The following is a 140769-nucleotide window of genomic DNA, read 5'->3' as shown; positions in this document are numbered from 1 at the left end:
TGTGAAATTATTGGTATTTGAAAACACCAAAACTTTCAAGGTCAAAAGTAAATGTAGGTAGTGGAATCTAAACGTTCATATATCTATCAAAATACTTTTGAGAAGAATTTTTAAAACGCCTATAACCGTGGTTGCTCAATTTGCAACTTTTCTAAAAAAAGGTATTTCCCCTTTAACACACTTCATCTTTCTACTATGATTGATGAATTAAAAAATGGAAAAAAGATGATTTCAGGGAGAAGCATATAGTAACAGAAAGAAACGTATGGAGATTATATTCCCTTTAATGAAATGACCCTTCAAGAGATTTGGATTCTTTAGAAGAGGACCCATCATTATTATCATCATCATTCTTATTACTTTTTCCTCCCATTTCTTCAAAGTAATTGCATTTAGCCACTGATAGCCAGATGTTTTTTTTGGGTAGGGTCATCCCCTTGTTCTTTCTCTCTTTTTTTTTTTTGATGACTTTCCCACTCATTAACTAATTCCACGGAGTATCTGACACTTCTCACTAACAATAGGTACCACGTAACTTTGCCACCAAGGCTATCACCCCCCTAGCTCTTTTAGCTTTTTCTTTTGAGAAGCACATTTTATTATTATTATTATTTTAGAAATAAGAAGGTTGTGGAGGTTATCCTTCATTTTGTTTTTGCTTTCATGCCTAGAAGCTGGTTTTTTCTTTTTCCTATTAGGCAGGAAAGAGAAAGAAAGAGTACAGTATGAAACACTCTTGGGTGCTCAACTACATATATTTCCTTGTAATCTTACAGTTCTCTTTTCAACACCTAACACTAAAATGGACCTTACGAGCGCAAATTTGGACTAGTTGGAGAAGTGTCAAACTTGGTGAAAGGACACAAGAAAATAAGCCACATACAGGGCATGGGTCTTGTCTCCCAATCATGGAAACCATCTGATTGGTTGAAAACTAGAAAAATGTAAGGGAACTTTATTATATATGATGTCTTCGTTGAAAGGCGTTTGATTAGAGAGAGAACTGAATGATTCATGATTGATGGTTCCCTACTGGACCAAACTATTGCAAAGTAGTCGCAGTAGAACTAAGAAGAATGATTTAGGGACATGCCATATACAAGAAAACTAAGAAAGACGATAGAAATGTTTCCCATTTCACAATCATCAGACTGAATCTGGCGGCAGTGATTAAGGAAAAAAAATTATCTCATATGAACCATGGAGAACCTCAAAAAAAAGAAGTTGATAATCGTGGTGTCCGGCCCAACAAAGGTACTGGGTAACTCCATCCACTAAGGCTTCGACAAATGGACAGAAATCACCTAATGTTTGATTTCTGGTCTCCTCAGAGATTTGAATTCAAGTCTTATGGTTTTCAACCCACTTTACTGGCCGCTAGGCTACACCCTTGGGTGCATATTTTTTTTTCATTACCCCGTGTCAAGCCATCAAATCGTTCCCAACATATAAATTTGGACACGGCGGAAAAATAAAATGAATCTGTATTTCAAGGAAAGGTTGAAAAGATGTGACAATCAGAAGCCCCTTTCAAACAAATTATAAAATCTAATAAGCTAGCATATCTATGGTATGTGACTGAAAGAATGGCTGGAAATATACTAACAAGAGAAATAACAATAATTTTACCTGGTTCCTTTAATGACGAAACTAGTCACAAGAGGCAACTGCTAGTGCCACACTCAGATCATTTGAGGTTCCGCATATGTACATTCTGTATGTTTCTAATTCTTGTTGGTAACCCCTTGGTGCATGACTAGCATAGTAATTTTCGCTCAGGTGATCACGTTTGGAAAATATGATCTCTCGCAATGTAGGTTCATGGCCATTTAGAAGATTTCCCATGCTTAAGACTTTCCTCCATGATTGATTCACAGTAGGTGGAGTGAACATGCTTGCAACAACTTCTCTCTCTTGTCGCCTAACTTCTTGTTTCTTATCGAAATCCTAACATAACAAAGTTGCACCATATAAAATGAGAAAGCAAGAGATAGAGGCACAGGTAAATTTACCCTTGTTTAGGGAAATATATTAAAAACAACATCTTCAGCCACAAAGATTTAAGCGAGGGTCCGAGAGGTATATGATGTTAAGCAAGTTAGGAAATATGTTAATAATTCTTGAGTCTTGACCAAGACGTCAATCTCTCATTCTAGTGATAGAAAAAGAGAAAGAACAAGAGATATAAAATCATACCTTCTTCTCATCACCACCAATTGATACTGTTCCCATTTTTGGTAGATAGAAGTTATAGTAGTCATTGAAAATGGATTCTGATAGACGCGGTGCTTGCAAGAACTTCTGATGAAGAGATGCAGCGAGTATTATCAAACTCTCAACATGTCCAAAAATTGCACAGAGTCGCTTCAGGTCTTCAATATCTTCAGTGCCAACAGATAGGCTATTTTCTGCAACAAAAAGGTCAACCTGTTAATTTACGAGCTCCTAAAATCCTATTGCAAATCAATAACATACTAGAACAGAAAATATACTTTGCAAGCATCTGAAGGTGGCTGCCATAGTGAGGTAAAGTTGTCCAATTCTGGTGGTCAGCTGCTTTAGGCCTCCAAATGACGTTCTGTTTAGCGTGTCAGCTGCTGCTTTAAAAGCAGTAGAAACCATTTGTCCCAACAATTCATATGGACGCAATGTTTCCAAATAATGAAGAACCTACACGAGTTGAACAATACAAATTACTTCCAATCAAATCAAGAAGCTACTCCATAAAGGTGCAATTTTTAAAGGGATTGACCAAACTACATAAACATTTTGCTATAAAACTTCCCTTGGCCCTTTCTTCGTTGGTCCTCCCCTATGCCCTAAAACCCTCCCCAGCTAGAAACCCCGACTCGAACTTTCAGGCCATTAACACTGCAAGTGTTCAAGGAAGTCAGAGACTATGCTGATTTGGTGAAAGACTACAACATGTAAGGAACCATCAGTCTGGATTAAAGAGGGGGCAATAGATGAATAGGGCAAACAGATGGAATCGGCTTGCTGAGTTATTCAATAGGGAGGAATGCTCTGGGGTCTCCAAATTTTAGTCTCTGGAGGACCAAATAGTCCACCTTAACTAGTCTGAGGGAAATAAACCCCACAAATCCTACTCCAAGGATCAAAACCTGCAATTTGTCTACTAATTTGCTGAAATTCTCATGAAGATTTATGATGGATCACTTATACCAGAATATTATAAATGAGCCTGGCTTATGCAAGTGTGCAATCTCAGTATACCTTTTCTCCTTCTTGATTTGGATCCAGAAGGGGCTTCTGCTCAGAAGCTGGCATTGGAAATGCCTCATTCCAAATCTTTCTCCATAAATTCCCATGCTCGGACATTCTTTCTGAAAGTTTTCCACGAGGTGGCCAATCGTTTGTTGACTCTACCACTGCATTGGTGTTAGATACTACCTTCTCCATATTATCATCATTCTCCCAGTCTCTGGGTGAATGCCATCGGATGAAATCTTCAAACACAGCATCGGGATTTGCCGCTTTAAAAGCAGACATATCTATTGCAGAATGCAAAGGATAATAAAAAGTGAATAAGAAGAGAAGATAAATTCTTCAAATATTAGCAAGCAAATGATAATTGGAAATGATTAAGTCTAGTGTGATGCATACAACTTGCTACAGTAGAAACAAAAAACTACATGGAAAATAAATCAAGGATTTGATTCACTTAGACAATTAGGAAGAAATTGTTTATGTACACTTTCAGCTTTGACTAAATCTGTTGAAAAAGTTCTCAATCTATAACATTTTGGCCTGAGATACTTAATCCATTTAAAAATGCTAACAAACTGATAATTAGTACAATTGATTCCTTGTAACCTTTTGAAATTTTTTTTGCGAAGGTATTGTATAAATGATCAGCACTAAGAAAGTGATGTCCAAATCTGTACATGTGCAGCAAAAAAGTAACTCAACAAAAGTCTAGTCCTGCTAAACATGTAAGGGTTCTAACCCCATTTGACACTTATTAAGGTGTCATATCTCCAGTGATAAGATAACCTATGGATTCCAATTAGAAGTTATTGTTCATAAAGGTGTATTACGACCCTACAAGTATGTCGTACAACTGGTTGGTTGGTCTGTCGCCAAACACCTGACTATAGATTATGTTTTTACAGTGAGCAACAAAAGAACCATAATGTGCTGACTTTCCTTCCACAATTAGATGACAATATAGACTTAAGTGTTATTTCAACCCGAGTAACAGTGTCTTGTTCCAATAACTCTTGAGGTAAAACAGAAGAATCCATCACAGGATGCACATCGATCTATTTTATGCATTTTCAAACTCTTTAAGTATCTCATGATCTCAGCACACAACAGCCAATAAGCTGAGATCCCCAAGATGTCCACTTGATGCTTTAGCCAAGTGAGAAGAAACCTATAAGTTGCAATGACTAATAAGAACCATATAACCTTTGTTGCTTGGATCTTTCAAAAATGCTGTCGGGTGTGTGTAAGATCCTCCAAGGAGGATCTGGCTGCAGCAACATTATATTTATTGAGGATCCTAGCAACATAGTGCATAACACAGACAAACGTGCCGAAGACAGAAAGAAAGCCATTAAGAAATTAGAAGGTACAGAAGTTCCTACCTGATGACAATATGTCTTTCTCAAGTTGGGCAGAAAATCTCTGCAAATAAACATTAGACGTTCCATTGTCAGATGAAATAATGGCGGAAATGATAAGACTTTATGAAGCAACTGAAGGATAGCTTAACATATAACAACTGTTTCCCCAGGAAATATTGCAATAGGAATCTATGGATATGTCCTTCAAACAAGACTAGGATAGTCAAAAACACAAACGAATACCAAACAGTCCAAATACTAGAAAATTTGCCACACCTTGTGTGATTTTTTAAAAAACAAATCTTTAACTGTCAACTCTAGACATATGTAGCTATTAAATACAAAGAGGTAACATTGTTTCAAAATTTTCTCAAAACTAATAATAATAACAATAACGAGAAAACTTTATGTTGGCTCAAAAGTGAGAGAGTGGAGTTTAGTGAAGAGACCAAAACTTATAATTGCTGAAATCAGTAGCAGGAACATGGAGTAAGTAAGTGTTTGAAATTCAGGAGAGAGCAAAGTAGTTATTCTAGAGTTCACAGTTTATATGCATTTTATTAGTATACAGATGAATTACAAATTTTCTACTATATATCAGGCGGAAAAGAGACTACTTCACCCTGATCATACTGTTTAAGCCATATCATTAATGGAATGCAATTCAATATATCTTAATCTGCATATTTAGGATCATCAATAAGGATGATTCTCTATCTGAGACGTGTATATGGATTTAAGTACCTAATCATCTAGGAGATGTACTGGCAATGTAGTCCATTGCTTGTTAGCAATTTCTTAAGCAGAAGATGATGTAAGAATTGGTGGGAATTACAAAACCATTTCTCTTATTGAACATGTTTAGTACTAAACAAAGCGAGAAGTCACCAAAAAAATTATCATATGTTGTTCTATAAGACCTGAAGCCAAGATTCACGTAGTTAATTCACCAATAAACCATTAAATTGGCATTTATATATATGCACAGACTATAGACTTCTTATATAGCAATCATTCTTCATTCAATTACAGTATGCAATGACTCTCTACAAGAATAGCAACAGCAGCATATTTCATGATTATCAGAAAAATAATTATCTATAATAGAGCTTTGAGCTCACAAAAGATTCACCAAGGGCCTCAACGGCTTGAAGACGTTCTTCGTGCATGTCTTCTGTCATAAGTGGTGGATCCTATAAAAAAAATTAACATCAAAAGTTTTCCATCATATCATACGCAAATGTGGGAAGGAAACAGAAGACTGATAAAAACAACAAATACTCGGTCAGCAGTACAAATGAATCAACCTGTGTAAATGGAGCATGCATGTTCTGGTAAGATTTCAGAAGCATCATAGACCCGACAATACCAGCCGATCCCTTCCTGATACATGCCGAATGCTTTGGATCACCTAACTTCACATCATCAGAATGTACAAAACTAGAAATATCACTTTCAGGATCATTTGGATGATCTAGTGTTGACAGACTGCAGAGAGAACAGGAAACAAACTCAGTTCAGTTCAAAGGGCAGAAATTCAAACTAATACAGATGAGTAGGTTTTTGAAACATAATACTAACTCCGCTCAATTTGTTTGTCCGGTTGTGACTTCGCACAAAACTTAAGAAAATAAAGAAGACTTCTGAATTTTGTGGTTTTAAACTAAAGATATGCAAAATGTACAAAAATTCCCTTTAATCTTGTGATCTTAAACATGACATGTGGAAAGTTAGAATTAAGGAGTAGCCAAAAAAGGAAAGAGACATTTTTTTTGGACTAAAAACGTAAGAAAGACAAACAAATTGATATGGAGGGAGTATACCCACATCTTGCACCAAAACGCATGCAATTTTCCCTGACTAAATTTAGTCCAATGCTGCAACTTTAAAACTTATGGATCTCCGATCCAGATGTAAGGCCTAGACTAGGTAAGCTTACCCCAGCCCCAAAGAAAAACCCAATATAAAAAGATGAATAAAAGGAGAAATGGCCAGATCATTTTGGATTAGCCTATCATCCTTTAGGTAGCTGGGAAAATGTAAAGAGAAAGGTCAGACACCCATCCTGACCCGACATCATATTTAACTATTTAGATAAAACATTGCCTCAAACGAGCATAATTTAAGTCGAAAGTGGGTCCAAATCAAGTATCTGGACTTCCACCAATACCAGAAAAAATTGAAATTCCCCTAGGGTGAAAAGAGGGAATATTCTCAAAACAAACTATGACGCAAGAATAAATGAATTAATATCAGTTCAGTTAAAACACCCTAAGATACAGCTTACAGAGTGTAGACTGCCGTGGCATAAATCAGCAGGTTTTAAAATTATAGGTGCTTCAATTCCTCCATCATGACATAATCACAAAACTTGACCTTCATGCAGCTTAGCATTGTAAAATAGACAAGAATAGCAGCACTTAAAATGCAGAAAAACTGGAATGACATAGTTCAGAAAAACTAGATTGGCTGACGATCAACAAGCATTCAACAATTAATACAAAAAGTTCTCACTTGCTTTTCACCTGTCACATTCAAAAAAAGAAGCCTCAGTATCTCCATCTTCAGAAGATATGTCACTCTGGATCTGAGAGTCTCCCTATATTATATAAGTTAATTAATATCCTGACAGGAAATTAAGTTATAACAATGCATTAATGTTCTTAAGCACTTAAAAACTTTTAGATAGAAACAATGTAGACAATTGTCATAAAAGTACCTTAACATGAGCGGAAAGGAAAAAATTGTTTTCACCTGCCTTTGGACACTCTTGATTCAACTGACGCTTTTTATCAATGCAAATTGAAAGCTACATATTTGGGAGATAAACCAAAATTAGACCAGATAGATTATTTACCGTTGCCATATCTTTAAAAGAGACTATCGAAGAGAAAGGGTAAAGGAAAGTATCATTCACTAGTACTCACGAAACGTCCATATTAATCAATTTAGAATACCATTTTGTTGCACTTTTTCTTAGAAATATTTTGTTATTCAAGATTGATCTTGGAAACAGATTTATTAGGAAGCTCATGACAAACAGGATAACTACAAACTAACAACTTCAAAAAAATCTGAGACTTCGATTCATATTTTTGCAAGATATAAATCAGAAAACTTAGGGATTAAATCTACGTCAAAAAATTCTGGGCTTCAACAAAACTACTACAATGAAAATCAAAGAAACAGTGAGAGACAGCAAGAAGGCAGTGAAAGAAAGGAAATAGGTGAACTGACTGAATATTCAGACACAGTTTACATGTTGAAAGATAAAACTAGTTATTGTGGCATTTGTTTGGAGATGCACTTATCAAAAGCCATAGAGGTAAGGAAGTCCTCATTATTTTCTTTATCAAAAAAAAAAGTCCTGCACATTATTTTCTATTACTCTGTCAAGCATTACTGCAAGTGACTCACCATGTGTAATTTCTGGTGAATTAAACATGTAGATAGGTCGACTACACCATTGGCTTGCATTCTAGGTAATGGCTGTGACTCTTCCCAACACCAGCGAACTTCTCGTACAAACTCTATCCAGAATGCCGCAATAGCTAAATAGACATCACAGAAAAATATGCCTTAGGGGGGAAAAGAATGCTGAAGTAACTTAATGAAGAAATATACAAAGGAAGTGCTTTCTTGAACTTTTTCAGCCCATAAAGTCGGAAGGTACCCCTTATATTGCAATCACCAAACCAGAGAGAATGCAGACAGAACTGGCCAAAAAGTGATTCAAGAGGAGAGCCTTTAATGGTACGAGAATTTTCATGATCTCCTTCAGCAAAATCAAGTTGCAGGGCATCAACTGTATGAAGAAATTGAAATGAATACAAGATAAGTCAACTGATGTTTCTCCCTCCATTTAGAACCTAAATTTGGAACTCCAACACCATATATTATATTCTGAAGAATACACTTCTCATTATGTCTGATTTCTAATTCTCTTCTTGTTGTTAAAACAGACTCATCATTAGTAGGGTAAACCAGATCAAAGTACACTGCCTAAATATGGCTAGGTCAGCCAAGAATCCAGCTGGATTAACATATCTCCACATCATTTCTGTATGATGAATGGAACATGTATCTAACCAGTGAATCAAAGAATGTACAGCAAATATTTATGTTGATATGAAATAACACTAATCTAAGCCATTATCATCCCCCCCCCCTCCACCACCACCACCACATTTTCTTACATCTTGCGGATTAAGATGTATAAGTTATTAATCATATGCCTAACCTACAGTAAATAAAATAAAGTATAGAATCTGAGAGCGACATTGTCCATCAAAATTGAAACCTCAGGAAGCAGCAGTTACCGTTTTCAGAATTGCAATCCAAGTGGGAGAAGTAGAAAAGGCTACAACTAAAGAAAAAGAGAACTCGTGATATACCTTCATGAAAGAGGTCTTTAAGAACTCGATCAAGGACAGTTGGGGGAGGTATGACTGCAGTAGACTTCAAATTCTCAGGTCCTGAGTTCTCTACTGCCAAAAATAAAGGAGCAGATTAGTGAACAAATGCATCAAGATCAAAATCTCCACATTTATACAAATCTGATATCGCATCGCAATTGAACAGAAAATTGCAGATGATTTGTTCACAGTTTTAGAACCTGAAATAAAATCTTCCACAAATTTAGCATCCAGTGACATATGAAAAGCGTCAATTAAGAGCAGCAACTGTGATGCGAATCCAATTCTCTTTCTGCCAGAACCATCACTTCTGAATTCACCAAACATGTTTACGAAGTGAGACTCAAATTAGTGCGCAAAGTTCAGTCCAAACCAATCAGTATTGAATCAGAGGAAGATATTAGATAACATTAAAACCCTTGAAACCCTTAATGTGACAACTAGGACATTCTTTTTTATAAGCAACTATAACTAGGACCTTCTTAAGAAGCTTAATCTTGCATAAAAATATTGAGTGTTTTCGACGCAAGTGTTAGTCAGCCAATTACATGTTACCTTCACAAAAGAAAAGTGTTCATCACTCGCTAACACCTCAAAAGCAAATGAAATGAATGAGGCAAGCATAAAATGAAAAAGTTAAACTTCGCCATTTCCTAATTATATTTGGCACAATGTCAAAAGCATTACAGTGTTACCTCCATCCTCTTAATGTAGGAAATAGAAAATCACATAATGCTACAGCCTACAAGAAGACGATGTTCCATTCCAATACCTAGTCGATAATTTAGTTGACTGATGAAAAGCTGTGTGAGTGGTAAAATACACAATTTAAGTTCTCTTAAGCTACTGCACAGATAAACTGACTTAGCAAGACGAGTCACGGGTTGCTGGTCAAACATTAGCCACAACGACCCATGGGAACAGAAAGCTTGCACTTTTTGAGTAATAGCATCCTGTTCATCAAGTAATTAAGCTCACAGTCAAAATTTAAGTTCAGCGGGGAATATCCTGTAAAACTATATAAGCTTCTTGTTGCCAATTTTATCTACTTTTAGAAGAAAAAAGATGAATGGAGGACTAATTAACAATTTTGCTGATGTTATATACTTCAATGATAATCAACGTTTTTAGTCACAGTAGAGTGACTAGCAACTAGTGTAGAGCAAAATTTTCAAAAATGATCACCTATCTTTCACTATATTGAATCATTGACTACTGAAGGAATTTAAAAACATTATCTGGATATATGGTGATTATATTTATTTGCGTGATGTAAATGGCTGCAGAGACTTCGATAGGAACACATTTCACTGAATAGTATGTGCAGATATTTTTTCTTTGTTGACAAGGGAACCCATAGTCGCTACCCTTCAGGTCTGCACAGGGAAACCCCACTACAGTGTAATAGCCAGCAGACCTCACACAGGAGAGGTAAATAGCATTAGCAAACACCATGCAACGTGCTCAACAGAGAAAGCAAGCAGGGGGCTTCGAACTTGAAATCCCCCAACTGGGAGATCACATGCTCAACCAGCTGGGTCACCCTTGACAACAATCCATAGAGCTACCATTACATCCACATAGCAAACAAGAATCTCAATGAAACACATCCAGCAGGCAAATGAAAACTTGCTAAATCACAAATTTTACCAATATAATTATAAGGAAGTGGTGGAGAAGACTCAAGTCTTCCATTTTTCATGAAGCAAGAGTAAAAAAAATGTGAGTATTCATAGTGTCTTACAGAATCTCAGAAAAACATGGAGTTATTAACCACTTCTCAGCCTCAAGAGGTGACACATTTTCCATCTCAGCCATTTCAAGTGAACTCTCTATCGCTTTCTCTGACCATACTGTAAGCAGCTCAAACCCTGCATCATTAACAAATACATCTAGTAAATCAATAACGCTAATGGACAGAGAATTATAAATTAAAATAAGTTCAATCTCTTGTACCAAATAATATAGCAAAATGTAATAGTTGGATAGAAAAAGATTGAAGTACATTCTTACAACCCCCTAAAAGAAATTCATTCTCTCCAATTAAAGACTCTTAGAAATCCTTTCCATCTCAATACTCTCAATAGCTGAAAGAACGATAATTTTCCTCAAGGCACTCACGAATAATAGTAAGAGCCAAAAACCATATATGTAGATGAAAAAAATTTGGCTGATTTATTCATAAATGTTGTTCTAAGAAGAGATACCAGTTGTAGGCAAAGATCCAAACACTCAATTATGAGAATTTAAAGCAGCAACTCTGCAAACTAAGGTTTAGATGGGTCTTATGTCACTCCCCCTGATGAGCTCCGACCAGATCTGATAGTAAAAAATACAGTTATTAATCTCCTCAGCAACACCATTACCTCTTAATGGGTCTTCAGCAGAGTACCACTCACTCCAAGGACAATTATCATCCCACTGTGTTCTACTCTGATGGTTGCTTTTGGGACTCTCCCCAGATTCTGTAAAACCTCCCTCAGATTCTTGTACGTCATCATCCTCACTATAGGGAAGTGTGCGATAGGTCATCTTCATCTTGAGATTTACTTGGAAAAGATGCATGGATAGGTCCATATTGGAGAAGGCCTTGTCCAAGGAATTCAAAATAGGTTAGATTAGAAGGACACTAGTTGAAGATAATAAAAAGCTCATACAATTAGTAACAAAATTCCTTGAAAGCAAGAACAATGCAATTGTCAAGAACATATCATTCATTTGGCAAAAAACTGGGCAGCCATAAAAAGCCAATTTTTATTTTTGTTTTATTGATATTGGCAAATCCCACCCCAAACTTTCCAATGCAGGAGCCGCTTTGCTCCTTTGGCTATTCAAACCCCAACCTTATAGTTGAAAATGGAGGGTCCTTACACCAAACTGTCCCTCCTTTGTCGTGTCACAAAAATGCCAACGGGGGGATATCAATATGCTGCTCTTTCAGAAATCCAAAATGTAAATATCATCTGATTTTAAGAAGAAAGAACAAAACCGAGATCGGTTAATTTCAAACTGCGCAAAGGTAGCTCATGAAGCATGAAGCTTTATGTACAGCACAAAACCGAGATCAACCAATTGCAAACTGTGCAAAAGCAGCTCCTGAAGCATGAAGTTTTCTGTACATCTTAGGAAATACAGCAACTCAACCAGAATTGTAAGATCAACAAACCATCAGAACCTACAAATCACTTGGAATATCAAAAGTCTACACGAGAAGAACTTACAAATTTAGAAATAAATAGCTCATACAATCCCTCCAAATGCATAAGCTTCACTGGCACCTGGTTACCTATACGATCAGCTTCAAATCGTCTAGTGAAGAGGGTTCCCATGTTCTGGATGCCAATGTATGCTTTCCGAGAAGGATCATGCACTGGAACAAATGCCGGCCAAAAACTGCATGGTGTGAGCATATCAACCATTTCCTACATTGTTCACTATAGATAGGAAGTATAACAAACATAGAGCCAAGAGTTGAGTTCTCCTTAAAGAAAACCTAAGTACCGATATGATATAAAATTATTCTTTTCTGCATTTTTTAAGCCCCCCTTTTATTCATAAAGCAGGTTTTCCGGAGCCCCTTTTTAAGAGATAGAATGGAAGGTGTACTGAAAATGCTGCATTTTTAATTGGTTGCCACTTTTACTAGTTACTAGCATAATGACTTTTCTTATTGATGGAATCCACCGTTCACATAACTGGTACAGCTTTCCAAGTAAAAGATTCAAGCTAGATAAAACATTACTCACAAAAAGCACCATGAAAGTGCTTGAAGTTTACAATACAAAAAATTTAGCCTCTCTGCTAAGAGAATCAATACTGTATCGGGGTAGTTTAAAGTATTTTTTAAAAAACAGGTAAATATTGAGTATAATAAGAATAATAGACAGCCTAACACTAAGAAGGTACTAGGACATTACAACAATAGAGACTCCCCAATACAAAAAACAAAAAGGATGGATTCCTTTCGTACTATTCCTGTAGAAAATCTATGAAATTTAGCATGCTATTTCATCTTTGACATCCTGTAGGTCGTATAAAAAAACTAGAAGCCATAAACATCTGAATTTGATCTTCTGCATAGCATCTACTTTCCCTTCGAAACATCTTGCATTCCTTTCCTGACACCACCCAACAAATACAAGCAGCTATTGTATTCCAAATCTTTCTCAAAAGGTTTCTTTACTACCCCAACATCCCAGCTGCTTAAAAGTTCCTTTACTGAGTTAGGCATAATAAACATTCAGTACTGAATAGGTAGGAAAATAAGGACCAACTGACTTGTTACTGGACAATGCAAAAAAAAAAGGATGGTTGCCACTTCCCTCTATGTTTTAACACAAAAAGCACCTGCTGCATAATGACAAACCTCATCTCTGTAATTTGCACTGAGTTACGCACACCTCGTGAGAGACCAGACACATAAAACAACAGATCTTCTAAGGGGCATTGTTCTTCGACGGGGTATTTTAAGTAATTCAGGAACATTTGAAACATCAGTCGCATGCCGCTTGCTAAAGGGAAAAGGTATGACGCATAGCCTTTTGTTCTCGTGATTCTGAACATTACTTACTTCACATTAGCCGCAACTAACATATATTCTATTCAAATCTATATACTAGAAGCAGGAAAATATTCTGTTTCTGTTATCAATGTCTTCTTTGTTTCATCCTCATCAATCTCCACAGGTTTTGTTTAACAAATTAACCTTCCAATAAAGTGCACTTCTTTATGATTAAAAAAATCTCACTGACAGAACAATAATGCTCCAACATAAATTTATTAAATCTCTCACTATGATTTTAGCGCTATAGCACATGATTTTAAAAAGAAAGATGAGTGCTTCAATTAACAACAGGAATAAAACCTAGGCTAATAACTCAAAAGTAACGAAGTAAATAGAATGGTACAATCCTGTGACAACATACCCCGAACAATTTGACAATGCAATAGCAACTGCACTTAGAAGTTTGCTGGCCTCCGGTCCATCAAGAACCACGCCACTGGCACTTTGAGGAGCAATCACCTAGAGATGAACATTACAAATTCAGAGAGAAAGCAAAACAATATGCACTAGATGAAGGGTACTAAATCCACAAGAAACAGGTCATCTTTCTGTGTGGACATGAATGAGGGAAAAGAGATAGAGATACCAGGAACTCATTCACCCCAAAAGACAGTTGCAGATTATGCAATTCACAATTCCATCCATTTCCATTTCCTCGACCAACTAAATTCAAAAGATTGGTTGATTAAGTCAAATATGAAAACACTCTCGGATGGATTTTTGCAGCAGAATTATGTGCATACCATCATTGTGTGTTCCAAAATAGTACTCCATGCAATAGCTTTTCATCGCATACTTCAGGTCAGTTTTGACCTTATACAGGTCCTCAGCAATATTCAAACTGATAGCACCCTTTCTCTGTCATTAGATGTAAGATACACAAACAAGAAATCCATGAACAACATCCGAGAACCTGTTGGTCATACATCTACCAGAAGTATCAACTCAATGTAATATATAGTCAAGAAAATTTATAAACTATAATTCAAGTCAAAGCATAACGACAAGACTAAGTCCCACGAAATTTGAATTGAATAGGAAATAAACATACGCCAGTGTCCGCGAATATCATTAACATTTGAAAGAGATGATTGATCTAACCTGCAATTACTCCGGTACCAAGTACTTGAATATAGTATACAACCAAAGTGCACTAAACTAGGAGAAAAATAAAAGCTGATAACTATACCAGGGTATCCATTGAACTTTTGGGAAGCTATTATAAATACTTTCAGACTGTTCTGTCTGCAACTCTCTATGGGTATATTTATAGCAGTTCTTTGTAAGATGTTTTAGCTATCATCCAAATCAATTAGTCAACTATGTCTTAATATCAAACTAGTGAGGGTCGGTTACAAGAAGCCTCTATATCCATACTGCTCTATTTGGGCTCATTGCTTCCAATACTCTATAATATTTCTTTTAAGACAAATTAGATGTTCTTTGAAACTAACTGTTGTCCTATCTAATACTTAATCCAACACTAACATACAAATGTCTGCCCAAACTACACAGACTCGGGCATACACGAGATTAAATGTAAGTATAATAACAATAGCTAAGCCTAAATTCAGACTATATGGATCCTAATTCCTATGTAAATTCATTATACTTTGACTATCTTTACTCTAGCTGTCAGATTACCACTATTCCTTGAGATGGCTGCAGTAAACAGCAAAATTGCTTCCTCAATTGAAGAACAACTAAGCAACCTTTATCTGAATTATTTAATAGACTTATTATCCAGTCTACTAAATTCAAACAGATGCTTCAAAGGCCCATTCCTAGCAAGATTTTGTTAGGGACCAGACTAATAACTAAAGTAATGGTAGCAATGCTCAACTACAATCATTAGCATTGTTCATCCCTCCCGAAAGAGATTGAGAGGGAGAATTTGAGCTTCTGGTGTAGTATAAGTGCACTATTTTGAGTCATATTTATTGAGTGGAAATTATAATCACTCAGATGCAAATTCAAAATGATAAACTATGAATCACCATGTAAAAAAAATCTGAAGTAGGAAAATTTGAAAAAAATCATACCAACAAATTCTTGGTGCCATCAGCCAACCACTGCCGGCAAACTGCCTCTATCTCGGATATGAACCTACAGTTATAAATTATTAACTTTAGATTCTATGCCCCTGTATATATCATGATCTGAGCTTTGAGCATTGAGGACACAATCAGTAAATGCAGTAACTTGTTATGGTTGAAGAAAATACCTTTCCCATGAAGAGGCCAGGGTAAAATCATCAAAATGTTCAAACTGCAATTAAACAATTAAAACAACATAAAACCTTCCACCAACATTGAAACCAAAATGTGAAAATGAACAATCTTTTGAAGTAATGCAGCTAAATATTTCCAAGTTCCCTTCTTTCTTGCAATCCACCAATTACTTTCCTTACGGCATATACGTCTCAAATGTCGTTCGTTGACTAATAAAAGCATTGAGCACTTTAGAATGCTGGAAACAGGGCGAAAAATACCCATAAACTACTCAAAATAGCTCAACTTTATCCCTACGTTACATTTTTGAGTAAAGAATTGCCTCGCCATCACATTTTTGGCTTTAAAGTACCCTCCAACTATCCAAAACGGATCAAAATTCGCCTTCCTTCTACCGGATGTTCCAAAACACGACCAAATTTACTTTTACACTATTCCAAATGACACAATCAGTACAAACTACAGAATATTGCTTTAATCTGCTTCAAGTTAGAAACCTAGCTCTTTTATATAATTGCACAGAAAAATCCCAATTTGTATGGACGATTTATTAGATTTTAGGCTTAATGCGTGCTATAATACAAAAGTCGCAACAATAATTTACATCAAATTTATCAACAAAAAAAAAACAATTATGTAAGTACCTCCTCTTGTAGATCCTCATCCTCAGCAGAGCTAGGCATTTTGCTAGTTGACGCCATTAATTTTTCGCAGAAATCAAAATCTACAGTTCGTAATTGTTGATCACTAAACGATAAATTAGGATTATACCTGGAATCATAAGAATTTTAATCGGAGAATGTGAATTACAACTCGTAAATTTAAACGGGATCCTTTACTAGTATAATTTATGAAGAAACTCGTGAGATTTTTGGGCGACGATTATGGGTTACATGTGCAGAGAGAGACCTGGAGTGGGAAGCAGATGACGGTTCGATTATGACGGCGTCACTTTACGGTGAAGTGTTCTACTTAACGACATCTTCTTATTCGTTAACCACAGACGGAAAGAAGCCGCTCTATATGATAGTGTGTAATTAAAAAAAGGGAAAATATGCATTTTTTTTGATTTTTTTTTTATAATTTTATACATTTTTTATTGTTTAGCATATTTTGTAATTTTACGTAATTAAGGCGCGTAAAAGATATTTACATATCATTAAATTAAAAAGGTATAAAAAAATTTTTAAGATAATAATAATTTAATTAACGTGTGTATCTTGAATTTCAATCATAATCTAAATAAGTACTCGTAAAATTTTTCATTAAGAAAAGAAAAGACATCAATGTTTATATTAAGCAAAAAATTATTTATAACTCTTGTATAGTTAAATTAATTGGATAATATAAGTTAAAGTACAAGTGTGAGCAAATGATGCTGAGCTAGCAGCCTAATGCTTCGATTTCAAGTTGATTGAATTGAATTCATAGCTTTCCAGTCTTTTTTTATACGGTTGAATTTGTACAAATTGTAACTTTAAAATTCAATAATTTTACTGAATTACAACATTAAAATTACAAAAGTTAATTCTAACTTTATTTTTGCAATTATTATTTTTTTAATCAAGAAAAGACCAAGTGAAGTGGTGGTTGGGATAAGAATTAATGATGAGAGTCATGGAATTCAGAAAGATATCTTTTGTCGAAGACATGATGAATAAAAAAAAGGATCGAATCAGATTGTTAAGAATTGTATTAGGTCATAATTGAAAATTACTAGTTCAACTTGCTATATTTTATCACATCTTGTTATATGTTCATATTGTCTAGCATTTTTTTTTGGCACATAGTAAGAAATTAAAAATAACAATAAAAAACTTTTTTAAGCTACCTTGCTTAAATTAATAAATAGAAAAAATTTATATTTTTAGTTGTGTGGCTTTTTTTAAACTAGCATTTTTTTTTCAGATTTATCTTTGTTCGCCAAAAATCTACTTAATTTATTTTTTATTTAGAGTACAAATACGTCAATATTATGGTGTCTAATATGATCAATATCAAAAGACCATAAGATTGAAGAGAGAGAACAACAATTAAAAAATAGTTGAAATATAACAAAGAAATGATTGTGCATTTCATTCCAAAAGATCAAAAAAATCATCCCCATTCTCCATAATTTTTCATATCTCAACTTTTTTATTTCATACTTTCAAAATTACAAAAAGATCAAAAAAATCATCCCCATTCTCCATAATTTTTCATATCTCAACTTTTTTATTTCATACTTTCAAAATTACAAAACACATGATTAAAATTTATGTTTTAACTAATACATATAAAACATATAAATAGAAACAAAATTTCAAACTCACAAAATGCATTGTGTTTTTAATGAATTTATTACCCAACTTAAAAAATAGAGCAAAATATATCATATTTTGAAACAGATGGTTTGATGCAAAGATAAAAGAAAATCATGACTCAAAATTTGTTTGGATAAACCATTGTAGAAACTTTAAAGAATCGATTGTATACGATTTTTAGACAAGACACTTATTACTACAACCAACGGACATGACGTTTATTTGTATAGGTAAAATATGGATTTTAATTTCACGAAAGATAGTAATTGTTCGATTAAATTTGGAAGACACAAACAAAGCTAATAAGTAACAATAACAATATCGACATCACACAATATAAATTATGGTGCGATAATGAAATTATTTCACACACAATCTCTAAATAAATTTTATAGTGTATGATCCAAATTTAATTAAAACTCTAATATTATAAATTTTGAATGCTGGATGAAAAAAAATAATAATATAAAAATTTATTTTTATTTTCGACTCTTTAAATTTTTAAAATATATTATACTAATATATCTAATAAAAATAACTTTTGGAACAACTATTCGTTCCCAATTTTCAATACAACACAAAAGTCATGGGCTCAAATCTGTCCACACCAAAAACCAACAAAGATCTCTGTAAAGTTATCATCAACACGAAGTATATAATCACATAGGATAGAAAAAGTAGAGAACACGTGACCTACTAAGCTACACTATACATGCGATATGATTTACTTTTTCCGTTTTAAAATTATTTGTACATAAATATTAAAGTATTGATAAAATATAATAAATATAAAAATAATAATATGATTGTTAATGAAATTGATAAACAATCGGCTCAGAGTAACAAAAAGTTATGTATTTTGTCTTACTTCATGATATATGCAATGATATTTGTTGTGATCACTCTAAACTACTACATTGATTTAGTGTCATGGACACTATTTGTTATTTATTATAAGATAATCCAATTGAATTATAACAAGCTAATAATTAATTTTAATAATTTTTAAAATTTATACATAATTAAAATTTATGATCGAACGTATGGCTAAGTGAAAAAATATCCGGAAAGCAAAATTGAGGGCCACATCCCAAGAAATGCTTCAATCTCCGAGGACACCGAATGACAAATCACTATCACTATTCCATGTTTAATCAGACATAACTATCATCACATTCACCGCTCCGGCCGTCGCTTTAAGCTCACTCTTTGGTCACCGGTCCTATTTATTTCCCCACCATCTCCCATAAAACTAACCCCCAATTCCCCTAACACAGACAAAAATGTTACTTTCATTAATTTCGAAAGTTAAATAAATATTTAAATTAAATAAAAAATATTAAAAATATGTCCAATTAGATATAAATTATTAATATTTTTTTTATATAATTTTATAAGTATTTTTTTATTTAATTAATTAAATTTAAATTCATCTTTAATTTATAATATGATATAAATAGTCGTTTTAAATTCTTGTAAAAACGTGAGATTTTTAATTTAATAAAATAATTAAGAGAAGTAAGATGTGTAAGTAGCCGATCTCACTTTTAACTTAGGAAGGTAAATTATAAATTATAAATAATTGTCTAGAGTAAAGTAAAACTTATCAGAATACAAATACAGTAATGAATAATAATGCATGTTGAAAAATCAACTTAAGGCAATCAATAAGTTTTGAAAATGAATTACCTAAAAAGGAAATCATATTAATAATTCATACAACAATAATAATTAACATAATTTGGTGTATTTCATTTATTACTACAATTTCCCTACTCTATTATCTATCTATATATTTAAATAACAATTTCTCTACTTCTCAGTTCATTTTTATAGAAACTTTTATACCTCTAAGCTAGTGTTCACTTGGAGCTAGGCTCAAATCATATACACATAACTAACTATTCATATTATTAAAAATCAACAAGGAAGACGTGGTATTCTGGATCTGCGTGCTTCAACTCATGGCAGCAGCATTGGAGTGCTGGTCCAGTAGAGCAAGTATGGATGAGGACATGGTAGAACAAATTCTAATGAGTAACAATGACAGATCGGAGGAGCCGTCGGGAAATGATTGCTCAGCTGGTGGTGCTAGTTCTACCGGCGCCGGAAGCAATGGAAGTTTTAAAGAGTCCTCTGCGATGCAGAAGCGTTTACAGAGGCTGAGCCGGAATGTATCGGAGGCTATTGCGTCGCTTAAGAACTCACTCAACCTTGAATCGGTTCGTGACCCGCCCTCGGACCGGGTTGAGACCTGCCGGAAGCATGTTTGGGGTAGTGTTGTACGGGGCTTGACTCAGCTTTATCCTGGTAGTCAACTTCCGGAGAAGCTTGTCTCTAACATTCGCAAGCATTACGACTCTTTTCCTCTCAGGTTTAGCATTTCTACTATTTATCAATAAACTCGTCGTTGCATATTTAACGATGATTTTATATGTCTATGATTACAATGGCGGATCTAAGATTTAGAAATCCTGGGTTATGAGCTTAGAGTGTGAGTTCTAAATGTATGTCTAACTCTAGTTATAGTTTTTTTTTAGTTTTTTTTTTTTTAACATCTGCTTAAAGTGTGACTTGTGGGTTTATCCAAAACTCTTGAAGTGTTTGTGCTACAGTATATACGTGATGGTGAGCATCAAATTGAAAATGGATCAATGGAGTGGAGTGATTATCGGGAATTTGTATAATCAATACCAACTAGTTTATGATTGAGACATACTAGTAGTAGTTGTTGACTTGTCGTTATGTGTAAGGTTTGGACCAAGAGCACTGTTTGGATGGACCACCACAAGCTAGATATTTTCCTATTGTGCTTTGGTTTTGTTTGTTTTGGTATTTGCATTTTCTTATATACTTGGCTTGTTTTTGATAGCTATGGGCAAGCTGGATTCGAAATGAAGGATGTGTTTCTACATATTAGATTGATAGAGCAGGCATCTGCAGAGGACCACCCAGCCATTATGATACAAGAGGTGTCTGATGATGAAGTCCAAGGGTCGATTTTCAAGTTGACATTTGCATGTAACTCCTCTATTTCATGGCCTACAATGTCCGGGGCACTCGACAGCGCCTCAATTTGCTGCAAAAAGATACAGATCTTTGAAAAGAAAGGTTTTACATTGGGCGTTGTGATGCTTTTGGTTCAATCCGGGAAAGAAAAAATGTTTAAAGCTCGTATCGAGAATTTTCTTAAATCAGCCCTTAAGAAGCCAAAATCTACTTCAATAAAAAAGCTTCCATTTGGCCTTTGTGGGACTCAAGAAGAGAACACGAAGAACAGAGAATATGGAGACATTGAAGAGGACTCTGGACAGCCAACTTACAAAAATGGATTCGAGAATTCGAGCCCAAAGGTCCAGCTTCGAATGCCTTTACCTACTTCATTGTTTACAGTCTCAGTGGATGAATGGCAGACTGTGTTATCTGGTGGGGAAGAGATTGGAAAGTGGTTATTGAGCTCTGATAATCTTGAGTTCATCGATCAGATTGGACCTAGTACATTCAAAGGGGTATACAAGGGGAAGAAAGTTACGATTGAGAAGCTCAGGGGCTGTGATAAAGGAATTGCCTATGAGTTTGTGCTTCGAAAAGATTTGTTGGAGCTGATGACTTGCGGGCACAAGAGTGTATTGCAATTTTTTGGTGTTTGCATCAATGAAAATCATGGTTTGTGTGTTCTGACTAAGTTGATGGAAGGTGGATCAGTTTATGATTTAGTGCTAAAGAAAAAGAAACTCCAGACTAAAGAAATAATTAGGATTGCCACTGATGTAGCTGAGGGAATCAAGTTCATGAATGATCATGGAGTTGCATATAGAGATCTCAATACACAGAGGATCCATTTAGACAAAAGTGGGAATGCTTGCTTGGGCGATATGGGCATAATAGCTGCCTGCAGGAGTATTGACGAGGCCATGGAGTATGAGACCGATGGTTATAGATGGCTAGCTCCTGAGGTTTGTTCTCTTCTACATCCAATTTGATCCATATATATACATTCATATGTTCTCTTTATTCTGGAATATTCAGTAATGTTTTTGGAAATATATTGAAAAAGGCCATTCTTGGGATGTACCAACATTATTTTATGGTTGGCTCTCAAGACTGCATTACACTTTGAGGGTAGTGATAGATTGAGGGGGAAGAGTGTTGAGATCTTTTGTGCCATTTCTGGCAGAGTACTTCAGATGAAATTTGTTATACCAATCAAAAGTTAAACATTATTGGAGGAACTTAAACAATATTGGAAGTATAACAAAGTATTTTTCATATGTTGTGAAGTTCATCTTTAGGCGATGGCTTCAAGTTCCCATAATGATGAGTCATCCAGAAAAATCTAGGGCCGTACATAACAATGTGATTCGCTTTCACTGTACTACAGTTTTTAATTGGAAAGCGTCTTAACAGGATGGAGATAGTATATTTGTGGGAAAGATGTAAACCAAAATTTTAGTGGTATAATTAATTTTAGGCTGTGATATTGGGGTTTGCTGTGTCAAAAATTGGTTTTCTTACATGAGTTCTCAGCTATCTTGGTAGAATCTTTCCATATATGCTGTGGTAGCCTGAGTAAACAGTTACGATGCCAAACTGAGTATCAGCTTGAGGTAGGAGAAGCTGAGAGCTCTTATAAGACAATACCTGGCCCCTACTTTGTCTTTTTTTTTTTTTGGCCCTTTGGGGATGAGAGAAAGGACCGTGAGTAGAAAGGGAGAGTTTTTCTGTGTCAGATGTGCTAAATCTACCTGAAATTAAGGTCAATGGAGTTTGAAAGGGCTTGCCTAAATGGCCAAAATACTGTTATGGTGCTTGGCTGTAGATGTAGTGTGATAAGAGGGCAATACAATAATCAGTTTCTACAACGACAACAACTATATGTGTCAAACTAGTTAACTTAAATGAATCTTCCATATCTATTCTGCTCCATCTAGCCCCGTTCATTTTACTACTCAATTATTTGTTTTTTTTGGAAAATTAAGGTTCTCTAAAACTAGAATTCTCTGAACTATCCCTGCAGCAATGACTGTTTCTGTACTATAAAAAAAATTGAGTTAGTGTTCATTGAGTGGCATGATGTTTTCCAGTCCTTTGGGTATCCCATTCATAGAATGACCACAAAGTATCATCTAAAAAATTCTTGAGAAGCATATTCTGTGTGTTGTCAATACATGAAGAGAAAGGGGGAAATTACTCTTTTGTTGCCACAAGATGAGTAGTTTAATTTTTCTTAAGAGGAGAAAAGTTTTGATCTTTGTTACCATTCTGAAAGCATAACAATGTTTTCATTGGATAGGACTTTTGATGATTATCTACTAATAAAAACGTTGCCACTAATCCTGGCATGATTTTTGAGCATGCGCAGCATATTATCATATTTACTTTTGCTTTATTTGCTTTATGGAATTAGCACTTATGTTCTTCTGCATGATTATGTACTTTTGTTTTTATTCTAGTAAACAATTCTGAGTTAATTTCTCTTAGTGGAACCCACTTTTTTAATTGAAGATGCAAATCCTTGTGGATGTTTGGTATGCTTTCATTCTGGTGCTACAGTTTTTTCCCTTTCTATTGCTGGGAGTGGGGACAATTTTCAAATGAATATATGCAATTCTTTTAGGGGAAATTGTGATATTGGCTTGTCCAATTTTATCCTTTGTAATATCATAATAAACATCACAAGGTATGGTTAATGTCTGCTGCGTATACCACACCCTCTCCAGATCCCACTCGTGGGATCACATTGGTATGTTATTGAATATCATACTGAACATATCAGTTGGTCCATCCCCTAACAAGAAAGCCATGTGTCTGCTTCTTTTATGGTAAGAGAATTATTTGATACTTCTACTTCTTATTCAAAGTCAATAATCCATAACGAACATATTAGTTGGTCCATCCCCTAACAAGAAAACTATGTGTCTGCATCTTTTATGGTAAGAGAATTATTTGATACTTCTACTTCTTATTCAAAGTCAATAATCCATTAAGTAATCAAAAATTTGTTAGTGTAGAGACCATAATTGCATAGTTCTATTAATTAGTATATAAATTGTATTAATTAAATCTCTTGATCAAACATCATGAGATCAAATTTGAAGCGCTAATCCTTTTAGAGCTATATCGACTGCCTCGGATGTTGATGTTTATGTATGTTAAGATCTGTTTGTTGTTTATCAAAGAAGTATTGTGCCATGAGCTGTTTGTTTTTTGCACAATAAATGAAAAAAGCTATAATTTTCCACATTTTAACCATGTATTTGGTTGTAACAGATAATTGCAGGTGACCCTGAAACTGTTAAAGAGACCTGGATGAGTAATGTATATAGTTTTGGAATGATTATATGGGAATTGGTGGCTGGCGAGGTAGCATATTCTGCTTACTCGCCAGTACAGGCTGCTGTTGGAATTGCTGCTTGTGGGCTTAGACCTGAAATTCCAAAGGATTGCCCACAAGTTTTGAGATCTCTTATGATCAAGTGTTGGGACAATTGTCCTTCAAATCGTCCTCAGTTCACGGAAATTCTGTCAACATTGGTACGTTCCAGCAGTAATAGCAACAGTAAGAGTAGGTAATGAAAATCCTTTCCATCTAGTAGATGCCGCAATCCCTCGTGTAGATCTTTTTGTAGTATCAACAACAACATACCCAGTGTAATCCCTCAAGTGGATTGTAGATCCTTTGTGGCAATGCAAGTTAAATCCTTCCTTTACTAATGATAAATATCCTCCTATCATCAATATATAATGAAAGGAAAAGAAATTTACTGCATTTTTCCTCTTGGAATGTATTTCCAGCTTATAGTTTATGTTTTGTGCTAGAGAAATGATTGGTTGGGTCACATCTGGTCTCTCTTAGTCCTATTATGGTTGCCAATTTATCATTATTAGTTACTTTTCATGTTGTCTGTACTGTGAATTGATAAACTAGCATAAAGCAGAAAAAGACAGAAATATAAAGATTGAGGCATGGCATGAGAGACCACAAAGTCGTAGTAATTTAGGTCTTTTGTGTTTAGCTGCACTTTATGTTTTTATGGTGGCTAACTATGGGTCCCAATTAAGGGTCCTTTCTCTGTTTCCTTGTCACTAGAAGTAAAAACAAGGAATACAAGACCTGAACTAATTATTTTTTTATTCAAAGAAAAGAGATCCAAATGACATTTTGATGGGCCAACTTTTGAAGGCAGATTCAGTTGGACTTTTAACCTCAAAGGCAGATCCAAAGCTGGAAAAGTGAACCAGCTTTTGAATAATATTTGAAATTATGGCCAAACGTATACTAATATTTACTGAGAGCTTGAACTATTTAATCATTTTCTTAATGCATTGAGTTTTAAGTTTGAAATAGGGAAGTTCTGCATGTAAGTTCTGATAGTGTTATCAGACATTACGGGCTCATATGGTACGAAGGATAAGATATAATTAATTTCGGAATCAATTTTAGGATGTGTTTATGCCATGTTTGCTTGTGATAAAATTGCGGCATAACTTCTCACTAAATAATTATGCTAAGATTGTATGTGTTTTTTTTATCCACGTTGAGGGTGGAATAATTAATCTCAAGATCATTTATTCCCAGGAAAACTAAGGACATTGGAGCCGCATTGAAACATTACGTGTAAAATTATTCTAAAGAGCAAATCAAAGAATCGGAGTACGTCCCAATAAGAAAGAAAAAAAAAGTACCTAGGTATTTACTCAGAACCAACGAATGTCTGACATATATTTTCTATAATTGTTTTTTTTCACTTAACAAGTACCTAGGTATTTACTCAGAACCAACGAATGTCTGACATATATTTTCTATAATTGTTTTTTTTCACTTAACATATTTACTTTGTATATTTTTTCTTAGAGGTACTTTCACATACAGACCCTCACATACAGACCCTCAAATATAGCCTAATTATTCTCCATAGCTATAATTTGATAATTACAATCCATAGCTACATGTTACAGAGAGGAGAGAGGCGAGCAAGAGAAGACAAAGAACAAAGAGTTGGAGAAAGATGAATTCTATATGTATATTATATATATGTATTTGTATATATGATAAGCGGGATTGGGAGAAGGGGAGAGAGGCGAGCGAGAGATGGCAGAGAGCGGAAGAGAGGTAAATTGTATATGTGTTTTGGTTAGATTATTGTATATTATACATATATATCATCAATTTTGGCGAATTATACATTTACAAACGTGACTAATATACAAACTCGAAGTCAGCCCGCATAATTATTGTATGATGTTAGTCATGAGTGGTAATTATAGCAAACTATATCTATGATAAGTAATTAAATAGCATAAGTTAGTTTAATCGCGTAATTTTCTTTTTTTTTCTTACCTTTAATTAAGATTTAGTCCTAACAGGAAGAGTGTTGGTATTTGGACTTTGGTAAGTAAATTCAAGAAAGATTGATGGGCCGGTGCATTACTAGATTTTCCTGGTCCGGCCCAGTTCAATTGTAGCCTACCTGCGGTTGGGCTTGGACTTAAGATACATGCTTGATTGTTTTCAATCTATCAGACGTATGAAAATAAGACTCCAAATTTGAAAAAAAATGTTTTCCTTCTCTTCTTTTTTTTTTTTTGGTCGAACTTAGTCTTACCATCCGAGCAACTCATTTTTATCATTGTTTTTCTTTATTAACTGAATTTCCCAGATAATTTAGCAGGAACGTAGATAATTCTCAAATATAGTTATATTATTACTTGTGAAAAATAGTATTAACAATGATAATAATAATAATAATAATAATAATGATAATAATAATAATAATAATAATACTCATGATTTTCTTATTATAGGCTAGTAGCAATTATCCAAAAGGAATATTGCTTTATTTTACACAATAATAGGTTAATTAGAAAAGGGGGAAAAGGCAAAAAAATAAGTAAAACAAAAGGCAAGTGCTCTTTTTATTTTCTTTTTGGATAATTAACTTATGCATATGAACTATCATACCCTTTCATCTTTTAATATCTACATATTAAAAAAAAAAAAAAAACTTTATCCTGATATCCTCATAATTATCCTCATTCATGTTTCTAAAAAAACAAATGGTATCAAATATAAAATAAGCATTGTACTACCAAACATAAAATGAGCATTGTATTTTTTTTTTATATTGACGATGCATATAACTTTAACTCGTAAGCATGTGACCAAAAAGTAAAAATTGGTTTGTTAATGTGGTCGCTGTAGAAAAATTATGAAGCACATGCAACTTTTCAGAAACCACTTACTTTGGTTGTGTCAAAAATATATGACCTAACCTTTATATTGCAGAAGTATGATCCAATCTAACTCCTCTCGTGCCCTCTAATCATACACTTACATGGTCCACCCATGACCCACACCAAAAAAAAATTGCCCATTTTTTTTCTGTCTCTAACGTATGTCTGAATAATTTACGTGTATTTTAATTATTTTAATAAATGCTTAATGTTCAGGGGTGAATGTATTCACTAATGTTATAACAAATACTAGTAGATATGAATCCATCATTATGAAAATACCATGCATGAATTTTGATGCTATATAATATTGTAAGGGTTTTATCCATAAAACTTGGAATTAAACTTATTAAGTATTTAATTGTGATTATTAGCTAAAAAGAAGAAAAAAAAAAGGATATATTTCTTTTAGTGGCCCTATTCAAGCAAACTGATTTTCTTGTGTTTATTTATGAACTTTTCAAATTTAATGTATATGTGTCATCCTGTGTTAAAATAAGATAATGTAATAGAAACAACATGATATATTGAAGATCAGACAATTGTAAAGGTACTTTTGATATATTATCTATATATAGCTTATTTATCAGTTTTCTAATTAATATTGAATCCAATCAAATACTTTTCAATATTAATTTAAGTAGGGTCGACCATACATTTTAAATATAATCTACTTTTTTGAGAATTTTATGGAGTTTGAAGTAAAATATGAAATTGTGTTTGGATATATTTTTTATAAAGAATATTTTGTCATTTTTCTTAAAGGTATTTAAATACAACCCCCTCAAAAGTAAGAAGTGAGCCGCAAAATAAATTGTAAGTTGTTTTCTAAATTTGAAATACAAACTTCAAACTTAATTTAAATTTTTATATGGCTAAATACAAAAATTTAAATATTGTAATATTTTTTTTTTTTAAAAAGTGAATAATCAATCAAACGAATCGATAATGTATTTTTACGATCTTCAAACGAAAATGTGAATAAGAATTTATGTGATGGATAAGTTTAGATAAGAATATTTCCATTGATCCTCATGATTAGTTTTCTCTGTGGTGATTAAGTACACATCTCACTTATGATTAATTAGTACCAATTACTAATTTATAATCTCAATCAAACTTGTTGAAACTGAAACTTCAGCACAAAGATGGAATATGTTTTCATCTTTATATTAGGTGGTTGGATTAAATCAAGAAGGGTAATAAAAAATACATATAATATTTGTATATACTATGTATCTTATGTATGCCTAAATTGTCAATAACAACATTAACATGCTCATTGTGATTTTATATGTGGGATTTGAAAATGGTAAAATGTATGAGGAATTTGTTTTTATTTTTGTGGTGTAGAGATATAGTTTCTCATAAGACCTTCTCTCAAAAATATCGAAACAAAATATGCTTAAATTGCCCCTATTAAAAAGTTAATTTACTATTGTAATTAGAGTTCTAATTATAGATCCATGAGAATTTAATCGATTCAGTCAAAATTTAGTATTTTTGTCAAGAACTCCACTCAGTATACATAAAGACATTATTGAAAATTCAATAACCTATATTTCATTTTATAAAATTCACAATTTTTAAATTTAAAATTCTAAATTAGTTAATTAAAAATAAAACCCCTGGCAATTTTTTCTAACATACCCAAATCTAAAATTCCATTTTTTAAAAAATCCACATGCTTTCTCATCCTCTCATCAGGATTCATAAATACACATTTTAATTCATTTTTTGGATGGCTAGATTCTATTATATAGTACTAACTACTCTTTAAGTTTGAAGATGTCACTATTATACCAAACTTTCTTTTTAAAAAAATTGAGTCATTATTATTGATCATGTAGCTATCCAACTTTTAATATGTTCAATAATAATAAGCAGTAATGTCAACGTTATGAGTACCAATGTTTTAGCTAGCTCCTAATGATAGTAGGAGTAAGAATTTCACATTCGTATTGTCGTTGGTGTTAAAGTGTTTAATTATCAGCTTTAGATGTTATTTGTTATTTTATTATATTATCAATACAACTCTCACGTGTGAGTCTAATTCTTTTCATGGGTCAAACATATGATTTTTTTTGTATGGATGATTGGAGGTAATATTTAATCTCAGGACCATGTGTTCTCTAATAACATATTAAAGTGTGTAATCATTTCATCTGAAAACTTCAGCAGATTGAGAAAAACACATTTTTATTATTTAATTATATTCTCAACCATTGGAACCAACATCTTCTATAGCTTCTCTCTAAGAGGTCGTTCGGTACAAAGATTAATATAATAATGCATGGATTAGTAATGCTGAGATTAATAGTACAGGGATTAGTAATGTAAAAATTATTTTTACTAAGTGTTTGGTTCATTGTTTCCCACCTCATCTTGTGTTTGGATTATAACTTTATAAGAAAACTTCTTTCCAATTATACCCTTGAATTATTATGCAATTGAGTTAAGGTAAAAATAATTGTCGTACAATATTTTTTTTATGCCCTTCTAACTAGCTATGGAAAAAACAATTTTATTCTTATGTTTGCCTTTTTTTTTTTACTTAAATTATTTCAGAATAAATAATTGTCATCTTAGTAAATTGTTCACTTACATATGTCAATTTTTCATCTGAAAAAAGATAACTATCAACTTTTAAAATTGAAAAGACGGTAAACAATAGTAAAATTAAATAAACCATCTACATTTTCGCATAAAATTGGAAGTTGTAATTTTAATATGTATTTAATTTTATAAATTGTTCAAAATACAAAATATTAGAAAGCCGCACAAACATTTTAATTATTGTGTTTATTTTCTTGATTTTATGTTTTATGATTGTGCTAGTAAATTTATTTAAATAAATTAGCTAACAAATTATTTAGAGAGAGTTGTTTGTTACAATTTTTTTTTTAAATAATTTGTAAGCTAATTTAGTTAAATAAATTTACTAGCACAATCATAAAAAATAAAATCAAGAAAATAAATAAAATAGTTAAAATGTTTTGATGGATATTTATGTCTTTAGTAGACTTATCTCATGTATTGCTAATGCCTCCAAATAGAAGGTATTAGTAATACATCATATAATACCATGTAGGAGGTAGAACCAATCCATTGATTATTATACATAGATCCAATTTTCTACCAACATAATACTGAATATTATCATCTATAATACCTGAACTATTTATTTTAATGTGGCTTACCGAAAAGAATATTAGTACTATAATTGAATTACTTTTTTCACTATTAATACAAGACTTTAGTTGTAAATCAAATCTCTTTTCGTAATTTACATGATTCACCATCTCATGAGCTTATTTGGAGATAAACTTACCTCAATCAATCGAGTAGTTATGATGATCAAATCTTTTGGATTTTTTTTAAATATGTGACATCAAAGCTACAGATAAAGATAGTAAATTGACCTGTGTACGGATAAAATATTGACTATCAATTATTGAATTATCAAATTTAAAATTTAAAAAACTTAAATCGAACATCAAACGTTGATCCTACGCTATAATATTATTTAAGTCAAGTCCACATGATAAATTTACAAAACTTTTGATATGTTACGTGAGTGACATTTTGCTAACGGGTCAAACCGACCCATTTCTTAAACGGGTCAATTTGGATTATTCAATGAATCGATTAATTAATCAACCTGTAATCGATTAATTACTCAATGACTTCTTTTTAATGATTCTAAACTTTTTTGGATGACGTTTCGTTTTTATTGCATTTACCTAATTAACTCTATAATTTTTCTTATATGTAAATTAACTATTCTTTATAAAATGTTTACTAATTAGAATAAAAATCATAGAAATTGCAATTTATTTTTATTTTTTTAAAAGTTGGTAATCTACGAGACAGATTTTAGAAGCAAGTTCTGAAATCTCTCATATTTTATGATTTTGTTGACTTTTCAGTTTAGAGAGCTAGACTTATACGAATATTAATAATGTAATATTAGTTATAAATAAATTTATGTATTAGTTATGTTGAGTTTTTATCAGTAAATGAATAAATTTAAATTAATATAATTTACATTATTATTGATGTTGTTAAGCCATTCAGTCAAAACTCAAATTATTGTGAAAGAAAAACTTATTTGGATATTAATAATAATGTCACGATTCAAACTAAATCGACTGTTTTTAGAGATTTTTTAGAAAAAATCAAGTAAGATAATGTATACTTTTAGTCTTAATACAAAATTATGAAGCATCACATGAGTGTTAAAATTAGTAAGAGAATTGAAATATTAAGCACTAGAAAAGGAAATAAATAGCCTACCTAATTCTTGTCAATATTGTCACACAATTATCACCCTCTTATAACCTATAGTTTCACATTGAACGTATTTGCTGGAAGCCAATAAAATAATTGTCAAACATATTTAAAGAGATATATATTAATGTATACTCTTTTCAGCCAATAAAAAACAATTTTAATACGTAACATAAAACATTACACTAAATTTTGAAGTTAATACTTAAATTTAAAATTTTAAAAAGTAGCTCAGAATATTTGAAAATTTAATCAAATAATTATCCGAAGATAATTTTTTAATTTAATCAAAAAACTATGACCAATACCTTTTTTGACAGATTTAAATCGTATGGCTTTTTTTTAGTTAAATTTTCCAATTAATCAAAAAAAAAAAAAAAAAAACTAAAAAAATTAGTCAAACCATACATGTGCAAGTCAGATTTCATCTCCATTATTATTATTATTTTATCTTCAAAATCTACTTTTTATTTTTTTTCTCTTTCATTTTACATAATACTTTTCCTCCATATTTTTTTAAATCCCAGAATAATCCATAGCAGTTTTATTTTCTTCCTTTTTTGCCTTTCTAATTAGCACTATGTAGTGAACATCTGATAAATTTTTCATTATGTGATAATTTATAAATTATATAAAGTATAAAATTTTTATTAGATAAGTTGTAAATCTTAAGCTTGATTCAGAAAATATTAAAGAGAAACTGATTTTAAATTATTTGTGTAAAAAGTTACCATCAAAATGATTTGAGTCATTCGGAAAGACTCCTTATTTACTTTTGTATATTTTTATTTTTAATAATAGTAACTGATTTAAATATTATATGATAATATTTATATAAATTAATACTATACTATATTATTAGAATTTGCAAATAATTAATTACAAGTGAAAAATTTATATTAAAATAAAAGTAATTTTCACCTTCTCTGTTAGCCACTGTCACCCCCACCCACCCTTAACACTGACGCCAAACCCTTCTCCTTCTCACTGTCCCCACTCCCATCTTCTTCAACAATATATTTTCTTCCATTTTCCGCCATTGATTTCAACCAAGAAACCTCAATAATCAAGTTTCAACAAAGTTGTTCTTCTTCTTCTTATTGTTGTTGATTCAGTTCTTCGATCTCTGCAAAACCATGTTGGTAACTCGAACCAAATCAAAGATTTGGAATCACAGCACCAATTCCCCCAAATTCTCCTGTCCTTCTTTCAAAGATATTCAAACCCTTTTCTCCGACGATTCAAATTGCAATTCACCCACTCCCAACAAAAAACCCAATATCTTCCATCGTGTACGCCGTGTTAGCGCTGTTCTTCGTGCTCTATCAGTACGACCCGGACCCGATTTACCCCTCAAAACCCTACTCCCTCAACCCGAAACAAATCTCAAGGAGACCCGTAAATCGGAGCCGTTGATTCAAATCCCAGGAGCTGAGAAAAAGATTGTGATCTACTTCACCAGTCTGAGAGTAATTCGTTCTACATTTGACGATTGCAAAGCCGTTCGAACGATTCTCCGTAGCTTCCGAGTTTCGATCGACGAACGAGATGTGTCCATGGATTCTGGGTTTATGGATGAGCTAAAGACGATATTGGGTATCCGTGAAAAGACGAAACCGTCTTTGCCGAGAGTTTTCATTGGCGGGAGGTACATTGGTGGTGCGGAGGAGATTCGGCAGCTACATGAAGCAGGTGAGCTGAAGAAGTACGTTGAAGGACTGATTCCGGCGGATTTAAGCACGTGTGAAGTGTGTGGCGGCCATAGATTTATCCTCTGTGACGAGTGCAATGGTAGCCACAAGTATTATAGCGAGAAAGGTGGATTCAGAACTTGTACGGCTTGTAATGAGAATGGTTTGATCAGGTGCCCATCTTGTTACTATGCCCCAATTACACTATGATTAGATTAGCAAGCTCTATAACTATATTTTAGGCTAGTCAGAAAGTATAAGCTGAAAATGAAGACGAAAACTTTATACACTTCATTTTCTTCTTCTTTTTAATCTTCCATTAGCAGCTTTTTTGTATGATTAATCTCTCTTTCTCTTCTTCTTTTTTCTCCTTTTTTGGTGGAGGTAGAGGGAATTGGTGCATTGGGTGTGTTTATATGCTAAGAAAGCAGTTTGATTAGATGCAAAATGTTATCTTTAGTTGATTTTTCTATGTATTTTTTTTCATAGTTTGCTTGATTACAAATATGCTGTGCCTGAACAAATTGTTATTGATTAGGGATAACACTCTCTGATTAACAGAGTTCTAGTGTCTTAGTCGTATCCATTATCTGTATATATGTGATGAAGTTAAGTTCTATTAAAATGTCTTTCTGAAAGTTGGTTAGCTATTTTGCATAAAGATAATGAGTAATGACAATCAAATCTTGCACATTGCCTCATTTCTTTGGGTTGGCTCTAATTCGACAACAACAAATCCCATTAGTGGGGTATGGGGAGGGGTAGGATGTACACAAACCTTTATGCCTATCTCGTGGAGATAGAGATAGGGAGGCTGTTTCCGATAAAGAAATTATTACATAACTTTGAATTCTGGTTTCTGAATATTGATTTTGCTTGTGACATAATCTATTGAATGTGTTTAGCAACTTTGAGGCAGGGGCTAACCTCCGCGTATAGCCCTAGACCCCTTCCAAAACTATCTATTTCTATTTTGTTTTACCAACAATGCAGCTCGGAAGAGTTTGCATATGACCGATTATTCTATTAGGTATTTGTTCTTTCCCTCTCTCACTAGCCTATGTAGTATGTACAAACTCTGTCATCAAAGCTTAGACAAATGGATTCAGTTAAAGTTGGTTTAATCTTGGTAGATAAAGTTATCGAGTAACTATATCTGTGTTGATGAAAGGTAGTAGGCATTTTGGCAACATTTTGATATTAAGATTGGGTGATATTCCTTCCCAAGTATAGGCGTTTACAGTGAGCTAGAGCGCCAAGGGAAGCTTTCTAGCCTGAGAGTTGTGGGCTCTTCCTTGTTGCAGTAACAACTATATCTGTAGAATTATGCTTACAGGAGAAACATATTGTTTACGGTGAAAGCATCTTTTGAATGAAAATACTGACATGTACATTCAATCTTGGGTGATCTGAATTATATAGTGCATGTGGTGGTGATTGTAGCAGATAACTTGATGAAAATAGTTGTTGAGGTACATGTAAATTGCTGGGACATTACTGTCACCTCATCGGTGTTTTTGCCACTTTAGATAATATCAACATGCAGATACTTATATTTCACGCATCGATGGTGTTGTGATATGCACCAGTAACTTTAGAAAAAGAAAGGAAAGGCACATTACCCATGTCTTCTCGCCTTTCCAGTAGCTCCCCTCTGTTGATCACCTTCTTTTAACATTGTTTGCCATACCCAAACACCTCTAATTCCAGAAATCTGTCCTTCACCTCACAGAGATAAATCATCAAACATCATAAAATCGAACAAAAAGAGATGATTTGATCAAAAATCGAAATAGATAAAGAGGAGAAATGTGTGCGCATCTGGCTAGCCAACTTCCATTGTTTCGTTAGATTTCCCAATTTTTCTGTGAGACAAGACCAAAGGGAAGGCCGGCCGGAGCCCCAGGAAGAGGATCAATATTTTTTTAAAATCTATTAACACGTGTCACTTAATCAAGCATTGAGAAAAAAATATTCCTTTCAATTCGTTTGTCTTTCAACAAAATAATCTTTTACAACTCTTTAATTCTTACTTTACAATTTATACATATTAGAAACAAATTGAAATAAGGAGTATCCTTTTGTTAAGTACGTGCCTACGTACATATTCTTAGGTTATATGCGCCACCAGTTTGGAGTCTTGTACAATTTTTTGCCCCATGTTAGGATTTGGTAGTTGAAAATATTTATCAAAGGGATATATTTTTTTACAAGTTAGAAAGGCAAAATATGTATTAATTAATCGTAAACAAAATTACAGTAAAAGGGAAGGAAGCATTTGATGGATGCGGACCGGGTCTTGTTTACTAATAATAAGGCATTTCTGAAAGTCGGAAAATCGGAAACCCCATTGCGTGGCGCTGATCATAGCGTTGTTGTTTCGATTTCTGGAAATCATGTTGCTTAGTCGAACCAAATCAAAGATTTGGATTCACAACAACGATTCTCCTAGTTTTTCTTGTTCTTCTTTCAAAGATATCAACACCCTTTTCTCCGACGATTCTGATTACAATTCACCCGTTTCCACCACCAAAAAATCCAATATATTCCATCGTGTCCTCCGCGTTAACGCCGTCCTCCGTGCTTTCTCTACCCGTCCCGCACCCGAACCCGAACCCGAATCAACAACTCCGAAATCCATTCAAATCCCAGCAGCTGAGAAGAAAATAGTGATTTACTTCACCAGCCTCAGAGTAATTCGTTCTACATTTGATGATTGCAAAGCCGTTCGATCAATTCTCTCTAGCTTTCGTGTTTCGGTGGATGAACGAGATGTGTCTATGGATGCTGGGTTCATGGAAGAGCTAAAGACCATATTGGGTACCCGTGTAAAGACGAAATTGACCTTGCCCAGAGTTTTCATCGGTGGGAGTTATGTTGGTGGCGCAACGGAGATTATTCAGCTGCATGAAGCCGGTGAGCTGAAGAAATACGTTGAAGGGTTGACTCCGGCAGAATTCAGCACGTGCCAAGTGTGTGGAGGAAATAGATTTGTTCTCTGTGAAGAGTGCAGTGGTAGCCAAAAGTGTTATAGCGAGAAAAGTGGATTCAGGACTTGCACGGTTTGTAATGAGAATGGTTTGATCAGGTGCCCTTCCTGTTACATCCCGATACTCTGAATGCAATCGTTAACATTGTTTTCGTTAGATTAGTCAGAAAGTATTAGCTGAAAATTCAGGTGAAAATTTCAGTAGTAGAAGGATTGCTGTGCTTATAAAAGTAAAGTAAAGAAGGCAGTTCGGTTTTTGCAAAATGCTCTCTTTAGTTTTGACATAGTTCTGTAAAGTACTAATTGATAAGTGACTACAACTATGTGGTATAATACATGCTAATTATGCATAAATTGTGTTGTTGTCCTTCGGTAAATTTCGTAGATTTGATTCATCTTTTTCATTTTTTGTTGTACTGATTTTTACATATGCTACGTCTGTGTAACAATTGTTTGTGCTTGGTGGTTTAGTCATATACTTAAGGTTGATGACGTATCGAAGGGTCCCTAACTGAAGTTCTTATAACAATCCTTTTTAATGACACTCAAATGTTGTTCATTGTTTCATCTAGACGTGTTCGACTTTGCTTGTGGCTGTGGCCTATTTATTGATTGTCTTAGCAAAATTGTGTTGTTTGGGCAGGCTAGCCTCCTTTGGTAGTCCAATACCTCTTCTACATTAGCGAATTCAAATTTAGACATTGTATGTTACAAGTATGGGTTCTATAATGTGTATTTAACTCCATCTATACTTGTTTTCAAGAAAACATAGGTCAATCCCAGACTTTTGATTTGCCAATCCTTCAAATCAGTTGTCAGATCCACCATTTTCCTTTTACGCTATCTATTTGCATTAGTCAATATATTCAGGTACCATTTATATTGAATGGTGTTTGTAACAAGCCTCGACTTACCTTCATTGGTTAAATATTAAGTTTTTATGCTCTCCCTTCCCAACTATACATATTTATTTAGATGTTGAGAGTTCTCGAGCCACAGAAAGCTTTCTAGTTTGAGAGTTGTCGGCTCTCCCTTGTTGCAGTAAAACTATATTTGTAGGTGTATGCTTAAAGGACAAACATATTGTTCATGGTGAATGCATCCTTTGGAAGAATATAGCTGGATGTCTTTCACTATCACAAATGAAAATCTTATAATGGAAGAGTAAGCTCTGGCATTGATCACAATTGACCTAAAACATCCTACCTAATTATTTTTGCCTTCACTTGTAAAAGCGTAAAATGATACTAACTGCTATCATGGCCAGCTTTTTCATTTGTATTTTTACAATAGTTTAAATAGCTGGCGGACAGCGAAAGCTGGTGTTTGAGAAGAGTGAGTCTTTGAAATTGATCCCTTGCTTTAAGGATCCAAGTGCAAGTCTAGTTGGACTAATTCATTCTTCTTTGATGTTTGAATGACTGCCACCAGCTATCTTGGTAAATGGTAGATTACTGTCGTTCCTTAGGGTTCATTGTTTTCTTTTCTCATTGTTTGGATATTGAGGTATAGTAAAAACTTACCCGTACTCAGGTATTAAACCAGACAAATTGACTTGTCACTTGAAAACTAAAGTGACGATGCATTTATAGACGACATATAGGTTTTGCATTTGTTGGTTTGATATAAACACGGGGTGTTGGTTAGTATTATGTACACCACGAGGCATGTGACAGTTTTGAGGTTCAAGAAGAAGCAGTCTACATAAATTATGTACTGAACATTGTACTCTTCATTGAATCACTATTAATTGTCTTTATTAACTGGAAACACATTCATGGCCCTCCTAAATGTTCCTTGATGTTGTAGCAGCTAAATTGTAGCATTGTGCTATAGCTAGGTTGGTATTAATATTGTGACATTGAAAATGTTGTAGTATGAATTGAATTGTATACAATAAAGCGTTTACGTACACTTTACCCTCCCAGACCCGTTGTTGTTGAAGTGTACTTTAATGGGTTGTAACAAACCAACAAGAACAGTTTGATATAGATTGTTGGATTAAGGGGGCTTTATGTCCATTTGCCTTTCAACAAGAAAGCAAGTAGCATGTGCTATCTTTTCCTTTTTCAGTTCTTTTCGAAAAGAAACAAACTTTGCTTTGTCTTTAGTAGTAGTACTACATTTTTCATGCACTTGCTTCAATGTTGAGGACTCGTGTCCAAAAAATATGCTTGGTCAAGGTCCCTTAACTAACTCAGGAGGTGCGAACTATTAGAATTTATATAAAAAGAATTGACGAAAAGAGTATATTTAATCCATAAACTTCAACTGAAAAATGTTAAACCTTTTTTTTTTTTTGGGGGGGGGGGGGGTTAAAAAGTGGTTTTGCAAAAGCAGAGTTTAAAAAAAAGGTATGGATGAGCCTTTTCTTTAACAATAATGACACAGATAAATCAAACTTTTAACAGATGACATAAATGAGTCTTTTCTGAAAATTCGATGACATATTTGAGCCTCAAATCGCCTATTGAGAATCGATGAGCCAAATTCTCTTTTGTACAAAAAAGAAGAGTTGCTCCTCCGTTTCATTTTGTGTACACACATTTTTCATTTGTTTAAAAATCAATGACATTTTTTAATAATTTAGTTCTAAACTTTTTATATTATCGTTAATATATGATTTTGTATCCACAAAAATGTTTATGATATATTTCAGACTATAAACTTTTTTAAAAATATTATAATACAGTGGACAAGTAAAATAAATCGGAAGTAACTATGAGGTAGAGCTATTAACCAAAATAGTATACAATAAATCATAAATGTAATGTGAGCTAGCCCATTTCTTCTGCCGCCTTAATGGAGTAATTATTTTTAATTACGTGAAGTGCTAGTTGGTTGTTTAATTTATCTGAACTTTTAGTGAAAGATTCGATTCTTCACTTTATAATTTTTTTTTTTACGATATTGACCTCCATCGACTATTCAGTCGTATAATGGTGTACTTAATTTTTTCTAAACTCATGTTTGTGTAATTATAACTAAAACGATGTTATGTGAATGCATTCCTATAGTTTGTATTAGGGGTGTCAAAAATGAACTCAAATATAAATAACTCGTTCAATCCGTTCAGAATTTTAAGAGTTGGGTTCAAGATGAATTGGGTTCAATCTCAACCCATTCAAGCATAACCCATTTGAAGAAAATTCTCACGTGAGATCAATTCAATCTCCAATTTCAATCCGTTTTAAAACTTTTTATTAAGATATGTTCTTATATTTAAGGTAGGAATTATTATCTGTTTAACATCAATCCTTTTGTTATTTTTTTTTTTAAAAAAAATTCTGAAGCTGAAATTCAAATTGTGATTATAAAAGTTAAAATATAAATTGTTAAATTATTGAGATTAATCGGATCAAATTGGGCAGGTGAAGATTCAACCCATTTTTTGTCCATTTGAGTCCAAAATAAACTTGATCAGATCAAGATCCAACCCAACTTTTATGTCAGCCCATTTTAATATTCTCAATTTTAACCCAAATGCTCATTTGACACCCCTAGTTTGTACACATGTATATATAAAAAGAGACAAACTTATGTTGGACATGTTGGGCCTTACCTTGCTAGTTTCTAAATATATAAACCTAGAAATCTTCGTATAATTTCATTTTTCTAACTTTCCATAAATGAGTAATTAAAATGAATTAGGCATGAAGTAGGATTAATAAACAACACTATTAGTTTCCTTTTTCGAAAAGACTAATTAATTGAATCATATTACAAGTTACACTCTATATATATGCGCCTTTAGTTTTAGCATTAGTTCTCACTTTTCTCCCTTTTTCTTTTATATAGTTTTGTTCTTAGTGTTAAGTGCAATTTTAGATACTACAAAGAAACAATGTCAACATACGTTCATCCGGTTTACTGTCGAAATTCACATTTTTTTTCAATTCCAAGAGTTGAATATACATAACCTATTTTCATCAGTTGGGCTTTTCCGCCTGAGGGATGTATCAAGATCAATACTGATGGCAGTTTCATGCCTGATTCGGGGTTGGCAGGGTTTGGAGGTGTCGCACGTGATGATCTGGGAAGATGGTTGGGTGGATTCTATGGACGACTTGGCATGAGAGTTACGTCAAGTCTTACAGCTGAGTTATGGGCAATACACGGAGGTCTGATTTTGGCAAAGAAATACAATTTGAAGAAGGTTATTATCGAGACAGATTCGAGCGAAGCCTTGAAGTGGATTTGTCGAATGGGTAACGTCTCAAAAGTTCATCCAGAAAAAAACGTTGTTATAGAAGAATGCAAGAGTCTTATATCCGAACTTGGTATTGTACTAATTCGCACTTTGAGACAGGGAAATAACTGCGCAGATCACCTGGCGAAGTTGAGAAGGATACAACAAGAAGACATGGTAATAATAGATCGCCCACCACATTCCGTGCAACTTTTGCTTCGTGCGGACATGAACCACGTAGCATATCCTAGGTATCCCAAACATGGATCGTCGAGTTGTAAATCATTTGTTAAAATCTAAAAGAATGTAATAGCATATTAGTATTGAAATAGAAAAATAAATGTAAAAAAGAGGTTTGATTTCTCCCATTAATAAAATATGTTATGAAAAAATTGTCTTATTTTTCATGTTTTAAGTTTTTTATTTTTACTACTAACTAATAATTATCAACAAAAAAAAGTATGTTTAACATGCAATTTTATAAACTCTCTCTCTCTCTCTCTCTATATATATATATGAAAGAATAAGAACCAACAACAAACATTACTTAAAAATTCATTTCAAATATTATAAATTAAAATATCCATAAGATCACCAAGTATTTAACATTGTCCTAGATATTCATATCATAAAAATTTACTCCTTAAATTGCATAAAGAAAATTTAAAACTTACCCCCCCCCCCCAAATCCCACCCCTACATAGAAAAGGAATAATCCAACAAAAATAGCAACAACATTTTTTGGTTGGTTCACAAGTCATCAATCCTGGTGTGGATAAAAGTTCATGGTATCAAAGTTGAGATACTGATCCATGTCTATTTCTGACTCACAAAAGTTGGAACTTTGACTCTTTGCAAGTTCCTTAAGCGTCTCCAACTCAAGTTTCAACTCTTCAGTTTGTGCTGCAATTAATACGATCAAGATTTTAATTAAGTACGTTCTAGCTAGTTATAAATTTTCTTAATTATCTGTCACGCCCCACACTAAAGGTGGTGCGACCAAACATTAGCTACCTTATTCGATTGAGCTAGCCACTAAGACATAGTGGAAAAGGAATAATAAGGAACAACAAGTGCATCATAATAACTTGTTGAAATAAAATAACTGAATCGACAATGTCATAACAAAATCAATGACACAAAATAAGAGACAACAAGACCTACTCATTAATTTATGATATCAATTTTGTTGTGACCTCAATAGAGTAAGGTATAGGCGCATCATCTAGTTTGGGGCGTGACATATATTATCATATGATAAATTATATTATTATTATTTAATTAGCATTTATATATTGTAATTCCTCCGCAAGTAGAAATTTGAAATAATAATATTAAAAATATATAAGAGAGGAGATATATAATATACCAATGCTTGAATTAGATTTGTGAATGACAATATCCAATTGTTGTTGCAACATTTCGTTCTCCAGCATCAACTTCTTTTTATTATATTTAGCATTTTCTATTTCTGATCCAGCCCAAGCTATTGTATTCTGCATCAAACACGTATATAAAGAAATAATATTAGTGTTAATAATTATATATATAATAGAACAATCAACCTATTGATATCGGAAGATTCAAAAAATTCTTATGCACTTTGAATAATTCATTCAACATTGCTTCATCAATTTATTTGTATATATATGTGTGAAATGTAAAAAAGAAATTTTGCGTATATATAATTAGGTATGCTTAATCTAGTGTAACGAAAATAATCTTTTTATTCCATCACAAATGTTAAAATAAAATTTTCTAATATAGTACGCACGTGTACTATTTTCAAACCAACCAAGGACAAAATAAAATGAAATTAAATAATGAATTGAAACACCATTAGAATTTAAAATATTGATGTAGATTTTTATTACCTCTAATTCTTTGACTTTCTTTTCCAATTCAGCTGTGTATTCCATCTTTTTGTTCCTGGATCTTTGTGCTGATAGTCGATTTGACATGATTCTATAAACACAATTTCAGAAAATTAAATTAAATTACGTACTAGGTTCAACACATAAAATCTTATAAAAGCAAAATAAAAATATTATTTATGTACAACTAGAAAACACAATTTTCTGATAAAATTCTCTAATCGGATCATATCCATTGACTATTGGTTTGTTAAAAATATTTTCTATTGACTCCTCATTAAAATTTCAAACATCTAGAAATTTATATTTTTTAGTATCTATAAAAAAGAATTATATATTATATATCTCGCATTATAAAAATAAAGTAAAATCTAATTATTTCCTATATAACTAGAAAAAGAAAATCTAATTGAAATAGGGGATAATTCGCATAATCAATCATTTTAAAAATATTCATTAATAAATTTCAAATGTTGATAAAAAAAATTCGCATTTTTAAAATTAGCACGGAATGAATATATATATATATATATATATATATATATATATATATATATATATATATATATATATATATATATCTCGCAACATTATAAAATTAAAGTAAAATCTAATTAATTCCCATATAACTAGAAAAAGAAAATCTCATCGAAACAAGGATAATTCGCATAATCAATCATTAAAAAGAATTAATTAAAAATTTTCAAATATTGATGAAAAAAATTTCACATTTTTAAAAGTAGCATGGAATGAAAAAATCATATATGTATATAACCTATATATATATATATATATATATATCGCAACATTATAAAAATAAAGTAAATCTAGTTATTTCCCATATAAATAGAAAAAGAAAACCTAATCGAAACAGGTGATAATTCGCATATCATTTCAACAAATTTTTCATTAGAAAATTTTTGATAAAAAAAAATTCACTTTTTTAAAAGTAGCATGGAATAAAAATAAATTATTTATGTATATAACCTTTTCATTTTCTTCCAATCTACGTTAGGATCTACTTGACCATGCTTGAGTTCAGAATTCATTGCTTCTTCCAATGTTTGAACATTATTAATTGGTTCATTTTGAGTTGGAGTTTTCGAGCACAAATCCAAATCAGACTCATAAGATCTTTTTCGTTTCTCATCCATGTTTCCTACAATAAATTTTGTTAAATTACTTAAAGGAACAATGCATAAAAAAGAAAAATAATTAGCAAGAAAATAAAAGAAAATGAATTATAAAATATATAAACTAATACATGTATACCTCTCAAAGAATATTTCTTTAAATTTTTTATAAGGTTAGACAATTGTTACTAAATGTCTTTTTATAGAGACTGAAAAATGATTTTTTTCACTTGGACGACTGGTCAACGCGTAAATTAGATTTTATATGATTCAAATATTTAAATAAAAAAGTGTATATATATATATATATATATATATATATATATATATATATATATATTATTTTATTTTATTTTTTATTCTCCTACAACTATTAATTAGCTTACCTTTTATTTAAATATTTGAATCATATAAAATCTAATTTACGTGTTGACCGGTCGGTTAAGTGAAAAAAATCACTCTTGATATCTTAGGATATAAGTTTTTAAATAAATTTACAAAAATAAAACATGGTAAATTGTATATTTAGGTAAAATTTTGGAAGGTTTGAAGATTTTTTTTAAAAAATTATTAGAGAGGTGTACTTATTGAGAAATTCAATTAAATTATTGTGTTAAAGATTAAACTCATCAATATATATGGGAAAAGGGTCAAATATGCCCCTGTACTTTTCGAAAAGGTTTAAATATGCCCCCCGTTTAAAGTTTGGTCCATTTATATCCTCGCCGTCCAATTATTGGTACAAATATGCCCTTATGGCCGTTAATTGGCCACTTCAAAATATCCAACACATTTTACATTTCTTTAATTGTCCAAATGGATTTTCCACGTCATTTTAATATTACATCGTGGCATTTATATTACAAAAAAAAGGTCAAATATGCCCCTAAAAATCCGACCAATTAAAATTCTTTTATTACCCATATTTTATGGTTCAATTATACCCCTCTTTTAAATAACTTATCCTACCCGTATCCGACCCAAAATCCATATCCCTTTTCCCCAAAAACAAATCCCTAATTTCCTAAACTTCCTTTTCCCTCATGTCTTATAGGTTGACCCAAGAAAATATTAATTTTTTGGCAGTAAATATAAAATAAAATCATTTTTATTACAATGCAAGATTTAAGATGAGAAAAATAGTACTGTAGTATCATATTAGAAGTAAATAATTAATGTACAGAAATAATTTCACAAACCTATTTTGTTTTTCTTTTTTATTTTTTTAATTTCAGAATCAAATTTTACAAAATTCAAATATCATTTTTATTGTGAACTTTAACTGAACATGTTGGTTGATTTTTTGCAGCAAAGAGTTGACAGAAGTTGTTTCCCGTCAAACACCAGTCTCGTTTTGGATAATTAGTTCCTTCATGATAGTCGCCACCGTCGCCGCGGCGTTGCCACCTATTTCTCCGCATTTGAACTCAAATCCCGGCAGTTTCCGAGATCGAAAACAGCTTCTTTTCAAGTTACAGAAATGCAAAAGCATTCAACACGCTGCTCCAATTCATGCGCATATAATAAAAAACGGCAATCCCAAAACCCATTTCCCTTTCCCCCCAAAACAAATCCCTAATTTCTTAAACTTCCTTTATCATACAATTTCGTTAATTTTCATATTTTTGGTGAGTATTGATTTTAAGTTCATAATTGTACAGGGTTATAAATGTGCTTATTGGAAATGGGTTGATGATCCACGATTTTTTTTGGTGAGTATTGATTTTAAGTTCATAATTGTACAGGGTTATAAATGTGCTTATTAGAAATGGGTTGATGATCCGCGATTTGTGTTCTTGGGAGAAAAGAAAGTTTAGGAAATTAGGGATTTGTTTTGGGGGAAAAGGGATATGGATTTTGGGTCGGATACGGGTAGGATAAGTTATTTAAAAGAGGGGTATAATTGAACCATAAAATATGGGTAATAAAAGAATTTAATGGGTCGGATTTTTAGGGGCATATTTGACCTTTTTTTTGTAATATAAATGCCACGATGTAATATTAAAATGATGTGGAAAATTCATTTGGGCAATTAAAGAAATGTAAAATGCGTCGGATATTTTGAGGTGGCCAATTAACGCCCATAAGGGCATATTTGTACCAATAATTGAACGGCGAGGGTATAAATGAACCAAACTTTAAACGGGGGGCATATTTAAACCTTTTCGAAAAGTACAAGGGCATATTAGGCCTATTGGATTGGTCTTATTCAACATGTTATTTGACAAGATTCAACTAAAATTTGGAGTTCGGTTCGTCAGCCGAATAAAAAAAGAAAAAATTATTTATTAGTTTAAGAGCTAATGAAATATATTTTAATCTGTAATATTATAAATCTTATTAGATTTTGGTGTGTTAAAATACATTTAAATATGTCCAGATACATGTATCTCAGGATACATTGGGCAAAGTTAGATGTAATTTTTTCTAGATACACAATATCCAAGTGTGATTCGCATGTATTTGAGGTACATAACAAATCCCGTTTGCCTCTCTCCCCGTCTCTCTTGCCTCTCTCCCTATTTCAGTGCATATGTTAACAAAAATACATGTATAGATAGGGGTAAGCATGGTGTGGTGCAGTACGGTATTTGGAAGGTTCGATCGATATCGTAATTTTGGTTTTCAGTTTTTAAAATATTATATCATTGTCATACTAATTTAATTTGGTATGATTCGATACTTTGAAGTTCGGTTTGAATATTCTATGGTAAATCGGTAATCACAGTTTGTTCAATTTTAATTAATATATACTCTTATAATATAGTATTATGACTTCGACAATTGAAAAATGTCTCAATTGTATCATACTAACACATAGCAAATGTAGGAGTACATATTCAAAATAAAGTAAAATCAACTTCTTTTGTTACTCGCTTACATTTCAATCAAAAATAGAATAGTCAAAGTTTTAACTTCTAAATATTGAGTTTCACTAATATTAGGTTGCATATTTGTTAATGTTTCAATATTTTATATATATATATATATATATAAACTTTATGCTTCAATATGTTATTTCTAAATACTAAATATCAAATACCATATTGAATATAAAAAAAAATCAAAATACATACCGTATACCATAATATCAAAATCATGGTATTAAAATTTTCGATATGATATGATACTTCAAAATAATTTGAAGTAATTCACTAAATTTTTATCGTAACTCATTTAAATATCTCTAATTTCAATGCAACCTACTCTAATCAAATTGCCACACGTATCAAATTACCACACGAGGAAGTTTACAAAGTAGCTGACCGTAGGGTCCAAATTCCCGACTCGACCCGAAAACTGAAGCCCATCGTCCCTTCTGCCCCTGTTCCCAATTCAGGTACGAAATTCCCAACTCCTTTCTGTTGAAGCTCTTTACGAACAATCTTCCTTCTTGATCTGTAAGTTTTTTCTTTATGTTTTGGTGTAAGTTTATTGCATATATATTCTGGATTTGCGGCATTTAATCGGAAAATTGCAGATCGGATGTGGAACAGTTTGATTAAATTAGTTTGGAATTAAGGTTTTAGTTGATTGATTATTGATTGATGCTTGATCATGGTTGAGATCGACTTTAAACTTCTAAATTAATAGAAATGAAATGCAGCCGATGGATTAAGTTTGTATGAACTGAATCATTTGTTGTAGCTTCGTTGAACTGATGTCTATGTTTTCTTTCATTGATACTTGGTTTGGAATCTTCAACTCTGTTGCAAATTTAGTTGTTGGTAATGTGCTAGTGCTGCTGTTCACTAGTCAGACTTTATGATAATGATGAGAGCATGTAACTTGAGAAAATCACGAATTCATTTGTTTGTTAAGATTGTATTTTCATTTCTCATAAAGTATGTATATATGACATAATCCGAAGATATGATGTTAGATAGGAGGTTATGGAGGACATGACTTAGGTTAGGTGATAAAGCGGTGTCGTGCTTATTCTTTCATTCCGGTAGTAGTAAACTCGTAGTGTTTCTCTTGTAGTTTCTTGTCCTACAAATTCTGTTACTATCTCTTGTACTTTGGTTATCGCATTACTTTGTCATGTTTTCTATAGTATTCTGCCATGATATTCTCTTCATTTCCGTTATGTGTTTCCTTAAGCGGACAGTCCATCAGATTTAACCTCTCTAGCTCTCAAGGTATAAGGTCAGCGTACACTCTACCCTCCTAAATCTCACTTGTGGGATTACACCGGATATGTTGTTGTTTTGCAGTGTAGTGTATAGTAATGTATCTATAAAATCAAAAAGATGATATAGCCAGCTGAATTTGTGAACTTACTTTTCTTTACACATTAACTAGAGAAAAATCATGAATCCAACTTGTTTGGGCCTGTGACATAGTTGTTGTTTGTATTTTATTTAATATTTTTCTCCTGTTCTCTTCTTGATCATTTTCTGTTGTTGTCTATCTAGGTTGCAGGTTTTTTTCTTGTGCCGAAGCTTGTGGTGTGGATTTTATTGTTCATTGATTTCTGAGGAGAGACTCATGTCGGCATCAAATGAGGATAACATCTTTCAACCACAAGTAATCCACATCTTAGATGAAACCAGAAACTTATATTTGCTGGTTATCTTGCTTAATTGCTATAGTGAATTGTATACGTCAGTTGCTTCTGAAGGCAATTAGTAGAATCTTGCTATTATTTGACTCTATTGTTTCTTCTTCGTGTGGGCAAGCATGCTTGTTCTCGTCTTTTCCAGCTTTTCTATTGATCACATATGGTTTTTGTTTTTATGTTTACTTTACTCTTAAATTTCTGGATATAGACTGTTCCTGCTCTTATTCCCATTGATGATCAAAGGTGGGCCTCGGGGTTTGGAGGCGGGGTGTGGCACTCCTTATTTAACCTCAATTCCCCTATGTTGTTTACAGTTAGAATATCTTGTATATGGGTCAATTTACTGTATTCTACTTCAGACTTCTCTTGTTGATATTTGACTATTTAGTCTGCTTTGGATTCTTGTTGATATTTGACTATTAGTCTGCTTTGTGATCCATGTGCAGTTGTCAGCTCATGTTTTTGATGAGCTTCTTGATTCCATCATTACTGATGTTGCATCTGAGTGTCACCGCGTAGCAAAACTAGGCCTTGATCGTAATTTAGAAGAAGAGGAGGAAGAACTTCGGTTGTCTGCACAAGCCCGGGCAACAGTAGCTGATCCTAGCAACAGTAGTGAAACAAATGGCAAATACGTCGTAGATATATTTGGCCGAACCCATCCTCCTGTTGCAACTGAAATATTTGAATGTATGAATTGTGGCCGATCTATCATGGCTGGGCGATTTGCTCCTCACTTGGAGAAATGCATGGGAAAGGTATATTCTTTTCTATTGCAGTACCCAGTCTCAAATTACCCTCGTCAGTTTATCCAAATTATTTTCTATTAATACTTGTATGCACTTGGCCTCAGGGGAGGAAGGCCCGTCTTAAGGCAACAAGAAGTAGCACTGCTCAGAACCGATATACGCGAGGCAGTTCTGCTTCAACCTACTCCCCTTATTCAACTCCCACCAGCACGAGTCGATTACCAAATGGAAGTTCGGGTGTTTCAGGCCATGAATACTCAAATGGCTCCTTAGAAGACTTGTGATATGGCCTTGGATGGATGCAGTGGTGGAGACTGATTCATCTTCAGTTGAAGGATTGAATTGAGAAGAAAACTCAAGACTACCCACTGTCGTTGCGTCCTTTCGTGCCAATAGAGGTGCTGGTGGAAGTAGCTGTACTGGTTCGTCATACAAAGCAGGTGTCTCTCATAGTATGGTTAGATAACTGTATGAAAACATGGGTTTCCCATACAAATGGTTTATAGTACACATTGACTCTCACAAGAGAGATGAATAGCATTAGTTTAGTAGAGAGATGAATAGCATTGTAAAAGGAGACCTCACTGTCCGTCTTATCTCAGTATTCTAGTCCAAAGTTAATGCCTTCATTAGCAGGATTGGGTTCTATTCCCAATTGAACTGATCATAACATGAACCAATATAAACAACCTAGTCTGCTAGTAATACTACTCCCTACGTCCTCCATTTTATACCATTCCTATAACCACAATATTTGCCATTACTAAAATGTATACATAAAATACCATATAAAATGAGATAGAAGAGGATATGTGCATTGAGCCCTCCCTAATAACACATCGCCTCAGTACTCACCCTAACTTCCCATATTTAACTCAAAGATTCATCAATTTCAGAAACCACATAAGGTTACATCTGCCAAAAATTCACTGAAGCAATATTATAACTAGAATTGTTGGGATTCTCCGTAAAGAGAAGCCCTCCAAAAATTGGCGTATGCCACTATTTGCAACGCACACACGGTATTCTTTAGTAAAAGGCGAAAGAATAGTTCGCTATGTGTTCATTGCGTGGCTGCGTGAGTTATGATGAAACGAAGGAGCGCATTATATATTCCTTGTAGCCTCTCTCTTCTTTGTCTGGATTTCGATGTGGGAATTTCTACTTACCACGTTTCATTATTAAGTACCACTAATGGGCTTTGTTACATATTGGGCCGAGTCCAGGACTTTGAACGACCCATATTTTGAAAATAGAGGACCATAAGGTTTGGCCCATACTTTTCATATTATTTATAATAGGGAAAATTGTATAAAATAGCAAACTAATAACCTAAATTAAATGGAATAGCTACGGTTTAATTTAATTGTGCTCCATAGCAAACGTTGGCAAAAATTTGCAAGGCGTCTCTCTCCCAGAAGTCTCGCTCGCCACTCTCCCATTCTCGCCTCTCTCGCTTTATACACAGAAGTGTATAATTTCTGTTTCTGTTTTGTATAAAGCGAGAGAAAATTGTATATACACATGCAAAAATGTATATCTTCGTGTTATACACTTAATTATATAATTTACAAACATTTTACTTTAAATATTACAGAGTAAAAGGCCAAAGAATTATACAATTGCAGTGAAATACAATTTTTTCTAGCTTTATACAACAGAAGTGTATATATTGTGTTTCTGTTTTTGTATAAAGCGAGAAAACATATATCTTCTTGCTATACACTTATAATTATGCAATATACATACATTTTAATTCGATTCAACTGTATCCAGAGCTAATTATACAATTGCAGCGAAATAGGCCAGCGAATTAAACAATTTAGGCCAGCGAATTATACAATTTAGGCCTGCGAATTATACACTTTTATATGTATAGCGAATTATACAGTTTTTATGTTTGCTATGGAGCGCAATTATGCAAAGTTTGCTATATTATACAAATATGATTTTTTTGTTTGCTATGTGTGAAAGTTGCACTTTATAATATAATTATCTAGAGATGTAAAAATTTATTTTGTACAATTTAATAATTACAATTTCCACTATTTCTTTGTTTGGGCAAACATGTCTTACAATGCAAGTTCAATTTTTACAAAAATTTGCTTATATTATTCTATATCTTTATGTTTGTGTAAGAAAACAAACAAATCTGTTCTTTTGTCCATTTTATGAAGTTATATTTGTCCATATTAACAATGATTTTAGTATTTACTTCCTCAATTTTCAAACCTGACCACTTTTTTTAAAAAAATAAAAAATTGTGATACTTATTTATTATTTGAATGCATGGTGCATGGGCATTGGGCCTTATTGCTGCTACTAAAAATAAATGAAACAGTTGACAATGCAGTAAACCAACTCAAAGACAGTGAGTTTAATTACTCTTCTTTTATTTATTTATTTCCTAAACAAAGAGAGGGAGTTGGCTGTTGGATTTATTACTATTATGTGATTTTAAAATAATTTAGATATAAAAGATTATCTGTCTTAATTTTGAGATTATTAATTTTACCTACTGCTGAGCATTACTTATATTTCATATTTCTAATGACATTCTAATGAAAATGTCCATTTGAAATTCACTATTTGTAGTTATATTTTTTCTCCATCTATCCAAATTTAAATGTTTCATTTTTCTTTTTGGTTTGTCCCAAGAAATATTTTTTTCTATATTCAGTAAGTTTTTCAATTCTAACATTCTATTTGACAAATTTAATACAACAAGATTTAAAAGACTTGTTTAATCTAAGACCCCGAGATACAAGACTCTTCATTTTGTTTTTAAAAATTCGTGTTCAGTTAAACTAAGACACTGAGACAGAGGAAGAGAGTATTAATAATTAGCTAGGCAGCAGAATTGTCCCTACTTTTTTCCATCACTTCCATTATTTGAGTTGCTCATTATTGATCAATTGGTAATGTCTTTACAAGATACTCAAACTTCAAACTGGTACTTCAGTGACCTCAAATTAATAACCTCACATTTCCAAAACCATGGCCTTTCAATTATTTTTTTCTTCTTCTTAGTATTACTTGTTGCCTTCTTTTTCTTCTACTTTGTTTGTAAATTTAATTTCTTTTCTAGTGAAATATTGAGCTCATCACCAGATGCAAATGTAGTTTTGGTACAAATCAACAAGGGACTTGATGAAGAAACTATTCAAAAGCTGCCTGTTTTCTTATTTGGTGAGACAATATGTAAGCTAGATAGTGTTCAAAGAAGTGATGAGTGTCCAATTTGTTTGGGATTATTTGGAGATGATGAAATGGTTAAGTTATTGCCCAATTGTGAACATGTATATCATGCTCAATGTATTGATAAATGGCTAATTGGTCACTCAAATTGTCCTTTATGCCGAGCTTCTCTTCATCTTAACTTATCTATTACTAGTTCAGTAGTCGTTGCATGATCGGGTTTATCAAGAATGAAGAAGTATTGACCATCAAATGGAGTGTATTTTATTTCTTTTGTATTTTTACGAGTTGTACTATCCCATCTTGTAAAATCCTCATATTGATTTGATGCAAGTGCTAGTTAACTAAGTTTAGCAAGTTGTCACTATATTACATCTCTAGATAATTATATTATAATTGATATGTAGTGTTATTATAGGTAAACTTAAACCTGATAGTTTACCATTTCTTTATAGTGTCAATGCATTGAACATAAAACATAGATCAGTTTTTTCTTTTGGCTAATTAAGAAGTAAGAAACATAACTTCAAGATTCAATAGTAGGATTATAGCCAAAGTTGAAAATAAATTTAATCTTGCTACTTATGACACTTAACATATCTATGTGAATTTGGAGAAGGGGGACGTAGATATTTAAATTTATCATCTTCAAAAAGACCATAGTAAGAATTCTTCACGAAATCACAAAGAAATTAAGAGACTAAAAAAAGGAGAGAAGAAGGGATCGGAGAGTGCAACATAAGAAGAAGATGAAGATGAAGCCTTCAAATTGATACACTTTAATGTCAAACACTCGTCGATATACAATTTTTTTTGTTATCGGTTGTTACAATTTGAATGAGAGAATTGCTGCATATACGTATTTGTTTTATTTTTTTTGAAATTATTGCTGCATATACGTATTAGAAAGTCAAGTTGCAATGACCTACATCAGTTTGTATCTCTTCTCCTGTACTCCTGTAACCCCCATTTGTATCTCTATGATTGTGTGAAGTGGCATCTGCAAGTTTAACAAGGAAAAGGGTACAATAAATGGATCTTTCGACTTGTTCAAAGTTCACCACATAAAATTGCACAAAGCATAAATGCAGAAACCATCACCTATACGGCTATAGCCACTACAAAACTTTGCCTCGTCTTCCAGCCATTAGAATACATATTTAGGGCTTAATATATCGATAGTCCCTTCATCTTTTCTGTAAATTTCATTGAACAAGCTGTAGTTCCAGTGTTAAAATGAAATTTACTCACAAATTTAAGAGACTGTTATGCATTAAGCCTATATATGATCAGCAGACACTTCCAACTTCTTGCATTTTCCTGATTAAATGATGAGTAATGGGTGTTTTTGGTATGAACGGAAATATTTCCCAGAATATGCATTTTCCGGAAATCATTTTCCAGAAGAAACTGTCTCACTATCCAACACTCCCAAAAAATTTAAAACTATTCCAAGAACTATCAGAGATATACTGTTGAAATATATTTTTCATTGGTATTCTGTTGCCAGGAAATGATTTGCTTTTTAGAAAACATTTTCCTAGAAATATTTTTCTTCATACCAAACAACCCAAAAGACAACACCAATAACGAAAGTTGTATGCTCAACCTCTTTTTTTAGAATCATGACACTGCCTTATCTACCCTTATTTAAACCAGGGTGTCCTAGAGGAGCCTTAATGAACTTCGTTTCTTTCAGCAACTTAATTAACCAACCAATTTAAGCAAGACAGATGGAATGAAAGAAAGAAAAAGTAACTCCGCCGCTTGCCCAAAGAAGACAAATATCATTTTCATGTCTAGAAGATATGTTCACTATAACTACCAAATTAGCACAATAGATATGTATCTCCATTCATTGTGGAATATAATATAATGATCCTATTCAAATTCTTCACACGCAAGATCAAGCTATTACCTCTATGTGTGGAATTTCACTCAAAGGCCTATCAGCAAAATAAGCATACAAAGCCCTCAATACGGCCTACAAGAAAATTTAGAAAGAGAGAATTTGAAGTCATGCACACAATTTATTGGCATGGAAAAGCGAAATATTTTAATGCTTCAGCAAAATTTACCAACCTGGTGGGATACCACCACCACTGGTGCTCTTTGTCTTTCAAGCTCGATAATCACCGGCTCCAACCTGCAACATGTTGAATGTTAATTAGAACAAAATGAGAAAAATGAAGGATTCTAGATTTAATGTATTGACAGTAACAAATCTTTCAGTTTAAAGGGTTAAATAACAAACCTTTGTATGACATCAAGATAAGATTCGCCTCTAGGGTATCTATACCTCAGCTTGTCCTTTTTGCGTGAACTGTAAGTATAAATAAGTAACAAGCAATTTGACACTAACCAATTGATTATTTTAAAAGAAGAATAGAAAGTTGTTCATTAGTGTATTCACTACAGGAGAATGGTGGATTCATTTCTTCTCACAAGTAAGCAACACACTGCTATGAAAACATGCGAAGAGAAAGAGTAAATAACACAGACAGTTAGAAAATAATGAAGCAGAAAAATCCTATGATTTCCATGGAGATGTCTTTACTCCATACATGAGTCTTTCATCAGTTTTCAACGAATTACTCCCAAACTAGGAAAGGTGATGGTCTTGCCATCACGGAATACCTTTTTCAACTCTAACTACATTTCAAAGCAGTTCAATCCAGTTGATTTTCAACACCCATTGATTCAAATCCTTATCAGCTAGAATAAATGCCTTTAGATCTTCTCAGATTTTTTATCTGGCAACTGACTTACAGATAGATACTGAAAAAAGAAAGAACTATACCACTGGGGCAACTAATCAAATTAAGCTCGTTAATTAGACACCAAACAAACTCTGGTCAATTCTCTGTCTTAGTAGTATCACTTTTCTGTAGCTGATGAGGCATATTTTCCCTTCAGTATGTGTTCATTTGCTGACTGTTCCTATAAACACCACAGAAATTCTACTTGGATAAAATCCTACTAGGTCACAAAAAAATGGATAAGCTTGCATTGCGAAAGGTAAAGAAGAGTTATAGCATACTCGTATTCTTCGGGCATATTTTTCTTTATTTCTTCATAAGTCATCCCGTCACAAACACCAGCATTTATTTCATCAAGGGCTCGCCATTGTATCTGAAGAGGGAGTGGGAAAAGGAATAACCATACTTCAGGAGAGTTAAAGAAATGATTTAAAACAAACAAATACACAATGGTTCAACAAGCTAACCTTGGGAAACCCAGCAATTGGACTAGCTGTCAAAATAGTTCTTTGCAATGTGCTGGTCCATATCTAAGTCACAGAATATATAATAGAGCATTTTATAAAACATTCTCTAGCATAAATAGAATAAGTTGTGCAGAGTTAGCACTAGCAGCTAACTTCAACTATTAATGATCTGTGCAGAGTCAGCAATACGTACTGAAAGCCTAACAAACCATCAAGGTACTTAAACAGGGCCCTTTTCAAGGAGAAATATTAGAAAAATAGAAACTTTTGAGCTTAATAACTCTTAAGAGTCCATAAACTCTTTATATGCATGATTATGCTGATTTTTTTCTTCATGTGCATTAAGTTCTTAAAAAAAGTAAGCTTTTAATTCTTCAAAAGCAAGAAATTTGAGATATTATCACATCGCACATTCCCAAAGATCAGCTGCAAGACTGCAAATCCAATTATATCACCTCCTCCCAACCCCCACAAAAAGTGAACAGTACCTGAATTTATTTATTTCCTTTTTGAGGAGACCGTGGATCTTTTTATGCAAACAGGTCTATTAAGCTGCTAGGGAACCACATTTTCCATATAGGGATTCCTTAAATCTTAAGATCAGTATAAAAGTTTGACATCTGTCCTACTAATTAGGAGTAGCTTAGTTACGGGCTGATACTAATTTTTTAAATTTTGGAAGTGGTGCATCCCGTGTAATCTGAAAAAGTTGGCTGCTAATGGTTCATGCACTTTTGCTTTGTGATCTTTAGCAACCATTAATCCTACTTCAAGTTTGTGTAAGAAATGATAGTATGTATAAGTACAACATTTAGATCCGTTTACTTCAAAATTACATCTGACATTTGCAGTTTGCTAATTAATCTAAACATGAGTAAGAAGTTACGAATATCAGAGAAAGCTGTGGTCATGCTTCTTCTAGAGAGCGAATTTTCCAGTTGAAAATATCAGGCCCAAAAAGTAAATAGGAAATGCTTGCTCGCCTTGAGGAAAGATCAAAGGTGCCTGCTCCTGGCACAGATTTTACCATCCAAAGCAGGGAACTTCAGTTCTTTTTCTTTTATTAACTCATTTATTTATTGAGATGTAGTTATCAGGAAAAATGAAGTACTTTCATCAACTATTAAAAAAGGAAGTGCTTTCATCAACGATTAAGGAAGCTTTCTTCCTTAGCCAGAGAACACAAAGTGATTCAGAATAGGTTTCAAAATGAAGAACTAGATTAGTCATTAAAATTGAAGAACTAGATTTTCTTGATACGTTGACAGTTATATAATAAAAGAATGCTTTTCCACTATTGCTTTAAGCCCAATCTTTCTCCCAGCCCTCCCCAACTCACCCAGTGATTGCTCAATCAGATGCTGTAGGTCAGTTCCCATTTGTATCTATTTCAATAAAAGCACTAGTGGAAGTTGGAAAAAAAAAAGGGAATTTTTTTTTATACAATTGAAGCATCAACAGGTAGAACTTACAGAAGCGGCCTTTTCATTTTTCAGTCGTTTTTCAACAAAATTGGCAAGCTTCTTTGCATAGAGCTCCCCAGTTTCACTGTTAAAGAAATTTGTCAGTCAAAAAGGAAAAGAAAATTGAAATCTAGCCTAAACTGCAAATAAATCTAGAGAATAGAGTAAAGACTTCACTATTTGATTAACAATAACCAAATCACAGCATATACAAACTAAGTGAATATTTCATCAGAAGTATATCATTCAATCCATACAAATAGCAGAAGAAAATCTCAACCGAGCAACTTTTATACCCTGGAGGGCAAACATTTTATAACTTCAAACTACAAAAGTAAATACTAATTCCAAAATACCAGTAAAATCTGAAGAACCCATGAAGGTTCCATGTCCTATGATAAGTTTTTGTATCACCAAAAGAATCTGAAGAAGCCATGAATGCTCCATGCCATGTGATAATTTTTTTTAGGGCAGCCCGGTGCAAAAAGCCTACCCTAATGAAACAAATGCAAGCATTAGTGGATGCTTTACGGATCGAACCCGTGATCTATAGGTGACACAGAGACAACTTCACCGTTGCTTCAAGGCTCCCCTTCCCCTATGACAAATTTGTGTATCACTATCACCTAAAAAAGAAACAATTGCTTATGGAGAAAGAAAGCCTCCATCACAGTCGTAGTGGTAAACTCACTGGACACATGCAATAAATCCAAAGAAAGTTATGAACTGCTTTTCAGCATGAAAGTCCTTGAAGTACATCTCTCTGTGTAGATTTAACTTCCCATACCAGCTGGATTTCTAAGGCTTTTCATAATTCTAAAAATCATGGGTGTAACATATTATGGTTCCTGGACATGGAGACACTCAAGTTCTGCAGAAAAAGAGATGTATTTATTCAACTGTCTTTAAAATACCCCTTTATGTAATCTATATTCTTTTCTTGTTGTTCCCAGCAAATAGAAATATGTAATGATGAATGGAGATAAGTCTCTTAAGTCTAGATCTTCATCTGTTTAGTACATGTTAAATTATAGGGCACCTAGCTTGTAATTTTAAGTAACTAGGTAGGAGGCCAACTACTTATTAAGCTACACTTTCAGCATGACAATCTAGCCAACTGAAGTAGCTAAATACAAGTTAATCCTTATAAGTTAAATAATTTGAAGCTCTGTCGATGTTCAAAAAAATGTTATCTTGGTCCTCTTGGACAGTATTAGATGGATTATAAAATGTTCACACACATATATATATATATCATCTTCAAGGTGTTTAGAGGATAGAAACCTTATCGCAGTGTCACCACCAATTCTGCCTCTAACATTGTACAAACTCTCTCCATGCCTTGTTAGCAAAATTGGACGGGGTGTGAGATGTGTGTTGACCTGCATATCATATCAATCTGATGGCACTTCCAACAAAATTTAAGAGCAAATGAGAGGAGCAAAACAAAAGATTAAATGTCTAGATCAGGCAAATTGCCATCTTGCAATGAATGCTAGTGAGTTTGATCAGTTCTCTTTCTTTCCTTACTTTTCTGGGATAAGTGGAGCCCCATGACAAATGTGAAAATCACTCTTATGCAAAATGAGAAGCCCCATCACAAGAATGTGCCAGGTCTTTGTTATACATTCAAATGATAAAGGGAACACCAGTACAGAGGACATGTTCTGTACAGCATGGATTTCTTCCATTTACCATTGTGTACCAGTAGTGATATCATCCAGTAGCAAGAATAATGACTCTGCTACCATACTCTGATTTTCCATCTCTCTTTGCCTTGAAACCCTAAGAACAGATAAGACTACATCAAGGTGGTAACTGTTAATACTTACACATTGGTTGAGAGAACGGATTGTTGTCTCCTTATATGGTCTTGAGAAATTTTCACCTCATGAGATAACTTTTAGGCCCAAAGTTCATATTCTTGATATAGCAGTGTCATCAAAGGTGCACTTAAGCCCTGAAGGGAGGCTCAAAACATATTGAGCACTTTGCCTTGCTTAATGTGTGCTTCAATATCGTCATCAAGGTTCTAAGGCATGCTTTCCCTTGCCAATGAGTCTCTTCTGAAGAGGCGACACTAAATAATTGAAATTTCATTTTATTGTAAAAAAAGTTCAATTTATTCATTCATATATTGGCATAAATGCTTATAATTTATTAGTCTTGGACTTAACATATATATTTGTACTTTTTTCTCCCTTTGCATCTTCATTCATTAACAGTCGCACTTTATTTCAGCTTTGCACTTAAAGCCCCAACAAACCGTAGGATTTTTTGCGTTTTTTGCTTTTAATAACACTGCTTAACAGTAACCATCTGTGGATTTGAGTTAATTCCAGTGGTTGCTGCTTCTGCTTTTCTTTTGTATCGATTTTATGGAGTCAGGCATTACGAGAAATAGAAGCAATTCCTTCATTTCTTGCTACATTATTCAATATAATTCAGGAGATGCCTCAAAGACAAAGTAGTCTATTGGAAAGAAAAGAGACAACTTAGCAGGATGAGCAGTAACTTACCAAAAAGAAGACAATCCTCCCAGGAAGATAGCCACTAATATTATTTACCTGCACAAATATAACTAATTAATTAAAGAATCTGAAGCTGAATAAATAATTTCAAGAGACTAATCGGTAGGATCCATTCCTCCCTTGGAGATCTGAATTGAATTGCATAGAAACTTAGTCTATGGTTGCAGCCAAGTCTAGCCGCCTATCAAATTTTGAAGAAAGTACTCCTCTGTTCACTTTTACTTGTCACATTTGGACTTGCCACTCTCACAAAAAAAACAATGATTGAGATGACTATTTTGCCATATTACCCCTATTAATTGATGTTTAGTATTAGGTCTTGGAAAATGATAAGTTAAAATGACAAAGTAATATATTATACAAGTGAATGGATGTCTCTGGCATTACACTAACACATCTCTTGATCTTACACGAGTAATTAGGATAAAACTAGAAGAATCTTGACAGTGGCACAAACTTCCATCAATTTTGCGGATCAGTCATTAAGAAACTTATACAAGCCTCACTTCATACTTAACAAGAGATGCTACCAACTAGTAACTCAAATAAGGCCAGCCTAAAAGATTGACAAATTTGAACACTGCTGCATAGGCATATTAAGAAAGAAAGAGAAGGTCTTGTAGCATGTTCTGATTTGCTCCCCCGCCTCTCTTTCCTCTTTAATTAACTGAACAATCCACTGTCAATAGCTTCCGAATTCTTACTGAAGCCAATCTAAACATAGTCTGCTCCATAGTTTACATCTTTTCTCCAACTCCTAACATTCGACCCATATGAAAATGAAATTGGTACTGAAAAGTTTATGTCAGCCTGTAAAAAGCATATAAAACAATTTTATACAGAGTCCTTCACTGTCAAAATGTTTACCCGTCTCCAGACCGCCAAAAGATATTAAATGCGATGAAATCTTAAAGAAGTCAGAAGAAATATAACTTCATATTCCTTCAAAAGACTGAGCTAATAGGGTATTTTGAGGTGATGAACAAACTTATAGGAAGAGTTAGAAATACAAGGCTATTGAAAGTCAAACCGTTAAGCACAAAGTTAGCCCAATGAGGGAAAGAAGTAACCCTTGTTAAAAGTATGAAACACGAGATCTAAAAACCCTTCAGAGGCACAGCCTACCACTTGAGCCAAGCCTCATAGATGGCTCACTGTCGGTGGAATAACACAAAATCATCATGAAGAAATCAAGAAGTTTAAGTAAAGTCCACCTTGGAATTAATTCCTTGGACATAAAATGCAATATTTGCAAGTTGCTACCAATGCTTACATGTCCTCAAATAAACAACACATGTAACAAATCAAAATAAGGTCACTTACTTGTATTTGTCCTCCATGACCACTGACCATATCAATCATTTTAATATAAGAACCTTCCTCTACTGGCTCATAAACCTTGGAGAAAAAAAAATGACAAACATTACATAATATGATGTTAAGCATTCATAAATAAACATGACAAAAACAACCATAATAACTATGATAAATAATATTACTTTTTCATAATTATCAAGGCGATTCTTGAAGTCCCTGTATCCAGCTTCAAAATCTGGCCTGTATAACAAATTAACAATGCCAACTATGTAAGTTCTTTTCTAACTAATAAAACACCAAAAGAAACAGAAAATTATCATACTCTTCAGCATAGTCTGGACTTTGTTGAACTTTGAGGCGTATGTTTCTTTCAATTAGTTTAGGATCATTACAGAGGGTTTCCAAGAAAATTATCTGCATGCAAAGCATCACAAAATTCAAGAATGAGAACTAAGAGCAGATAAATAACTTAGGCTTCTGCATATGGATCCACAAAATCCACCAACAAGTATCATCATAAAATGTACACTTTCTCTTTTGGCTTGTCTACAACCAGTAGAACATAATATAAAGAATGAATTAAAAAAGAAAGAAAGGACGAATTTGTTAAAAGAAACTACTAAGACACATTACAGCACTGAGATACATAAGCGGGTGATGCTGCAATTTTTGAAGTGCTAAGAAACTAGAAACACAAGTTGGAGTGACTTTGTTGATGCTGCAATTTTTGAAGTGCTAAGAAACTAAAAACACAGCCTAGAAGTTTGATACATATGTAATACTTCACTGTGAGTTTTTCAATCAACAAATGATGTATCATGCAACCGCCACTCCAAAAAGAGTAATAAGGGGCACTTGACTTAATCTCTATAAGGACTTCGATGTTATCTCAACTCCCACACCCAACGCATGGAAACAAAATAAGGTATAGTATTAGATGAAACCACTATTTGTAAATATTAACTATTGAAGAACTTAACTCAAATCCTGCAATTGCACTTACATAGATGAGAATTAAACACATCTTACAATTCTTTTATTTTGTGATAACCGAGAAATCTTCGAGGGTCGTGGTTCGAAATTCAACAGGTTGCCTGTCGTCCCTTCAATCCTTCTCAGCTTAAATATCAGGTTTTTATTTGTGACGTGTGTGTAACCTATACAGAGCTCACTCTTACCACTAGACCAAAACCTTGGGAAAAAAAATATTACAGTTCCATTGAAGGAAACTAAGAGCAGTAACATACTAACACTAGATGTCCATCAATAAGAATTCACCTTGCATTTTCCCTCAGCCATCTGCATAAGCATATTCCTTCTTTTCCTTGAGCTATTTGTAGCATCGAAAATTCCTACCTGCATTCAGTAATGGATATAGTTATCAAAAACTCAGTAACAGGTATTGTTCCATGAAAATTACAGAAGGCTTACCTGACCACCCTCTTGCATCCAAGCGATCATGTCTTCCATTGCAAGGGCAGCTACCTAGTAGCATGTGATGTATTAAAACTATGTGAAAAGAAGAAAGTCAATTCAACGAATAAATTAAGTCCAATGCAACTACATGAGAGATTGATGATGCACTAAACTCAAAGTTTTATACCCATTAGCCCTAGGGACAATGCAATAATAAACTCCTACCATGGCTACAAGAATAACAACAATAGAAATTTCTCTAAAAATTACCAGTCATACTGTCAATAAATGGGCCTATGGTCATCCATATCAAAACCCTAAAATCCTAGAAAGTAACTTCTACAGCAATATGAGAAAGCAACTTGCTCTTTTCTACAACACTCTTACAAACTAGATATAATATTAATCATTTTTTCCTAAAAGTGAATGGTCAAATGTCCAATTAATGGGTGCTGAACTGGTAATGGAGAATATTGATACAAATTGCAAAATTCACATGCATGTGATATGAAAGAAGCCCTATCCATATGTTCTTTCTCTGGGAGGCCAGGAAGGGCAACTAAGATTAGGGATGTCAAGGCAGAGCAATGAAGGGCCTGCCCATAATCGAATAGAGAATATAGATATAAATGTGGGAACGGGCCAGTGACGGGATTTTTTTTCCTTGCATTGTGGGGGTCAGGGATAGGTGTTCCATAACTTTTATGCAAGTAATGGTAATTAATCTGGGGTTTTGATTCAAGTGAGCCACCAGAACTTATGCTTCACACCCTTAACTCTCCAAAACAGACCCTGGCTCTCCTTCATTGTTTTCCTCATTTCTCCCAAAACAGATCACAAACACTAGAGGACACCCCTCCCCTCTCTTTCATTGATCTCTCAGTCTCTCAAGATACAGAATAACAAGTCTGACACTCATAATGGCTCTTTTCGGGAAATAGAACTAATAATAGAGAGAAAATAGGAGAAGTGTAATTTCCGCACGAAAAAGTCATTATTGCTACATGTTATGACTGGACCTTTCAATCTTCACCCATCCCTCTCTTTCCCAATCTCAAATTGATACTTAACCCCCGTTTCAATATATGTTGACAAATAGACAAGGAAAGGGAAAACAAAGACCTCCTCTGACTGCATTACGTGGAGCCTACATCTCCATTTCAACAGAGGAATGTGCTGCCCTTCTTAATGCTCACCCTCTGACCTTCCTAGTCTTGCCTCTTTCCTCTAAAATTCCCCATTGCTTCAGGTGAGGTCATCCGACACTGCTAACTAATGTATGTACGTAATAATTACAACTATACACAAACTCACGATAGAATGTCACTGTTTAGAAAATAATGTGAAGTAATTATCAGTTTGGGATGGAAGTAAAGCCTTGCTGAACCCCACAGCCTCCAATCCAAACATGCGTACTAGCTGAGTTATAACAACACTACAACAGGCAGGTGTCAAAATCTTATGTATGAAGGAAGATGGAGGACAAAATGGGGCAGGGAGGGGGAAGGGCGAGGGAAGGAGCACTTTGGTGAGTCGTTACAGGCATAGCATTCAGTATACCCGCCTGAACCCTGCCTCATGTTCAATCTAATTAAGATGATTTCAGGCTTCTAGCAAACAGACAGTAAACAATACCTATTCTGACAGAGTTTACCTCATTGCGAGCCTCCAAGCCTTCTGGATTGTCAGCTCGGAAGAAATCAGCAGTCTGTGTCAACAATATACACAAGAAAATGAAGATTCACAGATAGTATTTCAATTAACACGAACTTACAGCTCCTAGGAGGAGAAGCTCCTATAAGTAGTGTAGTTTTTTATGTTACAGTTGATACTTAAGGAACTACTTTGAACCTACTACCCAAAGATAAAGGACCATTTTTGTCATTTTAATCATTTTCTCCATTTCATGGTGTATTCTTTCTATATAAAAGATGTCCAAGGACTATTAACTTTGTCTCTTCAGAACACAAAGGAAACCGCTTTTAGATCTTTGATAGAATTACTTATTGTAATATCAGTATGAAAGAAGTGGTAGTACTTTGCTGAAATGGACAACCCAAAGTGTCAAATGTTTTAGATGTCATCTGAAAAATAAAATCATACCACCTAAACCAAAAGGCCGCCAGATAATGAACCTTAAATAATGTCTTGGCAAGTGAATTCTCAGTTTAACATAGTTTCCTATACAAGAAAGATAACAGTTCTTTTTTTCTGTTTTTTAATACGTGAGAGGGCAGTTCTATTTGACTGCAGATATTTAGAAAAACAGTTCAATTCAGGAATTTTAACTACCTGATTACTTCCGTGCTTGAGTCGGCGGTACTGTCACAGAAAAAATATTGGTTAGTTTCCTTGCGTTTGCAAATTTAGGAAGACATCAAAGAAACAAGTGCTACAGTTTACCTTCCCAACATTGAAGTGCTTGGTGTCATGACCTAACCATCGAAGATACCTAGTAAGCTTAGCGGCAGTAAAAGTTTTTCCACGAGCTGGCAAGCCAACCTACAAGAAGCATAAGCAAATCCTAAGATCATTCGTTGCATAAGATACTATTCCAAGAACATAGGAAAGCCAATCCGAGAACACAGCATCAGCATCAAAGTTGACAAGCTTACACCAAAACTAATGTGCTTATCAGTTCTTCATCAGAAAAAGAAAAAATACCAGAACAATTGCTAGATGCATGTCTTCCTTTGGCCCAAGCATCTGATCAGCTACAGCTCCAGCTGCAACTGCTCCTGCAGCAGCTGGCATCACATTCTAAACAATTTAAAAGAATGATACATCAGATGCATAAACCAAGATACAACAAATATTTTATTACAATATTCATCACTACGGAAACATTAGATTTCTACACACCTTGGCATCTGAATCAGGCTTGAGATCAAGTGTAAAAGTGGTTGTACTGGGTGATTTGGCTAGTCTTGGAGATCCCACACCCCTATCTACAAGGATTCCCCTGTAACTATCTTGCTTTTGCAAAGACGAGAACGCACCCATGGACTTGGATTCAACCGTACCAGATCCTGAGGGGACTCTAGTTGGATCCGGAACAATTACTTCCATCTGCTGGATGATAAAAAGACGGCATAATGTGAATCAACTGTGACTCTTAAACAATAAGGTACAATTTGAAAGAAAATGGTAATACATGTAGAATGAATAAAAGCATAAGGTTGGTAAATCAAGTAGGGAGAACACTAGTCACATAACATGCATGTTTCGAGCGAATGTGCATAATAGCAGATAAAAATTTAAATAGCCTCTATGATTGGTTATATGAGTGTCAAAGATGCTTACTATACAAGATTTTTAGCTGGAGGATGAAAAAGATTTGTGTTTACCCATATAAGTACCAGAGTTGAATAGCTATTTCATTCTACTGAGTAAAACGATGATCATTCTCATGTATTACAAAAATGCTAATGCCTATTTCTCTTAAATTATGGGAATGCATTACAGTGAAACATTTATCCCAAAAAAAATAGTCAGAGAATTAGTAAAACTCTGAATCTCAAGCGCATTTTGGGGGTTTAATTTGTTTTGATAAGAATGGAATAAAGATGGACAAAATCTCAAGTCCTATAGTAAAACTAGACCTCAAGTCAAAAGGCACCACGAGAACCTTTATTGAAGCAGACCGATCATTTGAAGTGTGACCATCTTTTGAGGAAGGCCTTGGAATGATAGTGCCATCTGTCCCAGAAAATACCCCTTTACGTGTTAGAGACCTAGGAGTTTCTGTCAAGTTAGCAGCATAAACCGGTGCAGATGTTGCTGGAGCGGGGACAACATAATGTTCAAGATCAAGCTCTAGACTTGCTGAAGAGCCATGCTGTCGAGAAAAAATGTTTAAAATATAATTAATATAATTAAGACATGTATGAAAAACATATCCAACTGCCAAAATCTATAGAAACAACCTTGGTAAGCAATATTCATCCAGACATCTGAAGAAGCTAAAAACAAGAATAATTTGACCAATAGACAGAAGCAGAAAAACTAGGAGCACTGATAAGAAACATGAAAGTCAATAGTTTCCTCAAAATGACACATATACCATCAAAAAGCATAGGCTAAACATCCTTATTCAAATTAAAACACCTTCAATATCAAAATCTGCAACCTCATTTTACTCCTAAAGAAGAGCAAACTATCTCCCTTTAAAGTTTAAATGTATGATATCTGTTGATTCAATAGCCTGTAATAGTATAGTTTATCACATTTGCACCAAATCTGAGCACAAGGCTTCTGAGCTCCAGCATGTTAAACAAACACTCATTCACATGGAGAGATCATCTAACAAGATAGTAAGACAGTAATCACAGGCATCTGGCACCATAAATTTCAAAGCAGCATTTACAATTAGCAGTCAAACAATAGCAACATCTTACCTCTGCACCCATTGCTGGTGTCGAATTTATGCTAACATCTGGTACTCCTCGAACAGTAGAAAGCCTGCGATTTTCCTGAAAGGCTCTCCAACTAGCCGCAAGGTCAAATGGTGAAACCCTGTCTGCTTTAACGAATACTCTATATTCAATAATATCTTCCTTTTCCAGCATAAACGAGGCTGAACGCCCATCCCCTTGTAACGTTCCAGCAATAAGTACACGGTTTGGACCTTCCTCCACTATATAAGGTTCATGATTGTACTTTGGCTTCAAAAGGAACTTAAAGTCCAATGTCTCTATACAAATAAAAATCAATCAATCAACTACGTCCCAACCCCTAGTTAGTTCGGGTCAACTATACTAATCCAGTAATCCGCCTATAACTCTATTCCACAAATCCGCAAATGAAATTATTACCATAGATTTTCATTCCATGAATTAGACACAAATTTAACAAAATCACAATAGTCAACTAACCGTGATTAGGAGGAACAACGAAACTCAGCTCCCACATAGAAGTTGATTCCCGTTCCATGGGAAGCTGATAATGGAAAACAAAACTGCATTAGTTATTAATCACAAAAATCAAAAGGAAAAACTGAAAAAAGGTGAGAGTGATGAAATTACAGCCTTAGACGAATCCCATGAGCCAATCAATGGAACGGAGCCAAAAACATGAGGAATAAGTTCTCCTTTAAGCTTATAATTCTCCATTTTGAGAGAAACGTAAAGCTGTCCTCCTCCATGATCTTCTCTATCTTCGCTGCCATGTGAGCTACTGTCTGTGTTCTTCGATGAACCAGTACCCATTTTGCTTCTGAAGCTACAATTTCTCTACAGGAAAAAAAATAAAGAGTTTTTCGGTAGGCTTATGTTAACTGAATATAATAATAATAAAATTACGTAATAAAAGTAGTCGTCAGTTGTGGATAGGAAGATAGGTTTAAAGAGAGACGGAGATCGCAAGATGTGGAAAACTGAGAAAAAGAACAAAATATTAAAATGGTTGGTTAAATTTTTCCTGTTTTGATAAGAATGGAATTTGGGGAAAAAATATTTAATTTTTAGGTTAATAATACTACAATAATAGCAAATGAAAGTTGAATTCTATATAGGGTTTGGATCATATCTCGAGTGACGATTAATCAATATATATTTATCATGAATCGGTGGAGTTGTATATTTGATCATTTGCAACTCCAGTTTGATGCACTTCAAATGGTCAAAAGAAATTTATGATTAATCATTATACATGAAAATATTATTATTTATTTATTTTTCAGAACATGGTTGACGGAATTAAAATTTTTGCGTAAAATTTTGTTAATATTATATACTAAAATTTTGAATAAACAATAATATTTCAATAAGGCATGAAAATTAGGTTGGTGACTAGTAGAAAGTAGATTTGACGATTTCTTTATTAAAATGTCGATTACACTTATAGCTAATAAATTTAATTAATTATGCAATTAGGCTTTTCCATTACTCCTATTCATATTTTCATGTAGAAGAATTTTATTTGAATGATCAAATAATCCCTTTTCTTGGTTATCATGTATGAGATCAGATAAACTTGCATTTGATCATGAAATACAAATGGTTTTAAAATTCCCACATGTAATTTCAACTACTCCTATATGTTTTTTTATTTTAAGAAAATTAATGAATTTGTGTAGGAATACAAACATAAATTGAATTGTCTAAATTATAAATACTTTAAAAATCAAACATAAGGCATATACTATGGTTACTTGGTGCAAATCCTACAGAGGCTGGGCCCATTTCTCGGATGATTTGCCTCAAAGCCCATTAGTCATATCCACTCTAGGGTTTCCTTTTATATTCCACCAGTCCTCACTTCCATTCGCATCGTGCAGCTTCTCTTCTTCATCGGTAAGTTCACTCCGGCCAGGAAGTGAATAGATTGCCTTCCGTTGTAGCTGATTGACCATGAGAGCCAAGGTATGTAGACGTCTTCATCTTGTTCTTCCTTTCCTTTTGTAGATTGCAGGTTTATACAGACGGATCTAGAATTTCAAGTCGATCGATGTAGAATATCACTTCCATTACTACCGATTTGTGAATCATATCGATGCAGGATAGCACTCCTATTACTGCCAAATTGTGAATCATACTCCACTGTCGAAGCTGTACATATGCTACTCTTTTTTTGCCATTAACATGTGTTGCATTTTTTTTCATTTCAGTGGAAGAAGAAGCGTATGAGGAGATTGAAGAGGAAGCGCCGAAAGATGAGGCAGAGATCCAAGTAGAATTGTACTGGGCAGTTCTTAGCTTTTGACATATCTCCGTCGCTCTAGGTTATTGTGTTTTTGTCTTATTTTCAGTGTTTGCAGTTAAATTTCAGTAGTTACATTGTGCTAATGGCACATAAACCTAATGTATTTCTTTTTCCGAGGTGTATTGAAACTGTGGGAGCCATTTTTGGCTCACGTTTATGATATTTACTCCTTAATTACTTATTCATCTCGATCCGTTTGCGTTTTGGCCTGTTAATAGTGTTGTGAAAATCTGACTTTGGGACTACGACTGTTTGTCTTAAGGGATTAACAGTTTTTTGCTGCATACTGAAAACTGTGTTTAGCTTTTAGTGAAGTTGAAGACGAGACATACTGTTAATCTTGAAAAATAATGCATTGTTCTTGGTCATACTTAATTTATCCAATTCATTTTTTGAGCAATGAATCTTCTCTGATATGGCAGTCTGCTAGTTATCTATAGAGGTTTAACAGTTTGAAATGTTAAATTTTTGCCTTCATTTATCATTGAAAAACTAGTGAATAGTTTAGGCAGGAGTTATTATATAAGTCGATTCCTAACATTGAACCTCTAAGAAGTTCAATGCACAAGATTGGGGATGAAATTTATATAAACTTATTTCTGGAGATAAGTTAATAATCCTTAGATAATTACTTTCCAACCAAATGACCCCATAGATGGAGCTGGGTTAGTCCAAAAATCCATTTTATTAAATGGTACTCCTTCCGTCCCATTTTACACTGAGTACCAAATTGCCCTTCAAAAAAAGTAATTCATATTTCCCTTTTCTCATAGATGTATTAGAAAATTAAGTGGGATCAATAAGGGTAAAAGAGAAATTACATCTTTAAATACTTTCTATATGAGGAAATCTGACATTCTTTTCGGGACTGATCAAAAACAAAATGGTGCCACATAAAATGGGACGGAGGGAGTAATTAATTCTGATCAGTGAGTATAAACAAAAGAATTCTAATATGGCTCTGGTGTTATTGAAAAAGTAGAAATTAGTGCTGGAAGAAAAAAACTAATCTAGCAGACTCATTGAGGGTTTGGTGGACGTCCATTGGCAGAACAGACTCTAGATCCCCATTCAAGCAACTCTTTGCTAGTATCATCCTTGTGAACAATAACTTCAATGAAACATAAACAATCTTTCTTCTCTCCAGTTGCAGTTGCGATTGCTTCTATCAGCTCCTCTTCCGTCCTTACCTACAATCCAAGTTATAAAACAATTTGAAAACGATGTTTTTTCGAAGTATTGATGAACATTTCTATGTTGAGTGAGTAACACTTACCTTTTGGGTCCAGCAATTGCCTTCACCATTGTGAATTGCATCTACCAAACCAGTGTAGTTCCAGTTCTTGATGACATTATATGGCCCATCATGGATTTCAACCTCAATGGTGTAACCACCATTATTAATCAAGAAAATGATAGTCTTTTGGTCACAACGAATCATTGTCGACACGTCTTGTGCAGTAACCTGGTATACGAAATTTAGTTCTCCACACGAATAAATAGTGTCTGGTATGACGGAAGTCATTTTCTTACCTGAAAACTTCCATCACCGATGAAAGATACGACACGTTTTTTGGGTTCAGATTGTGCATAACCCAGGGTAGCACCAACAGACCAACCAATGGAGCCATATTGCATCTGGAATTGATACCTGCAACACGAACTTTTTCCGTCTAATGACTCAAAATAAAATGGATACCAGGCTGTTAAGCTTTTATTAGTCACATACCCACATCCTTCTGGTAACTTAAGCTTCTGGCAATTGAACCATGAATCCCCTGTCTCAGCAATCACAGCTGTATCAGCTGAAAGCATCTTCTGCACATGTTGGAACAGAACATTGACTCGTAGAGGTTCGTTAGGCTCTGGTTTTGGAGGAGTTCCTTCAGGAACAAAGATCCGACGGTAGTTATCATAAGCAGTTTCGTTTTTCTTTACTTTCTTTGCTAGTTCAGAGAGGAAATCTTTCATTAGGACACAACCAAATGCTGGTCCATTTCCAATAACAACTCTATCAGGCTGCACGATTAACGCCTTTTCTCTCTTGATCAAAAGTGAGTAACCAACAGAGCTGTAATCATTAAAAACTGGACCAGCAAACAAGTAAGCATCAGCTGATTCAACAATTTCCGCGCAATAGGATGTGCCTACTGCACCCCAGTAAGTGCCAATGAAGTGAGGGTGTTTTTCTGGTACTAGCCCTTTTGCTGATGGCATCATTGCCATGGCATAACCAGAAGAATCAGCAAGTTCAGCAAAAGCATCACAAGCTTTAGCTACTCTTAGCTTTGGCCCTCCAATCATCACTGGTTTTACTGCCTTGCTTAGAAAGGCCACAGCTGCATCCACTGCAGCTTCCAACCCCTTCTTGCTACTTAGCCTGTATCAATAAGTTCTTATTGTAAGTTGGATGAACGTTTCACATACAACAGTGGCAAATTCAAGATTTAAAGTTAGCAAGTTCTCTTTATTTATGTGCTAATTTCTTTTCACACACGCATATATATGCGAACCCACTGCACCCGGTCTTGATACTTCATCGGGGGCGGAGCCAGGTAGGGTTGAGGGGTTCATTTGGACCTCCTTCGATGGGAAGATTACCGTCATATTATTTTTACCTCTTCGTGTGTTTTTGAACCTCTTAGTAAAAATCCTGGCTCTACCATTATTAGTTAGTTATAATGGTAAATTGAAAGAACATCTCGCATACAACAACGACAAATCCAAGACTTAGAGTCAGCGTATTCTGCTCTTTATATATGTGCCGATGTCTTTTCTCATACACATATATAGTCAAACTCAGTGCGTCTAGTCTTGATCCGCCATTGTTAGTAAGTTCTAAAGTCAATGTGAATTATGCTTTTTATACATGTGATGGATATGTCAACTAGCTATTGCTAGTCTATATCCTCCACTGTTATGCAAAGTCTTCAAGAATAGATGACAAGGTAACACATACCTTGGTGATAGAAAAAATGGGATGGGATCTCTGCTGAATGTTGGATGAGGGGTGGCTGGCAAATTGCAACTGACACTAATATATACTGGCTTTCTTTCAATTAGAGCAGTAGAGATTGCTCTATCAATTTGTTCATGTGCATCCTCCAAGTTATTTATCACAGCCTAACACAACCAAACATACAATAAGTTGGATATGTAGGGAATTTTTTACATTGTATTAATGGGGGAAAGAAATAGGAGAAGAATTTCTCCTTGGATATAAGCATCAACTTCTATTTCGTGTTTGACATAATTCGGAGAATATGGGTCAAAGCACTTCATTTCAGTGTGAATTTGGATATAAAATATTCAACTTCATCTAAAAAATGTACTACTCCTTCCGTTTGCTTTTACTTGACTAGTATTAAAAAAAAAAATCATTTTTACTTATCAATCTTAACATAGTATATAGTAACATGTATGACTTCAAATTCTGAATCCAAAACTAGAACTTGACTTACCTGATAACATGTAACAGTCTGAAAACATCTTAGTTCTTGGCTGAAATCAGGTAATCCGATAGTATGGTGAAGTATTCTATTAGTTCCATAGTCATTAGTATTAGGACCTCCAACAATGCAGATAATAGGAAGATTCTCACTATAAGCACCAGCAATAGCATTGATCACACTAAGCCCACCCACAGTGAACGTGACAACACACGCACCAACGCCTCGAGATCTTGCGTACCCATCAGCAGCATATCCAGCATTAAGCTCATTGCAACAACCAACATTCTTAAGCCTTGGCTCAGCAATGAGGTGATCAAGAAGTGTGAGGTTGAAATCACCTGGCACTGAGAAAACATCCTCAACGCCAATTTCAACTAACCTTCGGGCTAAATGGCGCCCTAAGTTTGCGTCAGGGCTCGCGATAACGGAAGAAGAATGTGAGTTTTGGATACAAGAAGTGCCATTTGCATTGTCCATACTTTAGTATTGAGAAAATTGTTACAGGGAAAATGAAGAAAAAAAATATTTATGTGTGTGTGTAAAAATAAAAGAAGACAATTAGTTAAGATTCGAAAAGATGGGGAAAATTGAGTGAAGTACAAGATAGTGGTTTCTTGGAGATGTGGTCAGTCTTTTTTTTGCTTCAAGTATTTCAAGGTACCCAATATAGGACGAATGTTATGGCTTAATGATCGGTATTATCATATAATTGTACAATTTTATTTTTAAGTATCATTTTATTCTAATATTTAAGTGGGTAAATAACGTAAGAGGAAGAGGTTTAACCTCAAATTTATAATCATATTAGAATCTTATAGTTAGGTCATAACGGTAAAAATAAGACATCGGTGAAGGTTATTTTACTGTTATGACTTATGACCTAACTACAAGATACGTAGAACTCGAGCCTAGGAAATAGGAGTTATATAAAATGTTAATTTAGCTTTCTTAACGAACCAGGAGTGGTTTAAATACTGATATTCTTAAAGGCGTATGAAATCATCAACAAGATAAATTGAATAAAACCAATAACTATATGCAGCTCATTAACATTGTCTATCACTAAAAAAATAGCTACGCAGAAAAGTTATATATTCAGTAATTACTACAAACATCTTGTTTTCTCTTCGCATAAATCAAAAGAGGAAGTTCCATTATCTCACTATGAATGACTACATAAACTAAGCAACAACAAAGAAAACACTCACAACTTGTTTCATTGAGGATTCCACATACGAGCTCAGTAGCTTGTGACCTAGTGAACCTAAGCAGTTTGAGACACATCCACTCTTCAAATCAAAGTTCCAAAATATCTAAAGAACCCCCTTCAAATCAAAGTTCCAAAATACAGCAGTCTGATCACACTACGGTACTAAGAGCAGCAACTTGTGTCTATATATCATTACGAATAGAGTGATTTCCTTCACAAGACTAAACTGATGAGACCAAAAGAGAGCATGTTTCTCTTATCATGCCATTTTTTAAATTTTAAAAAAGAAGTCACATTCATAGATACACAAACATAGAATGCATCAGCCTAGCAGTGGCTTAATTTCCCCAAATAAGTAATGAATTGAATTATATGGAACCAAGGACACGAAGAAAGAACAGCCTCAAAAAGAGGCCTTACGTAAACAACGTACAGTTGGGTATATAATACCAAGACTTACAATAGACCAACACAATACTTCAATCAAAGAACAAGACCCGACCTCAACCTGAGTTTCCCCAAGATGTTGAAACACCTCAGAGATGGACAAACAAATAACAACCTCCCCCCCCCCCAGACGACCCCGCCCCAAAGCAACACCAAGAAGTAAACACCCCTTGCACTTGACCAGACTACACCCAAATTTGGTTGGCAAAAATGGAGGTGCTACAAACCTCACCAACTACATTTGGTGTACATGACATACATCTCTCAGGCTGAAGCAGTCTCTTCCTTTTTCTCTGCATTATCAGTAGGCTTCTCTTCAGTTTTTTCCTCGCTCTTCTCTTGTGGTTTCTTATCTTCGACACTCAACTTCTCAAGTAGGCCAGCAGCATTAGATGCATCCACATTTTCCTCTTTCTTCGTTTGTGATTCAGCAACCTCTTGGACAGTCTCCATGAAGGTCTTGCAATCTAAGAAAAAAAACATTACACTAAGGCATCATTTTTGCTGAGGAGAAAAAAAAAATAAACACGGGCAGCAACATAAAAGAATCGGGGACATGATCATACATACTATTAATCTACAACATCCTCAGAATCACTTCCAGGGGCCCTCTCAACTCTCATCCAGTGTTTGACTTATCCCCAATCATGGGATATTTTCTAATCCCTTGAAAGCGTAACTAACTCCAACATGCTGAGTGAAAATTGCAATGAAGACAGTTCAGGAGTCCTAAATGACCTGGTAATTGAAAGATCACCTTCCGGCTTTCATACCCGGCCAGGTTTAATTCCACGCCTTATAATCCAATAGTGCTAGCTGATAATTTTTAATGCACTAGTCCTCAAAGTCCCTAAAGAGCAATCACTCTCAAGTAGGTAACCAAGCATGCAGTATTAACCATGATTCCTTTTACCAGTACCTAAGATTCTGGAGAGAAGTCCAAGATCAGTTCACTCTCAACACTACACGGACCTCAATCAAGAGGATATGACCAAAAGGTTCTCAACAACTTATTAATAAAATATCAATCACTTAGGTCATTGGCAGTTCCCGATTTGGAGAACCATAAATGGGGGCATTTTTAATGGGTTCCTGTGGACTAAGGTTGTGGTTTTGCCTTCTAGCGGTACATCTGGTTTGCAGTCTAATGTTTTAGATTCAAAACCTGTGAGGCCTGGAATAACATTATTTCTGGAATTTGGGAATTTCTGAACTACAGCAGAAGGCAGAAATATGGGTACCTTACATACAGTTGTCCCATCACTCTCTCTCTCAGCTAATCCCAACCTGGCCTAAATCTTAGTAAGGTACAATATTAGTACTAATCGTATGATATTATTACCAATTCAATATAATGAGAATAAAAACACAACCAAATAATTAAAAAGGTATAAGATAATATGTATGTTGCCACTAAACAATTATAATATACATGTTATTTCCTTGCAGAGAGAAGTCACCTATCAGTTTAAGGTCTGGTTTGCTTTTCTCCCATCAGCAAAGTCGTGGATCTAGTCTATTGGAGGGCCTAAGGCATGGAAGAGATCAGACTGGTGACAACCTAAGTCACAGGTGAGATGATCTCTATTCATGGCGCACAATGTTGAGCAGTAAAAGTTGTACATCTATAATCCTGAGCCATCACCCAATCCAAACAATCATAGCCTCATAAGCCAAAACTACTGGAACACCTTTGCATCCCAATTACGCTCAAGTAGATGAATTGCAGAATTTTACACCTCAGACCTGAAGATCTAATCTTATGATTGTCACTACATTCAATCTTCCAGAGTGGAGTAAATGGTAGTTTCAACTAGACTAATAGTTTATAAACAATCAAAACGAAATAAATCATATGCACACAACAGAAGTGTAATTAACTGGTGAGCTTCTATACTCTATTGATCTGATCATCTGAATACTTCAGAAATCTACAACTACGATACGTGCGCCCATTACAGCATTCAGTAGAGAATGAAATGTTCTCCAAACAAAAAATCTAATGTTATAATCATAGGTAGGAAAGGAGCCATTATAATGACTAGCAATTATGGGGCAAAGGCAATCACAACAAAAGGAAATTGCAGATTTTAGCTAATTGAAAGCTTTCATCTAACAAACTAGACCCTAGAATCTAGTAAAAATTAACCGAACCAGCAGATTCAGAAATTCTTACTCTCTAACGATGCAAATCTAATACAGAAAAATTCATCCTTCAATTCACCATCAGCAAAATCTGCGGCATGCCACACACAGGACTTCTCGTTTCCAGCATGTTCCTGAACTGTCATCGTCGGAATAACTGCATTGCACCGAATCAGAGTCCAACTCTCAGATCCCGAATCAAATGAAACACATAATTGAATAAAATAAACTTCAATCATGCAAGTAAAAGTCAAAATCGAACTATAAACAAACCTAGATGATTGGCACAGATCTTAAGAGTCTTAGATTGACGCATAAGAAGACGAACTTTTCCAGTTTCCTTATGCTTCAAAAGCTTAACAGTACCAGCACCTCTCTCTTTCCACTGATTTCCCTCTTTGTCAAATCGATAAAGCTTCGCTTTCCTGTTACGACAAATCCACAAGTATTAAAGTTATTCATCATTCCTAGAAATCGAAGCAGATCGAAAAAAACAAACAAGATTATCAGAGAAATCAATTACAAATCGAGGATAGCATCTTCGTTCTCTTCGCCAGTAGTTACGGCAACTTCCTCGAGCCTGACAATCGGCGCAACCTGAGCTCCGGTATCTTCGTCTTCGGCTCCGGCGGCTTCTTCCTCTTCTCTGTACTCGCGTTCAGGCTCGGCGCTAGACATTGTAACCGTACGGATGCTGTGTTTCTTAACAGAGGGGTTTTTCTTTGTAGAAAGAGAAAAGATAGTGAGACGCTTCAACAGGGAAGAAAGGTTTATATAAGAGTTTTGGGAAGAAAGCGTGATGCTTACGCACATGAAATTTTTTTTCTTTTTATCTTTTTTATCATTAAGCCCTAATTTAATTAATGAAATTCTCATCTTAACCAAAAAAAAAGAAAAAGAATTCTCATCTTAACTTATAAATTAACTATAGGTCAAGAGCCTAAACAAAGATGAACGCATTATTATAAAAATACAGACCTAAAATTTCTACTTAAGGGTTTAACCTTTAGATTTTTATTATTAATTTATTTTAAAATTATATCTCAAAAATGTTTGAAAACAATTGACCATATGTCGTGTACATCTTTCATCGAAACTAAATTTTTTTATATAGATATTTGTTGTAAAACTAAAGAACAAAAAAAACAATATTAAGAAGAAGGCAAGAACAATATATAAGATCTTTTTCTTTTTTTCAAGTATTCATCAAATCTTCTTCAAGTGTATGCAATATGAATTTTTATGCCTCTATTTATCTATTTATAGTGTAACATAGAGGTATACAAAAGGTTAGTCATTAACATGAATATAATGGAGAGGTTATGAAAGTGAAAGTTACAAGTATAATGGTTATAAAATTAAAGGTTAGAGAGATTATGTTTATCTTTATAATGGAGAATGTTATATAGTAACTTTGTAGTGGACATCCATAATATATTATTTTATAATAGTATTTGATTTAATCGTGAATTTCATAACCAAGACATGAAATTGAGTGCGTAATTTTAGAAAATATACCAACAAGGTGAACTCATATCCAAGTTGAATTGAAAGTATATAAAAGCAATTGCAGAATTGAAACTGAGGTCAGAAAAAAGCTACATCATTCCATAACATCAAAGAGTAAATTTGTATTCCTGGTCACAACCCTTGTAAGAATCGCACATGAAATAGAGTGTGTAGTTCCTTGTTCCAGCTTCAGCAGGGGCAGCAAAATCCAGCTTCACTTTAGATTTCCTTTGGAGTGTAACTCTCTTAATGGCCAGTAATTGGTTGCTCATTGTATCCCCAATAACAAGCCACCATCCTTCCTCCTCTTTCGTTCCGGGATATCGAGGTGCAATAACAGGTCCAACTTCTGTATCTCGCAAAAGTTGGACCTGTTATTGCACCTCGATATCCCGGAAACTGGTTACAGCAACGGGCAATATGCCGAACCTGCACATCCGACATATGCAATAACTTACACTTGTCATCATCTTCCATCTCCGCTAAATCAAACACCGTCTCTATACGATTTTTTTGGCACTTGTTAACCAATTCCTCTGTAAAGTAAGGAAGCTGGAGGAGCATCGAGTTACGATGCAATAACCCCTGTGTCACCATCTGGCATACCTCCATCGTTACAAGTGTTAGACTAAGCCAACCGTTACTGGAAATAACATCAACCATTGCTTGAACCAACCTAGTAGCAGAAAGAATCACCTCTCGCTGGTCAAATACAAGATTTCCAACCACCATTCGCCTACACAGATGGGCTTGTAAAAGAGCATTAGCTTTTAGATGAGGATCTGTGTAGTTCGGATTCTCAATAGAGAATGGCAGATGATGAATCAACCTTTTTATCGATTCTTCTTCACCTGGTCGTATTGGCAGGTGATCAAACTCTGATGCGGACGCCAATATTTCCAGCAAGCCATTTAAATTTGTTTGGGAGGTCACAGAAGAGCTAAAACGCTCTATTGTGGTCTGACTGATATTATAATATGACGCTATCGTACCGAAATTCAAAGAATCCATCAGGCTGTTGAAGCTCTCTCAAGAAAAACAATACTAATGAGCAATTCAATAATTTTCTCAAGCCATTCTATTTATGGAGTTTGTGTTCTTTTCCTTCTTACAAAGCCAACTCCAAATAGAATTTCAGCTTCAAAAAAAAACCTTTTTCTAAATAAGGCTAATCATTCCAAACCTTTTCCAAATAGGATTAGGTCATGGGCTCTTTGGCCGGAACAAGGGCCATAGCCCAACACTTTGATCGGTTTTAGTTTCAACCGAAAACTCTTACATTTCACCATCTTAAAATTGAGAACAGATCCTAAGACTGCGAATTTGAACTACCAAGTATGATCTCTTGGTTTCGCTCTTATCCGTGCTGTGTTCAACACCAGTAATCTTCTAGTTTGATTGTTGGTCGATTTTGGCTATTTTGAAGTAATTTCATGACATGATCCTCCAGCTTGAACCTTCATTTTTTCTTAGAAGAGAACTTCATTAGGTCTTATTAGCAATTCAGCATATGATTTAGCATGTCATTTAGAGATCTGTTTAGCAATGCATATGAGTTATACATCCTTGTGTGTTTAGCCTCTTTGGCTGGCCAAATTGGTTTTAACCAAATGAGTGTAGGGTTAGCACTTGGATATTGCTAATAACTTTTGATTATGCTTTGACCTTGGCTTGGGTCTCTGGCTTGATCAACTATGCAAATCAGAACAAATAGTTTAATTGAATATTTGATTCTAAAATTTAATTTTTGGTAATGTTATTTGCGCAGCTTCCTCTTTTGTGCTATATTTGGGTAACTTTGATTTAGTACTATCTAATTGATTAAGATACCTACTGCTCCATTCAAGAAAAACCAAAGGAAAATATAACAAGACATGTTCAGTTTCAAACGTCAAAAGTTTAGTAAGTACTTCCATTTTGAATTCATACTGAACAAGTCCTCCTAAAAGCTATAAAGCAGGTGCAGCATTAAAACTGAAGGATCCAGTACCAACTGAAAGCTGCATAACTAATCACCACTAGATTGTCTACAAAAATAGATAAAGCACTTGGGAAAAGTTCTCAGAAAAAGAAATAACCTACATCATTCTCTTCAACTGTCATCTTCAGCCATTGCCTCTTTAACATCAAGAGTAAAGTTGTATTCCTGGTCACAACCCAGATAAGAATCGCACATGAAATAGAGTGTGTAGTTCCTCATTCCAGCTTCAGCAGGGGCAGCAAAATCCAGCTTGACCTTAGATTTCCTTTGGAGAGTGACTCTCTTAATGGCCAGTAATTGGTTGCTCTTTGTATCCCCGACAACAAGCCACCATCCTTCCTCTTTGGTTTTGGGATATCTAGGTGCAAAAACAGGTCCAACTTCTGTTCTACCCTCAAGATCTCGCTCAAGGGTTACCTGCACACTTACATCGTCTCCAGCACTCACGTTATCACTGTCCACCACATGATACGTCAAATCAATGTTTGGAAACCGGTTACAGAACCGGGCAATATCCAGAAGCTGCAAGTCTGACATCTGCAAGAGCTCACGCCTCTCATTATCTTCCATCTCCACCAAATCAAACACTGTCTCTATGCTCCTCCCTGGATTTTCTTGGCACTTCTTAGCCAATTCTTTTGTGAAGTGTGGAAGCTGGAGAAGCATCGAGTCACGTTCCCACATTCCCTGTGTCACCATCTGGCTCACCTCCATTGTTAGAAGTGCTAGACTAAGCCAACCATTACTGGAAATAACATCAACCATTGCTTGAAGCAGCCTAGTAGCGGAAAGCAACACCTCTTGCTGGTCAGAAGCAAGATTTCCGCCCACCATTTGCCTAGAGAAATGGGCTTGTAAAAGAGCATTAGCCTTGACATGAGGATCTGTGTATTTCGGGTTCTCAAAAGAGAAACGCAGATGATTAATCAACCTTCTTATCAATTCCTCTTCACCTGGTCGTATTGGAAGCTGTTCAAACTCCGACGCTGACGCCAATATTTCCAGCAAGCCCTTCAACTTTGTCTTGGAGGTCACAGAAGAGCTAAATCGCTCTATTGTGGTGTAACTGATATAATAATATGACGCTATCATACCGAGATTCAAAGGTGAAAGCAAAAATTCATCCTCAACAGTGACACATTTACTAGCCTCCAAGTCACTGATGGTATTCTCCACTAGCTCCGACAGTTGGTCAGACAGATGCCTATGACTAACACCCTGCAGATTGTAGTAATTTGGATTCTGTGTCAGCCTCCTATACATGAAGGTCCATGTTAGGTAATCAACAGCATCCTGCTTGTTCTGAATAACGCCAACCACCACCTCAGCATTCAAATTATCATGGAGATAATGTTGCAGATGGCTTTCAACTGGGAATGCTTCATACAAGAACTTCTTGTAGTAATCCTTGCGTGGTGCATGGCAGAGGATAACACACTTCCCTGAGCTATCTACAAGAGGTCGACTGGCATGGCCCATCATCTGCAACAAATCAGTAACGGGATAATCAGTGTGTGCATTTTCTCTACCATCATAATACTGTGTCCCCATGACCACCACCAAATGTGCAGATAATGGTACTCCCCAACACATTGTGCCATTCATCACACACACTTGAATCCATCCAGTTTCAAACAATGTCTTCACTATATCCTGATCAGTGGCACTCAACCCCTCATGCAAGTATCCCACACCATACTTGAGTGTCTCTTGCAGCATAGGTTCATTGATCCTTTCCACGAAAGGTTCCAGCTCTTCTGCAGATCGTAGCAGAAATATGGGTGTGTCTTCACTGTCCATGCTTGAATAAGTCATCAGATCTACAGCAGTCAAGCGAGCATGCTTCCTAGTGGGAACATACACAAGTGCAGGTTTTCCCTTCCTTGCATGTTGGACTATTGCAGTATATGTGGGTTTTGTCATGGCTTGCATCCTAGCTTCAAAGTTAGCAATATCAACACCTTGAATGTGTATTTCAAGTGGCACAGGCCTTACACCAGGAGGAAAGTTGAAGAGCCCATGAGATGTAGCCCCAATCCATTCTCCCAAATCCTTGGCATTAGCTAAGGAAGTAGACAAAGCAACGATGCGGATCTTGTTCTCAACCTGGCTTGAGATATATCTCATCCGAGAGACTATCACCTCCAGGATTGGGCCACCTTGACCCCCAATTAGGTGCAATTCATCAATAATGAAAAGACTGACTTGCTGAACATGCTTACGTTGTTTCCAGCGACGAGACAAAGCATCCCATTTCTCAGGTGTGCTGATAATTAATTGACCCTTCTCCAACAGCTTCAGATCACTGGCGGTCTCCCCAGTTAATTCAACAACCCTCATTCCCAGATGGTCCCCAAATTTCGTTTTCCAATCATTGAACCGCTCCTTAGCGAGAGCCTCCAGTGGAGCTATATACACAGCACGAATGGTACTATCAGGTCCTTTCTGATGATTCCTTAATATGGCAAATTCAGCACAAATAGTCTTCCCACTACCAGTTGGAGCTGCAACCAAGACATTGTCATCTGAATTGTACAGCACTGTGAAAACCTGAGTCTGAACCGGATTGAAATGCTTAAAATCTTGATAAAGTGCTTCATAAGCTGGATTCCTCAATGCAGTAACTGGCAGAGGTTGCAAGTCTAGTAATTCAGTGGGAGGAGGATATTTCTCTGGCAAAATCAGATGTCGGAAAGAGACGGGCAAAACAGTTAGGGACCCTAGCCATTTGTCGGAGACAACCCGAATGAAGTACTGTGGGGGCAGTGGCTCATATATTGGGACTGTGAAGTTCAAAGTATGGTCCTCATCAATATACTGCTTCTTCAACATGAAATATTCATGATGGAGAATATACTCCCCATCATTATCTTCAACAATTATCCAGAAAGATTCTACATAACCATGAACCTTGTCTTCCCATTGGAAATCCGGTGTAATAGTCAATTCAACCCTCAAGACTGACCGCGTAATTGGTTGAACATGTGCAGCAAGGTTCAGCTTTGGGAACTGATGAATGAACTTGTGTAATGTCCTTCCCATCTTTGGGAACCGGATAAGCTCTCCCAACTCTTGTGATGAAAGATCATAATAACGCTCCCAAGCCAAATCTTTCTTCTCCAACTTCATCAAGATTTCATTTGGTATGCCATGGAATTGGCGAAGTGGTGTCTGTACACTCCACATCCTCTTGCTTATCATTTTGCACCATTTTAAGGCCTTCTCAGCTAACTGAGCCCATCCCCTTTTCAGAACAATCTCAAAAAGGGCTCGCATCAGACGTGCAGCACTCTGCAAAAGCAAATGACTAAGTAAGATAATTCGCTATCAGATAACACCAAATCGCAAATGATTAAAGAAATAAGCAACTATAGGAGTCTATTTATACAACACAACTAACCTGAGTGATATAAACCATGTCGGATGACAGGGACAACCCTTCAAGCTTCAGCCGTGAAATATATGCCTGCAATAGTACATTGATCTTGGCACTGGGTTCCTCAAGACTCTCTTTTATTGGGATAGGAACACGATCTAGAAGCTTCGCCAATTCCATTTTCTCATCTTGTCTGACTGTAACATATTTGAATTCCTCACTAAGAGAGAAAAGTCTGCAAAGTTCAATGTCACCCATCGTAGGCTTCAAATGCTCATTGTATGTGGAAATTGTCCCATGAGTTATATAATAATAACTCGCAATGCGACCCAGGTCAGTCACCTGGAAATATCCACTTTTTCTGTCATACTTGACCAAGTTATTCTTGTCCAGCAATACAGCAGCAGAATGTACCTGCAAGCAAGTATTTCAAACTCTGAAGGAACTATCAATGCTTTTCAGCTAAGATGGAACAAAATACAACTCAAAGGTCAAACTATCAGTACAATAAGACATAACAACAATTTCAAAGATGGAAGAAATATTGCACATGTGTCGGATGTTACTGCCATTGATTATCATAGAATTAATTATATTGAAGGTTAATCTCTGCTCTGTTTCATTCAAACTAATGGAAATTAGCTCTCCATATAAACAACTAGCTGGCATCAACTCACCAAGAACGAAAGCTACCAACGATCTAACTACTATAAACTAAGCATTAACATAAATACTCACTCAACTATTAGACATCACTTTTTTCCATGAATGGCATCAATTTCACGGGAGCGCAAGATTATTTATCATGGAGAATCTGAGCAAGCCATTTGAACAACATTTAGCAATACAAAAATACGGTGCAACCAAGAGAATATCATAATATGAGTATGTCATTTAGATGGTCGCAGATATTTAAAGAGAATTGATGTTGCAAAGCAATAATTACTGTTAAATACGGTGAAGCAAATTCGGCGCACCAATTCAGTGTATGTGCCTACTTATATAGGAGTTTGAAAGATTATATGCAAGCTTTGGTCTGAATTCTAGCACCATGTCAAACTAAATGATGGCAGCGGCTACAGGATTCTTTCTGGACAGATTTAGGTTGGGAGAAAGAATACTTAATGGACAAATCTCCTGTATTGTGTAGCTTAGCTGTAAGCAAAGATAGTACAGCTACCAAATGTTATACTGGCTCGCACTGGCATTTAAATTAAAGAAGAAACTTCATTGACTGGGAAAACGCATGAAGATTAACCAATTTCTATATATTTTGGAATCTATAAACCTTGACGTGAGCCGGCTAGATTCCCAGAAAGCTAGTAAGGATAGAACAATCTTTGTTAAAAGCTGGTATACCCTTCTACAGAAGCCACCAGACAGGTGGAATAAGTCTTGGGCTTGGAAATTGTTGTGAGAGTAAAAAGCATCTTCTAAGGTTTTCTTGTTTTGGTTGGATTGCTGTAAGAAGATGTGTGTTTAGCTCATAGAATTTTATAGGAAAAGGCTTCTTCCTGTGCAGTAGTTGCTGGTTTTGCTCAGGAAACGATTGGCCATCTAGTTTTCCTTTGCAGCAAACAAGACAAATCTAGGATCTTTTTCTTTATACAAAATGAGCAGCAGATAATGTCTCAACACATGAAGAATTTACTGGAGGCGGAGTAGAAGAGTACAAAAGATGAAAACAGATCTGGAAAACCATTCCTTCGTGCACCACATGGAGAATTTGGTTAGAGGGGAGTAAGAGATTCTTTGAAGGACACAAAAAACACATATCATTTGTAAAAAAATAAATGTACTCAGAATTTATGTTTCTGGTGTAGGATCAACAAGATAGAAAATTTTCTCAGTACATGTTGCTTTCAGAGTTCCTAGGGATGAAACATTGATGGTGATACTGTAAATTTTGTTCTTTTTATTTTGCAATGCCTTCTTGGCGCTATTAATGAAACTTTTATCAAAAATAAATTAAGGACAGAAAGGAACAGCAAGTGGAATATATATAAGACTTACCAAGTCAGCACGCCTTTCCTCCAAAGCATAGTCGGTCTTTAGAGCATCAGCAGGTAGACCATAAAGTGTGGGATTCCGTACCATGCGGACATAGAGGTACGTATACAGGAGCCATTTACATGCTTCCTTGGCATTCAACACAGTCCCGAGGACAATCTCGGCATTTAACTGATCTGCCAACTTGGAGATAAATTGACTTTCTATTGGCAGCTGCTGATTCATCAGGGACAAATAATATTGCAATTCGCTGTGGCCCGTTAATATGATCCCTTCACCATAGGTGTCATATTGAGGACGTCCAGCACGACCAAGCATTTGCATAACATCAAGAGGACTGAGTTCAGTCCATGCTCCTTTCTCAGGATTGTAAATCTGGGTACCTTTTATAATCACAGTATGTGCAGGTAAATTGACACCCCATGCTAAAGTGGCTGTTGAAACCAACACTTGCACATGGCCATCAGCAAAAAGATCCTCCACAAGTTGCCGATCTGTTCTAACCATCCCCGCATGATGAATAGCAAAACCATATGGTAAAAGATCTTTGAGATCATTGCTCTTCACAAGCTCAGTTTGCGACTGTAAAAGTTCCCGAGTTAAACTGTCCTCCTTCAAAAACTTACCAAGGGTGTCATTAGCAAGTGCAGTATCCCGTATCGCACGAGCTGTTTTAGATGTTTCCTTCCTTGAATGGACAAAAATAAGCACCTGATGCTTTCCTGCAATACTAATCACCTTCTCATAGCAAACATCATTCATCAACTGGAATCTCTGCAGTGGCTTCTTAACTGTAATTCCAATATACTGCTGAGCCAACGGAACAGGCCTATAGCTATTGTCAAAATGGAAGAGTCCTTTCTTCAGATCCACTCGCAAAAATACAGCCACGTCCTCATAATTTGGAAGAGTTGCTGACAATCCAACAAGACGAATATGCTCTTTGGTGGTTTCGATCTGTCGAATAGTTCTAGCGATGATACTCTCCAAGACAGGACCTCTATTGTCATGCAGCAGATGAATCTCATCAACAATAAGAAGTTTCACAAGCTGTGTATATGTGCGATCGCCCGACTTTCTGGTGATAATATCCCACTTTTCTGGGGTAGTCACAATAATTTGAGTCTCTTCAATCTGTTGACGAGTTAATGTTTGATCACCACTCAACTCTTTCACTGTGACACCATAATGTTCCAAACGCTTGGAGAGATTGCCAACCACTTCTGCAACAAGGGCTTTCATGGGTGCCACATATACAATCTTATAGTTGTTGTGGTTGAATGTACCATCATCTTCATTGCGGTTTAGTGCAATTTGCTGAAGTATAGTGAGCATAGCTACATTGGTCTTCCCGGCACCAGTTGGAGCACAGAGCAAAATGTTCTCCGGAGAAAAGAGGGCAGTCTCATATACTTTACTCTGCACCCTGTTTAATTGGGTCATCCCACTGAATGCTGGTTGAGCCCACTCGGGAATGGAGGATATCTTCACAAGCTCTTCACCAGGATCTAGTGGCCTTGGCTTCAATGCTGGCACGTGAACTTCCTCGTAGCCCTTCTTATGATTCCTGTAAGACCCCACTGGAAGCTCACATTTCTTATTTGCCATCAACAAACCACCTTGCTGAAATGCAAGGCTGTCGAGATCAAGAAACTGACGCTGCCCCATTAACCAACCATTATCAAGATCTCTATCTACAAGTGCCTTCCTTTCTCCATCACCATCAACACCAGACTCGTCTTTAAGACGCCTAGCCTCTTCCCTAATGCTTTTCTCCAGATTCTTCTGCCTCTCTTTTGCAGTAGCCCTAGTAGCATGCAACTGTTCTAATATAGCCACATGATCTTGTCCCAACCCCAACATCTCTTCTTCAATTTTCTTTCTATTCTCTTGGTCCTCAGCCCTTGCAAGACGGGTACACCATACTACCTTTAGCCGGTTGCGCAGAAGATATTTGATGAGACTGAACTTATCAAATTGGAGATGCACCAGCAGCTTTGTTTCTACTTCACGATCATCGCCTTCAGCAAGAATTTTAAGAACCTCTTCAGCAAGCTTTTGGCTCTGTTGGGGATCGATCTGCTGCTCATAAGCTTGAGAGATCTTTCTTTGAAGCCAATAAGCATCTATGTCCTGAACATTCAAGGTCATTCCCTCATCGGCCTCCCGCATCTCATCGTCATCAATGCCACTGCCCATCTGCATAGCACCAGAAGCACTGGCTTCCATCACATCATCGTCCTCCTCTTCGTCATCAGGTACAACATCAAGATCACTCTCTTCTTCTTCTTCTTCATTCTCCTCAAACTCAACTGCTACACCGACATCATCATCAAGACCATCATCGCCATCAGCTGCAGCAGACACTGATGCATCGCCACCATCCTGATAGTCAGTAATGAGTCGCCCAATTGACACCAACTGATCAAACACCTGATTCGATATAGGATTTAACAGCTTCTCAATTTCCTTTTTCTTTTCGGGGTTCTTGAAGTTATCATTTTTCAACACCGCCAACATCTCATCAGCTGCTCCACTTACGATATTGAGAGGCTGTCCCCCAAGTTGCTGCTGAATCAAGCTCAGCATAGCCTCATAAGCAGCCCTAGTTTCCTTTGTTTTAGGCTGGTAAACACCTTCCTCACTCGAAGTAAGAACACTTTCTTCCTGAAGCCGTCTCTTCTTACTTTGCCTAGTGGGCTCAGAGACGAGTGGTTCCCGCTCCTTCTTCTTCCTAGCCTTCTGAAGTTTCTCATCCAACTCCGGAGGTCTACCCTTGTAAGCTCGATCACCAAATGATTTAGGGTCAATTTTTCCATAAAGAGACTCAGGTTCACCAGAGGGTTCATGAGTATCTCGGGGACGAGAATCAGTAGTTAGAACAAGACTTGAGTTCGCTCTATACTCATACTGTTTGAAACGTGCATGTGCTTCTGCACCACCGCCCAAATTCGACATCTTCCAGTCGAAAATCAGAAAACCTAAAATTCAAAAAAAAAAAAAAACCTCAACAACTCAAATCAGTCGGCTCAAATAGCTAAACCCTAAGTACAACTACAAAATTCAAAAATTGATTATACAGTTCGGAAAACGCAGATACAAGTTCAAACAAAAAACAACAACAACAAAGACGAATTAACAGAAAAACTTAGCACTCACCGGAGTCGGAGAGAGAGATTCGAACGCTTCCGACTATGCCGCAAGTGGAAATGATACTATATAGTAACTGATTAGTAGTACTAATATGTAGGACTCACAACCGACTCGAAGAATCGGAGGACAGTCGCCGCCTCTAAGGATGGAAGAAGCTGAGTTTCTACGGAGTGAAGTGTTATTTGATAGATGCCCTATCGTGGTGAGCCTTTGAATGAACTACAATAAAATCAATTCTAGATCTACAATTACCACTCTAATTTTTCCCTCTAATTATTATCTATTTTTTGTGCGTGGATGAATATATATTCTTTTAATTAAATTAAATAATAATCATGATGCATAATACATATAGTTTGAGAATATAAATATTTGTTAAGACTTAAAAGACTAAGCTAAAGTATATTTATATGTATTTGTGTTTATTATTTTTCATTTATTTGATATCTTGTAATATAATTAAATTATGAATTATGTATTACAAGAATTGGGAATTATATATAGGAACTAGACTCTAAATAAAAGAAATTCATTCAATTAAGGGTTCTAAAATTAATTAAAGATGAAGAGATCGTAATCATCTCATCATAATTCACATATATAGGCTCATAGTACAACTATTACTCATATTTATAGCAAAAGTATTATTAGAATATAAATAGTTGTACTTATTCAATATACAAATTTTATTTCAATATCTTTCTTAAGTTGTTATCTCAGTGAACCTCGTTCATAGATATTGTAGGTCATTACCATTTCACTATGTGATCTTCCTAGGCACTCCAATATTTTTCTTGCTTGTGGCTATACAGTTGTGCAATTATAATAAATATTTCATGAAGATGTACCAAGTACAAATTTCTTCAATCAATTCGATTATTACATAAATAGCCACTTAAATTTGATACATTTTGCAAGATAGTCATTCGAAATTGCTTAACACAAAAAGACGCAATCTGCTATCAACTTTCAGTTTCAGCATTTCTTCATAAAGAACTGATTAAAAGGTGAGATTTCTCTACTAATAACTATGAAAACATTTTTTCTAGTTAAACAAATCCGTTAAAATCAGAAAAAATAATTGTTCTGTTTTAACAATCTTGTTTGATTTTAGTGAAGCCAGTCAATATCAGAAACAAAAATGTCATCTTTCTAACTTCAAATACAGAAAAGCACAATACGGACTTATTGAAGGTTCAAAATTAAAATGATAAAAGAGAATTTTGAATAGCATTGAAAAACCTAACGAGAACAACGTCACATGAAAGGGTACAATAATTGTCTTTCATAACCCCACAAAGATGAACATAAGCAGCTCAACGTGCCGAATCGACCCACACTAAACCAATAGTTTCAGTAAAGTTAATCGATCATAGCACCTCAAAATTGCAAGTATGAAAGTTTTAGAGCCACTTCACTATCCTTCCATAGGCTCAGCTTGAGATGCCTCTTCTACTTTGTCACCTTTCTTTCCTGCTCATGCAAAGAGGATAGGGATATCAGAATTCGAAAGTTTTGCAACATTGACTCGGTAAATATATTTTGCAAATGCATTTTGAATTACCTTTCTTTTTCTTCCCACCACCTTTCTTCTTAGTCTTGGTGGGAAGGGCTAGCCAAGCCTTGATTTCAGGTTCATTCTCTGTTGATTTTGTAGGCTGAAGCTCCTGGAGCGAATGAGATGTTACCCTATCCGATCCATTAGGCATTAACAGCACTGTGAACTTAATGTGAGCAACCAAATCACCTGTGTAGCAACAAAAGATGATGAAAACGAACAAGGAATATTATCGAAAAAACTTCCATCTAAAATTTGAATACTGAAGAAAATGGTACCAACCAGGTTTCTCATGTAGAACAGGATATGGCTGCAAAAGCTCATGGTTAACACATTCAACAAGGCCCAAACGAGCTCTCTTCTCCTCCAAATCCCTGCTCAAGTAAAACTACAAGAGTAAGCAAACAGCATTCTCTTTGATATGTGAAATCAGACATCACTATTATCATGAAACTTCTAAATTACTACAGTTGAATATGAATTTAGAGAAAATCATCGACCTTGCGGTAAATGGCATGATAGGGAACTTCTGACTGATTTCACTGAAGATGAACCTTGAGGCTTTCATCTTCAGGTTATAGCTCTTGTCCACAGCTCTCTTGTAGATCGTTGTTTGTTTCTCATCCAACAACTTGGGCTGCAAAGTTTAACAAAGGCCCTGAACTGTGAGATTCACGAGAACTCATGATATTAAATTTTCAGAGGTCAAAGGTGCAATACACGTCCATACCTTTCCATCACCAGTGCTCGTCACGATATCAATGGAGTAGACCTCATTCTCTTCAAATTCTGCTTCATCTACTCTTGTATCAGGATTGGACACGCTCAATACAACTTTGTTTCCATCAATAACAAACTGCTTCATTTGATGGCTCAATACACCCTCAACAATCTTGCAGTCATAGGCAGCAGCAACCTTCTGAATAGCTTCTGTTACATCCGAGTTCTGCAACATCCAAGAAACTTAACAACAAAAGTAATACACAAGAAGCCAAAAAAGAGATACAAGTCAAAGACCATCCTGGCATCTTCATGCCATGACTTCACTGGCCTAAACAGCATCTGTATCCTAAACACCTACTCTACCTTGTGTCCTTGTCTACATAATCGTACATTCAATTGAGACCAAAGGAAGACATGAAGTCTTGCCTCACAGTAATCTGAGGATTATAAGAACACCAGTTGAAACAAAATAGAAAAAGACCCAACAACTTACAAGTTCATACACGTAAATCATTATGTAACACTACCTAAGATGATCTATAACTCAGGCATTACAGAGCATAACACTCAGTTAAGTGGATCTCATGCAAGTCAAAAAGACTAGTGATTGAGGTACATATCAAAAAAAATCAACAAAGTGTGCTACTACATATCAAATTTACCAAGCACTAAGAGAAGGAGAATCTAATTGTCGAGAAAAAAAGAAACTGCACTGAGAGACTGGAAATGTTAGACCACTGAAGATCAAAATAATCATATGGTTGGAGGAAAAAAATACATTGCAAAGTAACATTTGCTCACATCCATCGATTATGTCTCCGACTATTGTTTGAGGTTCCTCGATTGGAAAGAAGAAGCCTCAATCGCTCCTTCACTTCCTAAAAAGACCCACCAAACTAAGGATGTAACAAGTAGTCACACAGAGAAAGACTTCCAATTCACCAACTAAAAAAGGTCTTATAGTTTCTTTTCAAATAGGCAAAGGTGAGAATCATAGCATTAGCTGAAAAAGTTGCAGTATAGCAGGTCTTTTAAGCAAGAGAGGAAATGTTGCACAAAGCAAAGGAGCAGCAAAGATTGAAAAAAAAAACATGCACATCAACACCAGATCACTACTACCATTTAGAAAGTAGGATGACACTATCCATTTGGTAAAATTACTTGAGTTAACAGAAGCACCCATTGAGGAATAGCCAGTGGGAAACAAACAAAAAAGACTATGGGAGTAAAGAATAAATATAATTCAATTCCACGTAGAAATCCCTTAATTTTATATAAGCAAGATACAGAAAGAAATATCAGTCAATACCTCTAAAATGAAATGTAATTAGTTGATGTATCACAAAAGAAAACATCTAGAATGACATTACCTTCTTTCCTGGTCTCACAAGTCTCAAAGCAACTTCAGCAGCTGTATTAGCAGCTGCAATGACATCAGCAGCTCTACCAGTAACTGGTCCATTGTGAAGAACATGTGTATGTCCAACTACTGCAATAAATCCATCAATGTGACATCCCATGTCACTGCATCAAAAAAGAATTACATGTTACTCACACGAACAGTTTATCTCATTTTCACAATACAATCAAAAAGGATCACAGCAAAATCCTCTGAATCCATTGACTAGTTACGGCCTAAAGTTAAGACTTCGACCTGGACAAAAACCAAATTATTTATGACTTAAAGATCCTGCCATCAGCACTTGATGCTAGAATTTAAGCTTAGCAGCTCTGTGTCAAAAGAGATTTCATTTTTTTTATCAAAAGTAGCTTCTGGAATCATGATAAACAATGAAAATCACCTCAAAGTGATGTAACCATAACTTACATCTTCAATATATCACCTTCTTCCACTACTGTCTCATCACTAGCCAATGGAGAGAAATGGCACACGGTGTTATTAACTGAAATACATGTTGGAAATGCAACACCTCTCTCAATCTTCTTCTTCACATTCTTGTACATATTTCCAGTTTGCCTGCACAACAATTTATTCTTCAATCAGCTAACTTAACAGATATCATTTCCTGACATACAAGTCAAAATTACATATGTTAAAAGTACAGAAAACCCAAGAAATACATACTCTTTGATAAAGGCATCCCCTTTCTCACAAAGATCAACTATCTTTGCTTTTGGCTTGCATTCGGACAACACCAACTGCAGAGCCTCTGCAAAACCGAAACCAAAATAACAAAACTTAGTGCTTCACACCATGAACCTAGGTTCTACTCAGGTGTGTAATAGTTTTGTAATTATGAATAATTGAGATTATTCTCCACCAGAGGAAGTAAACACCAACAGACTTTCAGCTATCAGATGCCACAAAAGTTTCAACTATCAATCAGAAAATCAAATAGGCTATGTAAAAAATGCATAAAACATCAAATTGAAAACCAAAAAAATAAAAATAGAGAAACGGGATTAACTGTTAACAATTTCAGCGGCGCTCTTGTACTTGGTGACGACCTCAGGACTTGTGAGATCCAATTCCTTCTCTTCTCTCTCGTCGTCCGACATAGTTACCAAACAGCTATTAATTCAAACACACAAATTCTGCATAGAGAAAAAACCACAAAACAACGGAGAAAAATGAACTGATAAGAGAATGGCGACAGAGAAAGAGGAATAAATGTAGAAAAACGAAAACTTACCGAAGCAAAATTGGGATTTTGCGATTGGAAGAAAAATGGAGGCAACAAGGTTTGGAAGCTAGGGTTTTTAGTGAAGTTAAAGGTGTATGAGGTGATAAAAAGGAGACAAAGTAGTGATTTTTTTTTTCTCTTTCCTAATGGGCAATTTAATGCCTTGTTTGGCAATGTTCATGTGAGTAGTATTATCGATTGGTATTTTTGGTTTGAAAAATAAAAAGTGTTATTTTTTAAATTTATTTTGTTATTGTTTTGGAAGGATAGCTATATAAATGAGGAAATAAAAAGTAAACAAAAATATTTGATAATTTTAGAATTCTAAAGGCAATTAATAATTTGTAAATTTTATGTAAATTAGAGGTAAGTTTGTGATTTGTGGTTTTTAGATTTTTTAAAATTTTCAATGAATCTCGAAACATTTTTATTACATAAAAAAAAAGAGGAAAAATTAAGCAAATATCCCATAAAACAGAATAATTATAAATATATATCTTTTATACTCATAGTCCACTAAATAATTATACGATATATCTCTAAACTAATTTTGTGTAATTGATACTATATATGTGGGTGTGGGTGGGGGTGGGTGAATTTATTCGGGAAGCGCTTGCAAGTCCCTTTATCGATACCAAGGGGAAGCGCGCATGAGAGCAATTGTGTGTCATTAAGGTTTCTTATTTAGAAATTACTCATCAGTGACATGTGTACGCCAGAGTGTGTGTCTCTATGTGTGTGTCATTAAGGTTTCTTATTTAGAAATTACTCGTTAGTGAATGTACCGATAACAATATATGTATATTTTTGTGATATAATTATATTTCTTATTCAGAAATTACTCATTAGTCAATGATACTATAATCTATAAGATTGTGCTTATGTACACATATATATTATTTTATTATTATTTTGTAGTATTATTAAGGTTTCTTGTTCACACTCTATACGTATTGCTCATTTGTAAATGATATTATATATTACTAAATGGTATCTCAGACAAAGTAAAAAATAAAATAAAGAGAAGAATAGAGAAAGAAATAATAAAAAATATATTATTAAATGGTATCTCTAATAGAGGAAAAAATGAGAAAAAACTAAGAAAAGAAATAAAAAGTTGTTATCAAATGGTATCTCTATTAGAATATGAAAAATAAATAAAAATAATAAATAAGAAGAAGAATAAAAGAGAAAATAAAACTAATAAATAAGAAAAGAATAGAACTAAATTATTTTACTTTCTTTAAAAGGCAAAAATATAGAAAGAAAGAGAAAAAAACTAACAAAAATATTAATAAATAGTATCTCGAATGATTGATGATATGAAAAAAAATAGAAAATAAATATATATTTAATGAGAAAGACAAAATAATTAATGATAAGATAAAAACAATAAATGAGAAAAAAGAAAAAAAATAACGATTTTTTTTTTCAAAATGACAATATTTTAGCTTTTAGTGAATCCCATTAAGCAAAAGTTTCATATTATTTAAAATTTTTGTATTTTAATTTGTTAAGAACTGAGTTATGCGTTTTTTGATTAATTTAAAAGAATGCAATTAGTTAATATCGAAAAGAAGAAATCACGGGAGAGAATATACTATTATGAACCACTAACTTTGTATTCACTTGGATGAATACAAGTTGATGACTTAAATATAAAACTAATAAACATACAAATAAAAGAAATACATAAATATGTTGTATCCCACAACAAAATGATATTATGAACTATTCATAGTACATTACAAATTTTGATGGAATACAGTTAGAATGAATACAAAATTTATGTATAAAATCCAATGAAAATCGTGATAAATATATTGTGGTTTAATTATGAGTTGTCCAAACTAAAAAAATTTATAAAAGGAAATACTTATTATTTTTCCAGATTTTTTAAATTTGAAAGGGAACAAGGAAATACATATGCATATAAAGACGAAGAGCCTATTGTTTCCTTTTCTTTTCATTGCTCTTGATGATGTTTATATTCTGTAATTGAGGAAGCATACGAATAAGGTCTATAGATGCTTACATCTGCTTTCTTCAGCCTTTTTATTCGTTGATCCTACATTATCGACTTATCCTTGAGTAATACAAAGATCGAAAGATGAAAAATCGCGAAAAAATTGATCAATACGTGATATACTTCTTGTAGTCCTCTCTGAGTCCGCCATTAGAGAGAAATTTTGAATTTTCCTTAAAAAAATCCAAACGAATATAGAGGATATACTGAACAATTATATAAACAAATATAGTGAAAGGTTTAAAGAAATGCAAATCAGTAAAATAGATTTTTTTTAAAAAAACATACCTAAAGTCAATGAGATTTTTGTGAATATTTTTTGGGAGATTTTTATCAATTTCTGAAAATAATCAAAGAAAACGTCACATATAAAGGAGATAGAAACAGGGGAATGAAAATCGAAGAACAATAGAAGAAGGGAGTTGGATTTTTGTTTTTTAGATAATTATAAATTGAAGAGAGAATGTTTGTTTGGCTGAAAGGTATTATTTGAATATTTTTGCACGACGTGGATACATTTAATTTGATGTAAAACTTAAATATAAACATTTTAATAATTATTTTAAAGTGTAATTGTTTTAAACAAATATGTTTTAATTTTGTTAACTAATTTTTTTAATAACTAATAATGTGATAAAAATTTGGATTAATTTAAGGAATCACATGATTATAATATGAAATTACAATTCGTTATTTTGTAGTTACATTTAAATCCTAAAAAGTAACACAAATTGGATACATTATTATGTAGCTCAGATACATTAAAGTGTATCTCAAATACGTTATAACATAAATAGGATACATAATATGTAGCTCGGATACATTAAAAACTACCTCTGATACATTATAAAATAAATCAATGCATAATATGTACCTTGTATACATTAAATACTGACTTTGATACATTAATATGTAGCTCGATTACATTAAAGTAATAAGAGATTTTAGAGGTTTTTAGAAATATAAGGGGATATCAAAAATAAGGGAAACATAAAATGCATATTTCTGTAACTTTTCCTAAAATTTTTGGATTGGGGCAAAATTAAACCTAAAATTTTAAACGATTTGGGGCAAAATTTGGACTAAATTTAAAGGTAGCTGAAGAAAACTATAGCCTAAACTAACAGAGGTACGGACTAATTTATTTCGAGTCAATATGTATGGATGAATTAGTTTGGGCTGAATTGTGAAGTTGTAATTATTTTATGTTTTGTGGTCCATATATGTAAAATATGTATAGAAAAAGCTCAAATAAGCCCAAAGCAGAGTTCAAACAAGTTAAACAAAGTTTGGTCGATCCATAAAGACATTTGCCAACTCTATAAATTGATCATCTCAGTTAGGGCTTTCTATTGTGATCTTCGCTTTCTCTATATCATATCGCCTCAAGTGGCGAGACATCTTTGAACATGATCTTCCATTTTTTCTTGTTGCTTATCAATATTTAACTTTTGATGTCTTCACTGGTTCACTTTCTCAAATCGCAAAAGGAAGTATCCTCCTTTATCACCTTTTACATCTTGTTTCTTCCTTGTTTGTAATCTCTTCCTCTTTTACAGAGTTATACTCTTGATGATGGATATAATGAATTTCAATGCGATTTTAATAAACATATCAAATCGTGTTGTGAGAAGAATTTGTGTAAGTTCATTTTTTTTAAAACTATCTCTTTCATTTCTTTTCCTTCTTTTTTATCTAACCATTTCTTTTTTATATGTATATAAAGTAAAAGTAGCGATTTCAAGATGTTTCTCATCTCCTTCCAATGAGAGTTTTTCACAGTCACAGATCCAGTCTCTCATTAACTTTTTGAGGTACGTAATATTTTTAATTAATAATTTATTCAGTTCATGAAGACACGTATATTAGGAGTATTACTAATGTTGACATTCAATTTTGATCATTTTTTTTTTCAATTTATATTTTCGAGCTTCGATATTAATAATAAATATAATTACCTTACTTTAACTGTCAATTTATTATTTTTTTAATTTTTACAATTATTATTAAAATTACATATTTTATTATCGGATTCACTATTATCACTTTGCACCTTTTTTTGTTTTAAACAGTTGATTGTTGTAATTTTATTTAAAAAATCATACTTTTTGAGTTAACTATAGGTCCTTAAATTGTATTTTTATTTTATATTAACGTAAAGTTATGATATTAATATTTTTTATGTATTGATTATTAGTTTTTATCATTTAATTCATTGTATTAGTTATTAAGTTAGAAGCTCGAATAACATAAAAGAAAGAAGAGAAAAAGACCACAGAAATTTGATCAAGCCTCCATATGAGATTAAACATTTCAATTCATAATTTTTGTCATAATCTATAAAAAGAAAGGGTAACTCAAATATAGGCCTTATTTCATTTATTTTACGCATTACTTTCAAGATCCAAAAATCAAATTCAATCATCTCTTTTCTTAATGTATCGATTTTTCCTCTTTCATTTTTGACCAAAACTTGATATTCATTGTCACTATCGACAAAGAACTTCTCTATTTTTGTGCATACATTGAATAGACCATCATTTTTCTCTTTGATTGTCTGAGTTTTAAGATTTGATTCATAATTCAAGTGATTGTTTTGTGTCTTCCAATACCTCATAAATGTTGAGAAAGAAATTATAATTCATTCCTATAAATATTGATATTTCCATTCATTTTTTTTTTTACAAACAAACTTCATTCTGTGTGTTTTGCAATAAAAAAGTGAAATGTTTATGAAAAAATTGTTATCGTAAGGAGTTTCGTTTTGAGATTTAATATCGCGGCTAAATATTGAAAATATTTATCTTTTTTTATTTACTTCTCTTGCTATCTCTTGTTACACCCGAGCAAAACGAAAAAGAAAAACATGAGAAAATCTTAGGTTTTCTTCATGCATTATTTTTCTAATTTTCTTCCTCTTTTAAAGGCATTGAAGAAAGCCTTTTAATTTTATGATTTTTTTAAAAAATAATTTTATTTTTTAGTCATATTTTTTTTTTAATAATAAGTAGGATTACTCACACATCTAATCTATAGGTTTTATTTGACTTTCTTAGTATCTACCTTTTTATAGACAAGTGTATCTCTCACTCTATATATATATATTCAAAATCTTATTCATCCGCCGAAATAAATTTAAATTTGTACTTTTTTCTTCTCTAGTTCAATAAAGTATTTTTGGTCAATATCCAACAACAAGAACAGACTCATCAAGATCAAATGTGAATATCAAGCGAGTTGATGTATAAAGTTCATGATTAAGAAAAAACAAACACTAGTATATGGAATAAATACAATCACGATATTAAGAAAATACAAGTTTGAGATTTTCTTGTATACTTCACATACTAGTTTTTGCTTCTTTTTTTAATCAAAAACTTGTATCTTCAATTCTTTTGATATTTCACTTTGATCTTGATGATCTTGTTTCTTTTGTAGAAATTAGGCTAAAAACTCTATTGAATGAAACGAAGAAAAAGATAAAATAAATTAAATTATTCAAAATCTTAATTCATCTGCCACAATAAATTCAAATTTGAACTTTTTTTCTCTTTTGTTAGTTCAATGAAGTTTTTAAGCCAATATCCATAAACAAACTCATCAAGATCAAATGTGAATTTCAAGCGAGTTGATGAATAAAGTTCATTATAAAAAAGAAACAAACAGTAGTATATGAGATAAATACAATTATAGTATTTAAAAGATACAAGCTTAAGATTTTCTTGTACAATCCACATACTAGTTTTTGTTTTTTCTTGATCAAAACTTGAATCTTCAATTCTTTGATATTTCACTTTGATCTTGATGATCTTGTTTCTCTTGTAGGAATTAATCTAAAAACTCCATTGAATGAAAAGGAAAAAAATAAAAATTTAAATTAATTGTGGTGCATAAATAGTTTTTTTGGTATATATATATATATATATATATTTATTGACTTGTCTATGAAAATGTGTATTATTTTAAATTAAAAGTCAAATCCAATCAAAATGAATGTGACAACAACAATTTTAAGCCTTCTATTGTTGAACACAATTTACTCCTATCAAATTGAAAATTTTCAATGTATTATTGCATTTAATCTTCGACTTTTATGTTAACTAAATTTGTTGTTCAATTTAATTTTTTCTTAAAACACGTTTTAGAAAGATTTAATATTATCCTATATAATAAAATTGATTCCAACGCATTTGGACCTTCTTCAGGCTCAAACGCCACACCTTTTTATTAGATATTTTGATAAAAGCAATTTACACAGAGTTCATATATATGATTAAACATTCAAAATGATCGTCTGTCTCACTACTTCACTAAGTTGAACGTCAAACCTTTGAGATTGAAAATCAGTTTTTGAATTTTGAAAGTGTTTGTTAAATATATAAAAAAGAAAATTTTAAAATAAATCAAAAATCAAAAGTAGGTTTCCCCCTACTTTTTATTTTTTGACTTAAAAGCCATTTCAGTTTGACTTTTAATTTTTGACTCAAAAGTTACTCTTTTAAGTCAATTCAAATGGGTTCTAATTATCTTGGAAGTTGGATCAAAAGAGATGGTCATATTAATAAAAAAGTTTGGATGATTTCTAAATATTTTGAAGGTTCATTAATATATTGTTTTGATTTTCAATTAATATTATTCTATTTTTTTAAATTTTATTTTAATTAATTATCTACTAACATTGTTATTGTGCGAATGAATAGAAATGAAAAGTATCACATTTTTATTTTTATTTCTGTGTGTCTGTTTGTCAATTTCTAATTAATATTCTAAAATTCTTAGTCACTGTTGAAAGGTATAATATTACCTATAACACATTTCTCATAGCTATTAGATATTGTTACATTTAAAAATATATTATATGGTCTATCATATTAAACATCAATCACAAACTAAATAAGTAGATCGTCTTTTTTGTATTTAATTTTTTTTAATTAATAAATCAATTATTTGATGAAAAGAATGAAGAAAAATTCTCAAAGTTATTTTATAGTTATGCTATAATAAATGTGCATCTGTGATTAATTTATAGTTGACTTATAATTATTTAAAACAAAATTATTTATTTTATTTTTCACATTAAAAACTGAGTTATCATTTAAATAGTTATTATCATATATCAAAAATCTTTTTTAGTAATACCTATAATGATAATTAGATTGATGTTATAAATCTCTTTCACTCCTTTATATATGGGTATTTGTTTGTCAATTTTTAATTAATATTTTAATTATTTGTCATTGTTGAAAGGTATAATATTACCTATGGTTAGACATAAATAAATTATTTAATAAATATTTGTAAAAAGAATTCCCATTTATTTGTATATATATAATACAAAGTTATTTTATAGTTATACTATAATAAATGTCATTTGTGATTAATATTCATTTAACTTACAATTATTTAAAACAAAACTTATCTATTTATTTTTTCACATTAAAGAAGGAGTTATGTTTTGAATAGTTGTTATGGTATATATTTTTTTAGTGATAACTACAATGATATTTAAATTAATGTTATAAAATTCTTTCACTTCTTTATATGTGTGTATCTATTTGTCAATTTCTGATTAATATTCTATCTCTTTTGTCATTGTTGAAAGGTGCAATATTACCTGTTATACACTTGTCATAACTATTAGATAGTATTGCCCCTAAAAATATATGTTATGGTCTATCATATCAATCACGAAATAAATAAATAAATAAATAAATCATCTTTTTAGTATTTTAAAAATTTTTAATTAATAAATAAATTATTTAATGATAAGAATGAAGAAAAAAATTCTCATTTGCGTGTACGTATAGTTTAAAAAGTTATTTTATAGTTATGTGCATTGTGATTAATAAGTATGTAACTCGTAATTATTTAAAATAAAAATTATCTATCTTAGTTTTCCACACTAAAGGTGTTACTTTCTTGAATAATTATTACATATATTATTATTATGTTAGTAATGACTACAGTAATAGTTAGGTTAATGTCATAAAACTCTTCCAGTCCTTTTAGGAACAAACGGTGATTCAATTTTTGATATATCTTTCTATAACTTAACAATTCATGTACTTTAAAAAGATCAATATTTTGTCACTCGATGATAATTTGGGTAACTTTTATATATAGTCACTAAAAATTAGTCTAATTATTCTCTATAGATATAGTTTGATAACTATAATTCATAGTTACTTGTTATAGGGAGGAGAGAGAGGAGAGAGGAGAGTGGGTGAGAGATGATAGAGGTGAGCGAGATTGGTAGAGGGAGGAGAGAGGCCAATTGTATATGTATATTGATTAGATATATTTTTATATAATTAAATTATACATATATATTTATATATTCTGGCGATATGTACATATACAAATGTGGTTATTATACAAACTCGAAGTTAGCCCACATAATTAATGTATAATGTTAATCGTGAGTGGTAATTATAGCAAATTATAAATATAATGAGTAATTAAATAGTATAAATTTGCTCAACCGCCTAATTTTTCTTAATTTTTATATAATCGAGTAGATAAGTGTATATCAAATTACTATTGACATCATGACTTCTTATAAATATACATTTTATTATATAGTATATGTTTCAATTCTTTTATTCTCCATTACAAAGTATAATTTCTAATGTAATATTAGATAATCAACTTTTTTTTTCTTAAGATACTCTTTATGTTTTGCTTCTTTTTTTTTTATCGGTAATGTTAAGTGAGACTTAAAATTTATAAATATATTTCTTGCAATTTTCTGAATAGACAACATCAAAATCATGACTTGATTTGTATTGTTTTTTTATACATTTTTTTATTGAAAAATAGTCAATAAATAAGAAAATTAATTATTTACTGTATATATACAATTTCGCACGGAATTGTATGTACACTAGTACTATTAATATTCCCACTAAATTAACAACTATTACAAAATTTATCCATGGAAGATAACCTTATTTATTTGTTTATATTCATTAGATTTAAAGGTGCTGTAAAATGAATTACCAAATTTACAATGCACTATTATTTTAATGAATGTATTTGTTGCAATTACTTAAACATTAGTTAATATTTGTACCTCAAATATATTACTCAATCATAAGTTGATTGTTTTATTTTACATTTATCGTATATACTAACAACATAATATCCCACCAATTATGCCTTCGCTACATATAAATTTTATTCTAAGGATAAAAATTAAATATCAAACATATTTAATAGGCAAAAAAGTAAGGATAGATCAACCTGTTTAATTACACAAAAAATGATCACTGGTGGTAAGGATAATCGATTCTGAATTAATTGCTGTGAAATATGTATTTTTAGCGACAAATAACACTTTTTATATATGTCTCTAAAGACTTTAGCGATATTAATTTTAATATTAGTTTTAATGACACTTAATTAATATTAATAAAATTTTAGTGATCTTTATTAATATCAATATTTATTGTCCCTAAAAATTATTTTTTAGGGTATAATAGGAAGAGCAAAAGTGTAATTTCTTCTCTTGGAATTACATATTTGACTTGATCCGATTGAGAATATGATTTTACATATTAGGAAGTCTTTTAGTTCACATAATAGGACCATATAGAGTTGAATTATTGACATTTGACTGCATTTGAATATTTAACTCCATTATCAGACATAACTTAACCTATCAAATCTCTTCCTTATGCTAATAAACAATTGTTTAATAAAAATAACATTCTCCAATTTATAACTTTATTTTCTTTTAACCAAATGATTTGGTCTATCATACATACTACGATATTGACATCATTGAAAAAAAAAAAAACGATCTTGAAAAAGTTTTGAATTGAAGTTATAGATCAAGAATTCGTTACTAACATATCTACGAATCTCAATCTTGGGAATATAATATCCCACTCTATTTAACTACCACGACTTCAAGTATAAAGCTTTTAGCATTAGGATTCACACTTGTACATATCCGTCTCAATAAAATCTTAGGATGTTTAATGATTAAAAAACGATTGCTCATAATAATATAGTAAACATCGCCTAATGAACATCGTTTTTTAATCTTAGAATGTTTAATGATTAAAAAACGATTGCTCATAATAATATAGTAAACATCGCCTAATGAACAAATGGATAAAAAAAGGAATTTTCCTCATCATTTCAACTGATCTGAAGTCACATAACAATTTGATTTACAGAGTTAAAAACCTCATACTAATAATTGATCTAACTGTTATTCTGGTAAAAATCTCTGGCTAGCAATTCATCTGCGAGTTAGTAAAGAAAGAATTCCTAACCTATATTGGGTATCTGTCAACAGAATCGTCCCAGTTGAATTATCAGCACACTTATATCATCAAGTGAACCTCGCGAAACAGAGAGATCAATAAGCTTTCTACACGCGGACAATGGCTGCTGTGTACTGATGCCAGTGCACAAAGGCCGAGCAATATCTACTGCTTCCTGGTTGCTAACGGTATCCCATAAGCCATCAGATGCTAGGACTAAGAATTCCAATTCAGGATTGAGTTCAAGAATCTTCGTCTCAGGTTCTGCTGTTACCCATTGTTTAAGGTACTGATCCCCAATACCTCTCGACACAGCGAGGGATCCTTGAATTCTCCAAACACCGTGACAACAATCTACATAGCCACCCTATATAGAACACAAATCATAAGAAGATCAGCTACTATGCATATTTAACGATTAGGGTAGCACATAGCTAAGCATAATTTCATCGTCAAGCTGCTTACCGATGCCTCAATTCTATCCTTCTCATCTTTCCTTGAAGGCCTATGATCAGAGGTCAATGCCTCAGCAAGCCCTCCTCTGCTCACAACAGCACGACAATCCCCAGCATTGGATACAACTAGATTGCCCTTTTGGATCAACGCTGTCACGCAGCATGATCCACCCCGAACTTCTTGGCTGAGAAATTCAGTATCTGTTTTAAGATAGCCGTTTTTCACTGCCACTTCAATTTTGTCATCTGTTGTCTTCCCTAGTTCATTCATAATGTTCTTATTCAAGTTCTCTGCTGAAAACTCTGCAGCTTTCACTCCTCCATGACCATCAAATATACCAAAAAATCCCTGTTACAAGTAATTCCTTTGTCAGTTGTTACAGCTTCAAAACACTTTTATAAACAATCAAACATGCCCTAATACGTAAATATTATCCATCCCACTATATTCAGTCCCTTTTTCATTCTAATACAGGTAAACATTCCAATACAAAATCGGTACTTGTACACATTTCCAGTGAAGTTCTATTTCCGTGAAGAACTAAATTAGCAGAAACATTAGTTCATTCTCTCCTCAAATTCTACTTGAGGGATTACACCGGTTATGTTGTTTGTATTAGTCTTATGGGATTATACGGGATATTTTGTTCTTCATATTAGTTAATTTTCTTCATTTGACAGTTACCTTCCAACTACACATTCTACAACACTAGCAAATATACTCAATTTGATGTTAAATTTACATTTTTATGGTATATTTAACATAAACACAGTGGAGGAAAAGTGAAATAAGAACAGATAAGTTTCAGAAACTGTATTGAGAACCATAAAATGTACTCTACTAGTAATTAACAACAAAAGCTACCTGTTTGGAATCTCCTTTAAGATTAACCATTGCAGAGTGACGATCCTCCATTGCACCTTTTCTCCCCCTTTTACAGCAAACAGAATATCCATCACCCTCAACCTCAACCAAATCCGCTACCCCAGCAGGAGTCACCGGAAAATTCCCGAAACTCATCGAAGCTACCGGAAGATCCAACCTAGTCGGTCTCTTCCTCTTCAAAACCGTAGAAGTAGAACAATCAGTATTAGAAGCTCTAATAAGGTTACTCGGTGGGGGTTTCTGAAGCCGAAGAATCCGTAACGGCGACGACGGCGAAGAAGGAGAAGATGAAGTCTTTGAAGGAGAGTGAGTTAGGTTAAGGGTTTCAGGTGAAGAAGAAGATGAAGAACTAGAAACTTTACAACGAAGAGAAGCCGGCACCGGAACCCTAGACGGTGAGAACACCGGCGAATTTGAAAGAGCGACGGTGCAAGACATTTTCTCCGGCGGTTTTTCCCGATCTGTCGTTTTCTTTAACGTTCGAATTTTTTCCCGTTATAGTTTTTTTTTTCGATTTCTGATGGAGATTTGTGAAAGAGGAAAGTTAAAGCGGTATTTATATGTGGAGAGGAAATAGTGGCAGACTGGCAGTCAAAGTATTGGGGCCAAAGTGGAAAAAATTGTATGGCCCATGAAAGCCCATCCCGTGTTTCCGGTGATTTTATTTTATTATACTATACCTTTTTAAAAACTTTATTTATTGTGCTGTTGACTATTTTTTTTCTGTTTTAATTTGTTTATTATAATTTTTTTTTAGTTCGTTTCAAATTTTAGTTCTTACTTTTTATATTAAAGACATTAAGAATGTAAGATTATACTTATTACGTTACAAAAGGAGGACTTGTTTTCCCTTTTTAGTTGTTTTAAAAAAAAGGTTTTATTTATTTTTGATAAAAAATTTAATTTTTGTTTTCTATGTGACAGTTTAATATCATGGCGATAAGATTAAGAGCCTGTTTGGATTCACTGAAAAAGTAGTTTTTAAGTTAAACTTAAATGATTTTTAAGTCAAAAAATAAAAGTAGCGGGAGACATACTTTTGTTTTTAATATATTTTAAGTCATATTAAACTTATTTAAAATTGTTTTTAACCTGTTCAAATACTTTCTAACTTATTTAAAGTTATTTTTATATTTATCAAATCTTTTTGGAAGTCAAAAACTAAGTTTGACCAGCTTTTAAGTTAATTCAAAGACAATTAAGTTTAACCAGCTTTTAAGTCAATTCAAACACAAGTTTTCTTTATTTTCTTAAATTCTGCTTCAAGTCAAACTAGGTTATTTTTTTTTCAAAGGAAGAGAGAACTATATTTTACTACATTCTACCTACTTAGTTAAGACCACAAAATTCACGAGTGAAGTAAAATTTTTAATTTACAAAGCACAATAAAATATAATGTTAGAACTTAAAAATATTTAATTACAAAAATTTTTATTTTCTTAAATTTTGTATCAAACCAAAATAAAGGAAGTGTTAATCTTTCTAATATTGATTTTCTCCCTAGAAAAGATTAAATCTTAATTGAATCCTATGAACAAGTCATCCGTAAATAAAAGAGGTTGTTCAAGTGGTAAGAATTTCCAATCTCCATTTTTAAACTACAAATTTGAGTCACCTAAAAAGGAAAACCAAAGAAGGTCTTGAGGAAGTTGGAATAAAAGGTAGAAGTCGTGTAGATAAAAGAGAGTTGCTTAAATAGTAATCACCTTTCGCCTCTAATTTTACAATTATAAATTTGAATTACCAAAAGAGGAAAAGATCGTGTGGAAGAAGGGAAATAAATAGAAATCGTGTAAACAAAAGATTATCACTTGAGTGATAATCACTATACGCCTCTAACTACAAAATTGAAAAAGTGGAAAAGGTCCTACGAGAAGGAAGAAATGATAGAATCGTTATAGTCAAATTATAAGAGATGATTACTTCAGTAGTAAGTACTCTACGTCTTTAATTACAAAGTTACAAAAAATAGAAAAGATCAAGAAGGGGCCAAATGATATAAGTCACGATTTCATAGAAATGACTTATGAAAGAATTGTCTAATATTGAAGAATTTACATTATTTTCAAGACGTATTAAAAAAAAATACACTAAATTAGAGAATACTTATACGTATTAACAAAAAAAATGAATTAGAGAGTCTTGATGAATTTTTTTTTTTTTGAGTACTAAAGATTAACAAGAATATTCATGTATTAATTAAAATATTTTCTTAAAATATATTTCGTTATAATTTCTCCTTCATGTAGAATATTTCTAAGTAGCCCATAATATTTGTGTGTGAATAGTAAATTCATTCCCTTTTTTCGTTGTTATTTGTTTTTAAGTTATTGGATTGTCTTTTACGTATACGCAAAAATGTAAATTAGTTATGTTAAGTTTCTATATACGTAACGCGTTATCTTTTAGCACTAAAACATTAGATTAATAGAATGTTATGATTAATAATAGTAGTAATTACTATTAGTTTTTATGAATCAAACAAGATTGTTGTTAGAAAAGAAGTGGGAAGATGTGGACAATCAAATTTAAGAAATTAAGGTCAAACACGCAAATACAATAACTACTTTTCTTCTAACCTTGCTTACAGAGGTTGGTTTTGACTAGGCTACTTTGCACTATCTCAGTTTATTGGTATATTTATTACAAATTATTACCCTATTCAGCAGTAGGGCCAAAAAATTTATTGAAGAAATTCAAAATATAAGAAATTTAAAATGTATACATATAGATATATATAGACAGCCGTTGGAGTTTGGACCAGACCGAGTTAGAATATAACATAGAATACGATAAATTTGTCTTTTAAAAATAATTTTTCTACCTCTACAAGATAGTAATAAGTTTTGCATACAATTTACTTTCTCCAAATCCTTACTTGTCGTTGTTGTTGATACATTTTTCCATTTCTATCATACCTACTTTAAGTCCATGGGCAGAGCTACATGGGGTCCAGGGTTCCATCTGAACCCTTTATAAGATCGATTTAGTGATATATAGCTATATATCTAATGATGAACCCCCTTAACATAAGCTAAAGGCTTGGTCCAATGGTGAAATGAGTTCATAATTTTGCCGTAGCTCCTCAGCTCGCAGGTTTGATTGTTATAAAAAAATGTCATATGATTTATCAATTTTCCGTTTTATTTTTCGTGTTGATGTACAATTAAATTTCATCTAGTTTCTTATATTTGATCCGCTTCGTTGATATATCTGAGGCCGACCCTTTTATAGGTGAATATTATTAATATTATTATTAATGTGCTTATTATTTTTCTGAATTCATCGATAGAAATTCCTGCCTCTATCATTACCTAAGCCAACCCAACATGAATAAATATATCACAGAAGCAGTAATAGGATAAAAAAGACTCCACAGTGATGAATTGAGATCCAGGCCCAATTAGCAACAAGTTAAAAATGACTGTTTCAGCTACTATTCATAGCTGTCTTACTTTCAGTACTTAATCAATTATTGCTCTATCATTCAAGTATCACTTTGATTATTAGCTTTTAAAATTGGAGTTGGTTTCAATCAATACAAATTGGGAGGTTAGCTACTGTTTCATTGTTGTTTGTTCAGCAACTTCGTTCGGTCTTTCTACGAACACTTGCATGGCTAGAGCTTTAGTGTATCAGACTATTTCTTTTTTTGTTTTTTTTTTATACTTCTGTTTTGACAAACATTCGTAGGACGGAATAGATGCAATTGAAGATGTTTTTTTTTACCATATCTAGACATATATCATGTAATAACAATCAGAGCAAGCGCTCCTATGTTCCTTATGTCACCTATGAGTAAGTCATGGGTTGGATGTACACGGAAACAATATGGTTTTCAATAGACCTCGTGTCAAAAGAAGTGTAATCAAAACAAGATTGATTGGGAAATATCAACAACAAAATAACAAAACGAACAGGGCAAATAATACCTTTCATTAGCAGCACAAATCTACAATGCCGATTCAATTACTATATAAACTCATTTAAGAATCATCTTAATTAATTAGCTGCATTAGTGTGTCACCTAAAATGAATTTGCATCAATAGGGCTAGCAAAAAACTAAAAATTACTACTACAAGCTAGCTAGTCCTATAATAAGTTAGTAGAAAAGTACAGTGTAAAATAGTTGGTTCCATGTATCAGGCAGGCCAGGCAGACACCAATGGCTACAATCAGGTTTGTTAGGGTTAATTCTTTGTTGAGAATTGAGATCACCACTGTAAATAGATGGATGTGCATCTTTCCTCATTGTTGATAACAATGTTATGTCTAGCAAGAAAGGTGGATTGTCCATTTCTCTTATAACTTTTTGGATCACATTTGATTGATCCAAATCGGGACCCGGGTACGTGCTCGTCATAGGGGTGGTTGTTACGGGGATTGTCTCCCCGTAACAACTCCCTGTTGATGCACCCGCGTTCCATTCACTCGGACTGCCAACAAAAATAAATTGAAAATAAGTTTTATATTATTCAATTATATGTTGAGTTTCTCAATTATTTGGCAGCAGACAAGTGACAGGAATAATTAATAAAAATAATTAGTACACTAACTATTTCTCACATGATTTGAGTAACACCGAAATTTCAAGAAAGAAATTATTTCTTTAAAACAATGACATTAGACTTGCCTTAGTATTAATATGATTATGAACAGAACTTCTAACTAGAACTAAAATGTCAAATGTAAGTTTAGTTATTTTTTCTAAATAAAATGCATCACACAAACTAAAAAAGTATCATTTTCACAAATATGAAAATTGACATCGAGATATTGTAAGATTTAAAACAAAAATACTAGTGCAAAAAACTCAATAATTGAATATTGTTAGGTCCAAGTTGGAATATAAAAGCATATAATAAGTCGATGACAGCTGATAATGGGGACAAGGTCAGTAGAGTTCCAATAGAGAAATTCAATAAACGACTGCTCATACTAATAACCCTGACAAATCAACTGAACACCTCCAGTCTCACGTCAGGCCAAGATTATATAGAGATTCGATCGTGCTCAATAATTTTAATCTAATTTTATATTTGTTTTAAAAAATTTACTATGTATTTGAGATCCCAATACTAAGCACTCACATCACCATTTTAGAACTTGGATTCGTAAAATTTAAATGTTGACTCCATCTCTGCTTATGTTCAGTGTTGCATAGTATTATAGAAAGAGTCAACATACTTGTAGTGCGTAGGTGAAATGCCCTGAAAGAAGAGTCTGGTTCTACTTCTGTCAATATTGGTATCAACCCATCTTGCCCACGTTCTTAGCCCTTTTTCCATTGCAATTAGTGGATCCATGTCTTCATACATTGTCCCTCCTGCTTCTACGTTGTCCCACCTGCATATTACCAAATTCACTCTCATCTCAAATTTAAGAGGCGGAGACGCAATTTAAAATTTTGCATTTATTGAATCTATTATTGAATCATAGTCCATTTTAGTTACTGGATATAATTATATACTCATATAACAATTTTTAAATATAAATGTAAGATCTAATACTATAGCTTTGTCCCTTTGTATTATTGCATATAGATAGCTTTTACTCAGGAGTGGAGATGAACCTAGTTAAAAATATTTTGATGTATATATAGCCGATGTTTGAAAACTTGTTAGCTAGTTTGTATGTTTACTTATTCATATTTTAAACTCTGTGAAAATCGTTATTGCTTCTAACATGAGAGTGAACTCTTTGATTATATCAATTTGTAGAAGTGTTTTTACAATGTTAAAATAGTTCAGAAAAATCAAAGTCCAAAGTGAAAAAAAAATCTACATGATGAATAAATTTGGGAAAGGAAAATATACCCTTGAAGAGGACCTTTGTGAGTCCACCAATGACCAGTATTAAAAGATAATACATCTACATCATGCCAAGCATTAGCATTTCCTCTAATATCATCCAATTTTAGCACTCTTTTGCCTTGTACAGTGTCTATGTCCACTAGATATGGTGCTTTGTAATATGAAATAGCAACTCCGTAATCCTGCAACAATCACACCATCTTTAATTTTAGCACCAAATCACATTAAAAAAATTACTACACTGCGAAATTTCGTGGTGTGAGCAGAGTCGGAGCCAGGAATCGAAGCTACACTCTAGCTAGCTCAGCTATTAGAGTTTGAATCAAAATTACTGGATTCTACTGAACCCGTTCCCTAAAATCTAGCTCCGGCTCAACATGTGAGCTTGCTTGTATATAGGTCTTAAATCCTCACAATGCAGCACATAAAATCGATTACCATTGGTGAAAATACAAGTGAAATCAACATAAACAAAAAAGAAAGCAATAGCGAGGCGCATACCAGGAACTTGAAAGTTGAAATAGGGTAAAGCCTCGACATCTGTGTTTGAGCTTTAGGTACATCAGCTGAAATCATACAAATCAACGACTCCCACTGATCCCGGCCTAATGAATCACCCACAAACATCACTGTTTTCCCTTTCATTTTCAACAGAAACTCAAGCCCATTAAACCTATTAAGCGAAAAAAACGAAAAAATAATCAAAAATCGAAACTCCATTGAAGAAGGTGTAAAATCAAGTTTCAAGTACCTGGGTAGCTCACAGTTCGCCGGTTTCCATCGATACTTTAGGTATTCCGTATCGGGTCGGCCGTAGAGTTGACAGTTGAACTGTGGATCGACGGCGGGGCAAGAAGCTGATTGGTAAAATGGGTAAGTTTCATCGTAAACCCAACTACCTATAAAGAGAGAACATGAAGTTTGATTTCCTTGAAGAATTGGGTTTCTGTGATTTGGGTTATTATAATTATTGTTATTATTATGGTGATTCCTTAATAATATAACAGATAAAGCTACATAAAACTGTAACAAAAGAAGAAGACATAATGTAGTTGAAGAACAAGATAATAATGAAGAGAGAAGCTCCATTTGGGAGAAATTTAAAAAAGGGTTAAGGAAAGAGAAAAAAAAAAGTGTATTAATAAAGTGAAAAAGATATAGAGAGAGAAGAAAGAAACAGACTTTAAAAAGGGGTGAGAAAGAGAGGGGGGAAAAGAAGGTCGCTTTGTGAATGTACTATTTTGAAAGAACTGAGGCATGGGCCTATGGGTGATGGAGAAATGGAGATATTTTGTTGCAGGGTGCATGTGAAGATGGCTGACTTTTCCGGTGGAGCACGGAGAGACGAATTTAAGATTTAAATATTATCTACTTATATTTACCTAAGGTATATTGAATCGCTGATAATTAAATTCAAAATTTTAAGTTAATGCGTTAGAAAGTTAAAAAGCCGCCTACAACAGGTTTTACTCATTATCATTAGAAGTTAAATTCAATTTAGGTATAAGATGGGGAGAGGAGACGGCATGTACAAGGGTCTTATAAAAAATTCATCGTCTTTGATGGTCGATGAGTATTTTTTTTTTCGGAACATGAGGATTAAATCATAAAGCAAGACAGATTAAACTCTTTCAATCTTATGTATGTAGATTCAATTATTTATGATATTATATTCAAATTTTTTTATATAGATATGTTTATTGTATAAATTTTGAGTCGAAAATAGTTATATAGGTTTTGGCGGGAAAGTGGTTTCACAACTTTTGATGCTTAATTTAACGAAGAAATTAATCAATAAAAAAGTTTAGAATTTGGAACAAATCTGTCATTTAGTAGCCTCGAGAGATCTAACTTCTCAAAAAATGTACTTATGTTTATTTTTAATTTATGTGTTACATTTTTTTTTAATTTCATTTTAAAAATGAATATTATTCTTATAATTTAAAATATGTTATATTCTTAATAAGTTAATTCATCTTAATATTTAATATATTTATTATAGATTATAACTTTTTATATGCTAATTCAAACTACGTATACTTGAATGGAGACAGAAGAGTAATAATTCTTTATTGAGACATAGAAGAAAATTTTTTTGCACATGTGGACCACATTATAACTATGTCTCTAGGAGAAGATGTATGGACCATTCGAAGAAAAAAATCATTAATTATGAACAATAAAAAATATTTTTATATGAAATATGTTTTTCTTAAATTATTTTCGATAAAAATAGATTTAATAAGTGACATCCTACTCGGACTTCAGAACCCACACCATCATCACCACCTCTTTGCAATATCGCTCCTCCCCTCCTCTTCATCCTCAATACGTAATGTCTATCATTTTTATTTTTTTAATATTTATTTAAATTATATTGTAATGATATTTTTATAAACTTCTTTTTAGCCCTTTCTAGAAGTTTTCATTCTTTTGCTCCGTTGATGATTCGAATTAGCAATTTTCGATTTGAGAGTGCAGTGCTTACCAACTCCTTTTCGTCATTATAAAACTTATTATATATGAAAACAATTAATATTTTTTTTCACGAAACCTAACCTTAAATATACGAAAGAAAGTAAAGGCGGGGAAGGGCTAATGTGAGGGAGGTCATATCTTGTCTGATACATATATTTCAAACTTCATTATAAGTAAAGGAATTTATGTTTCTTGCTACAATAAATCAAATTTCATATTCCAATAAAGAATAGAGGAAAGAAAATACTTTAAAAAACGAAAAAAGGAAATATGTGAATGGTTAAATGTTCTTTGCTTTACTTCTATAACAAACAAAACATCATACCTATTTTAATATTGTATGTCTCCTTGTCGAATCTTTCAAATTAAATTTTGGAAAATGGTATAAAATAGCAAACTAATAACCTAAATTAAATTGAATAGCTAAGGTTTGATTTAATTGTGCTCCATAGCAAACATTGGCAAAAATTTGCCAGGCGTCTCTCTCCCAGAAGTCTCGCTCGCCACTCTCCCATTCTCGCCTCTCTCGCTTTATACACAGAAGTGTATAATTTCTGTTTCTGTTTTGTATAAAGCGAGAGAAAATTGTATATACACATGCAAAAATGTATATCTTCGTGTTATACACTTAATTATATAATTTACAAACATTTTACTTCAAATATTGCAGAGAAAAAGGTCAAAGAATTATACAATTGCAGTGAAATACAATTTTTTCTAACTTTATACAACAAAAGTGTATATATTGTGTTTCTATTTTTGTATAAAGCGAGAAAAACATATATCTTCTTGTTATACACTTATAATTATGCAATATACATACATTTTAATTCGATTCAACTGTATGCAAAGCTAATTATACAATTGCAGCGAAATAGGCCAGCGAATTATACAATTTAGGCCAGCGAATTATACACTTTTATATGTATAGCGAATTATACAGTTTTTATGTTTGCTATGGAGCGCAATTATGCAAAGTTTGCTATATTATACAAATATGATTTTTTTGTTTGCTATATGTGAAAGTTGCCCTTAAATTTTTGAGTCAAAGAAGTAACATAAATTATCTTAGTATTTAAATCAATACATATTGAGTTTTATCGAGTTAGAATGGAAATCACCTTTCTTTTTTCACTATGATAGAATATAAAAATAATATATTTAAAAACACCGAGTGAAAACTAACAGAAAACCCATGTTAATCTATCTTCAATATTAACTGTTAAGTACTTAAGTTGATAATATCCGAATCTGAATATTTTAACTAGGAAAAACTTCAATTTTCAAGCTATTTTGATTTTAAAATGTACCAAAAAAGGAGACATTTTTTGGAGGATTCATCATATTAGCTGGAAATTTTGATTTTTCACGTTTCCAAAAAAATATTTATTTCGTAATAGTAGTAGTGTATATTTTACGTAAAACAAGATAGAAATACAGTAACTTTCTCTTCAAAGTTAAAAAAAAAAAAAACTTAATAGAAAGCTTCATAGGTGTTTGTTTACCCTACTTGACAGAGACGTTTGCGTTTCCTGTTATTGTCTTGTTAAAGGCTAAACCAGAAAGAGGATAATGTTGCTCTGAATAACACAGAAGAAATGGAGCAGAGTGTCACGGGTTAGGCAGATCTCTCACTTTTTTGTGGTAGATTATGAAGTTGAAACTTGAAAATTTGGATGTTTGAAGTTGAAACGAAGGGGAGTGTAAACCAAACTAATTGCTATTAGATGAGGAAGAGGTTTATTTCAATATCCATATACGGTGATGATTGCTTAGTCTATTTGATCGACTTGATAGATACGAAACTCTCACTGGTAAATTGCTTGCTACTACACGGAAGAACGGAGAGGAGAATCTAGACTGAAGAAGAACGGAGGGAGAATGGGACGGTGTTGGTTTCAATGTCTTTAAACCATGACAATTTCTCAGAGTAATTAATGGAATTGATAGATATGAAACTGTTCTCTGCAATTTGCTTGCTACTAAGCATCAAGGAGAATTTAGATTCAGGATCTAAATTGAGGAAGAACGGAGGAGAGCGGGGAAGGTATTCATTTCAATATCTATAAATGGCGCAGTTTTATTTGATCGAATTGATAGATAGATACTGAACTCTCCCCTGCAAATTGCTTGCAGGATTCAGAATGAAGAAGAACGGAGCCCAGCAAATTGCTTCTCCTGGTCCGCCAATGTAATTGGCGAAGGTTAGTGAACCAATACAATTAACTTTCAATACTAGAACAGTAGAAATTATATTCTAGATTAAAAAAGACAGCACACTGCACTAAGCTTGACTTATGCACGGGGCGGGGGCAGGGGAGGGACTCTACCACAACGGTCTGGGGGCGGGGGGAGAGACACTACCACAACGGCCTATTGTACGTAACCTTGGTTACAACTTGCATCTCAGCAAAAGTTTTGCAGTTATAGTATTAGCAGTCAAGAGAAAAACTCTGTTCTAGGCAAAACAACATATATGAAAGCAAATGAAAAACTGGCTCTATGTATGATACTATTAGGAACAATACAAAAGCTGCTGAAGCCAAATTGAACTAATCTAATCAGCTTTACACATATCACAGTCTCAATAAATTCCCTCGGAGGGAAACTAAATATTAAACCTGAGTACAAATATCCAAGTTTCTTAAATAACACTATCCTTTAAGAGATAGGTACACACAGCTCCTCTGCTGGTTCAACCTTTTCACCAGCTCACTGTTGAGTATCACCCCTTCTGAAAAAAAACTTGCTTTATACACGGCAAGGTAGGTCCGACTCAGCTTGTAGCATTTTACCAGGCCACTATCATTGCGATCATCACTGGCAAGGTAGGCTGCTAAGGTTGATCAAGCTTGTTGGTTAACCTGTTAAAAATAACAAATGATGGTTAATTATGACAAGGATCCAATAACTAAGAAATTTATTTCTATGGAATGACATGAGTATGTATAGGACTGAACCTTGGTCCACAGTTGCGCAACCCTCAACTTGTGTCGCTTGAAACACCTCGGAAACAACAACATTGTCTTCAGCGGGGGTCCTTTCAAGGACTTTCTGGCACATTATAGTGCCCTGGAAATCTAGGAAGGTGTAGTCGAAGAAATTCGCCCTCTCTGATTGTCCCACCACTGAGAAACCAAATTTTTTGGTCCATGTGTTGAGGACACCAGGGACAGCTGGCAATACAAGCCTCTGAACTCCCAATCCCGCGAGTGTCTGGACAGAAATGAAACAAAAGAAGAAACTAGTCACTAAGTTGAACGTGAAACCTTTGAGATTCTTTTAATCATGAGATAACAAATATTTATTTCCAAACAAATAAAATGCATACCTTTTCAAGCTCATTAAATAAAATGCGACACATTCCAAGTCGGCGGTGCTTAAATTGTGTTGCAACAAGTGGGATCTCTGCCACTTTTTCTCCATAAACCCTTTGAAATGACAGTAAAAGTACATAATTAGTGTGAAAAATTTGTTTATCACTTTTAGAATCATGGAGAAGTTAACAAGGAAAACAGAACTAGTGGCAGTTCGTCCTGAGAATATAAAACCCGGGAGTACCTTACAGTCCCTACTGAAATGAGTTCGTCATTTCTTTCCAATAGTACGGTGTAGAAGCCTTGGAAATTTAACCGGTTCAGCTCGGACCTGCAATTTCAGATTTTGTTGGTGTTTAGTTGAAATAGTTAGTGCCCTTCCATTTTTTGATAAAGTCAATTATGAAGCTGAACCCAAATGTGTGATAAGTAAATGGTTAAAATTAAAAGTGGAGCACTAATATGGTGCTGAATAGATAACATCAGAATACTAGACTGACTTCTCTTGAAACTATGAATCTTACCATCTACTAAATATGACATCTTCTGCAATGTCTCTCCCTGTGAGACGTTCTTTGACTGGTTCAAAGCTGTCGTGCATCATATTCAAAGCGACACAAAGTCGGCTATAGATCTCCACACTGGACTCGTCATCAGGTTCTGTATATTTCAACAGTCTCCAGGTGAGGTCATCATTACCCACTATAACCGATTTCTTCAGGAGCTGACGCATACCCAAACATATCTGGAAAAAAAAAGTCTCTGATAAAATGTCTCATAGTTGAAAATCCACTGAAAATGTAAATGGCACTAGTTAAGCATGTAATCACTATGCTTCACAACCAAATATAGCATTCATATCATTGCACGTTTTCCTAAAAGTGCATTCTATAAACTTCTCAACGACTTAAAAATGCCCTGTAAGGAAAGCACACTTCAATTACCAGCTTACAACTTTTGTTACACAACCAATTTCCTACAGGAAAATCATCCAGTTTTTCAAGACCGTTGTTTCTCACACACCGAGCATGATCTGCATGGAATCAAGTATTAATCGGTATAGAAGAGCTCAAACACGTCACGGGATTATACTGGAAAGATTACAAAATATTGTTGGAACATATAAGAAAGATCAAATAGTTACTCACATTTATGGTTACACTGACAACAAATGAGAAGGGTGTTATCTGTAAATTGTTTTCTGTCTTTATCAAATCTGCTCTCACCACACACTTTACAACAGCATGATGGGCAAAACCAGTCACCATTTGGAACCTCCTGTTTAAACAATTGCAAAATAAAGCAATTAGCTTTTTGATTGAAGATTAAGAAAAAGAAATACAATAAACAGTATGGAAGAGATACCTTAATCCCAAGGCAATCAGGATGAAATGAAGAAGGGCATCCATCACAGAGTATTAAGTCACCACCATAATGACACACAGAACATATATAGTCATTTTCGGTAAAATGGCTACTCTCTTTGTTTTCTGTACTATGTTTGCGTTTCATCTGCATTTGACACTCGAGAAGAGACCTTCCATCCTCCAAATATATATTTGCTGAAGGTCTATTACAGATGCTCCCAGCATGAGCTTCAAAGTTACGAAGACCAAATATTTTTTGGCAGCAGTTGCATTTGATCCCTTCACGAGTTATCCGCCCTTGTGCCATCGGATTACCATTCTTCAATTCGCAATATTTTACCTTAGCACGTGGCAGGACCACATTTTTGTCTATCAACCAAGATAAAACTGTCCGAGGTATTTGATTTGAGGAGGAAGGAGCAACCTTTCGAGCTCTTTTGCTTGATCGCATATCACCATCTCCTTTTTTGAGAGAAGACTTGGATTTTACATCTGCATGCTTTCTCTTCTTCCTTGATTCTCTTAAAATGGAGATCAGAGGTTTATCCACCACTGCTGACTGGGAAGAAGGTAAGTGGCTTTCAGCTTTCCACTTTTGCACACACCAATTGCAAGCTCCCCGAAAAGACAGAAAAGGCTTTTCTCCTTCTGGAGGAAGGTAACGAATTCTCTGGTCATTGTTCCCAAGAGGAATTAATTTCCATCCATTTGCAACTAGGTATGTCTTAGCCTTTAGGGCTGTATCCCGTATCTTCACCCCATTTCTATAGGACTTCTGATAGGCAGAAGTGTGAGATTTCGGTAAACAATAGTCAATTACAGCTTGGCGGCAGATTTCAGGCTCAATCATTGGTTCTTCAGGCTCCGTATTTATTTCTTCGTTATGATTTCCTGTTTCTTGCTGCGGAATCTCTGCTTCTTCAAGCTCTTTTTCAAGCTGAATTCCTCTTTCTTCAGTCTCAGAAATTGTTTCTTTATGCAACTCAGGCACCTCTCTGCTTGTTGGTCTTTCCATGCAAGGAGACTGGGTGGAGTTATCAGTGTCACCTCTCTGAGTGCCTGTTCTCGCAGGCTGAATACTTCTTTCTTCAGTCTCAGCAGGTGTTTCTTTGTGCAACTCAGGCACCTCTCTGCATGTTGGTCTTTCCATGCAAGGAGACTGGGTGGAGTTATCAGTGTCACCTCTCTGAATGCTTGTTCTCGCAGGCTGAATACTTATTTCTTCAGTCTCAGCAGGTGTTTCTTTGTGCAACTCAGGCACCTCTCTGCATGTTGGTCTTTCCATGCAAGGAGACTGGGTGGAGTTATCAGTGTCACCTCTCTGAATGCTTGTTCTCGCAGGCTGAATACTTATTTCTGTAGTCGCAGCAAGTGTTTCTTTGTGCAACTCAGGCACCTCTCTGCATGTTGGTCTTTCCATGCAAGGAGACTGGGTGGAGTTATCAGTGTCACCATGTAAACTACTTTGTTCAACTGGGGGAACCACCTCACATATTTTTGACGCTTCCAACACCTGGCAAATTTCGTTAATTGATGCACATACCGTTCCATTTGGAGCAACATAACTATTCTTAGTCTCACCACCCACCTTGTTGACATCAAATTTCCAGCCCGTCCATAACAGATGATCCTTAAATTCTTGTATGGAGGACATAGATGGCATACACTTAGTTATTACTTTTAGGTGAGGGTCAGGTTCACCAAACAGTAACTGCCTAACAAATTTCTTCTTTATAGCAAGTCTTCCCCTGCGACTCTTAGAATTCACACACTTGCCATTGGACAAAATACCAGCAATCTGATGACTAGTCGGCTTCTTTAATTCTTTTATCAGGGTTGCTTCTGGGCAAGAGTCAGGTTTACCCAATGTCTTCATCCTTTTAGGAGGTCTCCCTCTGCGAGGCTTAGAATTCTCCAAAGTCTGTGTGGTACTAGACAAAATACCTGCAGTCTCATCACTAGGCAGCTTGTTAAATGTTTCTGTTGAGGTTGTGTCTAGGCAAGAGGCAGGTTCACCAACCACAGTCTGCTCGTCATATATATTCCTCTTTGTACGAGGTCTCCCTCTGCAAGCCTTAGAATTCACAATAGTCAGTGGTCGACTCTTGGTGTTTGATAAAATACCTGCAAAGTCGTCAATAGGCAGAAGTAAAATATAGACATTATGTGGTGATACAGAGGAATATTCTAGGAGGAAATGAACTATAAATATCAATACCACTCAATAGATCATCCTCTGCAGCAGGTGCAGACTCCTCCGAAACAAGTTGCTTCTCTGATGGCTGAAGATCTGAAATATCCTGATCCAAAGGCTGTTGAAGATTAGGTACATCCTGATCCAGCGGCTGCTGAAGAGGGGAAACATCCTCGAATATCTTCTCCTTAATTGTTTTTGTTGAGTTCGCCTCTCGACAAGAGTCAGGTTCACCAACCCGGGTCCGCCCCTTGAATATCTTCTTGACTTTTCGAGGTCTCCCCCTACCACGCTTAGCTTTCGCCAAAGTCGGTAGTTCACTCTCGGTACTGGACAAAATACCTGAAATGTCATCAATTGGCAGAAGTAAAACATAGAAATCATGTAGTGATACAGACGAATCTTATTTTTAGCGAGGAAATGAACTACAATTATCATTACCAGTCATTTGAACATCCTCTGCGGCAGGTGCAGACTCCTCCGAAACAAGTTGCTCCTCTAATGGCTGAAGATTTGAAATATCCTGATCCAAAGGCTGTTGAAGATTAGGAACATCCTGATCCATAGGCTGCTGAAGAGGGGAAACATCCTCGAATATCTTCTTCTTAATTGTTTTTGTCAAGTTTGCCTCTCGACAAAAGGCAGGTTCACCAACCACAGTCTGCCTGTCATATATCTTCCTCTTTGTACGAGATCTCCCTCTGCAAGCCTTAGAATTCGCAATAGTCAGTGGCCGACTCTTGGTGTTTGATAAAATACCTGCAAAGTCGTCAATAGGCAGAAGTAAAACATAGACATTATGTGGTGATACAGAGGAATATTCTAGGAGGAAATGAACTATAAATATCAATACCACTCAATAGATCATCCTCTGCGGCAGGTGCAGACTCCTCCGAAACAAGTTGCTTCTCTAATGGCTGAAGATCTGAAATATCCTGATCCAAAGGCTGTTGAAGATTAGGAGCATCCTGATTCACAGGCTGCTGAAGAGGGGAAACATCCTTGAATATCTTCTCCTTAATTGTTTTTGTTGAGTTCGCCTCTCGACAAGAGTCAGGTTCACCAACCCGGGTCCGCCCCTTGAATATCTTCTTGACTTTTCGAGGTCTCCCCCTACCACGTTTAGCTTTCGCCAAAGTTGGTAGTTCACTCTCAGTACTGGACAAAATACCTGAAATGTCATCAATTGGCAGAAGTAAAACATAGAAATCATGTAGTGATACAGACAAATCTTATTTTTAGCAAGGAGGAAATGAACTACAATTATCATTACCAGTCACTTGAACATCCTCTGCGGCAGGTGCAGACTCCTCCGAAACAAGTTGCTTCTCTAATGGCTGAAGATCTGAAATATCCTGATCCAAAGGCTGTTGAAGATTAGGAACATCCTGATCCATAGGCTGCTGAAGAGGGGAATCATCCTCGAATATCTTCTCCTTAATTGTTTTTGTCAAGTTTGCCTCTCGACAAGAGGCAGGTTCACCAACCACAGTCTGCCTGTCATATATCTTCCTCTTTGTACGAGATCTCCCTCTGCAAGCCTTAGAATTCGCAATAGTCAGTGGCTGACTCTTGGTGTTTGATAAAATACCTGCAAAGTCGTCAATAGGCAGAAGTAAAACATAGACATTATGTGTGGTGATACAGAGGAATATTCTTGGAGGAAATGAACTATAAATATCAATACCACTTAATAGATCATCCTCTGTGGCAGGTGCAGACTCCTCCGGAACAAGTTGCTTCTCTAATGGCTGAAGGTCAGAAATATCCTGATCCAAAGGCTGATGAAGATTAGGAACATCCTGATCCACAGGCTGCTGAAGAGGGGAAACATCGTCGAATATCTTCTCCTTAATTGCTTTTGTTGAGTTCGCCTCTCGACAAGAGTCAGGTTCAGTAACTTGGGTCCGCCCCTTGAATATCTTCTTGACTTTTCGAGGTCTCCCCCTACCACGCTTAGCTTTCGCCAAAGTAGGTAGTTCACTCTCGGTACTGGACAAAATACCTGCAATATCATCAATTGGCAGAAGTAAAACATAGAAATCATGTAGTGATACAGACAAATCTTCTTTTTAGCAAGGAGGAAATGAACTACAATTATCATTACCAGTCATTTGAACATCCTCTGCGGCAGGTGCAGACTCCTCCGAAACAAGTTGCTTTTCTACAGGTTGAAGATTGGAAAGATCCTGATCCATAGGCAGTGTGGCCGAACTATCTAATGTATAAGCAGCTTCAGTAAAGGGTGCAAAGTACACTTCAGGGTTCAGTTCAGCTATAAAAGCAGATTCTGAAAATTCGAGCAACTGACATCCCTCTCCGATGATCTGTAAGGAGTTCAGTTCAGAAAGATAATGCTTGACAGTTAACTTGGTACTGTCATGCACAACTTCCTTCACCAGTTTCCTCCAAATATCTTTCGAAGAAGATGTCCACTGCTTGAGATGTTCATCAAAATCATCCTTCAGCTGCACTTCATACCAAATTTGTTTAACCGAAACTAAGAGTGGGTTTAGTTTCTCAATTTCTTCAACCACTTGAAGAAATGACCATGATCCACGGATTTTCCATTCCTCCGTTATCTCATCCCAGTCTTGAGATATGCGCAAGTCGCCTAGCTTTGCCTTCATTTCATCACCCAATTCTGGGAAGAAGACCTTTCTCTCCTCATGACCTTCCTCACGGTCAAATAATACACCCTCCCACCATGCATCTTGGTAGAAGCAATCGACACACTGACCATAAGGCCAGCTGTCAAGTTCACAAGGGGGCGGTGATGGTCTGATCATACCACATTGATGAGCTGGCCGTTCATCAACAGGTAATAACCCTTCAATTATTGGAGATACGTTTACCACTTCAACCAATTTGTCAGAGCCCTGGTCTGACCATATAAAATCATATTGAACCTCACGAATCAAATCACTACAACTAATCACAGTACCCAAATGCCACGAACCCAAAAATCCATCTTCAAGACTCTTCACCTGCATAAACCACAATGCAGTAATAAATGAGGTGAAAAGGTTGAGGCCATGAAAAAACAATCTTGACCCATCACACACACTTTACAGCCTTCAAAACACCCAAAACATTTGTATGCACAATCAACAACAACAACAATAACAGAAACTCAGTCTAATCCCACAATTGAGGTCTCAGACCAAAAGACCCTCGACTAAACAAACAGCGAAAGAGGCAATTGAACTTTATAAACACAATGAAACCCCAAAGAATTAAACTCCTTTGACAAGTTCTATCTAATCATTCCAGTCTCCTTCACATCCATGAAACATTAAACCAAATTTTACAAAAGAATAAAAAATCCCACTTTCAACAAGCTGTTATACAAATGTACATAGACAAAAAAAGATGTATAGATAAAACACCAATGTGGGTAAATCAAAATCAACTTAAAGAAGCAATTTTTAACGAAACGTTATAACCAATGAAACCTAAAATTCAGAACTCAAAACCCAAAATTCAATCGGCCCTCATTTTATACACCATATACATATACAAACATTTATCAAGAATCAAACCTCATTTGTTTAACCCAAAATTCTAATTAAACAAAAATGTTGATCAAACCATTCTTTTTACTGATTAATCTTTCATTTCCAACAAAGAAGAAAACATATCTGAACTGAAACAAAACAAAATTCAGATGCTTAGATCGATTCAAAACCAAAACAGAAATGAAAAAAAACAAAACAAAAAAAAAAACAGAGCATCTTAATCACCTCAACTTTTTGATCAACACCTAATTTCCGATGTGCTCCTCTGTCAACTTTGAGTTTTCTTTTCCTCAGAACTCGCCCAGGTTCTGCCGCCATTGAAGAGTAAAACTTCCTCTGGAAGTGATAGGGGAGTGGTGGGGTTTATCAGTTACACTATCAGTTTTCCAAATTTAGTATCGATTTATATTTTTATATATTGTATAAAAATAAAAATTTAAAAAAAAAAAAAACCTTAAGCTAATGGTTTTAATTCAATCGCGAATTTGTCGGGTTACATTTTGTCTCTTTCTTTCCAAATTGTAAGATAAAAGGGAAAAACTATTAGTACACTCTGTTTTGTTCTTCCGGTTTTCTCCTTTAAACATATATATTTGAAAGGACTTAACATGCAAGACCTTCATTTTTGTTGTATATCCCAAAAGAGAAATTATATATTTGTACTATATAAGTTTGATATGTTATGTTTTATAAGTATGATTTTCGGTATTTATTTCGAGATTTTGATCAACTTAGATTTGCGTTGTTCAGAGCAGATTTGTAGTGGTGGTTGTGAATTTAACGAAAATTTAATAATATTTGGCGCGAACCTAGTAGTATATTTTTTTGCTTATTGTTTTTAGTTTCGATACTTGTTTTGAAACTTTTAATTCGTCTAGATTCGCGCTCATCAGGGGCAGAGTCATAATAGTAGTTATAAATTTAACGAACTTAAATAATTTGGCGCGAATCTTATTATATATTTTTTTCCTGTTTACCGTTTTATTTTCAGTTAGTTAGTTTGGACTCGCGCTTTGTCCTGAGCAGAGTCAGAATAGTAGTTATAAACTTAACGGCCTTAAATATTTGGCGCGAATCTTATAATTTGGTTTTCTGTTTTTTTGTTTGGTTTTCGATACTCGCTTTGAAAATCTTACTTAGTTTGTGTTTGAGCGCAATCAAAGTTCAAAGACATCGCTTTAGTTATGAAATTACCGTAATTGGACAATTTTTTGGGTGAACCTTATTTTTTATGAAAGTGGTTCATACATACCCCTTATTATGAGATTGAATCATTTATACCCCTTGTTATGAAAATAGCTCATATATTCCCTTAGTGTTATCAAATACACACATATACTATTTTCCTCTAACGGGAATGAAAAAATTTAATTTAAATTTAATTTTTAAAATTATTTTTTGAAAAAAATATAATCAATATGCGTATAATTGATCCTTCTCACAAATTTTTTACTTTTTTGTTTCAACGACTAACTTAAATTAATATTTTGACGGTCAAGTTTATTTATATTTTACTAATTTTCTTGTAAAAATTATTATAAAATTCCCTTTTTTTAAGAAAAATTACATATTCAAAAATTAAATTACAATATAGCCCAAAAAATTACTTCTAAATTTTTTTCTTACACTAAAGAACGAAAGAATGAATGAAAAAAGAATTAGGAACTCGAAAAATGACAATTAAAGATGTTAAAAAAAAGTTTTGCACAGAAAAAAGATTAAAATGTAATTTGAACTTTGCTAGAAGAATCGTATGTATACCCCTATATGAATTTTGATAAAATTTCAAGTAAAAAAAATAAATTTAAAACGATTTTTTTCATTTCTGTTACATGATAAGTAACATGAGCTTCTTTTATGACGATAAGGGCATATGTAAGTCATTCATATAACAGTAAATTATACATCAACTAAACTCTCTTATAAAGAATATATCTACCCTAAATAATAAAAGTTAAGAGATATATCAAACTCTTGCCTATTATATAATCTTGAGTTAGAAAAGGATTAAATAGTTTCCCTATTTAAGCCCCTTCGTAATCATTTACGGAAATTCTCTTCTAATATAATATGCTCTTTTTCTTATTTCTAAAAAATAGTCATCTTGGATTATTTTTTATTTTAAAAATAAAAATAAAATTAATCTTTTAGAAGTGCAGAGTATATTCTAAAAAGTACTGCAATAAATATCCAAGAAAAAGGTATTATTAAAATAATCAAAATTATTTTAATTTATTTTCAAAAACGTGTAAAAAATTCGGACAAATAATTAGAAGAGCAATTATTAGAAAGAGTTAATAATAGTAGTACTAGTTCTCATTGAAAATACCAATCATATTACCTATGCTACTTTTAATGACTACTTTTGGTATAAATTTTTTATTTAGTCTTTACTATATTTGACTAATCACATTAAATTTTCAATTAATTGAATTTTTTACTTTTGATCCTTTTACTTTTTCAGCAAATTTACCAAACACATTAATTATTTTCAGCACTTAATTGTTTTCACAAAAATATTATTGTTTTTCAATATTATTCTCATTATGATACAACAATATAAATATTACTCATTCTAGTCCATATTGAGTGCAATGTTGATGATTTTTTTTAGTTCAAATAAATGAACTTTTCAAAAGTTTAGGAAATTCTTAATTTTTTTAATATATTTATCCTTCTTTAAATGATTTTCTGATAAACTCATTAAATTTCTTAAAGAGTATGTAAAACTTCAATGACACTCAATATTGACTAGACTATTAGTCAAATTTAGATTTACAAAATATACTTGATAAACTAATAAAATATTGTGGGATAGAGGGAGTTAAAAAAATAACTCAAATAATTTGAGACAAATAATGTTTTTTTAATGCCAGAGTGATGTACGTTTAGATTTTATAGATGTAAAATGTGGAGGGAATATTTGTCTCACATAATTAAGGCAAATATGTGAGGTCCTTTTCAATTATTTTATTGGGCCCCCACTTCATATTGAAGTTAGATATTATTAATTATTGATAAATGGATTTTTTTTTAAATAATCAAATAGGCTGATGTCTAAAATCATAGTCAAGTTAGTATTAAAGAATAATCTATTATTTATATATAATACAAGTTTTATCGATAGAGAATATATTTATTATACATTATAATATACTTACAACATAATTTGTTAATTTCTTATAAAATAAACATAATATATTTCAGAATCCAATTATGATTTTGAGAGTATGCATGACTGATTTTTTGATTTGACACCTCTAACAGTATTCTAATTTTGATAGTATATATTTTTACACCCCAAAAAGAAAAGGTCAAAATTTAATTAATTAAAATTAAATTGTATATTTAAATATGATTGAGTAATAAAAAAGGCCGATTGAATTTCAATAATTCAAATAGTTGATTATATGAATTCCTACTTTATTCGTCAAAATTTAATTTAATTAATAGTTTCACTATCATCAATTTCTTTAAATCCATTAAAAATGATTTTTTAATTTTTTCTGAGTTGTAACATATTGTTGTAATTTTTTTCCATCACTTTTAAAATCCAAAGTATATTATTCAAATTCATTATCTTTTTGAGTTCTTACATATTATTGTAATTTTTTCTTAAATAGTTTTTTTCCCATTAACTTTTAAATCCAAAATTTCTCAATAATATTAAAATAAATTTGAGTTCTGATATATTATTGTACTTTTTTCTTAAGTATTTTTTTTTCCATTAACTTTTAAATCCAAAGTTTCTCAATAATTTACTTTAATAGTTAAGAGCTGAGAAAAAAATAATATTCTGAACAGAAAGAAAAAATACAAAGAAAACATTAAAATTAAAGGAGAAAGAAGTAAAAAATTAAAATAAATAAATTATAAATTCACAATATATAAATGGCAGCCAAAGAGTCACTCACACAACTAACTCTAAGCGTGCGTCGGACAAAATAAAAATTTTCGTTTGATTAGAACACTGATGCTTTTGTACAAGTACAACCTAAGAAGCTCAGTACAATGATTTCTCTGACAATGTCTATATTGCATTAAAACATATACTTTCTATTTTTCTAAAAAAAATAATCGCTTTATCCACAATTGTTTGGCAGGTATACTAAAAATATATGTTTAAATTAATTATCAATTTAAATAATTAAGAAATAATTAGTCACTTTTTTTCAAATTTTCCCTTAATGATAGTGTAGTTCAATTGAAATGTTATGTAGACTTTTGATATTGTTGGTATAGTAGGGTTATATTAGTAAAATCACACATTGTATTAAATTTTTCTTGAGGGGTGTGCGTAACCTTAACATGATAAACAATTATGGACGGAGGGAGTAGTATAAGTATTAATTTCATAATACACAATTAATTTTAGGCTTAAGTCATCGATAGCCCCTTAAAGTTGTCCGCATAATTCATTTAGACACCTCAACTGAGACTCTTATCTATTAGACACTTTAATATTAATAAATATTTATCTATTGAACATAAAATAACAACTATCTTTACAAATATTGTGCGTGTAATGCACACTCTTTATCTTGACAAAAAGTACGAATAGAACTACGACACGTGGCACATGGGCCCATTAATTTAATTTTAAAAAATAAAGAATATTTTCCTTCATTTAATAATATATAAAAAATTAAATTAATTAAAAAATAAAATTTTTCCCCTCACCACCACCTAACCCCATCCCATCTAACTTAGTGCCCTTTTTTCTTCATCTTATTCTCTTCTTCTTCTCTTCTTCTTCTCTCTTGTTCCATAATCACCATTCCTCTTCATAACAAAAAAAAAATACCTAACCCCATCTCATTTCGAATTCATCCACCAAATGTTTTTCTCTTTCATTTCATTTTCTTCATTATATGTTATTCCTTTGACGACTATTCCGATTTTATAAATATAATCGACCTTGATAAATTATTTTAAAATCGACAACAAAGAGAAATTAAAATTATATCAAATATTTTATAGCATTTCTAATAAGTTTATGAATGGTGATAGTTGCTCAATTGGAGTTATTGAAAATAAAAAAGTACAGATATTGGTCAATTTTTAACTCCAAATGTTTCAGAGAAATTTGAAGTTTTTAAAATGGTGGGTTGAAGGAAGATGAGTGTGGGTTTTTTTTTTTTTATGATTTAAAAGATTTATGCTTAATTAAATTAATTTTTTTATATATATTTAGTCAATGCATTCCAAGTGTCAACAAAGTAGGTATAAATATTTAAAAAAATAAATAAAAAAATGCATTCACGCACTCAGCAGCAGTGAGATACACTTACTTTGCCACATCAGCATTTTGTGTTTAATAGACACATTTCTTGATAATTTAGGTGTTCAATAGGTATAAGTCCTAGTTCAGGTGTCTAAATGAATAATCGGGACAAGTTTGAGTGGCCGCATATGACTTTGGCCTTAATTTTATGTAATTAAAGTTGTTAAAATGGGTTGGCCCAACCTAACTCAATCCAACTCTAATGGGCTAGAGAATTAAATGTAATGGGGCGGGCTAATCCTTTTACTTAAAGGGTCAATAAAATAGCGGCCCAACCCAGCTCTAAGCGGGTCACGGGTTGGGACGAATAGACCTTTCAACCAAAAAATAAACAGTGTTATTCTCTTAGAAGGAGTATCTAAGAGAATCGAATGTTGACGTCTATGAACTGGACATCAATACACACAGATTTTCATTTATCAATCACACACTTCATCGAATACTTATAAAAATACATTTATGAATCTAACACTTCGATAAATGCTTATCAAAATACATAATAGTCAACGTAAGTGTTTGCAACAAATTTTAAACATATGGAAAATTAATAAACCATACAAATAAAATATGAAGAAACACAAATTTTATTGATCAAGATAAATTGAGGTACAATTCTGTTGATCCCTTGATTCTACTCTCCTAGGATTTATCCATGATTCTCGAACTAGGATGATTTAGGTTTGACCTCTCTATATGAATAATCCATCAATTAGGTCCAACCCCACTTAATTCAAGGGTTGGATTGGGCCGGCCTCGTGGGTCAAATCCATTTGACGAAAAATGTATAATTGATTGATATAAGAGCCTGTTTGGCTCAGCTTAAAAGCTGGTCAAACTGACTTGAAAGCTGGATTTTGACTTATTTAGCTGTTTGACAATACTCAAAACAGCTTATTTTAAGTTAAAAAAAACTTATTTTCAGTCAAAAGTTAAAAGCTGGGGTAGGGGTGTTTTTTTTTTTCCAGCTTATAAGCTGTTTTAAGTTGACTACATTTTTACCTTTTTGCTCTTAATATTTTTATACAATCTCCAAATTACCCACATAACCCTAACATCTCTTTCTTCTATTTTTCCCTTTTCACGTGTGGATGATAGACAATTACTATTACTAATGAATGAAAATAAAATAAATCTTAAATCTTTCAAGTGATCTATTCAAATTATATATTATTAAAATGTAAAATAAGTTGCACATATAACTTAAATAAAAATTTATATTCCTCTTATAAATAAATTGTGATAATAAAGAAATATGTGAATGATAGACAATTATTACTACCTATGGATGAAACTAAAATAAAATCTTAAATCGTTCTTTAATCTATTCAAATTATATATCTTTAAAATCTATAATAAGTTTATATTCCTCTTATAAATAATTTGTGATGAGAAAGAAATATGTGAATGATAGCAAAATATAATTATTTATGACTGTAAAATATAAATTAATTAACTTTTATTATGTTAACAACTTTTAAGGGTATTTCAAACATTTTGATTTAAAAAGCTGTTTATCAGCACTTATTTGCCAAACACATCAACAACTTTTTTTTTAACTTCAGCACTTTTATCCAAACGCATAACTGCTTATTTTAAAAATAAGTTTCAGCACTTTCAAAAGTACTTTTTTAAAGCTGCTTTTATTAAGCCCATCCAAACGGGCCCTAAGATAGTATTCATGAGTGATTAACACAATGGTATTTTTCTTGAATGTTTATGTTTATAAGTATTCAAAATTAATGATATTATTGTTTGTTTTAAAAAGCTTTTTTCGTAATATAAAAAAATAAAAATTTAATTATAATAAAAAAGATTTTTTATGAAGATTTATTCTTAATACACTAACATACATACATACATATATATATATATATATATATATATATATATATTATTCTAGTTAAATTATTTTAACGAATTAAAGTTATCTATTATTAAAAAAATTAATGACAAGTTATGTCAACTAGGAAAGAGTGAGAGTTTTGAACTGTCAAGTATATTTGAAGGAAAATAGAAATTGAGCGATATTTTGATTTTAAATTAAATATAAATGTCAATTCAAGGTAATTTCCTAAATTTTGACAATCATTTAAGGAATTGAGTTCCTGATTCTCCTATCCAACATTAATATTTACAGTAAGATTCTTATTTTTTGTCTTATCATCTTAGTTATTAAAAATTTACGTAATACAATTCATCAACATCAATATTTAGTTTTTTATCTTATCATCTTTTCATAGATTTTTCGTCAATAATTATATTTTTTAGTCCATAGAAGAAAGAATTGGAAACAAAACAATACTTTAAAATATATTGTCCTAAAAGTTTGAACTTAAAACAAAATAAAACGTGTTCTACAGTTTGAATTGACCAAAAAAAAAAAGAACTTTAGGACGAAACGTCTCGAGGGTCATGAAATTTAAGAATTATGGTTAAATTTTAAATGCTTAAAAAGTTGGCTATATTTTAAAGATCATCCCTAGAATGGCTACATTAATTATAGGAAAATTACCTAGGATGGCAAACATCCTTAAGTAATTATATAATAAGAATATAGTTTAATTTATTTACTTTCTATGATTATAGTTTTTTTTTTTGCCATAATTAATGGGATCCATCACCTATTCCTAAATCAACCGTAAAAAATTTTTATTTTGATTTTATATATAATTTTATACAAATCAATATTATCTCTCCTATTTATATTCCACCCCTTTCTCCTATAATCACTCCTTCTATCCAATTTTGAATTTCAAACAAAAAAAATCACTTTCTCAATTCAACTTTCGCAGGTAACCCCTAAAATCTAGGCGTGTATCAATTGTTTTTATTTTTTCATTATTCAACTTTCATTATTCAACAATTGTATATGTATGTTGTTAACAATGTCATAGCTAGAGGTATTAAAATTGTCGAAGAAAGAACAAAGAAGAAAAAACTAACCAGTGATTCAGAGGAGAGTGAATCTAAAATTGACGGATCCGAAGAACATCAAGATCATGAGGTAGTGGCTTAAAACACAATTTTAGATAGAATATTTTGTTATTTATGTGTCGATATACAAAAATTGTTTGTTTAAGTAATGTTTGTATATTCACATAATTGTATATAGTATATTGCATGTTTAATACACACATGTTTAGTTATACGTATCTTCCCTTAGTTATATGTATATTCCATTAGTTATTGTACGGATCTGTATATTCGATTAGTTTATACAGATTCTTTAATTTATGTATATAATGACTAGTATACTAAGTTAATAGGGGGTAGTAGTGAATTTGTATCTTAAAGGCTCTTTTTTTTTGTATATATATACAAAAATCAATTGTATTTTGTTATAGGAATATGCCTAATTTATAATTGTATATTATAATTTATATTTTAGTAGTTATATACAAAATACTGGAGTTAAGTATATATCAAGTTTGTATATTAATGTAGTATATACAAAGTCGTTTAGACAAATTACAAAGTATATAGGGGGTTGTATATTAAGGTAATATATACAAAGTATTATGAAACAGGTCTTAATTGTATATTTTATTAGTTGTATATAAATTACTAAAGTTAAGTATATAGTGGGTTGAATATTAGGGTAATGTATACAAAGTCTTATGAGGCAATATCTATTTGTATACAATTATTTAATTTTCTATAGAAGAAATTTGTTAAAATCACTCTATAATACATATACAAAATTATAATACATTATACAAATTCGTCGATATATACAAAAAATTATGAACCTTAATAAAATATTGTATATATAAACGTTACACACTCAAATGTAAAAACAGATTTCAAGCTTACTATATATACAATTAACAAATGAATATTATACAATCAATTTAATCATTAATATTTTTTTTAAAAAAAAACTTGAAATCACAGATGCACATCTATAACTGTAATATATATACCAAAACTTGAACTGGTATTGTCTTTCTATAGCTTTAGAATTCTTTCTTTGGGAAAATATTTGATTTTGAATGGTTTGCTTAAATCATGGAAATTATGTGAATTTATTGTTACCATCTTTTGTGCTACTGTTACCATTTCTTAAAAAATAATTTTTTGTATAAATTTAATTAAAAAAACCTTTTATACAAATTTGAAGTCACTTAACAAACTAAACTATACCCATAAAATGTAATTATTTAAACTATACCTACAAAATATAATTTCATAAAATATGTTTGCCTGAATTTTTCCTATTCATTATTACCAATTGTAGAAATCTAGTGGGCTTCTAGCCTCCAATAGCAGCTTAAATGGGCCTTCTGAATCCATTTAACATGTTTGGAAAAATTACGTGGTAAAGACAGTTCTCTTTCTAAAAAGTTAAATTTACATAAATAATCAACTTTTTTAATATTACAGAAATAATTTATTTATTTATTTATTTATTCTTAAGTGTATATCAGATTTAAGAATTAAAAAAGATATCAATTGTAAGAATGGAACATATAATTCTCATACCTAATCTTTTTACTTCCTACGTCTAATTTTAATTTTAATTGTGATAATTTTTTTTAGAATCAAATAATAATAACTTTGACAGATATTTCACGATATATTATTTCAATCACATTGATATGTAAAAAATTACTATTCATAATATTATTCTTATAGTTTTTGAATATTATTTTTTTTTAAATATCAAATTAATATAATATAATTTAATTTTAAAAATTAATCAAATTTACTTTCGAATAGCTCAAAATGACAATCAAAAAGTCGACAAAATAAGTAATTTTCATCTCACAAAATGTCTCCTCTTATACTTTCTACATAATCTAAGCGACACTAACAAACTGAAACGAAATAATTAAAATTTATTTGACTTGTTCTATTGAATGAACATGAAGTTTAAAAAAAAACGAGAATTTTTTTGGTAACTTCTGATAGTGTTAGAGAAGTGACATGTTCAAACGAAAAGTTTAAAATTAAATAAATACTTGTTAAACAAATAAAAAACATTACTACATACTAAAAAAAATATAACAAAGAATCGAAAATAGAAGTAAAGAATGTAAATCAACTACCTATAATTTCTTCATAATAGGGAAGGAATAAACAAGAAAAAGAAAAACTTGAACTAAAGTTTAATTAGTACCTTTTACAAATTACAGTCAACTAAAGATACAGAACTGATTAATTTGTTTCCCCATTTTTTAAATTTATTTTTTAATTTTCCTTTCAAAATAAAGATAGTTAACTAAATTTAAATTTTTGAAGGCCAGTTTTGAGGCCTAGTGTTTTCAAATCATGTTGAACTTGTGCTCGAAAATCTGCGTAGCTGAAAGGGTTGTACTTTGTGCTTTGAATGATAGTATCTTCATCAGGGAACACAAAATAACCAATTGATATTCTCTCCTTGTGTCTATTCACCTTCACTCTATGCTTCACACTCATATATCTATCATCACTCATTGCCTGCAATTTTACAAAAAGCCAAACACAACACAATAAGAATTCATGTTTTACGCGCAGATAGCAGTAATAGAGTCAGAATTTTTGTTAAATGGTTCAAAATATAAAGAAATAGACACGAACAAAGTCTAGAAAATTCAACATCTATTATATATACAACTAATAGGAAACGGAGGGAGTATTTTTTTTATACTTTGTCCTACTGCTGGGTTATAAATTATTTTTTAATGACTCTAGAGAGTTCGTGTCAGCTTTTACACACCTTTGAGTTATAAATCTTTTTTTTATAACAGTGCTATCTAGCTCAACTTTCGCGTACCTTAATTAATTTTATAAAATATCTATTACCTTTCATTAACAAAAAAAACCTGATAACTTAAAAATCTCTTGATATTTTTATTTATCTTCACTGAATTTTAAATTTGAAACCTCGTAATTATGCTAAGTTAGATTTTGCTATCAACCAAAAAATGTACAATATGATCACTAGCTAATGTGAATCCCGACCCTAGATCAATAAAAAAGTTACAAGTTAGTGTGGTTGGTAAGACTCTTCTCTCGATAATTTTAAGGAAAATATTACTATATGATACAAAACACTCTACTATAGGTTAAATTGTCAGTTCACTAAATTGTACTATAATGAGAAAAGGATTTAATTAATGTAATCATAGTCGGTGAAACAAAATTATATGATTAATAAATACTGTATAGTATATATGAAATCGTCAGTCCACTAAATTAATCCATGATGAATAGATTATTTAATGATCAGATCATGGTTGGTAATACTAAATCTCATCGTATTCTGACTTCTTTTTAATTAATTTCCGGAATGTACTTTATGATTAAAAAAGAGTATATAAGTTAAAATGCCAGTCTAATAAATTACACCCTATAAGATGAAAGTTTTCATTTTTTTTAATACAATATTATGATTTAAAAAAAAGACTCTGCAATGAACATAAAATTATAAAACCCAACCGCTCAATTATATAACCTAGTAACTAATGGAATAAATCGAGAATTATGAAATCTTATATGTCAAAATCTCGACGTTATAAAGAACCATTCTAAGTTTAGAAATAGAACTATGATTTTTAATTTATGGATTCATATATATTAAAATCTTTTTTGGTTTACTTAATTTTAAATATATATTATTTATACCTATCACATAATTTTAATTTTTTGTTGTTACAAATACAAGGTTGAAGCCTAGACTACTGGGCTCTACGAAACCCCTAGCTGAGGTTGTGGCTCCGTTCTTATAGGTATTTATTTATACTTGCACTTGTGCGAGGTAGCATCGAAGTAGGTATCTCATCTCACGATAAAGTTGTTCAGACTTTTCAAAAAGATGTGTAACAATCATGTTAGATTCTTAAAAAATGAATTATTTTTTGAAGGATCAGACACACACCTGATGACCTTTTTAAAGAAATGAGCAACATACCCTCGAACACTATACATTCTTACTTCATAGAAACACTAAAATAAAATGCATGACAAATCTAAATCGTAATTAATTAACCAACTCTGTTATAATATTAGGCATGAACTTCAAATTCTGAATCAACAACATGAAATGAAGATAAAAAAAATAGTAGGTACGTACCTGCAACATGTCACCAATATTGACAATAAGAGTATTAGGGAGAGGATTGACATCAATCCATTGATGATCTTTGTAAACTTGAAGTCCACCAACATCATCTTGGTGAATTATAGAAAGTACTGAGCTATCTGTGTGTGTGTCAATTCCCCATGTTCTTTCTGGCTCTAGGCATCTTGGGTAACGATATACCCTTAATAAACCAGTCTCTAGGGACATATAATTTGACTCAAATGGTCCCAAAATTTTGAATATTTCAGTAGCCAACCTACAAAGCTCCTTACCATATTCTTCTAGCAAACATCTGTTGATGTAATACAATACATTACTTTGATTAATAATTATGTACTAATAAAAGTTTTATCAGTCAATTTCGTGATCTTTATATATTTTCATATAAATTTCATTAGCAAATTTTCAATTAAAATTAAACTATTTAACTCTCGAAAAACATAAAATGTCATATAGATTATAACAAAGAATATTCTAATTTTGCCAATGAAATTTTCTATTGAAAAAATGTTTAGTGGATATCCCTCAAATATTTTGATGAACTAGTAAGAAAGTAGTGCTTAACACGAAAACAATTGGAAGCAACCCAATATTTCAGTGAAAACATTTTTTTTAAAATGTGTTTTTCCATTAAATTGATTTGATACGAAAATATGTTTATAATTTAAAAAGTCAATTTAATTAATTTTTAAAAATAGATTTAATTATAAAAATTTAATTATTTAAATTTTAAAAATTATACAAAAAATACTAATAATATATTTTATTATTTGATTCTAGAAAAATAAAATTATATTAAATAAAAAGGGACGAAGAGTAAAAACAAAATTATATCAAATAAAAAGGGACGAAGTAGCATATGGTTTACTCAATAGAAAATAGGTAATAAGAATAGTAAAAAAGACAACCTCTTTATTTTTTTATTTTTACATGATATAAATAAGACAAGGCACACGTTATCAAGCAATTACACGACATGCTTGTGACTTGTGAGTGGCTCCGTGAAAAATGGCACTAAGGATAAGGTAGGTTAAATTTAACTCATTTTTAAATATAATAAAAAATTATTCACTCTGTCCAATAATAATTATCCACTATATTATTTTAGAATATTAAACAATATTTATTTGAAATAATTTTACACTTAAATTTTATTTATTGTATTACTCCTTACGTTTAACAATATTTATTTATTATCCTAAAAATAGATGTCCAACAATAATTATCCACTTTATATAATTAATTAATAATTTTATACTTAATTTCTTATTTATTTTTGTCATTAATTATAATCAATTTTCATATTATACTTTTCAAAATATATTATATTTAAAAAGTGATATAGTAAAATTATTATTATATTTATAATTTATAAAAATATATTTTATATAAATAGTAAATAACTATTATTAGATCAACAGTATTTTTGTTATGTGAAATAGTAATGTTAGTATAACTAACTTCGAAAATGATGGGAGACAGGCCCGCTAGGAAAGGCTATCTATATTCTATCACTTAGAGATAAAAATATGGAAAAATAGTTACGTATTTAAGAATTAAATAAAAATATTATAAGTCATAATAATAAATATTTTAATATATTTTTAAAAAATTAAAAATAAATATATTTTACTTTTCCAAACAGTACACTCTCTTAGCGTTTGTGAGTGCACATACTAATTTAATTAGTTACCATCAAATATGTGATACAACGTATGAATCAAATAAATATTACAGAATTATACGTTATTATAAAATCAGAGATGAGAGAAAAGACGAGCTATATACTAAAAATAAATCGAAACATTCAACCAGAATTATAATAAAGTGCCGTATACCATTTTATTTTTAATCAAAAATTTTATCTGAATTTCTTCTAAATATGAAAAAAAGAAAGGGTCTTTATTTGCCATCTTAATTCAGCATTGCGGTAAAAAATAATTTCAGAACTTTGATGATAAAAGTATCTCTCTTTTAAATATAATATAACAGGCCTCTCCACACATAAAATTAAAGCACTAATTACGGAGTAGTCGGCCGAAAAAAAGATACGTCCAGAAAAATGGACGTAACAGTATAACTAATTAATTTATTAAATTTGTCCACTATCAATATTTAAAATTTTGGTCGCGTCCACCACTGTCGTTATCTCAGTCTTTTTCTTCGAAAATGACTGATATTAATTTTTATTTTTTGATATTTTTATCGATGACCCTTGAATCATATTAGAAGCAATTTTATTTTTAATAAAAACGAGGAAAAGGAGGTGGAACGTGAGGGAGTGCTCGGGGGCAGATATAATTTTTTTGTCTTCAAATTCATTTGAACCTTTTTATTAAAATTTTAATAAAATATAAGTATTATAAAATTCTACCAATATGGTAGAAATTAATGTTATAATTCTTAAAAGTTGAACTCATTATCGTATTTAAATACTGAATTCACGTGTAGAACTAATTTGAAAGCGAAAATGAAATTTTGGATGAGAAAAAAAACAAAAAGGAACTATATAAGTTTCATCAACAAGAATAAAACAAAAAATTATATGAAGGAATCATTTTCAGAATTTTAGCTTGTCTTTAGCCAAAACAGCTGCTAGCCGAACCATACTACTTTAAAACAGAGGCGGGCGGATGTTAAAAAGAAGTTCTGTTATGATATATTTGAAAATTTTATCAAATAAAATAATATTCGAATTAAGAATCATAAACTTCAAATCCGGTTATACGGCTCATCGACATTGAAAAGGTCTCGTTGATTTAACTAACTGTCAAGTAAATCAATAGTGCAATATGAGTTTGATTTTTCCTACAAGTAAAATTTACGCAAAAAAAAAAAACAAGAAGCAGAAGATGAGAACCTGAAAGTTTCGAGCAATAAATCTTGATAGTGAATATTTGATAATTGAGCTAATGAAACGTTGAATCCTTCCATCCATTGCAGGGTGTGGTTGTTATTTTGTTGTTCGCTATTTTTCGGCGCTAGCGCCGCACCAGAGGGTGATAGAGCAGGGGAGCCCCAAAAATAAGAGATGGGGCTAACAAAATTGCTGCTGCTGCTACTAGCAAAAAAGGCCTTTTTTGTTTCATAGGGCAAAGAAAAGAGTTTTTTAGCATGTTCTTCAATTTGGTTCAATAAACTAAATGGAATTCCATGGTTCACCAATCGGAATAATCCCCAATCTCTACAAGCTTCACTGATTAAATTTCCGTCTTCGCTAACATCTTGATATTTTGTTGTCGTTATTATTGGAGCTGTGCGTTTGAAATAATCAATAACGGGGATATAAGAGTCTAATAAAAGTGACGACTCTGTTTCATCAGATTCTTGAATTTGAGAGATGTTTGGCGATGGTCGAAATAAAGGAGGGTAGGATTCAAAGTTGTAAGATTGAGACATATTATTTTAGCCAACTTAATTGCGTAGCAATCAAAAAGGTATTTTATAGGCAGATTTTGGAACTGAACCCATGGTTTTTTATGGGCACTGTGGAGTTACCGAACACTTTGAATTTTAACAAATATGGCGTCATATGAAACCGCTAATAAATAGTAATATTGACCGTATTCATAAAAAAATCCAGAGGAAGTATTTAAAATATCTTGGATAATCTTAAAAAAAACTTTTTTTTTTTATAATCTTTTTACTTCCCATCCACAATTGTTTATCAGGTAAAGTCATTCACTTCCTTCAAAAAAAATTTAAATACAAGATGCAATTTGACTAATATAACATTATTATAATAAAAATATTAAAAATCTACATAACTTTTTAATTGAATAAAATAATTTTTTTTGATTATTTAAATTAATAATTAATAATAAATACTTATTTTTAGTGTACCTGTCAAATATTTATGGATCGATGAATAATTAAGAACGCTATGCTCGCTCTTACATGAGATTTAAATAGCAATATTATGTGTGTATCATAGGAAAATATGTGCGTCAAAAAAAATAATAATAATATCATTTTGGACAATCATATTTTGCTTTTTGGTATATTTTAAATTTGACTAAATAAAAAATTAGATTATATTCAAATTTAAGCATTTCAAAAGAAACTTTATTTCCTTTAAAAAATATGTTTTGTAGATGATTAAATCATCTTTATGTTTATGGTGTTTCATTTGTCTGCTCCATTTGTCCCACCCCTTAATCATATTGGCGGAGCCAAGCAAAGGGTGGTCCGCTCCACATTCTTTGTTGAGAATTACGTGTAGCTATTACAAATATATATATTAAATTTACGCATTTATAATTAAATTTCAGATTTGTCATTAGTGGTGTAGATACATGATAGTTTGGGTGTTTAATTAGACATCCTTCATCGAAAAAAATATAATATATAGAAGTAAAATGATACACGAGATGATTAAATAACATATTTTGAATACTTTTAACACAATAAGTTATTGTAGCACAGTGATTTCTCTTATTTGAAATGTGATAATGCTCGTGTCTTGAATCTCACTAGTTTTATATTTTTTTTAAAAAAAAACTATTATACTATTTCTGAACAGTTCTATTTATTTGAAATGTGATAATGCTCGTGTCTTGATTCCACCACGATTATTTGTATCAAATATGAACCATTAAAAAACACTCGTGTTGCTTTAAAATCGTTCACTTGTTATGATAGTGAAGTTGTTCTACTTTAACATGAATCTAATCTTAAGTCACTAATTTCAACTACAAGTGAGAGTAGACGCAAAATTAAAAGAAGTTTCTAGTAGTGTTCTATGGCCAATATTTAGGTAGAAAAATGGGTAAATTCTCGACAAAAGTGGACAAGCTCTGTCCCATTCAGTTGACACGTGGACATGGTCCCTAAAAAAAAGTGTTGTCCTTTTAATATAGGACAATTTCCATATAAAAATATCAGAGGTCATATAAACAGAATTTTTCTTTTTACAGTGTAGGGTTATGTAACTTCCAACTTGGTGCTCTGAGGTACCCCTTAGAATTACACGGATATTAATAATTTTAGTTTTAAGTAAATTTATATAGTATTATATTTTATATATATATATATATATGTTAGTTATGAATGAAATTTATGTAGTTATTTTATTTTTTATAAAATAATATGTATATTTCTCATAATTTATATTAGTTATGCGGGTATCTAGATTGTTAATTTAATATTATATTAATTTTATAATTAAATAACATATTTTTTATCTATATATTAAATATCATATAAATTATACAAAAA

The 140769-nt window shown here is 33.0% G+C and overlaps 17 protein-coding genes, 2 long non-coding RNA genes and 1 other non-coding gene across 33 annotated transcripts in view; 7 read left to right on the top strand and 13 right to left on the bottom strand.

The window, feature by feature from the left end:
- LOC101252600 (uncharacterized) overlaps positions 1-16822 on the bottom strand; it is a 19194-nt gene extending 2372 nt beyond the window's left edge. For 2 of the 9 annotated variants that reach the window (XR_742153.4, XR_742154.4), the window contains exons 1-22: positions 16444-16822; positions 15793-15836; positions 15611-15674; positions 14312-14426; positions 14155-14231; positions 13930-14027; positions 12226-12397; positions 11371-11593; positions 10749-10875; positions 9205-9314; positions 8984-9076; positions 8263-8394; positions 8007-8140; positions 7309-7398; positions 7115-7188; positions 5897-6077; positions 5711-5782; positions 4611-4650; positions 3235-3512; positions 2493-2670; positions 2197-2408; positions 1630-1947 (exon numbers count right to left, since the gene is read on the bottom strand). Coding sequence is in view for 7 of the 9 variants with exons in the window: in XM_010324825.4 (XP_010323127.1) it covers positions 1651-1947; positions 2197-2408; positions 2493-2670; positions 3235-3512; positions 4611-4650; positions 5711-5782; positions 5897-6077; positions 7115-7188; positions 7309-7398; positions 8007-8140; positions 8263-8394; positions 8984-9076; positions 9205-9314; positions 10749-10875; positions 11371-11593; positions 12226-12397; positions 13930-14027; positions 14155-14231; positions 14312-14426; positions 15611-15674; positions 15793-15836; positions 16444-16500 (2868 nt within the window). In the remaining 2 variants the exon portion in view is untranslated. Of the gene's footprint in view, positions 1-1466; positions 1948-2196; positions 2409-2492; positions 2671-3234; positions 3513-4610; positions 4651-5710; positions 5783-5896; positions 6078-7114; positions 7189-7308; positions 7399-8006; positions 8141-8262; positions 8395-8983; positions 9077-9204; positions 9315-10748; positions 10876-11370; positions 11594-12225; positions 12398-13929; positions 14028-14154; positions 14232-14311; positions 14427-15610; positions 15675-15792; positions 15837-16443 lie in introns of those variants that run through there. The other 7 variants (XM_010324825.4, XM_069299489.1, XM_010324828.4 and 4 more) reach the window with 7 other exon arrangements.
- A 3018-nt stretch (positions 16823-19840) lies between these two features.
- On the top strand, positions 19841-24871 carry LOC101252896 (serine/threonine-protein kinase STY17). The gene is made up of 3 exons (XM_004242458.5): positions 19841-20476; positions 20975-22058; positions 24373-24871. Exons 1-3 carry the CDS (start codon positions 20067-20069, stop codon positions 24673-24675), a joined length of 1797 nt encoding a protein of 598 aa, XP_004242506.1. The 5' UTR covers positions 19841-20066; the 3' UTR covers positions 24676-24871.
- Positions 24872-32514: 7643 nt separating this feature from the next.
- LOC101253201 (uncharacterized protein At5g39865) lies at positions 32515-33822 on the top strand. Its single transcript, XM_004242459.5, has one exon. It carries the CDS (start codon positions 32763-32765, stop codon positions 33525-33527), a length of 765 nt encoding a protein of 254 aa, XP_004242507.1. The 5' UTR covers positions 32515-32762; the 3' UTR covers positions 33528-33822.
- Positions 33823-33960: 138 nt separating this feature from the next.
- LOC101253502 (uncharacterized protein At5g39865-like) lies at positions 33961-36660 on the top strand. The gene has a single exon (XM_004242460.5). It carries the CDS (start codon positions 35714-35716, stop codon positions 36434-36436), a length of 723 nt encoding a protein of 240 aa, XP_004242508.1. The 5' UTR covers positions 33961-35713; the 3' UTR covers positions 36437-36660.
- Positions 36661-40291: 3631 nt separating this feature from the next.
- Positions 40292-40795, top strand: LOC138349419 (uncharacterized). The gene has a single exon (XM_069299762.1). It carries the CDS (start codon positions 40292-40294, stop codon positions 40793-40795), a length of 504 nt encoding a protein of 167 aa, XP_069155863.1.
- A 460-nt stretch (positions 40796-41255) lies between these two features.
- LOC101244388 (basic leucine zipper 61-like) lies at positions 41256-43523 on the bottom strand. The gene is made up of 4 exons (XM_004242504.1): positions 43357-43523; positions 42370-42460; positions 41865-41991; positions 41256-41398 (listed from the first exon to the last, which is right to left on the bottom strand). Exons 1-4 carry the CDS (start codon positions 43521-43523, stop codon positions 41256-41258), a joined length of 528 nt encoding a protein of 175 aa, XP_004242552.1.
- A 3189-nt stretch (positions 43524-46712) lies between these two features.
- LOC101253799 (SAGA-associated factor 11) lies at positions 46713-49431 on the top strand. Of its 2 annotated transcripts, none has more exons than XM_004242461.5 (4): positions 46713-46842; positions 47921-48032; positions 48513-48824; positions 48920-49431. In XM_004242461.5, exons 2-4 carry the CDS (start codon positions 47994-47996, stop codon positions 49097-49099), a joined length of 531 nt encoding a protein of 176 aa, XP_004242509.1. In that variant the 5' UTR covers positions 46713-46842; positions 47921-47993; the 3' UTR covers positions 49100-49431. The 2 variants fall into 2 exon arrangements, with proteins under 2 accessions (XP_004242509.1, XP_004242510.1); XM_004242462.4 differs by having other exon boundaries at positions 46788-46903.
- Positions 49432-49775: 344 nt separating this feature from the next.
- LOC112941770 (U5 spliceosomal RNA) lies at positions 49776-49891 on the bottom strand. The gene has a single exon (XR_003247338.1). It is a non-coding gene; the product is annotated as a U5 spliceosomal RNA (small nuclear RNA).
- Positions 49892-52752: 2861 nt separating this feature from the next.
- On the bottom strand, positions 52753-67579 carry LOC101254309 (6-phosphofructo-2-kinase/fructose-2,6-bisphosphatase). Of its 4 annotated transcripts, none has more exons than XR_011221537.1 (24): positions 66991-67579; positions 66841-66904; positions 66364-66659; positions 65595-65804; positions 64829-65038; positions 64631-64726; positions 64370-64468; positions 64259-64288; positions 63621-63674; positions 61982-62035; positions 61829-61906; positions 60873-60964; positions 60733-60790; positions 60557-60631; positions 59222-59269; positions 57987-58084; positions 56712-56787; positions 55240-55302; positions 55054-55145; positions 54814-54953; positions 54268-54336; positions 54096-54159; positions 53932-53997; positions 52753-53013 (listed from the first exon to the last, which is right to left on the bottom strand). XR_011221537.1 is itself a non-coding variant. In XM_004242463.5 (23 exons), the coding sequence occupies exons 1-23, from the start codon at positions 67171-67173 to the stop codon at positions 52939-52941; spliced, it is 2250 nt and encodes a 749-aa protein (XP_004242511.1). In that variant the 5' UTR covers positions 67174-67579; the 3' UTR covers positions 52753-52938. The 4 variants fall into 4 exon arrangements, 2 of the variants coding, with proteins under 2 accessions (XP_004242511.1, XP_010323134.1); XR_742156.4 differs by lacking the exon at positions 54814-54953 and adding an exon at positions 53115-53209; XM_004242463.5 differs by lacking the exon at positions 54814-54953.
- Positions 67580-68234: 655 nt separating this feature from the next.
- Positions 68235-68858, top strand: LOC101254604 (uncharacterized). Its single transcript, NR_160785.1, has 2 exons — positions 68235-68328; positions 68574-68858. It is a non-coding gene; the product is annotated as an uncharacterized lncRNA (long non-coding RNA).
- A 728-nt stretch (positions 68859-69586) lies between these two features.
- LOC101254910 (pyruvate decarboxylase 2) lies at positions 69587-72721 on the bottom strand. 2 transcript variants are annotated; one of them, XM_010324833.4, is made up of 6 exons: positions 72130-72718; positions 71628-71791; positions 70398-71048; positions 70202-70319; positions 69945-70133; positions 69587-69858 (listed from the first exon to the last, which is right to left on the bottom strand). In XM_010324833.4, exons 1-6 carry the CDS (start codon positions 72595-72597, stop codon positions 69688-69690), a joined length of 1761 nt encoding a protein of 586 aa, XP_010323135.1. In that variant the 5' UTR covers positions 72598-72718; the 3' UTR covers positions 69587-69687. The 2 variants fall into 2 exon arrangements, with proteins under 2 accessions (XP_010323135.1, XP_019069892.1); XM_019214347.3 differs by having other exon boundaries at positions 70202-71048; positions 72130-72721.
- A 951-nt stretch (positions 72722-73672) lies between these two features.
- Positions 73673-76748, bottom strand: LOC101255209 (ran-binding protein 1 homolog b). Its single transcript, XM_004242466.5, has 4 exons — positions 76446-76748; positions 76196-76347; positions 75954-76079; positions 73673-74244 (listed from the first exon to the last, which is right to left on the bottom strand). Exons 1-4 carry the CDS (start codon positions 76733-76735, stop codon positions 74042-74044), a joined length of 771 nt encoding a protein of 256 aa, XP_004242514.2. The 5' UTR covers positions 76736-76748; the 3' UTR covers positions 73673-74041.
- Positions 76749-77538: 790 nt separating this feature from the next.
- Positions 77539-78442, bottom strand: LOC101244678 (DExH-box ATP-dependent RNA helicase DExH12-like). The gene is made up of 2 exons (XM_069299761.1): positions 77861-78442; positions 77539-77802 (listed from the first exon to the last, which is right to left on the bottom strand). The coding sequence occupies exons 1-2, from the start codon at positions 78440-78442 to the stop codon at positions 77539-77541; spliced, it is 846 nt and encodes a 281-aa protein (XP_069155862.1).
- Positions 78443-79313: 871 nt separating this feature from the next.
- LOC101255504 (DExH-box ATP-dependent RNA helicase DExH12) lies at positions 79314-88621 on the bottom strand. Its single transcript, XM_004242467.4, has 4 exons — positions 87958-88621; positions 84802-87779; positions 82813-83202; positions 79314-82703 (listed from the first exon to the last, which is right to left on the bottom strand). Exons 2-4 carry the CDS (start codon positions 87754-87756, stop codon positions 79524-79526), a joined length of 6525 nt encoding a protein of 2174 aa, XP_004242515.1. The 5' UTR covers positions 87757-87779; positions 87958-88621; the 3' UTR covers positions 79314-79523.
- Positions 88622-89136: 515 nt separating this feature from the next.
- LOC101255804 (ERBB-3 BINDING PROTEIN 1) lies at positions 89137-93058 on the bottom strand. The gene is made up of 10 exons (XM_004242468.4): positions 92887-93058; positions 92662-92788; positions 92319-92403; positions 92061-92210; positions 91603-91756; positions 90240-90455; positions 90010-90146; positions 89792-89883; positions 89516-89698; positions 89137-89424 (listed from the first exon to the last, which is right to left on the bottom strand). The coding sequence occupies exons 2-10, from the start codon at positions 92750-92752 to the stop codon at positions 89369-89371; spliced, it is 1164 nt and encodes a 387-aa protein (XP_004242516.1). The 5' UTR covers positions 92753-92788; positions 92887-93058; the 3' UTR covers positions 89137-89368.
- Positions 93059-96083: 3025 nt separating this feature from the next.
- LOC104648135 (uncharacterized) lies at positions 96084-96865 on the top strand. The gene is made up of 2 exons (XR_003247288.2): positions 96084-96544; positions 96630-96865. It is a non-coding gene; the product is annotated as an uncharacterized lncRNA (long non-coding RNA).
- A 6157-nt stretch (positions 96866-103022) lies between these two features.
- Positions 103023-105270, bottom strand: LOC101256099 (probable protein phosphatase 2C 25). Its single transcript, XM_004242469.4, has 3 exons — positions 104497-105270; positions 103642-103980; positions 103023-103543 (listed from the first exon to the last, which is right to left on the bottom strand). The coding sequence occupies exons 1-3, from the start codon at positions 104953-104955 to the stop codon at positions 103202-103204; spliced, it is 1140 nt and encodes a 379-aa protein (XP_004242517.1). The 5' UTR covers positions 104956-105270; the 3' UTR covers positions 103023-103201.
- Positions 105271-108432: 3162 nt separating this feature from the next.
- Positions 108433-111605, bottom strand: LOC101256391 (protein PMR5). Its single transcript, XM_004242470.5, has 5 exons — positions 111083-111605; positions 110833-111004; positions 110335-110513; positions 109706-109864; positions 108433-108954 (listed from the first exon to the last, which is right to left on the bottom strand). The coding sequence occupies exons 1-5, from the start codon at positions 111418-111420 to the stop codon at positions 108621-108623; spliced, it is 1182 nt and encodes a 393-aa protein (XP_004242518.1). The 5' UTR covers positions 111421-111605; the 3' UTR covers positions 108433-108620.
- Positions 111606-114374: 2769 nt separating this feature from the next.
- LOC101245266 (uncharacterized) lies at positions 114375-123651 on the bottom strand. Its single transcript, XM_069299760.1, has 14 exons — positions 121795-123651; positions 121375-121692; positions 120961-121278; positions 120541-120858; positions 120129-120446; positions 119712-120029; positions 117492-119617; positions 117275-117404; positions 117071-117159; positions 116651-116871; positions 116371-116457; positions 116141-116240; positions 115770-116025; positions 114375-115673 (listed from the first exon to the last, which is right to left on the bottom strand). The coding sequence occupies exons 1-14, from the start codon at positions 122678-122680 to the stop codon at positions 115669-115671; spliced, it is 5490 nt and encodes a 1829-aa protein (XP_069155861.1). The 5' UTR covers positions 122681-123651; the 3' UTR covers positions 114375-115668.
- Positions 123652-133525: 9874 nt separating this feature from the next.
- Positions 133526-139087, bottom strand: LOC101256685 (gibberellin 2-beta-dioxygenase 8). The gene is made up of 3 exons (XM_004242471.5): positions 138413-139087; positions 135544-135844; positions 133526-133928 (listed from the first exon to the last, which is right to left on the bottom strand). The coding sequence occupies exons 1-3, from the start codon at positions 138949-138951 to the stop codon at positions 133707-133709; spliced, it is 1062 nt and encodes a 353-aa protein (XP_004242519.1). The 5' UTR covers positions 138952-139087; the 3' UTR covers positions 133526-133706.
- Between the last annotated feature and the right edge of the window lie 1682 nt (positions 139088-140769).

This window comes from Solanum lycopersicum, chromosome 6 (genome assembly GCF_036512215.1).
Source record: "Solanum lycopersicum chromosome 6, SLM_r2.1".
In the NCBI taxonomy this organism is placed as follows: Eukaryota; Viridiplantae; Streptophyta; class Magnoliopsida; order Solanales; family Solanaceae; genus Solanum; species Solanum lycopersicum.
This window is presented reverse-complemented; position numbering and strand designations above follow the sequence as displayed.

Excerpts from the sequence above, each read along its gene's own strand:
- LOC101252896 (XM_004242458.5), top strand. The coding sequence starts at position 20,067 with ATGGCAGCAGCATTGGAGTGCTGGTCCAGTAGAGCAAGTATGGATGAG. Across the intron at positions 20,477-20,974 it reads TACGACTCTTTTCCTCTCAG|CTATGGGCAAGCTGGATTCG; the intron begins GTTTAGCATTTC and ends TGTTTTTGATAG. Across the intron at positions 22,059-24,372 it reads ATAGATGGCTAGCTCCTGAG|ATAATTGCAGGTGACCCTGA; the intron begins GTTTGTTCTCTT and ends TGGTTGTAACAG.
- LOC101253201 (XM_004242459.5), top strand. The coding sequence starts at position 32,763 with ATGTTGGTAACTCGAACCAAATCAAAGATTTGGAATCACAGCACCAAT.
- LOC101253502 (XM_004242460.5), top strand. The coding sequence starts at position 35,714 with ATGTTGCTTAGTCGAACCAAATCAAAGATTTGGATTCACAACAACGAT.
- LOC138349419 (XM_069299762.1), top strand. The coding sequence starts at position 40,292 with ATGCCTGATTCGGGGTTGGCAGGGTTTGGAGGTGTCGCACGTGATGAT.
- LOC101244388 (XM_004242504.1), bottom strand. The coding sequence starts at position 43,523 with ATGGATGAGAAACGAAAAAGATCTTATGAGTCTGATTTGGATTTGTGC. Across the intron at positions 42,461-43,356 it reads GATTGGAAGAAAATGAAAAG|AATCATGTCAAATCGACTAT; the intron begins GTTATATACATA and ends TTGTGTTTATAG. Across the intron at positions 41,992-42,369 it reads AGAAAGTCAAAGAATTAGAG|AATACAATAGCTTGGGCTGG; the intron begins GTAATAAAAATC and ends TGTTTGATGCAG.
- LOC101253799 (XM_004242461.5), top strand. The coding sequence starts at position 47,994 with ATGTCGGCATCAAATGAGGATAACATCTTTCAACCACAA. Across the intron at positions 48,033-48,512 it reads ATAACATCTTTCAACCACAA|TTGTCAGCTCATGTTTTTGA; the intron begins GTAATCCACATC and ends ATCCATGTGCAG. Across the intron at positions 48,825-48,919 it reads TGGAGAAATGCATGGGAAAG|GGGAGGAAGGCCCGTCTTAA; the intron begins GTATATTCTTTT and ends ACTTGGCCTCAG.
- LOC101254309 (XM_004242463.5), bottom strand. The coding sequence starts at position 67,173 with ATGGGTACTGGTTCATCGAAGAACACAGACAGTAGCTCACATGGCAGC. Across the intron at positions 66,905-66,990 it reads CATGGGATTCGTCTAAGGCT|CTTCCCATGGAACGGGAATC; the intron begins GTAATTTCATCA and ends TTCCATTATCAG. Across the intron at positions 65,805-66,363 it reads CACCAGCAATGGGTGCAGAG|CATGGCTCTTCAGCAAGTCT; the intron begins GTAAGATGTTGC and ends TTTTCTCGACAG.
- LOC101254910 (XM_019214347.3), bottom strand. The coding sequence starts at position 72,597 with ATGGACAATGCAAATGGCACTTCTTGTATCCAAAACTCACATTCTTCT. Across the intron at positions 71,792-72,129 it reads AGACTGTTACATGTTATCAG|GCTGTGATAAATAACTTGGA; the intron begins GTAAGTCAAGTT and ends TGGTTGTGTTAG. Across the intron at positions 71,049-71,627 it reads CCATTTTTTCTATCACCAAG|GCTAAGTAGCAAGAAGGGGT; the intron begins GTATGTGTTACC and ends TTATTGATACAG.
- LOC101255209 (XM_004242466.5), bottom strand. The coding sequence starts at position 76,735 with ATGTGCGTAAGCATCACGCTTTCTTCCCAAAACTCTTATATAAACCTT. Across the intron at positions 76,348-76,445 it reads GAAGATGCTATCCTCGATTT|GAAAGCGAAGCTTTATCGAT; the intron begins GTAATTGATTTC and ends TTGTCGTAACAG. Across the intron at positions 74,245-75,953 it reads TAGATTTGCATCGTTAGAGA|ATTGCAAGACCTTCATGGAG; the intron begins GTAAGAATTTCT and ends TTTTTTTCTTAG.
- LOC101244678 (XM_069299761.1), bottom strand. The coding sequence starts at position 78,442 with ATGGATTCTTTGAATTTCGGTACGATAGCGTCATATTATAATATCAGT. Across the intron at positions 77,803-77,860 it reads TGCATATGTCGGATGTGCAG|GTCCAACTTTTGCGAGATAC; the intron begins GTTCGGCATATT and ends GTGCAATAACAG.
- LOC101255504 (XM_004242467.4), bottom strand. The coding sequence starts at position 87,756 with ATGTCGAATTTGGGCGGTGGTGCAGAAGCACATGCACGTTTCAAACAG. Across the intron at positions 83,203-84,801 it reads AGGAAAGGCGTGCTGACTTG|GTACATTCTGCTGCTGTATT; the intron begins GTAAGTCTTATA and ends ACTTGCTTGCAG. Across the intron at positions 82,704-82,812 it reads ACATGGTTTATATCACTCAG|AGTGCTGCACGTCTGATGCG; the intron begins GTTAGTTGTGTT and ends TTGCTTTTGCAG.
- LOC101255804 (XM_004242468.4), bottom strand. The coding sequence starts at position 92,752 with ATGTCGGACGACGAGAGAGAAGAGAAGGAATTGGATCTCACAAGTCCT. Across the intron at positions 90,456-91,602 it reads TTGTGAGACCAGGAAAGAAG|AACTCGGATGTAACAGAAGC; the intron begins GTAATGTCATTC and ends TGGATGTTGCAG. Across the intron at positions 89,884-90,009 it reads ATCATGCCATTTACCGCAAG|GGATTTGGAGGAGAAGAGAG; the intron begins GTCGATGATTTT and ends TTACTTGAGCAG.
- LOC101256099 (XM_004242469.4), bottom strand. The coding sequence starts at position 104,955 with ATGTCTTGCACCGTCGCTCTTTCAAATTCGCCGGTGTTCTCACCGTCT. Across the intron at positions 103,981-104,496 it reads TTAAAGGAGATTCCAAACAG|GGATTTTTTGGTATATTTGA; the intron begins GTAGCTTTTGTT and ends TACTTGTAACAG. Across the intron at positions 103,544-103,641 it reads AGGATAGAATTGAGGCATCG|GGTGGCTATGTAGATTGTTG; the intron begins GTAAGCAGCTTG and ends TGTTCTATATAG.
- LOC101256391 (XM_004242470.5), bottom strand. The coding sequence starts at position 111,420 with ATGGAGCTTCTCTCTTCATTATTATCTTGTTCTTCAACTACATTATGT. Across the intron at positions 109,865-110,334 it reads CACAAAGGTCCTCTTCAAGG|GTGGGACAACGTAGAAGCAG; the intron begins GTATATTTTCCT and ends GGTAATATGCAG. Across the intron at positions 108,955-109,705 it reads ATTTCACCTACGCACTACAA|TCCGAGTGAATGGAACGCGG; the intron begins GTATGTTGACTC and ends TTTTGTTGGCAG.
- LOC101245266 (XM_069299760.1), bottom strand. The coding sequence starts at position 122,680 with ATGCAGGTGAAGAGTCTTGAAGATGGATTTTTGGGTTCGTGGCATTTG. Across the intron at positions 120,859-120,960 it reads AGAGGATGTTCAAGTGACTG|GTATTTTGTCCAGTACTGAG; the intron begins GTAATGATAATT and ends ATGACATTTCAG. Across the intron at positions 116,458-116,650 it reads GATGTCATATTTAGTAGATG|GTCCGAGCTGAACCGGTTAA; the intron begins GTAAGATTCATA and ends CTGAAATTGCAG.
- LOC101256685 (XM_004242471.5), bottom strand. The coding sequence starts at position 138,951 with ATGTCTCAATCTTACAACTTTGAATCCTACCCTCCTTTATTTCGACCA. Across the intron at positions 135,845-138,412 it reads TTATTGCTCGAAACTTTCAG|ATGTTTGCTAGAAGAATATG; the intron begins GTTCTCATCTTC and ends TTACATCAACAG. Across the intron at positions 133,929-135,543 it reads ATATTGGTGACATGTTGCAG|GCAATGAGTGATGATAGATA; the intron begins GTACGTACCTAC and ends GTAAAATTGCAG.